Source organism: Neovison vison, chromosome 2, assembly GCF_020171115.1.
Source record: "Neovison vison isolate M4711 chromosome 2, ASM_NN_V1, whole genome shotgun sequence".
Lineage (NCBI taxonomy): Eukaryota > Metazoa > Chordata > Mammalia > Carnivora > Mustelidae > Neogale > Neogale vison.
Genome location: NC_058092.1, coordinates 150486756 through 150624773, shown reverse-complemented (window position 1 = coordinate 150624773; position 138018 = coordinate 150486756). Strand labels below are relative to the sequence as shown.

Sequence of the window (138018 nt, the reverse complement as noted above, 5' to 3'; positions counted from 1 at the left end):
TTTCTTGCCGGCTTCTGTCTTTCTTCCGGAGGCAAAGAGAGCCTCTTCTTGTCGATTAATGTGGAGATGTACCCTTGACCAGAATGTCTAGAGTTGGCTGCTTGGGGAAGATGACTTAGTGGCACATATGGAGAAGGTTCTGCAAGACCGTGCCCCACACAAGACTTCTGAACTCCAGGTTGCCCCTGGTAGCAGAGTCCTGAGTTATTGCAGCCTGACCTTATAAATAGACATTCTCTCGATGAACGACTTTCTGCCCACACTTGCTTTATTGGGCCATTCATCTAGAGCAAAGAATCTCGGGCATCTTTACAAATGGATGTCTGAGTGGACTTCCGCACACGTTTTTCTCTCTATCTCTCTCTCTTTCTCTCTCCTGTTTTTTCTTTTCTTTTCTTTTCTTTTCTTTTTTTTTTTTTTTTTGCGGGGGAGTGGGTGTTGCAGGGGATGAGAGCGACCCTTCAGCAGGCTCCACATGCCTTCCATAGCCTGACGCGGGGCTCAGTCCCATAACCCTGACATCATAACCTGAGCCAAAGCCAAAAGCTGGTCCCTTAACTGAAAGAACCTTGCAGGCATTCCTGGACAGGCTTTGTCTTTACGGAAGGGACCGTAAGAACCCCTTCCTGTTTAAAATCTACCGAATCGGGGAGTATTTCCACATCTGCAGTGGTTGTACACCCTCTCGGGCCCAGAGATATGTAGGTCTTCTTGGTGGTGGAGAAAAACCTTTGGCTCCCACGTTCTCATAGACAGTGAGGAAGCCCTCACTGCCTGATGCTGAACTGTGGAGGTTTTCGTGCCCTGTCTTCCAGAAGAGCATCTTTGTGAAAGATGAAATTAATTTGCCAGCCCCAGGGTGGCGCAGTTGGGTAAGCATCTGCCCTTGGCTGAGGTCAGGATCCCTGGATCCTGGGTGATCTAAGCCCTGTATTGGGCACCCTTCTCCCTCTTCTCCGCTCCCGGACCCCGGCTGTTCTTGCTCCCTCGCTAGCTCTGTCGCTCTCCAATAAGTGAAGTAAATAGATCTATTTCTAAGCATGCAATTAATTTGTAAATCCTTTGCACTTTGTGAGGACAATATTAGTAGAATGAGGGACCCATGAGAGGTAGATCACAGACCATGTGTTTTTTGAATCTTGTGGCCATTCATCCTTGCGATCTATGTACATCGATAGGTTCATGTTTTTGTGAACATACTTTGATCACCTTGTGTTCTGAGACTCTGAGTTCACCCTCGACTTGACGTTCTCATGGATCCCAGGCAGTGTTACTTCCCGTGATCCCACTTCCTACCAAGAGACAGTACCTGTGTCTGTTGTGAGAGCTCATGAGGGAGAAGTCCCCCGTTCTTACTTGGCACAGCGTGCACGGTTGTGAGACCCCGCCTGTTCCGTGAGACTGGCCTTTATGCAAGTACTGCTGGATCAGAGCAGATGTGCTTGATTTCTGGCTATTGGTTACTGGAATAGCGCATTCCGCATCCCTCAGAACGGGGCCCTGTTGTATGTGTTTGCAGTGTCCGAGTTTATATCTCAGAGTCACCCCGAGGTATTCCTTGGGAGGTAGTTGCCCAGTGATTCTCTGATGGGAGTGTCCAGGGAAGAATTTCCCCCCGTTGTATTGGGATCAGTGATTCCTCGGTGTGAGGGTGTCATTGCTGGCTAGGGAAGAAGGGATAGCTGAGCCCATTCCTTGGCTCATCAGACCGGGAGGATTTTCCTGTGTGCGAATCCTCCCAGGTCCTCCTTGTGTTGGCTTGTGAGGAATGGGATTCCCATATGGGATGTCCTCGGCATTCGGCCACAGCGATGAGGCAGGGGGTCCCAGGGGTGCCTGCACCTTCGCTCCCGTGTGAGGGATGAAGCACACTCTGAGATGGTAGCAGAAGCCTCAGGCCTGAGCCCCACCTGAAGCTTCTCCCACCAGGATACGGTGCTAGTGGCTCTCCCCGTGTGAGTTCTCTGGTGTTGGGAAAGGGCCCACTTCTGGCTGAAGGCTCTGCTTCAGTGACGGGAGACAAGGGGTTTGTACTGTGTGATTTCTGTGGCGGTGAGCAAGGTGGGCGCTCTGGGTACAGGCAGGGCCCCAGTGATGACAGACTCCGGTTTCTCGGCTCTGAGTTGTCTGGTGTCTCCAAATGTGAGAGCTGTATGGGGCGGCTCTTCCACGTTGACCGCATTTGTCGGGGTTGCGGCCTGTGTGGATCCTTGGAAGCTGGCTAAGGGTGTGGCCTAAACGCTTTCCCCTGAAGATGACATTCAACCAGTTTCTGTCTGTGGGAACGTGCCCATGGCCCCGAAGGGATGCATGTTGCTGCGAGCTCTGGTGCAGCCATCCCAGCACATGGCTTCTACCCCGTGTGAGGTCCTGGACATGAAGAAGAGCAGAGCTCTCTGAAGCAAGGGTCTCCTACCTTCGTTCCATCCGTGAGGTGCGTCTCCAGTGGTCTTACTGTGTACAGAGGTGAGCACTGCCCTTTAGTTGCTCCCCCCCCGTGTATCATGTCTCCGTTCCTCGGAAGGGTGAGTTCTCTCGTGTCTCCCGAGGTTAGAGCCCCCACTGAAGTCTCTCCCACACTGGGGAGATGGGTGTGCTGCGATCCAGGATGAACGAGCTCTGATGTCCCTGGCACCAGGGACACATGGCTGAAGGCTCTTCCACACTGTCAGCAAATACAAGGCTTGTCTTCCCAGGACACAGCACACCCGGAGTGAGGTGAGGCACGTGAGACCTCTCCGTGCTGTGCCCCAGCATTGCCCGGGTTCCTGTGCAGTGTGAACCCTCTGCTAATGGCCAGAACACGAGGGGCTGTGACGGGATCGCTCCCTCACGTTCCTCCCTTTCTGACTCAACAGACGCGCTCCAGCCCCTCCCTTCAGGAATGGTCGCCGTGTCTACCCCTGCAAGCCACTTGCAGTCGCGTGCCTTGCTCCTTTCCGGAATTCAGATAGATCTTTCTACAAGGTAGCCTCATACCCATGTCAACTGCTGATTAAATTTTCAGTGTTTCCGTTTCAAAGACTATATACCCGTGAGTCATGCTGAAGCCAGTGACTTTTCCAGACACATGGGCTGCGGCTTGACTCGAGGTCCATTTCAGCCGAGAAACGAAACTCTTCAGGTTTCAGCTGTATGCTCAGGGTCTTGGATGACAGGAGATTGTGGGGAATGCTTAGCGTAGCCCGTGTCCAGCTCTCGTGTGGAAGGCCAGGGTTCATGACCCTGAAGCTTCCCGTTGACTTGCAGAGCAGACCTTTGAGATGCCCCCGTGTGGGTCTCCCTTCATCCTTTATAATAGGGAACGTGTTGCCGTGAGCTCCTGGGTCTTGTACACACAAATGAGTCCCGGAACACTAGGTGAAAAAGTACTGAAGTGCTGTGTGGGGACTAACAGAACAGAAGGAGAAAAGGAAAGAGGGGGAGGGAGGAAGGAATACAAAGAACAAAAAGATCATGCAGGGAAGGAAGGGAGGGAGGGAGGGAGGGAGGAAGGGAGGGCAGCTTGAAAAAGGGAGAAGAGGAGCTGGTAGAGAGGCATTAGGGGAAAGAAGAATTTTGAAAGTCGTGAGACAAACATCTGAGAGTTAAGATTTGAGTTTGATGACAAAGGAAAGAAATGGAGTCCTCTACTCAGGAGCAGAAACCGGTGATAGGGTGTTGGTGATGAGAACCTATGGACCAGATAAACCTGTGAGACAAAGAAAGGGAGGATGGGATGCTGGGGAGTTTCAGAAGGGCAACGTCAACCACGTCGAGGACTGAAAGAGGGGCCATGTGAGGGTTTGAGTGCAAGAATCCCAGAAGGGTCCTGTCCTCGGGGGATACACAATGTGCAGTGGGTGAGGTGGATGGAGTCGCAAGAGTCGACAGAAATGGGCCCGTGTTGCGGGGTTGTTTCCACAGGAGCCCTACAAGAGACAGGACTGATGTAGGACAGAGGTTAGCATTCAAGGCCGATGGTCCAGAAAAAGTCTTGAGACGACTTTGCTGGCAGGAGTTGATTTTAATTAAAGCACAGGGATACAACCCTTGGGTAGAATGGGCTGCTTGCTGGGGTTGTGACGGGAGGCTGGCTTTCTGGGATGGCATTGGAGGAGGTCAGGCAAAAGGGAGGTTTTGCAAGAAAGTGGCAGGTGGACAGAGGACACCCAGGATACCGTTGGCTTTGCTCTTGTGAAGGGAAGGTGGTTTTTCCTGCTAGGAAGGCATGAATTGAAAGATGGTGGGGAGCTTCTCCCCTCACAGGTCCTTCTCAAGGGACTGCAGGTTTGAAAAGAAACTCTGTCCTACGGACATTTCCCTGGGCCTCAGCCTCCCTCAGTGTCGTGGAGGGGAGGGAGATGTCAGGGCTTCAGGAAACGGAGACCCGGGCCTCGGGCAGGTCGCTAGGCTTTCGTTAAGCGGGCCTCTTCCTACAGAATCACGAGGACTTTTACAAACCGAGGGAGACTCCGGTCTTGCTGGGTTTTGATGTCCATCTGGGGAGAATCAGTTTTTTCCTTTCCTCAGCCTGAGGGCAGTCAGAGCGACTGAGGGATGTCCCCCGTATCACAGGTTGGGGGGCGGTGTGGCGTGCCAGCTCCCTGCTTGGTGCTCAGCTAGCCTTGTCCTCCCTCCTCGTGTGCCCCTGACCAGTGTGGAGTCTTGCGTGGTTAAGGTCGTTGAAGGAGGACGGTCTCATCTTCTGTAGCTTCTTCCTGCTGAGTAGGGGCGTAGAGCTGTCCCTCCGCGTGGGTCGTTCCTGGTCAGGTGCGGGAGGCCCAGCTGGGGGAGGCCTCTGCTGTCAGAGTTGTAAAAGGAAGAGGCCACTGAGTGCAGGGGAGAGCCTCTCCTCCCTAAACCTCTTGCTGCTGCCAAACACACAGGCTGAGCGGGGCCCGTTTTGTGGGGCCGCTGCCAGTGTGGAGCCCAGCATTGGTCACGGTCCTGTGCGTCGAAGCGACAGGGGCTGTTCCGGTGCGACACCCTCGGGGAATCCAGCAGGGGTAGGGCGGCTGCCCCTCGAGTGGATCCCAGGGTGGTCAAGGGGCCCTGGCAGTGCCGCATCGTCCTGCATGTGTCATGCTCTGCAGGGTTGCCGTTGACTGCAGGGGAAGTGGGAGGAGGAGCAGCCCCTGCAGCAGACAGGGGAGACGACGGGAAGGCTGCTGTCCCGCCCAGTCCCAGGTGGGCCCAGTCCCAGGTGGGCCCAGTCTCCCCACACAACGGACTGTTGTGGGCCCAGGTGGTTGCCTCGTGCTTCAAGTGTCCGTCATTGGCAGGGTCCGGGCAGCCAACTCTGGGTTTGGCGGCCGACTCAGAGGGTCCTCTCGTCTCGTCCTCGGGGCTCCAGTGCCGTCCTCGGGTGGGCTGCCCTGAAGTCTTCTCTTTGGCCTTCGGAGGTCAGGCGTAAGAGAGCCGTCCCTGCAGGCGTGTTTCCTTGTGTGCTCATGCCGAATCCTCCTCCGGGCCCAAATCGGAGCCGCAAGTGGGGCCCCAGGGCCCTCCTGGCTCCCTTTGTCGGAGCACCCCAGGAGCCTCTGGTGCCTCGGGGTGGTGGGCATACTGTCCTGTGGCGCAGCTGTGGAGACAACGGGGGGAGTGGTGTGAGATAGCGAGTGGCGTGTGGCCTGGGCCAGGTCTTACCAGAGGCCTGTGGGGTTTTGCGGGACGTGTGTTCTGAGGTGTTGAGGTGGAGGTTTCCCTGCAGGACCCACACGTGACCTGAAGAAAGGGGAATTTCCCCTGGGCCCCCTGGGGCTGAATGAAGGCTACACTGCCAGGGTCCCTGAGGCCCCTTCCCTGAGCGTCCTCCTCCATGACGGCGGGGTCCTCCTCCTGCTGGGCTGTCCCTTCCCCAGCCTCTCTGAGAACCCTGGACATGCCCTTCTCTGTGGGGGGAGCCTTTGCCCACACGAGTGTTGCAGGTGGCGTGGCAGAGACCACATGCTCCCGACTCCCACGGGAAGTGAGTTCGCACAGTCCACGGGCTGTGGGCGGGTGTTGGGCGAGGTGGGAGCAGGCAGGGTGGCCTTTCCCTGGTGGGTCTCCCCTGCCGACTGAGGGATCGAGGAGAGTCTCTAGAGTATGAAACTCACAAAGCAAAATGGTGCCATGAGGGGACCCACTACCTCCCACGAGGCGTCTTGTCGGCTCGGGGGACTGGAGGTGTTGGTCAGATCATATGGGAGTGTCTGGTGGACGTGACTCAGCTGGAGACCGGGCCCAACTCCGTGCCCACAGGGATGCAGCGCTGGGAGGGGTGAGCTGTCCTGCTCCTGTGAGCCCGGGGGCCTGTCTCGTTTGCTCATTTCTCACGTGCCTGAAGTGGGAGAGGAGGCCACCCCACCACTGTCTCTTCGCGACTAGTGTCGTCCGGGAGCAAGCCGTCTGCTGACTTTTGCAGGGTGAGAGGGCAAGGCTTGGGTCGTGCAGAGGGAGGGACTCAATGGGGGGCGTGGAGCCCTTTGCCAGAAGGTCACCGTGCCTAGGCTGCCTAGGGTCCAGTCCCTCCAGGCGGCCAGGACGACAGTCCCCAACCATCACAGGGAGTTGCACAGATCAGGTGGAGGTTCCCCGTGGGATGTTCTCAGGGCTTCCTGGTGCCTGCAGGGACTGGGACCTTCCTCTCCTCTCCTCTTTGTGGTCAGAGGCTAGGGCATCACCCCGGGTTTTGTGCGGTTTGCCGAGGTACCCACAACAGGGACGGGGCAACGAGGGAGAACATGTGTCCATGTTCACCGGCCTTTTTTCCTGCCTGCCTCACCCCGTTCCCGAGTCCTCCTCTTCTTCTGCTTCCCTTGTCGTTTGCACCATGTCCACCGAAGGGAAGCTTCTCGAGAGCTGAGAGCAAGAGCAGAACTGGGTATAAGCAAAGACTCCCCGGCATCAGAGAACCAAGTGGGGACACCCACGCCCAGCCTCCCTTCCCGAGAGCCCTCCAGCCAGGTGAGCAGTGCCCTGCCGACTCCCAGCCCTCCTCTCTGCTCTGCTGTCCGGGGCTGCTTCCCAGAGTCAGCGGTGAGGGGTCAGGGTGATGGTAGTAAAGGGGTGAGGAGGGCTTCGCAGGGATTTCATGCAGCAGTTCCGATGCAAAGCCCGAGTGCCTGCCAGAGACGAGGGCCTTCAGGGATGCCATTGTCACAGCAGGGAAAGGGGAAGAGCTGGGAGGAGGCTCTTATGGACAGAGGAGAGAGGAAGCCCAAGAGATGGAGGTGAAAGTGAATTACAGGCGCAGGGTGGCTCCTTTCGTCGGAATTGTTGTCTTCCGTGGAATCCTTCTCCGGGTCAGAGAGCAGCGAGGATGCTGGGGTTGGCCGTGAGAGAGGACAAAGGGAGTCAGTGCAGCTGGCCACCCACGGCCTGCTGCTCTGGGGATGCTGGGCTCTGCCCTCAGTGGGGTGCGTCGCTAGCTCCGAGTCCTCCCTGGCCTTGGTCGCTTGATCTCCGCAGGGTACAGGGGAATCTCTGTTTGCCCACCTGCTCCTCCCACCTCCGATTCTCTCCCAGACCCGGAAGCCTGGCTGTGTGATCCTTTCCCCCCAGGAGGCTGTCACTGTCCCTAAGACTGCCTCTGCGGGACTTTGTCTTCCTCTGTCCTTGTTCCTGTCCTTCCCTGCTCTCCTCCTTCCTCCTCCTCCTCCTCCCCTAGAGATGCTCCATGTCCTTCCCCCTGCCAAGCTCCACCAGTCCTATTGTTGTCCAGGAGGGGGCAACCAAGGAAAGAGAGGAGATATCCTGGGTCCCCCGGAATCAATCCCCCGATCCGTCTCTGCCGGGAGCAGCTGTCCTGGGTCTGGGATTGCTGGGGAAGTGCAGGGAGAGATGGCCCACCACCTCCCCACAGCCCATGTCTGCCCAGGGACGGGGATAACCTTCCCAGGGACGTGTTTCAGGGAACTCAGTGCCCTCTGTTTCCCTAAGTGTTACAGAGGTTGAATGGAGACGGGAGCATGGGAGATTGTGCAGGCGCCCTCAGCTGTTCAGGGCAGCCCTGGAAAACGTCCAGCGGTGTGGTCACTGAAACACAGGATTCCTGCCAGTTCTCCTGCTGAGGCTTGCCGGGAATGGACGGGGCCGGGGTGTGTGTAGGGCCCTGGGCAGGCCTGAGGAACGTTTGCCGTTGGGGCATGCCTAGGGAGTGGGGAGCATGGCCAGGGCTGTAAGCCGGCGAGGTGGGTTTGTGAGAGGAACCGTGACTCCCTGGCCCTGCTCCCAAGAGGCTCTGTGCTATGCCTCGACGCCAGCTGGTGAGAGGTAGAGAGGACCCAGGGCAGCAAGTGTGTGAAGCAGGTCCCGCAGCCCCTTCACACAGGCCCGGGGGACCGTGGCCCACGAAAGGGGTTCACCAGGGCAGCTGCATGGGGGCGTCCCGCCCTTGGGAACATGTCCACAGGTTAGACTCGGCTGGGGTGTGAAGACTGGCAGAAGCTCCGATTTACGGGAGCATGTGGAGTGAACCCAGGGGAAGTACGCTTTCCCTTCTGCAGCTCTGGGAGTCCCCTTGAAGGTACAGCAGCTTGGAGAGAACCGGGACGGTTTGGTAGTGGAGGTTATGAGGGAGAGAATTTAGACCCGTCTTCCACCTCCTGGCTCAGACCAGAGCGTACTGTCGCGGTTGTCTTGCCCAGGAGAGTGCAGTTGGGGCTGCAAGTCCTGAGCATGACCAGGTCTGGGCCCGTGCCAAGAAAGATGCAGAATCTCTTGTGCACCATTCCCGAGAGGCCATGAGCAAAGAGGCCAAGCTTTGACATGTGGCAGCGGCCAAGGGAGGCACGAGCAGCTTTGATGGAAAAGATCCTTCAAGGAGCCGCGCAAGGAGTCCAGTGGTGATGATAAACCCAGCCTACCCTAAAGGCCCGTGGACACTTGGCCTGTTCTTTTCATCCCGAAACCGTGACATGAGCAAATCATGCCTGTGCCAGAGCATCCCTTTCCTTGGTGGTTTTTGACCCACCTTCTTCATTCTCTGGAGCGGCAGGGGCAACCCCATGTTCCCAGGAGCCATGTCCCAGTGTTCCCCTCCTCGGTGCCGTTCCCTACCTGAAGAGACTTCATCGTCACTGGTGGAGTAGTCCTCGATGCTCTCTACCAGTAGGTCTGTAAGAACTGAAAGAGGAGCAATGCCGTTAGGAGAGAAACCGCCTCACCCCTTCATCCCAAGTGCGTTGCGATGTCTCTGGGCCATGCGGCATCTGCCTGACCCTTCTGCTGTGCTGTCAGAGGTTCACGGGGCTGCTGGAGCCGGAGCCCTTGGAGGAGACGGGGATTGGAGTTTCCTGCCTTCTAATGACGCTGCAGCAGTCACCTCAGTGTCAGTTCTGCATGCCCATGACCGCTGTCCCCTCCCAGCGCGACCATCGGAATCTCCAGTCGTTATGGGACTCTTGACGTGTGGCTAGTGGGAGTGAGCAACTGGACGTTTTCATTCCCTTGATGATTTCCGTGTACTGCACTGAGAATATAAATGACTGTGTATGATGGATACTAGACAGACTCTTTCCTGGATCACTCAGCACTAGACACCAACCAGGAGCGAGAGACAAGGCCTGCTCTCCTGCGTATTTCTCGGGCATCAGTGGCTGGCCTGATACGGACGTTGATCAAGGGAAGACGTTCCCGGACTCTCACACACGCACCAGGCGCTGCTGGAGGTCTTTGGACCCGAGGAGATTAAGGTGAAGCCCCAGTTCCTAGATAAATGGGGAACGGATTCCGTGCAGCACGGATCTAAAGCATACAATGTGATGCTCTCGGGACAGAGAAGCTGCTAGAATAGATAAGGGAACCATAAAGGAACACAACGAGCCACGACGTTTCTGAATATGAAGAAGTCGGTGGTGGGTCTCTAGAAGCTGACCTTCCAATACCTTGGATGACTCCCCTGAGCCAACAGGAGGGTGCTGGCATACAAAGAGGCAGGGGCACCTGGGAGCGGAAGAGAAATGCCCAAGGAAGTGCGCTCATGTTGGCATCACGATGCTTCCCAAGAGGAGCCCAGAAAAAGCAACCTTTTCTGAAACAGCGAACAGAGTGAAAAGGCAAGCCACAGACTGGAGACGCCCTTGGCAATCCTTATTTCAGAAAAGGTGTGTTCACTGACAAAAAGGAAAAACAAGAAAGAAAACCAACCAAACAAAAGAAGACCGGGATTTCACCAAATGAAAGAATCGAGAAAAAGACTGGAATAGTCTGTGCTGCGAAGGGAAAGAATGACTCGGCCCTCAGACAGACATTGTTCGAAAAGATGCTCAATGTAAGGCATCGTGAGGGCAATGCGAATGCAACGGATGTTGAACTGTGGCGTTGTCCGTTAGGGACCCAAACCAGGAATTCAAGCCCAGGACCCATGTGGGAAGGAGGCAGAAAATTGGAGACTCTGGATGCAATTCGTGGAACGCAGACTGGTGCAACTACCCTGGAAAAGCCCGTTGAGTGTCCTCGGAGAGCAGCGAAAGGTACTCCCGTGGATCCCGTGCATGCGAGTGAGAAAGAGAGATGTTGGAACAACAGATTCTGTTCCAATCCATGTTTCTCATGAGAGAAAGTCTTGTCGGCTGCCAAAGAACCCTGAAACCCTGATTTGGCTCTGTTTCCATTTCCAGGCACTGAACTCCCTTGAGTTGTCTATTGGCCCAAACCTTCTGAATCTAACAAGGCCCTCTTGCATGGACAGATGGCGAGCGAAATGGGTGGTGATTGTCCTGTCACCCCTGTTGAGGTCTGAGGTTCTCTTTGGCCACCCTGCGATGCACAGAGCACCCTTTGTTCCTGCATGGAGGGGGCCCAGGTGCCCCCAGTGACGCTCAGTCCCTGAAGACCACCTCATTCCCCCTTGGATAGGACACCTTTTGGACCCACCTCCAAGAGCCCCAGCAAGGACCAGTGGTGGGTGTGGGATTTCCCTGGGAGAAGGCCAGTTGCATTCTTAGACACAGTATCTGCAGGGAAATGGTAGAAATGGTTTCTCCATGGAGAAACACGGAGTGAATTGGCCCCATCTGTTCCCTGGCCACTGGCCCTTTGTGCGGGTCATCCCCGAATGGGCTGTTGCACGCAGGTGCCCTGGAAGCCGCCTGCAGAAGGGAGGAAGTGTGTCCCAGCACTCAGTGCTTCCCATGAGGTTGGGAAGACGCATCGTGGGGCCTCTGATGCAGAGATGTGTGTGTGAGTGCAGTGTGAAGAGGGAGGTGATGTGACCATGCTTGCCCGAGACCTACCTTGGCGGGAGAGCCCCATGGACACTGACTCAGTAACAGTGGAAAAGACACACTTGTGTCTTCGGGGCACAGTCTAGCCCTTCCTAGTTAGCGACGGGATTTGTTTTCTGGGGGAACTGATGTGTATTTGCAAGGAAAGAACAGCTCTTTCAATTGTAGGTGTTGAAGAGTTTTCCCATGAATGGACGTTCATGACGTGGCAGGGATGGGAAACGTCCCTGAGAACGTGGACACCATTAATCGCCATTTTGAGAGGACCAGACACATTCGAGAGCAGAGCATTCACCCACCTGACACACATACACCAACCCTGAGAATCCCAGCACAGGGATTCCCATGGAAACAGACCTCGTGCCCAGCACCCGATCCTACGGCACCTAAGAGCAGCACGGTAGCTTCCGGGGGCAGGGTCACGAGGCCACGGGTCTCGGTCCGGAACATGACCCTTAGTCTCGTTGCAACAGGATCTGGATTCTGGGTGGCTCTCAAGATGGAACCTGCAAGCAAGCCCCACCTTGCTCTAAAGCAGTGAGTGACTCTAGAGGACAGCATACTTACCACTCTCCCTTTCCAGCAGGGCCACCTGCGATTTCAGAAAAGAAAACATGATGAACACCAAGTCCTGCCTCGTCCTGTGTGCCCAGCTCTTTTGGTCTCTTGGTGATAGGCAGGGTCATGGGCAGTGATACGGAATCCACCTAGAGGTCACATGCCCTGGGTCCATCAGGTGGCCCGGCGGTGTCAGTAGCACCCGTGAACAAACTCACGACCCTGTGGACTGGAACCGAACCTGCCGTTTCCTGCAGGGTCTTTGGAATGGGGTGTCCCTGGCTAAGAGTCACTCCCTCAAGAGTCTCCCCACCAAGGACATTGTACGTGCTGCGGTGTTCAGATCTGATTGCGAGTATCAGAGAAACAAGGGATGTTGTACCTCACCCGAAGAAAGGCTAACTTACCACCTTGGTGAACAATGGGGCCTCTCCCTCTCTGCTGTCCACGTCAAGGTCATCATCCACGCTAGCCAGGGAATCTAGGTGGATACACACAGAGAGTGTCGGGACCCCGATGGAACTCTTCGGGAATCGCTCGGGGAGCTTTGCTTGGCGTGCACATGTGGACAAGAGTGTGGAGGTGGGGAGCTCATCAGTATGGACTGAGCTGCTGTGGGCCCTTCCTGGATGGAGGATGAAAGGTCCAGGAGAGGAGCAGGGACGTGAATAGAAACTCTGCCTCCCATTGGAGCTCCACGGCCTGGAGTTACTGTGAAAGAGTCCATCTCCAAGGCACACCTACTGCCTGCCCCCAAACCTGCACCACCTAAGAGCAGCGCAGTAGTTTCCGGGGACAGGGCCATGAGGCCACGGGTCTTTCCCCAGAAAATCCCTTTCTGTTACTCTGACCCATCTTCTCAGTCCCGCCGGATCTGGAATCAGGGTGGTTCTCATCGTGGAGCCCGCGAGGAAGCCCAGACCTTGGCCCTTTTCCAGGTTGCTGTAAACAAGTGAGTGACTCTAGAGTACAGAATACTTACCGCCATCCCCTTCCAGCAGGGACACCTGTGATTTCAGAAAGGAAAACAGTATGAACATCATATCAGGCTTTGTCCTGTTTGCATGGCTCTTTTGTTCCCTGGGGGATGGGAGGAAGCCAGATGGGGCAGTGTGCTAGAGGCCCGTGAGCCCCAAAGTATGACGAGCAAAACGAGTCCTCCACAGGTGCGCCCAGTCTTCCTAGAGGTCCCCCATTCCGGGTCCCACTGGACAAAATAGGTGGCAAGGAGGAATAGCTGCTACCCGTACCCAAGCTCCCTGCCCTCCAGATGGTAGGTGATCCTGCTGTGGTTGTCCCCGCCCCCCGGCAATGCCATCGGGGTTAGGTAGCTTTTGGTAACAGATTCTCTCTCAAACTTCTCCCTCCCCTGTCAATTGTGCATGCTGAGACTTTTTTTTATGTAACCTTGATTTAAAAAGCCAGAAGACTTTTGTGTCTCCCCCAAAGAAAGGCCAACGTACCACTCTGGTGAAAAACGGGGCGTCTTCCTTTGTCATTTCTTTTGAATGTTCCCCCGCCTGTCCATCCAGCAAAGCTAGGGAGAGATCCAGAGAATGGTCAGTCCACCGGTGGGGCTCGGCAGGAAGAGCTCAGGGAGTTTCGCTTGGGGTGGGCGTGCCCGGGAGTGTCTGGCGACGTTGGGGTGTGTGGGTATGGACTGAGCAAGCTGCCGCTGCATCGAGAGAGGTCGGGGCAAGGAGCAGGAACGGAGGGAGAAATACTGACTCTGAACTCGAGCTACAGGGAATGGAATCAGGGTGAGCTCTTCAAGCCGAAAGAGGGTAAACACTAAGAGACACGGTCCGTTGTACTGTCGGGCAAGCTCCTCCAACCAGCGACTGTGTCGTGGTCATTGTCAAGACCGTTTCTTGGCCGCTCCCACCTATCTCTCACCTCTTCTAGGAGATTGTGTTTCTGCAGAAGAACCCTGTGTGGCAGGGTTGCATTCAATGCAAGCACAAGTACCCTAGAGGTTTCTATTTGTCCCTGAGTCATGCAGGGTCAGGAAAACCAAAGACCCAGGATTTCTACGTACTGACATCTGACCCTTCCAACAGAGTCCCCATCCACAAAGTGCTGATTCTTCCCAGTCTTCCTTTCCCGTGGCATGCGGGTGTGTCCTTGGAGTCCGCGGGACCCAGTTTCCCGGGACCCAGCTCCCCCAGTAAGGACCCGGCAAGTTCACGAGCGAGCCGAGGCCAGGCGAGAGAAGGGCACTCTCTAACCTGGCCGTGTAGCAGATTGTCAGGAAGTCGGATCGGGCCCCGAGCTAATGATGAAGCTTTCCTGGCCATTGCCATTTGCCAGTGAGCCTTCCCTCTGTGCGTTCAAGACGGGACCGTTTTTGTAAGGCTGGTGGTTCTGTTTGGGTTGACTAAAGTAGCTTCTGATTCCTTTGTGTTTTGACCCTGTCTGAGAAACGTCCCGAGCTAGGACAGATGTGGGCCCCTTCCTTTCTCCCCGTCCCTGTCTGAAGAAAGGGAATCCTGAGCAACCCTCCAGGTGGAGCTGAGGTCAGCGAGGAATGCGGTGTCCTAGTGCGGTGTGTGCAGCGGGGATGAAGGAGGTTTGGTTTTGAAACTCTGACCCGTGCCCTCAAGTCCATTCAGCGGGAGATGTCTTCTGGTGAAACGCACGCAGTCCACACACCCACATGCCCGGTCCCGTCGCATCGACCCACGCGAAAACGAGCCCCAACCCTCCGACGCACCAAGCACACCGCCCGAGTGACCTACTGGTTTGCAGGGACTGTAGCACAGGGTCCTGGTTTTCTGCAGGACACTCCGTTTGTTCAGTCCGCCCCAGCCTCCGTGCCCGGGAGGAACTCAGAAGGGGAGAAGCTCTCCAGACCAGAGGAGGAGAGAAAGCCCTACCTTGTTCAGCTAGATCTGTCTCCCTAAAGGGAATGACGGGGGAATACGCATACGGGACGTATCCGGTCGCCGCCTCCTGCAGTTGGAGAAAGGGAAACCCAGTGAGGATCCCAGCACCCTGTGCACACCGTGTGCAGACATCTCTGTGCCCTTGGTGTGTGTCGTAAGGAAGCTAGATGGGATGCGGTCATTGCGTCTATGATCCAGAGGAGGAGGAAATGACCTCCCGAAACGGCTCCTGCTTGTTATGTCAAAACTCCCCCGTCCATTTTCTTCAGCAACTCATTCCAAAGCCATTTCCCATAGACAGAATGAGCTGGTGGAAAATGCTCACGACCATCCATTGCCTAAAGCAACGGTGGTGACGTTTTCTCAGTGCCCGTCTCAATCTGCTGTCCGTTAATGGTATAAACTCACGGCAGGCTCTCAGCACCAAGGACATTGTCTCTCCCCTCTGGCATGTCCATGCTCAGATGTTCATGGAAAGAGAAATCAAACACTGGCTGTCCCTCAGAAGCACAAAATGACTTTATCGAGGTGACCGAGCGGCTCAGACATTGAAGCTTCTGCCTTCAGCTCAGGACCTGATCCTAGGGTCCTGGGATGGAGGCCCACATTGGGCACCCTGCTCGAAAGGGGAGCCTGCTTCTTCCTCTCCCTCTGCTACCCCCCTGCTTGCGCTCTCGTGCGCTCTCTGTCTGTCTGTCTGTCTGTCTCTCCCCTTCTCTGTCTTTCTGTCTTTGAAATAAATAAAAAGTTGAGGAACAATGAGTTTACCTGAGGAGGGAGAGACGGAATTTCCTCCTCGGCCCTCAAAGTAGGTAGTAGCTCTTCCACCAGGTCATCGTAGGGAGCTAGGAGGATACAGAGGCACTGTGAGGACATTGGTGAGGCTTCTCCGGATGTAGGCGGGGAGTTTGGATGGATGAGGACAGGAGTCGAGTGTGCGCGTGTAGGAGGTACGGGCCGCTCTGCTGCCGGGCCTTGTCCTCGGTGCAGAGAGGAAGGGACGGGAGAGGAGCAGGGAGGAAACGCAAACAGGGTTCTTGTCTTTCTAGCTAAAGCACCCTGATCAAAGCCAGGTAGCCAGACCTGTACATGGAAGTCTCACCTGGCTCTGTGTGAGGACCGAGTCCCCTAACCTCTCCTGACTGACGTGCCATTAAGGTGTCCTACGCTGCTGCTTTGGACATCAGCTCTGGGCCCAAGATCCCCACCTGCTGCGACTATATGCATCACGTCTCTGTAAGATTTTGCATGGCATACAAAGCAGCCTTGCTTGCCGGGCGGCATTCAACCCTCGGGAAAGGAGCCTAGTAGTTTGCTTCACTCATCCTTTGTCTTCAGAAAATCCCATGTGCAATACTGGAGAGCCCGGATATCGTAGCTTCCGTAAACAGCCAGCACCGTCGATGAGTGTGATAGATTCCTTCCACTGTTCTTGAGCTGTCCCGTGTGTGTGTGTGTGTGTGTGTGTGTGTGTGTTTCCCCTGAAGACAGTGGCTTCCCGAACACTCCCAGGTGTTCTGACCAGTGGGCAGTTGCTTACCCAGAGGAGTCTTGGAGTGTGTGCTGATAGGCTGTAGGCCTGCTTTGCAGGAGATTTGCTTCAGGGATGTTGGGTCCCCCACACACACCCACACACACAGGGCCTTCATCCCACGTGCACACAGATCACCCCTTCCCTGTGTACGAGTTCTTCTAGGCCCTCTTCGACGTGGTGACTGTGCCTCACCAGACAGTCTCGGTCAGTATCCCCCAAACCCCGTTCCTTGTTGGAACCCAGAATCAGGGGGCAGGCTTCTTTGTACTCTAGATTTCCTCCCAGAGCCACATGCTCTTAAATACGTACAGCTGTCCTTGCTCCCAGCGTCTACCTGCCTGCGATTGGGGAAAAGGAAACAGTGAGGATCCCAGCATCCTGTCCGCTGTTGGGCCAGCTCTAAGGTTTGGGGAGGACTTCAGGCAGCTAATTGGATGAGGTCCCGTGGTTGAGTCCACGTTCCCCCACCCGAGTTCAAGAGGACCGTTTGAATGATGCTGGAGCATCGTTCAATCTCCGAAGTCCATTCTGATCACCAGACAGAACGTTCTCTTTCAAGGAGAAACTTTCTCTGCTGAAGAAGGTGTTTGGTCCCATGGAGTTTGTAACTGAGGCTGTCCTGTGTCCTCACCCTTTTTGGGTCCACTGTGCGTAAAAGGCCAGACCCAGCATTCCTCCACGAGGGGAGACTGCTGCCCCCTTCCCCTGGGAGGTAAAGTGCCAGATGTTCATCCAACTCCACTGATGGAAGAAATCAAGGAAGCACCATTTCTGTCTCTGAGAAAGAGAGGTGAGTTTACGTCGGGGAGAGTTGGGGGACCTTCCTCTGTCCAGCACCTAGGAAGGTCCTTGGACTGGCCTGCCACAGGGTCTAGGAGAACAGAGAGGAGCTGGCAGGACATTGGCTGCGCTACTCAGGAATGACTCGGGGAGTTCAGTCTGCTGGATGTGGATGCGGGGCCAGAGGGAATGGACGTGAAGGGTGACCAAGCAAGGCCTGACTTGCCAGTGGGCCAACAGTGGTGGACACAGTGGTGGACACAGTATACAGTGGTGTACACAGAATCACAGAGGAGGGGAGCAGGATGGAAAAGGGAAATGGGGCCTTGATTTTCCAACAGAGGGGATGTCATCAGTGGGAACTCATCAGCGTCTGTCTGGGAAACACTCAAGACACCCTGGTTTTCAGGGCGCAGTCCCCTGAGCCCTCCTGCCCTCTGTGAAACGAAGCCAGCTTGCTGCTTCTTCAGCTGGTCATGGGGCCTGTTCCGTGCACCTCTGCTGTGTGACCCTATCAGTCCTCTGACGTGCCTTGGTGTAGTGGGTTTTTCTGTGATGGGATCTTAAGTACTGGGGATGGTTGTATTTGTTAGTACGTGTCCGTTCAGTGACACTGCTGACATCCGTGATGCTTTGTAGACCGCACTGCCATCTACGGGGAAAACGTTGCCATCCTATCTCATGGCACCTCTGTACCCATGACATGCCCGGCCCTCCCCCTTTCCTCCCTGCATCGTCCCTTGTACTTTCTGGGTCTACGAATGTCCCTACTCGAGTGTCCTCAAAGCCTGGGATCATGTCGTGTACCTCTTTCCTTGTGTGCTTGCTTTCAAAATGCGTGTTAGGTTTCCAGGGTCCATCTGTTTCGTAAAATACTGGAAACCTTTGTTTCTTCTTACGCTTGAATTGCACTCCATGATGTGTATGGATGCCATGGAATGTGTTCTTTCCTCCCATGATGGATTTGGGGGCAGTGCCTGTCTGGGGCTATTGGGAACCCAGCTGTGTGAGACTTTAGTCCGCAGATTTCTGTCTGTTTCTAGAATGAGAAGACGTCCCCCAGTGCATTGGCCGCATGTGTAGAACGGTAACCACGTGGAATGGACTGGGTACTTGAGTTCCCCAAATGTGGTGAGGTCGTTTTGTTCCTTTGAAGGTACGTAGCACACCCATGTAAGATGTGGCTAATGGGCGGAAGTGGAGGGGGGACATCCTGAAACCTCCTGTCCTATTCTGGTCCATTTTTCTGTTCAGCATTCCTGGCGGAAAACATAGTCTCTTCCTTCCTACACATCTAAGAACCATGTTTCCTGGGGAGACCCGTAGGGACCTGTGTGTTCCAGAAAGACCTAAGATCCATCCCTTCAGCTAGTAGACACTTTTTTCCTGTGCCCCTTAAATCCAGTTTGAATGAGGATCTCATCGTGACTTGTGGACTTAAAAGGGGACGGACGGACGCCATAGAGAGAAATGGCTACCAGTGAAATCAGAGGAAAATGTGTCTCAGCAGTTTTAAAAGCTTTGATTATGTCTGTGCTACTGAACAAAAGAATGCGTCTCCAATCAACGTAATGAGTCAATCCCCAAGGTACCTACTTTCCTCGGTGTCCTCGATGATGTAGACATCATCGTGCAAGTTGAATCGGACTCTCTTCTTGCGGCGGCGTCGTCGTCGTCGTCGTGGTGGTGGAGGGGTTGGAGTGGTTGGGGGCGGCTCCACATCTTCAGAAAGACACTCCCCACAGATTTCTGGGAGATGCACAGAAAAAGAGAGCAGTGTCGGCACCTTGTCGTCAGAAGCCCGTAGGGGGATTGGACATCCTTCCCTTCTAGTCCATCTGTCTCCTGCCCCTACTTGCCAGCTGCCCAGCAGGCATTCCTCCCGCCAGGTGGGACTTAGGAAGGGGTCGCCGTGTGCTGTGCTCTGAATTCCGCCCCCTCCCACACCCACAGGTTCTCTGGGCAACGGCTTGTATGGAGCAGAGACAGGACAGAAACACAACAGAGCGCCGTGAGCACGCGTGATGGCCTGGGTCACATCCATTGAGCAGCCACACCTACCCGAGAGTGTTCCCCAGAACACTCTGTGCCCCGTTTCCCTGCCCTCCGGCCTAGACGTGAGTGTGCCGCCACGGTGTCCCAAGTGATTGAGTCCAAGGAGTGCGTGGGACCTAGGGGAGGACGGGATGCATCCCATCCGCTCGGCAGGTGTTGAGGAAGGGACCGCCTAGGGACTCAGCTAGACGGCTGGCTGTGGGTGAAGCCACAGTGGAGGACAGTGGAGTTGCCATCCTGATGAAGGATGGATCTGGGACAGGAAAGTCATCGTTTCCCTGTGGCCGGAGATCCCCGAGCCCCTGACACCAACCCACGGCCCCTGATAAAAGGTCCTGAAGCCCTGAACTAAGAGCTGCCCTCACAATCTGAAATCCCTCTGTGCCAGTGTGTCTCTAGGGGAGAGCGAGGGCCACGAGACCAGCCTCAGTCCTCACTCACCTCTGTGTTTGGGGCCCCGACATCAACTAGGTGGCGGTTTCTGCCGAATAGGGCCCTACTGAAGGACCAGGAACGGGTAGCATGAGCCACGTTCCCTCACTTCTCTGCAAGGTCAGCCCAGTCGCCCAAGGCCGTCCTGAAGGCCAGTTGCAGTCCAGGCTCCTGGGGTTCTGCTTGGCTCCCAAACTGATTCAGACTCCCAACGGTCACATACGACGCCGCCGAGAACTCGCTTGCCTTGAGCTCGCGAGTCCCGAGGAGCAGTCGATGGTAGGAACGGACATGAAGGTGGCCATGTGGGGGGGTTGGTTTCAGGAAGGAGACGGATGATGCTGAGGGGCCCCTTGCTTTGCGGACTGCTCTGGGGAGCCTGGATGGACGTGAGGCTACCCTGGCTGGACTGAGTCCCTCCCTGCTCTCTCATTCTTCGCCAGTCTACCGTCTACTCTCAGGTCTCTTGATCCCCTCTGGAGACTGTCGGTTTAGCGGACAGTCTCCTGTCTCGCTCCCTAGGCCGGGCCTGGAGAACCCAGCCCAGCAGTACCTTTGAGAGCAGCAGACAGTCCACCGTGCAGCTGCCGTGTGTTCCGTCCACCCACCCGGTGGCACAGCCCATTCCCGTGCACTCCGAGGGATCAGGCAGACGGCCCGGGAAACCCTGCACATCAACCCATGAGAACACCGCGCTATTCTCCAGTGTCTCTCCTTCTAAAAACAGCTGCATTTCGACCGCTGACCTTTCCTCTCCGATTTTGTCATGTCCATCGGGAAGAGGAGACCAGCCATTCGTTCCCCTCAAGTGTGGTGCCTGGGTCGCCCCAAGGTTCTCCTGACCCAGGGACAGCAGTGTGGCGTGTGACCTGTGTGTTGTCCCTGTAGGACTGTGTCCGAAATGGGCATTTAGAAAGAGTACGGTTTTCTGAACGTCGAAGCGCTTTAAGGAAGGCAGCTTTCCCACGAAATCCCAGTGAAACCACCCAAACGAACAAACACGGGCATCAAACCGGGGGCGGGTGGTGGATCAGAGGGTGGAGAGGAAAAGCCAAAGAGAAGAAGCCGGTCTCTGTATGAGGGAGGCAGCCAGCTCCAGAGAAGAGAACTGAGAAAATCGATAGGCACATACCCGTACAACAGCAGCTGAGATTCCCCATCGTCGGGACTGTTAGTCCTGTTCACCCAACCGCCAGGGGCTTGGCTCACAGAGTGACAGTTGAAATGGAACGTTGGATGCGTGTCATCAGGTCACCGTGGCGATGGCTCATGACAGAACTCTGAGGGTGAAGGCATCCTGCACGCTGCCGGGTCATGGAGGGAAGTGGGTCGGGGAGGGGTCAATGGATGATGGGCATAAGACACTTGTTGTGGTCAGCTCTGAGTGGTTGGAGAGAAGTGATGAGTCCCCGAGTTGTACTGTAGAATGCAATACTGCGCGGTACGTTAACTACCTGCATTTTTGGACATTCCAAAAAGGAGACTCCTGAGGGCACCTAGGAGACTGAAATGTTCATTTTACTCTCTGTTACTCTGGAAAACTCCTGCATTTATATGAGATTGTTTCACAAAGTCTCTCCAGGAGTTCTTGGTGGCTCAGTGGGTTAAGTCAAAGATAGTTTAATGAAGTCAAAGATAGTTTCTTATTTAAAGACCTTTGGAAAGTTGTAAGAAACAAACATTAAACATTTATGTTTTATCTTGCCTTCAACACCCCCATCTCTTTTTTCCAGAGGTTTCTTGGATTTTCTGACCTCAGGGGATTAATAGTGTTCACAGGAAAACAGATTAACAACGTGGCTTGAGATTTTTAATTTTTAATTTTTCCCACCTCAGTTCTGAAAAAGCCGTAGTGTTTCCTCCTTTAGGTTACTGTTAAATGTGAAACTCATCTTCTCATGTGTTTAATTTTTCTGTGTCACAGAACCTAAATTGGCAATCGGTCAAGAAGAAACAAATGTTTACATTCACTCAGTGACAAGTATCCTGCGTAAGCTCACCATCTTTCGGAGCCACACATGGACACGTAAGTATCTTGTATGTGGAGCTGTGTAGGCAGGTAAATCCAGGAACTGCAAGGCAGGCCAAGTCTCTTCTAACTTCCTCCTTCCTTCGTCCTGAGCTCTCCCTCCCCCACTAAGAGCAGAAAATGAACACATCCCAGGTGAGCTTTATGTTTGTTTATTTCCACTTTGTTTTAAAATGAGTGTTCTAAAATATGAAAGGATTCATATTTTTAAAACAAAAAAATCGAGGAGCTCCTGGGTGGCTCAGTGGGTTAAAGCCCCTGCCTTTGGCTCAGGTGATGATCCCAGGGTCCTGAGATCAAGCCCCATGTTGGGCTCCTTGCACAGCAGGGAGCCTGCTTCTCCCTCTGCCCCTCACCCTGCTCGTGTGCTCATGCTCTCTCTGTCTCACTCTCTCATTCTCTCTCTCTCTCTCAAAAAATAAATAAAATATTAAAGATAAATAAAAGACTCACATGATTAGGTCAGGCCCACCCAAGTAAGTCTTCCTTTTAGACCAAAGTCAACTGATTAAAGGATCTCATTTATACTTGCAAAATCTGTTTTGCCATAGCATGTATCACAATCACAGGGACTTAAGTCTCTTCCATTTAAGAGGAGTTTATGTCACGTTGTTGGATCCATTGGAGGTCGTCATCTTAGATTCTGCCTACCATAATTAGTGTGAGTTTATCCATTCTGTTTTCCAAGGTAGTTTTGGTTATTCTTGGCCATTCAAGATTCTATGTAAGTCTGAGAATAAACGTATCAGTTTCCACAAAAATATCTGCTAAGATTTTAATTCTGATTGTCTTGAATTTATAGGCCAATTTGTGGAGAAATGAGATATTTTTGTAATATTCAATTGTCCAAGCCATGAATATAGTATATTCATTTACTTAGGTATTCTTTGTTTTTTTTTTCTTTTGTTTGTTTGTTTTTTTTTCTCAATAATACCTTATACATTTCTGGAAAATAGTCTTGTTTTTCCCATTAACCAATTTTTAGTGTATGACATGAACATTGATCAGCTGTTTGTTTTGATAACCTGGGAATGATATGTCTCTGTTTCTTCTTGCTATATTTTCCACAGTGGTCATTTTATAAATGGGTGGTATAAAACCTATGAACTGTATAAGACAGTCAATTCAGTTATGGGAAGAAAATACTTGGGTATCTCCCTAGATTTATTGTAATCCATAAAAAGAAGAATGAAGAAATCTAGTATACAGTGAAATGGATATACACACTAATGTGTTGTAATTACGTAATACGATAAATACAGCTACAGTGGCAATCGTTACAGTATATAAGCCTATCAGAGTTATACAATGTTAAATGCCATATATATTCATTTGAAAAAAAAGTGATTTAGGAAAAATAACAATAATGCAATTTAATATATAAATTGACATTGTAAGTTTACTGTTTATAAAAAAGGGTTTCCTTAAAAAAAGAAAGAAAGAGAGAAAAAGAAAGAAAGAAAGAAAGAAAGAAAGAAAGAAAGAAAAGGGTTTCCTAGATGTAACAGTAACCAAACATTTTGGGCACCCTGTCCTACAGGAGTTATGTTCAGAATTATTAAATAGCATTTTCCCTGAAGACGACTGTAGCTCTTTATGTGAACATAGTCCCAGCAGTCCTTTCCTGTGTGTTCACTTACTCCTTTAACTACATTTTAAAAAGATTTTTATTCCTTTGACAGAGAGAGAGAACACACACACACAGGGGGGAGAGGGAGAAGCAGACTCCCCACTGAGCAGGGAGCCTGACATGGGGCTCGATCCCAGGACGCTGAAATCATGACCGGAGCCAAAGGCAAACACTTAACCCACTGGTGCCCCTTAACTCCATATTTTAGAAGTGTGCATGGTTATGCTCTTGGCCCAGGTTCTTGAATGATACTATGTTATCAGTGAAACCCACCCGAATAGCAGGAATAGAACTTTTCTCCCCTCTGTAATCTCACTCTACTTTGCACCTGTTTTACTGTAGTAGGATTTCATGCTACATGGTAGTCGGATGCTTCATGCTTGTGTCTGTCAGAGTATATGCTCCTTGAGAACAGTGACATGGTTTTATTGGTTTTCAGATTCTCAAGGTAGGAGAGTTCCTTATGGCATGTAGGCACATGATGGGATGCCGGTAACGTATCACACTGGTGAGGAATGTCTGCCATGCTTTCTCCTCCAACCAAGTCCAAAGGTAGGCACGCCAGAACACATTTTCTAATTGTGAATAGTGAACTCCGTAACAGTTCTTTGACAGCTTTTCCACGTCTTCCCGTTGTGATTCCTTAAATTTGGACACAAATGTGCTGTTTCAGGGATCCTTATCATTTGCGGATGTGACTGTGGGCTTTACCCAGGAGGAGTGGCAGCACCTGGACCCTGCTCAGAGGACCCTGTACAGGGAGGTGATGCTGGAGAACTATAGCCACCTTGTCTCAGTGGGTAAGGATTGTTTCCCATGTAGACTCCTAGTATGCACTTTCATTCTTGGTTTGACACCTGTAGAAGCTTTGTTGAGTTTAATGATATTTAGGTTTGAGATATCAAGTATTAAGCAGAAGGATTGTTGAATCACTGTAAAGAATGAACTGTTGCAATTGGTCCCTGAAGCTTCGTCTTCTGTCTTCTTCAAGGGCCCTGAATCCCATGAGGCTCGCTGAATTCCCATGTCATTTCCCAATTACAGGGTGTTGCATCCCTAAACCAGACGTGATCCTGAAGTTGGAGCAAGGAGAGCAGCCATGGATGCTAGAGGAAGAGTCCCCACGTCAGAGCTACCCAGGTGAGTTAGTCTGTATGAAACAGATGGACACTAGGTGACCGGGTATGAATTTTTTTTTATTCTCAGGTACTTGCTTATATGTTCGTTTTCACATTTAACAAATACTGAGTACCTGCTGTGCCTCACTCAAGTTTTAGGTGCTGAAACACATGATCAAACTGAATTTGTTTCTGACCTCATGGAGCTTACATTCTGAGAGGGAAAGAAAAGAAATAAACACACATATACATACTATACACATAATATGTCATAATATACATAATACATACACACATACACATACTGTATACATAGTATGTCAACAAAAGTCAAGGAAGTTATAAATTGAAATAATGAAATGTAATACTTGAGAAAAGGAAGCCATTCAGGAAGGCATTTGGGTGATCTCAGCTTGAATGAAATGATTATAAAATGCACAGGTTTACATGGGAATAAGCATTTGGTTGTATGAGCAGAGGTGATACAGGGAAGACCCCAGGTTGGAGATACTGACTTGGAAATGATCAACTTATGATAGTATTTAAAGTTTTTAAAATTAGTACTTGAAGCTAAGGGATCAGAAGTAAGAATGAACAAATTTGAGAGGTCTGAAAGCTGTCCCCTGGGACACTAATGTTTAGAAGTCATGAAAATGAGAGGACTCCCCGAAGAAGAGAGAAGGAACAGTCTGGAGATAAGGTGGAAACAGAGAATATGGGGTCCTGTAGCTGAGTTAAGATGGTTTTCGAAGACAAAACGAACTTCTTGAAGAAGAATGTATAAAGTCAGCGTTTTCTGCCTTTGTCTGCAAATCCTCCAGAAGCACTAAGGGAAGTGAGCAAGACGAGCTTCGTTCTATGACACTAGTGGATATCTGAAATCCCAAATCAGTACAGGTGTACCTGCAGCAGAGCTGATGACGGATCAAGGAGCGTGTGCATGTTAGCAGGTGGGTAGAAAACAAAAGCATTTCTGATGCGCACGGGGTCTGGCAGTGCGCTTTTCATGAACAGACACATCCGCACCTGAAACTTCCGTGAACAACGGTGCCATGAACTAGATAGTTGAGCTCCCTTGGAGACCGTTTCGTTCTGCAAAGGAGAAGTACTGAAGTGTAGAAGCACAAACCCCACTTTTCAGTAGCCCTCTGTTTCCATGCTGGTGCAAGAGAGACTGTGCATGAGGGAAAACCACCTCATAGACAACTAGATGTGCAGAAAGAATCTTACATGCCATCTTAGCGGGTACTCCTCTGACAGAGAATTTGATGCAAAAACTTAGTTGACAACGGTTGATCGGGATTTGCAGACCTTCTACAAAAGTGAGGGAAGCATGGGGGACGGTGAGGCTGGTTAGGAGGAGGGGAAGGCTCAGGGGGGTGATTACGTCGTTGACTGTAGCTTTGTAATTAGCACATCTGATTGCTCAGACTAGCAGGATATGTTCCGAGTCCCAGTGTGAACCACTGTGTGCCAGAGCAGCTGGTGAGAAAGGTGGAAGGGAAAAGGATGTTATCTTTTGTCTTGTTCCTGTCTCTCAGCTGAAACTGTTCTGTAGAGTTTTAACTACCTTTCTTTCCTGGATTGCATCAGACAGTTGGTCTAGGCAGATGCTGGGGGAGTCGGAGCCTCCATGGGCCCAGTTGGGCCTCTGGGCTTGTTTCTGTGAAATGAGCCCAACACTTGGTTTTCCTCAGTTTGGAGGTGCAGTCAGTGATTGACTCTGTGATGACCAAGAGAGGAAGCTGTTGTGGAGGCGACTCCAACGAGGAAGGAAGGCACATCCTGGTTGATCTGTAAACTGAGACCAACACATGTGCAGAGCGCTTGTTCACAATGAGTTACCCCTCTAGCCTAAGGGATGACTCTGTTCCGTCTCCCAAGTAAACCTTTTGCAGTGTGGTCTTCCTTGAAGAGCTCACATCCTTTTAGCCCAAGTAATGGAAAAGGAACCAGCACAGACGCATGCAAAATGATTATAAGAAAAAAGGGGTGAAAAGTATTGGGAAGAAAGCTAGTTGGTGAAAGAATTGTCATCTGATCCAAGTAGTCATAAAGTAGGTAAATTATGTGACCAAAAATTAAATCCTGAGTTTCCAAAGGGTGAACTAATTGAATTAATTATCTCTGTGGTACAGGTATTTAAGAAGGATATTAATAAGGGAATAGCAAACACATGGCAGGGTGTCAAACTGAGAAAAGAGAACAGAAAATAAAATTACAGTAAAGAAAGCAAATTGGAAGAACCCCAAGGATGAATACATACTGGCCAAAATCTGTTCAGGGCCCGCCCGGGTGGCTCAGTCATTAAGTGTCTGCCTTCGGCTCAGGTCATGATACCAGGGTCCTGGGATCGAGCCCCTCATTGGGCTCCCTGCTTGGCGGGAGGCCTGCTTCTCCCTCTCCCACTCCCCCTGCTTGTGTTCCCTCTCTCGCTGTGCCTCTCTCTCTCAAATGAATAAATAAAATCTTTTTAAAAAGTTTGTTCAGAAAGAAAGGATAGATGTAAGCAAGAAGAAAATGAAATAAAATTAGAAGATTACATTAAAAAGAGAGTTCTCATACATACCATACATAGAATCCCTTCCCCAAAATAGAAAGGAAAAGAAATAGAACAAATGTTTAAAATATTTCAAGAATACTTTTTGTGGGGGGAGAGATTTGTGGTTGAATCTGTGTAAAAGAGCCAGTCCTTAGCCACATTAGGATATATTCTGATATAGGGACTAGATTTCAAAAACAGTTATTTTGACAACTGGGCAATATAAGAGAAAGTCCAAATAGCCTCAGACTTTTCCATAGTAAAATCTGTAGCTCAGAGTCAGCAAGAGCAGTTTCTACAAAATCCTCAAGGTGTCACATTGAGAGTATTACAGCCAGTTAAGAAGATACTCTTCAGGGGTGCCTGGGTGGTTCAGTGGGTTAAGCCGCTGCCTTCGGCTCGCGTCATGATCTCAGGGTCCTGGGATCGAGTCCCGCATCGGGCTCTCTGCTCAGCGGGGAGCCCGCTTCCCTCTCTCTCTCTCTGCCTGCCTCTCCATCTACTTGTGATTTCTCTCTGTCAAATTAATAAATAAAATCTTAAAAAAAGAAAAAAAGAAGATACTCTCCAACAAAGACAGCAAGTCTTTTCTGAAGGGACAAGAACTGTAGGATCTTTGTTCCTAGAAGCCTCTGTTAGAGAATGAGTATCAGGTAACCAGGGGGTGACATAAAGAAGCATGGTAAAAAAGCTGGTAGTAGACTCTGACTTTAACTGAAGAACTAATTTTATTTTGTTTTTTAGGTTTTTTTTCCTTAAAGTCTCACCTTTTTGAGAAAGAGAGAGCGTGAACACGGTAGGGAGAGAGAGAGAGAAACAAGCAGACTCTGTGTTGATCATGGAGCCCGACGAGGGACTCTACCCCCAACCCCGAGATCACGACCAGAGCTGAATCCAAGAGTCAGACAGTCAGTCAACCGTGCCACCCTGACACCCCCCACCACAAAGAACTGACTTTAAAACAAATGTGGGGTGGGGCGCTTGGGTGGCTCAGTGGGTTAAAGCCTCTGCCTTTGGCTCGGGTCATGATCCCAGGGTCCTGGGATCGAGCCCCGCATCGGGCTCTCTGCTCAGCAGGGAGCCTGCTTCCTCCATCTCTCTCTCTGCCTGCCAAATAAATAAACAAAATCTTTTTAAAAAATAAAACCAATGTGGGAGCTAGGTGACAGATTGTACGAGTTGCAAATCTAGGCAACAGGGAAAGGGTATGTATCTATATAGATAAGAGGAAGCTAAAAACAAACGGAGAGGAGAGAAGGTATACAAATACAGTGACTTCTTTCATAACGTGATGTGTGTTTTCCTAAAAAAGAACCACTGCTCCATATAAAATAGTGTACTGAAAATCACAGGGCTAACGGAAAAATGGGTTTGGGAATAAAATTCCTAAGAGTTTTGTCAGTGACACAGTGAGAAGCAGCATTGAACTCTGTAGCTATAATTTTGTGTTTACTTCTCCTTTCAGTTCTATTGGTTTTCACGTTATCAATTTTAAGAATTACTAAGTGTATACATACTCGGATCTTTATGTCCTCTTGAGCCCTTGACCCCTTTATGATGAGGTCTCTATTTCTGGTAGAACTTTTTTATTCTGAAGCCTACTTTAATATTACTACTGCTAGTCCACAAATCCTAGCTAAGCCACTTACTGGCTTAGATGAGTCACTTAATCTCTATGGGCCTTTGTTGCTTCATTGTAAATTTGGATAATAAGACCTTTGTCACAGTATTTGTGAGCATCAGATGAGGCAAGATATAAATACACAGGGCCTTGCTAAAATAGGCATCTGGGAAGTTTATACTTTTTTTTAAAGATTTTATTTATTTGACAGATAGAGATCACAAGTAGGCAGAGAGGCAGGCAGAGAGAGAGGAGGAAACAGGCTCCTTGCTGAGCAGAGAGCCCGATGCAGGTTGGATCCCAGGACTCTGGGATCATGACCTGAGCCGAAGACAGAGGCTTTAACCCACTGAGACACCCAGGCACCCCTGGGAAATTTATACTTTTAACCAACATTTAACTAATGCCCTTCCAAATGCTCAGGATATACATCAATGAACAAGAAAGTCAAGGACTCTCCCTTTGCTGGGCTTACATTCAGGAGGGAGGTATAGAGATAAGGACCACAGAGGAAGAAAGGATGCAAATAAATTAATCCTATACTTTCAGGTCATGCTAAATGCTTGAAGGGTTTTAAAGACCAGAAGATGAGATGATAGTGATAGAGGGTATTGGGGATAAGTAGACTGTTTCAGCCAAGTGGCCAGGGGTAGTCTCTTCAAGATTGTATCTGGAAAGGACCTAAATTATATGAAAAGTCTTGACAGCAAAGATCTGTGAGAAGAGCATTGCTGAGAGAGGCAGGAACGTCCTGGTCAGGAGTACCCTGGACTCATTCAGTCAATAGCAAGATGGCTAGTGTGTTTCTATCACGACAAGCACAGTGAGCAATGGCATGAAATAAAGTTGGAGACACCAGCATAAACTTGATCTTGAAGTTCTAGGCCATGCTGCAAAATTTGAATGTCCTTAAAAAAACATGGGGGTCCATTGCAGGTTTTAGTAGTGAGAGAGACTATAATATAACCAAAGGGGAAAAAAAAAAAGGTTTTGGCTCTTTGCCCATGGTTCCTGGCACATAGTTCCTAAAACCCTTGGAATCTCTGGCATGAAAAGAGTGTCTTTTGTATACTGAAGTAACTGGTGGCTGGGGGCCGCTAGATCACTTCAAGGTGTGTGTGGGGGTGTCCATCACCAGTGGCCAGTGACTTAATCACTCAAGCCTAGGTTATGAAACCTCTCTAGGAGCCTCCAAGCCGCAGTTCAGGAAGCTTCGAGAGGTGTGCACCGGAGAGGGTGTGGGAGTTCCACATACCACACACATCCCCAGCCCTTGCCTGTATATCTCTTCTCTTTGGATGCTCCAGAATTGAATCCTTTATAATAAATTGGGAATATAGGGGCCGCCCAGGTGGCTCAGTTGTTAAGCGTCTGCCTTTGGCCCAGGTCCCGGTCGAGCTCTGCATCCGGCTCTCTGCTGGGAGGGAAGCCTGCTTCTCTCTCTCCCAATCCCAATGCTTGTTTCCCTCTCTCACTGTGTCTTGCTCTCAGATAAATAAATAAAATCTTTAAAAATAAAAGAAAATAAATTAGCAATATAGAAGTAAATAGTTTTTTGGGTTTTTTTGAGGTGTTCTAGTGAATTACTAGTCTGAGGTGAGATGGCTAGTCATGGGAACCCACGGTTTATAGTCAGAAGCCCTGGAGGCAAAAAAAAGAAAAAAACGTGAATAGTCCCTTCCGCTTTCTTGTAATGTCTATATGGTATATCTTTTTCCATCTTCTTACTTTTAATCTATTTATATTTAGAGTGGGTTTCCTATAGATAATACATGGTTGGGTCTTTTTTAACTAATGTGAAAATCTCTCATTTTTTAATGGGAATATTTTAACCACTTAAGTGGATGCCCTGTCGGATACGATACCTTCAGACTGTCACAGACTGATTTCAAATGCCGTCATGCTATTTTATAAGAGGCTTGTAATAATATGCTTCTGTTCCTCCTCCCGTTCTGTGTGATATTTTACTTCAAACCCCACAAGGCGGCAAGCAGCTCTTTCTGCCCACAGGTCTTCCTTGTGCAAGATGTTTTCTGTCGGTACGGAAATCTGGATCGACACTTTTCTGCTCATACTTGATTCACTTCACTGTCTTCTAGGTTGCATAGTACCTTCTCTGATTTTTAAATCTCTGTTTTTCCGTATTTAATATTCTGTTTTCTCTTGTTGCCGTCAAGATTTTCTTTTCATCTTTGGTTTTTAGCTGTTCAACTCCGTTGTTTCCAGATTTACCTTTGCTTTTTTTTAGTGTGTGGGGGGGGTGGGTTTCCTGGTTATTTTTCCTGTTGTCTTGTCGGTTTCCTAAATAAGTGGTTTGATGTATTTCACTCTTACTTTTTTCCTGGGACTCCAGTTCCTTATGTGTGGCTGTATTGGATACTGTTCCCTAGTTCTTGGATCTGTCTCGTCAGAATTTCCTCAGTGTCTGTGCTCCATTTTCATCTTTTGGCTGCCCATCCAAGCCTGTGTCACAGAGGGTTTATTTCTTTACTTCTGTTTCTCTTCCACCAGTCAGCTGGGCTCATGCTGCTTCAATGAGAAATAAAGCCAGCCACTAGTTAACAGTGATAGATACAGATTTTATTCAGTAACTGTTGGAATGGGGGGTGAGAAGTTTCAGTAAAACCGAGCTCAACTCCACATACTGCTAAGACAGCTAGGGACTTACAGCCAACAGGCAGAGTGGGGGTGGGAATCACTGGATAGAAGATTACTAGGAGAAACACCAACAGTAGGGGGATTCTTGCTGAATGCAGATCGGGCACTAACACATCAGGGACAGGGTTTAAGGAACTTGATCAGATATCAAGGGTGAAGGGACTGTCACTAGACCGACTTAAAAGGGTTCTTGCCAAAACCGAGCTCATCCCGGATAGATCTGGAAGACCTAGTCAAGGCCTAGTTGAGAACAGGCCTCAGAGGACACTAACTGAGCTTTATTCTACAGGAGAGTTCGTCTCAGAGTATCATTAAATTTGCGTTGGTGATGAAATAAATTATAGCAGCTGTACCTTTAATTGTGTAATTTCATTGTAAAATTCTAATGGACAGACTACAGGAAAAGAAAATGAAACCCAAAAGAATGCTTGAGAGGAGTGGCAAGTGATAAGTCATGACAAAACACAGAGGTGAATCTGAACAAATGGGTGTGTAAAGCAATTATGATACAAATATGTAAGGCTAAAAACCATACACAAAGCACTAACTCTATATAAATGAGGTGAGAGGTGATCAAATTGAGTTTGATGCTTCTGTTCTTCAGAAAGGGAGAGGTGAGATATTGAATTAGTCTAGATTTTAAGTTAAATATTCATGGTATGATGTGATGGATAGCCCCTTAAAGCTGAGAAACAGATGTGTATAACTTCTAAAGTTGTAAGGGAGAAAAAATGGAAAAGATGAGAAAGTAATTCAAAATGGAGGAAGAAAAGTACAATAGAATTGGTAGTAAAATTGTGACAAGTAAAAAGTACCAAGTAAAATGTGAGAGATGACTTGATATATTTCAGGAATCACCATAAATAGCAACAGACTACATTTACCTGTTAAAGTACAAATTGTCAAATTGGATCTTTGAAATAAAATAATACCTTCCTATAGCTAAGATAAGAGGTTTTCATTTATTCTGCTAACTGCATATTTATATTTTTAGCATCTTTTGCCCACTTGACATTCAGTGTTATACCTGTGTGTCTACAGAAGATACAGGATATCCTGATCCCTTCAGTGTGAGAAGAAGTAATATCACAGTCAGCATTTACAAATCATAAATTTTCCCCACTTCATTTGTTACCTCCTGTGAATCTTCTCTTGTAACTGTGTCCTTGTGTCATTTTATTTTTCTGTCTTCCTTTCTTATTAATGTTAGATCACTATAGTTATATTTCTGTAAACTTTAGAAAAATTCTTTTTATATTCTCAATTTGTGCTGATACTACCCAGAACACTGGGGCACACTGTTTTCCTCTTTGTTCTGATTCCTAAATGCAGTTAGACTTTGCCCGCCGAAGCATCTAATTTATCATGTTAATATCTTGAGTGTATTTTGCCCAATGCATCATATAGCAAATTTATGTTTCTCTCATTTAATGACCCTTAATCTTTTTTACCCTTTGAAAAAAGAGATTTTATTTATTTATTTAGAGCAAGCACACATGAGTTGGGGGAGGACCAGCAGAAGAGGGAAAGAAAGTATCTCAAGCAGACTCTGCTGAGGGTTGCCTGGGTGACTCAGTCATTGGGCGTCTGCCTTCAGCTCAGGTCATGACCCAGTGTCTTGGGATTGAGCCCTGAGTTGGGCTCCCTGCTCATCAGGGAGCCACCTTCTCCCTCTCGCTCTTCCCCTGCTTGCCTCTCCCTCTTCCCCTGCTTGTGTTCCCTCTCTCTTTCTCTGTCAGATAAATACATAAAATCTTTAAAAAAAAAACCCAAAACAAACAAACCTCTGTGCTAAGCATGGAGCCCTACACAGGGCTTGATCTCACAACCCTGAGATCACAATCTGAGCTGAAATCCAGGAGTCAGACACGTAACCACCCGAACCACCCAGATGCCCCAGTTACCCTTAAATATGGCTACGTTTCTTCTGTATGGCACAGAACTGGTGCTAATCCTTCTTGTTAGGATTACCCACAGATGCGCTTTCCTGCCATATAAGTCTACATTTCATTCCTAACATACTTGGGGATTTTTGTGAGTTAATGCAGGAAAAGTACCTGGAACAGTGCTTGGCTCATGGTAATGGTTAGTTTTCCTGTTAACTTTTCTTGTTGTTAATATCATTATCATTGGTTTTAAGCACATTTTCAAATTTAAGCTCAGCTTTCCACAGCTTTTGAAATGTTCCTTCATTCCTTTAATTTATGTCATCTACTATAGAATCTGATTCCTGGTAGTGTATGGATGTTGAATGAAGAAGCTATTCTCTGGATTATAATTTCTTCAAAGAGAGCATATCTTACTTTGTTATATAACATATAGTGGCTATTCGATCATTACTTAATTCATTAACTGTGCCTCTCGATGAGTGAGAGAGCCTTTATATTCAGAAAATACTATAAGGAATTAATTTCTAAATGGACCTGTTGGATTATAAACCTGTAGGTTCTTGTTCAAAATTACAGATTTGTAGAAAACTTGAACTTTATTTTGAAAAAGCACACCATTTGCTAAGGACCATTACTTTCATAATCACTCAGGTGTATTCAGAGGAAATCAGATATAAATACATGCCACCAACTTGCATTCCCAGCAACAGTGTAAGAGGGTTCCCCTTTCTCCACATCCTCTTGAACACATGTTGTTTCCTGTTTTTTTTTAAGATTATTTTTTTTCAATTTATTTATTTTCAGAAAAACATTATTCATCATTTTTTCACCACACCCAGTGCTCCATGCAAGCCGTGCCCTCTATAATACCCATCACCTGGTACCCCAACCTCCCACCCCCCCGCCACGTCTTCTTTCTTTTTTATCCACTCATCTATTGACGGGCTCTTCCATATCTGGCCTACTGTAAATAGTGCTGCAATATAAACGTATCTTCTCAAATGTTTTCATTTTCTTTGAGTAAATACCCAGTAATGGAATTACTGGAACACATGACAGTTCTATTTTTAACTTTTTGAGGAACCTCCACATTGTTTCCCATAATGGCTGCACCAGTTTTCATCCCCACCATCAGTACACAAGGTTCCTTTTTCTCCACATGATCACCAACTCTCGTTCTTTCTTGTTCTTTTTCTGCAGGCAGACTCCCAGGCTGGCAGGAGAAGTGGGCGTGGTCACTGGGACAGCCCTCCGAAATGGGTCAGGTGACCGTTCAGACTCTGGGGAAGTGAAGGGTTCCTCACATCACAGCAGCACGCGGGCCATAACGTAGGCGGGTTTTACTGGACCCATCAGACAACCTGTGCAAGACGTGAGGACGAGCGAAATGCGCCGCCTGGAGTGAAGGTTGTGTTGTCTTCTGGGGCTTCTGTCCCCAGGGGATATTCAGGCCGGTGGGGTGGGGGCTAAGGGGCAGGTTATTTGGGGCCGATGTGCCTTGCTTCTGAGGTGACCCCTGTGTTTGAGCAGGAAGGCGGGGGGCTGCAGTTGGATCTGGCACCTGGGCCCACGTTGGTCCCCACGGTGGTTGGGTTGAGGGGAGCACAGGGCCCACCTGCTAGAGTCTGTGGCCCCTCAACTGCCTTTTGACAGCCTGCACCCCGGGCCCGGGGCACCTGGGGCAGATCCAGAGTCCCAGGGCCCAGGCAGATGCTCATAGGAAAGGACTGGAGCCAGGGAGGGAGGGAGGCAGGCAGGCCCAGGCAGCCATGGCAGCCAGCCAGGTCGCCGGGGTGCCCAAGCCTGGCTCTCTGCTCTCTGCTTTATTTTGGAGGGTTGGAGTTTATTCGGGAAAAATGCGCACAGTGTGAAGTGTGCCGTAGCCACGACCCTGAAGTGGAAGGGTGTTGGGGAAGGGGAAGGTAGTCGTTGTTGGTTTTTTTTTTCCTTGTTGAGTTCCAGGGTTCGCGAGAGGCACGTCTTAGCAAGGAAAGGCCAGAGGCCCATTTCAGCCTCATGGAACTCCTGGCAGCCTAATCTCTAAGCATGTATTAGGGGAAAGTCTTCCAGCAGCTATGCTAAGACTTTGACAGATGGTGGGGCCCTGTGGTTTTGGCCTCCTTGAACCGGCACTCCCTGCTGGGACGGAGGGGCCTGCTTCCGTCATGGGTGACTCCGTGTCTCCCCACGTGTGGGTCCTGAGACCTCGACTGAATGCTGTCCTTGTTTTTACAGGTGGCGCTTCGAGTCTCAGGGGACGTGGCCTGCTGGGCAGCATCCAAAGCGTCTGGCCTCCGTCTCTTCAGTGCAGATGGAAGTTCAGCACGTCCAGGAGTGTGACCGCTGCCATCTCCCTGGTGTACGTGCATCGCAGTGGTAAGTAGTCTTGGTTCTGAACCTCCCGCCTGGGTTGAGGTTCAGGCCTTGACCTGGGTGTCTTTCTTGCCTGCTTCTGTCTTTCTTCCGGAGGAAAAGATAGCCTCTTCTTGTCGATTAACTCGGAGATGTACTCTTAACCAGAATGTGTAGAGTTGGCTGTGGGGGAAAATTACTTCTTGGCACATATGGAGAAGGTTCGGCAAGTCCCTGCCCCACATAAAACTTCTGAACTCCAGGTTTCCCCTTTTAGAAGAGTCCCGAGTTATTGAAGCCTGACTCTATAAAACACACGACGGAGTTAATAAAAAATCAATTGTTTTATATAAAGCAAAACTTAATAAATAAACATTCTCTCTATGATCGACATTCTCCCCACACTTGCTTTATTGGGCCATTCATCTAGAGCAAGGAATCCTGGGCATCTTTACAAATGGATGTCTGAGTGGACTTCGGCACACGTTCTCTCTCTCTCTCTCTCTCTCTCTCTCCTGTTTCATTTCTGGGTGGAGTGGGAGTTATAGAGGATGAGAGACTCCCTTCAGCAGGCTCCCTATGCCTTCCATAGCCTGACTAAGGGCTCAATCCCATAACCCTGACATAACCTGAGCCATAGCCAAACATTGGTCCCTTAACTGAAAGAACCTCGCAGGCATTCCTGGACAGGCTTGGTCTTTATGGAAGGGAGTGTAAGAATCCCCTCCCGTTCTAAAATCTTCTGAATTCGGGAGCATTTCCATGTCTGCAGTGGTCGTACACCCTCTCAGGCCCAGAGATACGTAGCTTTTCTTGGTGGTGGAGAAAAGCTCTTGGCTCCCATGTTCTCATAGATAGGGAGGAAGCCCTCACTGCCTGATGCTGAACTGTTGAGGTTTTCCTGCCCTGGTCCCAACAGGTCTTCCAAAGAACACCTTTGTATAAGATGAAATTACTTTGCAAGCCCCCAGGTGGCACAGTTGAGTAAGCATCTGCCCTTGGCTGAGGTCAGGATCCCTGGATCCTGGGGGAATCAAGCCCTGTATTGGGCACCCTTCTCCATCTTCCTTGCTGCTCGACTCCGACTGTTTTTGCTTTCTTGCTAGCTCTGTCGCTCTCCAATAAGTGAAGTAAATAGAGATATTTCTAAGCGTGTAATTAATTTGTAAATCCTTTGCACTTTGTGAGGACAATATTAGTAGAAAGAAGGACCCATGAGAGGTAGATCACAAACCATGTGTTTGTTGAATCTTGTGGCCATTCATCCTTTCAATCTACCTACACGGATAGGTTTCTGTTTTCGTGAACATCCATCGATCGCCTTGTGTTCTGAGATTCTGAGGTCACCCTCGACTTGATGTTCTCATGGATCCCAGGCAGAGGTACTTCCTGTGACCCCACTTGCGAGCAAGAGACAGTACCTGTGTCAGTTGTGAGAGGTTGTAAAGGAAACGTCCCCCGTTCTTACTTGGCACAGTGTGCACGGTTGTGAGACCCCACCTGTTCGGTGAGACTGGCCTTTATGGAAGTACTCCTGGATCAGAGCAGATGTGCTTGATTTCTAGCTATAGGTTACTGGAATAGCACATTCCGCATCCCTCAGAAGGGGGCCCTGCTGTATGTGTTTGCAGTGTCTGAGTTTGTATCTCAGAGTCACCCGGAGGAATTCCTTGGGAGGTATTTGTCCAGTGATTCTATGGTGAGAAGAATTTCCCCTTGTTGCGTTGGGATCAGTGATTCCTTGGTGTGAGGCTGTCATTGCTGGCTAGGGAATAAGGGATAGCTGAGCCCATTCCTTTGCTCATCAGACTGAGAGGAATTACTTGTGTGCGAATCCACCCAGGTCCTTCCTGTGTTGGCTCCGTGAGGAATGGGATTCCCATATGGGATGTTCTCGGCATTCAGCCACAGCGATGATACAGGGGGTCCCAGGGGTGCCTGCACCTTTTCTCCCATGTGAGGGGTGAAGCACACTCTGAGATGGTAGCGGGAGCCTCAGGCCTGAGCCCCACCTGAAGCTTCTCCCAGCAGGATACAGCGCCAGTGCCTCTCCCCGTGTGAGTTCTCTGGTGTTGGGAAAGGTCCCACTTCTGGCTGAAGGCTCTGCCTCAGTGACGGGAGACAAGGGGTTTGTACTGTGTGATTTCTGTGGCGGTGAGCAAGGTGGGCGCTCTGGGTACAGGCGGGGCCCCAGTCATGACAGACACAGATTTCACTGCTCTGTGCTGTCTGGTGTCTCCAAATGTGAGAGCTGTATCGAACAGCTCTTCCACATTGACCGCATTTGTCGGGGTTGCCGCTGGTGTGGATCCTCGGATGCTGACTAAGGGTGTGGCTGGCCTAAATGCTTGCTCCTGAGGATGGCATTCAACCGGTTTCTGTCTTTGGGAAGGTGCCCATGGCCTCGAAGGGATGCATGTTGCTGCGAGCTCTTGTGCAGCAATCCCAGCACATGGCTTCTACCCCTTGTGAGGTCCTGGACGTGAAGAAGAACGGAGCTCTCTGAAGCAAGGGTCTCCTACCTTCGTTCCATCCCTGAGGTGCGTCTCCGGTGGTCTTACTGTGTAGAGAGCTGAGCACTGCCTTGGGGTTGTTCCCTCCATGTGTATCATGTCTCCTTTCCTTGGAAGGGTGAGTTCTCTCATGTCTCCCGAGGTTAGAGCCCCCACTAAAGTCTCTCCCACACTGGGGAGATGGGTGTGCTGTGATCCAGGATGGACGAGCTCTGATGTCCCTGGCACCAGGGACACATGGCTGAAGGTTTTTCCACACTGTCAGCAAATACAAGGCTTGTCTTCCCAGGACACAGCACACCCGGAGTGAGGTGAGGCACGTGAGACCTCTCCGTGCTGTGCCCCAGCATTGCCCGGGTTCCTGTGCAGTGTGAACCCTCTGCTAATGGCCAGAACAGGAGGGGCTGTGGCAGGATGGCTCCCTCACGTTCCTCCCTTCCTGACTCAACGCACACGTTCCAGCCCCTTCCTTCAGGAATGGTTGCTGTGTCTACCCCTGCAAGCCACTTGTAGTTGGGTGCCTATTCCTGTTTGGAATTCAGATAGATCTTTCTACATGGTAGCCTCACCCCCACATCAACTGCTGATTAAATTTTTGATGTTTCCGTTTCAAAGACTATATACCCGTGAATCGTGCTGAAGCCAGTGACTTTTCCAGACACTCGGGCGGCGCCTTGACTCAAGGCTCATTTCAGCCGAGAAATGAAACTCTTCAGGTTTCTGGTAGGACAGCCCGTATGCTCAGGGCCTTGGATGACAGGAGATTGTGGGGAATGCTTAGCATAGCCCGTGTCCAGCTCTAGTGTGGAAGGCCAGGTTTCATGACCCTGAAGCTTCCCGTTGACTTGCAGAGAAGCAGACCTTTGAGATTCCCCCTTGTGGGTCTCCCTTCATCCTTTATAATAGGGAACATATTGCCGTGAGCTCCTGGGTCTTGTACGCACAGAATGAGTCCCGGAACACTAGGTGAAAAAGTACTGAAGCGCTGTGTGGGGACTAACAGAACAGAACGAGAAATGGAAAGAGGGGGAGGGAGGAAGGAATACAAAGAACAAAAAGATCATGCAGGGACGGAAGGAAGGAAGGGATGGCGGGCGGTCTTGAAAAAGGGAGAAGAGGAGCTGGTAGAGAGGCATTAGGGGAAAGAAGAATTTTGAAAGTTGTGAGACAAACATCTGAGAGTTAAGGTTTGAGCTTGATGACAAAGGAAAGAAATGGAGTCCTCTACTCAGGAGCAGGAACCGGTTATAGGGTGTTGGTGATGAGAACCTATGGACCAGATAAACCTGCGAGACAAAGAAAGTGAGGTTGGGATGCTGGAGAGTTTCAGAAGGGCAACGCCAACCACGTCGAGGACTGAAAGAGGGGCCATGTGAGGGTTTGAGTGCAAGAATCCCAGAAGAGTCCAGTCCTCGGGGGACACAGAATGTGCAGTGGGTGAGGTGGATGGAGTCGGAAGAGGGGACAGAAATGGGCCCGTGTTGCGGGGTTGTTTCCACAGGAGCCCTACAAGAGACAGGACTGATGTAGGACAGAGGTTAGCATTCAAGGCTGAGGTCATGAAAGAAGTCTGAGACGGCTTTGCTGGCAGGAGGTGATTTTTATTAAAGCACAGAGGTATGATCCTTGGGTCGAAAGGGCTGCTTGCTGGGGTCCTGCCGTGAGGCTGACTCTTTGGGATGGCATTGGGGGAGGTCAGGCAAAAGGGAGGTTTTGCAAGAACGTGGCAGGAGGATAGAGGACACCCAGCATACGGGAGGCTTGGCTCTTGTGAAGGGAAGGTGGTTTTTCCTGCTAGGAAGGCATGAATTGAAAGATGGTGGGGAGCTTCCCGGAGGAATGTTACCTTCCTCCTCTCACAGGTCCTTCTCAACGGACTGCAGAAATGGAGATCCGGGCCTCTGGCAGGTCCCTAGCCTCTCGTGAAGCGAGCCTCTTCCTGCAGAATCACGAGGACTTTTACAAACCGAGGGAGACTCCGGTCTTGCCGGGTTTTGATCTCCATCTGGGGAGAATCTGTTTTTTTCCTTTCCTCAGCTGAGGGCAGTCAGAGCGCCTAAGGGATGTCCCCCGTATCACAGGTTGGGGGGCGGTGTGGCATGCCAGCTCCTGCTTGGTGCTCAGCTAGCCTCCTCCTCCTTCCTCGTTTGCCCCTGAGCAGTGCAGAGCGTTGCACAGTTAAGGGTGTTGAAGGAGGACAGTCTCCTCTTCTGTAACTTCTTCCTACTGAATAGGGGCGCAGAGCTGTCCCTCTGCGTAGGTCGTTGCTGGTCAGGTGGGGGAGGCCCCGCTGGGGGAGGCCTCAGCTGTCAGAGTCGTAAAAGGAAGAGGTCACTGAGTGCAGGGGAGAACTTGTGACTGGATCTTCCTGAGCGGAAAGGACCATCTGTCCTCTGGAAGTTATTGCAGTGAAGGGTTCCTGGCACCACCTGCAGAGACAGGACGAGGGGGTGGGAAACAACACAACAAGATTAGAAGAAGAAAGAGAAGGAAAATCCCCATGAAGATTCCTCTGATAGTGGGTGAGAACCCTCCCCCAGGCCAAGAGTTGAGCCAGTCTTTAAGGAGAGGAATCCTTGGAAGTGGGGATTTGAGCAGTGGTGTCTGGTAGGAACCCAGAGTTCTCTTTGAGATCATGGGGAATGTATGCACAGCATTGTGTCTTTCGATGGGCACAGGCTCCACCTTGTGTAGCAGTTACCACCTCTGAAGCCTTTGTGTTCTGTAGAACTGCCTTGTGCATTGGGATCATTCCCATATTTCACTGAGAAATCCTGTTTGGGGTGACACGGTGGGCCTTGACTGTGTACTCATAAGGACTTCCCCATGCCCCACGACATCCTCCATTCCCAAAGAGGGGCAACGATGGATGCTAGGTGTCCACGTCAGTGGAACAGAGCACCCGTGCACCGTTGCTTAAAATGGGGAAGGTTGTCTGGGTCGGTGATGGTTTTCATGATGCGCCCATGCATTTGGCCCAGGCCAAATGTCCGGGGGCCTCTGGAGCTTGGGGAAGCCATGGGCCCGGTTAGAGCTTCATGGCCATTGCATCCCAGCTTGGGGCCCTTATCGAATCCTGAGTCTTCTTGAACCGCTGTCAGGCTTTCAAGGGCTCCTCGGGTTAGGAGGGCCATTCTTGGAACATGCAAGCATTTCAGGCCCATATCGGGTTGGCGGGTTCTGGCTTGGGAAGAAGAGCCATTTCTGTCCATCGCTTCATGGGCGACGAGGACGAGGAAGGCCTGTCGGAGTCTGGATAAATGCTTGTATGATTTGTTGCCAATGAGAACCAACAGGTGGGCACTAGGATCTCTGCTCTGGGGGCAGACATGTTTGCTGACAGGCTTTGGCCTCAGCAGTCCGAGTTCGAGTGATGACGGCACTCCTGGTTCTTCTTTCCGCCTTTCCCTGAAACTGTTGCTGTTGCTAAAGCACCTGTCCTCCGCATTTTTGTAGGGGCCTCTGCAGTGTGGTGGACTTCAGAGCCTTTCCAGAGTTAGGAGCCATGGGCGTAGAGCGGTCGGGTCCAGGCCTAAGGATCGCTGGGTTTCCATTTGGGCTGGTTTCGGGTGTTAGTTTAGGATTATCTGGAAGCGTAAGGTGGTACTTGGTAATATCATGGGCCTGCTGTCATGGTTTGGTGGCCTTTGTTCTCTGGGACGCTCAGGAGCCGATGCCAAGTCCTTAGAATCAGGGGCCATCCCCGTATGAATTGGGAGGTTCCTTTTCCCAGGAGGGCAGTTGGATGCTTAGCTAAAGCCATTGATTGCCAGTGTACCTGAATAGGGGTGGCTTCTTGGATCAGTAGGACTGGGAGGGAAGAAACCATTGCAAGAAGCCCTTCTGTTTGGAGGTCGCGCCGGAAGATTGTTAGTAGGAATCGCCGGTGAGTGGGAGAAAACTTGTCCGGGAGATACGGGCACCCCAAGGGCACCCTGCACTCCAGGTAGAGAGTGGGGTCCTTCATTGTTCCCATAAGTCCCCAGAGAACCCTGTGGAGTGGTGTGTGTTCTCTGACTTTGAGAGATCGAGTTCCTCATCCCAGCCCCATCCAGCTGGTCAAGGTGCTCGTTGAGTTCCACAGTCATGGGGGAGTCTATCGCATGGTTCAGTTGCTGAGTGAACCCTGAGCCCATGGGGTCCCGGTGTTATGCCCGCAGAATAAGGAGCCAGGGGACTGCCCACCCACGAGCTAATGTGGCCATGTTTCTGAGGGTGACCCCAAGTTGTCTAGCTTAGGTAAGCGACGCATTTGGAAAGGCCACCAGAGTTAGACGTGAACGTGCACAAAGATGGGTTCTTGAAACTGACTTTTCCTCTTCAAAAGAGCACTCCTTTCCAGAGATAGCCAACTCAGGGCTCATGTTCCACAGAAAGCAAGGTGCGCTTTAACCCACATGGCCCCCTTATCGACTTAAGGACAGCAAGCCTTGTGATCGATCCGGAGTGATCGGTTAGAATCTGCATCGCTGGGACTTCTCCGAGGAAATCTCTAACCGTTGTCTCTCGAGGCCAGAAGCCAAGGGAAGGGCCGGCCGTCGGACTGGCCTGCGATACCTGTGGATTTGGGCAGGTTCCTTTTCCTGAGGTGCCTGATAGATCCTGGGGTTCCTACTCCTGCCAGGAAGTGACACTCTTTCTGCTCCTGGTGAGGCGGTGGGTAGTCTGGAGGCCAAGGGGTCAGGCCAGCATTCCCAAGGGGCTTGCTAGCCGCCGGCTTCCCGAAAGTCAGCCTCAGTCCCTTAAAGCCCTTTGGTCTCGTCTGGGTCTCAGCCTCGCTGTCTCCGTAGGACAGTCCCATCCAAGCCTTGGTCAGATCAGCCATCAGTGATGGCCCCGTTCCAAGGCGAAGAGATTCTCATGGAACATCAGGGGATGCTGAGGGTTGCCATGGGAGAGGAAGTGGTTCCCGAGACCTTTTGACTGGAGGGCTAGGGCAGAGTCAAACGCGCCATGCTTTCACGTGCCTCCGAAGGAATGTTGGGTCCCATTTCGGTACGTCCTAGATGTCTAACATTGCCATCCTTGAGGCCCACGTTTTCCCCGAGGTGCAGCATGGTGCTTGGGGCCCCCGTTCCTCTGGCGTGGTGTCTGGGTGCTCCCGAGTTGGAGCTCAGATGAAGGACAGCCTCTCGTCGCTACACCTCTTGCTGCTGCCAAACACACAGGCTGAGCGCGGCCCGTTATGTGGGGCCGCTGCCAGTGTTGAGCCCAGTATTGGTCACGGTCCTGTGGTGGAAGCGACGGGCGGTTCTGGGGCGGCACCCTCGGGGAATCCAGCAGGGCTAGGGTTGCTGCCTCTCGAGTGGTTCCCAGGGTGGTCAAGGGGCCCTGGCAGTGCCGCTTTGTCCTGAATGTGTCATGCTCTTCAGGGTTGCAGGGGACAGCGGGAGGAGGAGCAGCCCCTGCAGCAGGCAGGGGAGTCGACGGGAAGGCTGCTGTCCCGCCCAGTCCCAGGTGGGCCCAGTCTCACCAGACAATGGACTGTATGGGCCCAGATGGTTGCCTCGTCCTCCAAGTGCCCATCATTGGCAGGGCCCGGGCAGCCACCTCTGGGTGTGGTGGCCGACCCAGAGGGTCCTTTCATCCGATCCTCGGGGCTCCAGTGCCGTCTTCTGGTGGGCTGCCCAGAAGCCTTCTCTTTGGCCTACGGAGGTCAGGCGTAAGAGAGCAGTTCCTGCAGGCGTGTTTCCCTGTGTGTTCACACCAACTCCTCCTCCGGGCCCAAATCGGAGCTGCAAGGGGGGCCCCAGGGCCGTCCTGGCTCCCTTTGTCGGAGCACCCCAGGAGCTTCTGGTGCCCCGGGGTCATGGGCACACTGTCCTGTGGCGCAGCTGTGGAGACAACAGGTGGAGCGGTGTGAGATAGCGAGTGGCGTGTGGCCTGGGCCAGGTCTTACTAGAGGCCTGTGGGGTTTTGCGGGACGTGTCTTCTGAGGTGTTGAGGTGGAGGTTTCCCTGCAGGACCCATGCGTGACCTGAAGAAAGGGGAATTTCCCGTGGGCCCCCTGGGGCAGAATGAAGGCTACACTGTCAGGGTCCCTCAGGCCCCTTCCCTGACCGACCTCCTCCATGACGGCGGGGCCCTCCTCCTGCTGGGCTGTCCCTTCCCCAGCCTCTCTGAGAGCCCTGGACATGCCCTTCTCTGTGGGGGGAGCCTTTGCCCACGCGAGTGTTGCAGGTGGTGTGGCAGAGACGACGTGCTCCCAACCCCCACGGGAAGTGAGTTTGCACATTCCACGGGCTGTGGGCAGGTGTTGGGCGAGGTGGGAGCAGGCAGGGTGGCCTTTCCCTGGTGGGTCTCTCCTGCCGACTGAGGGATCGAGGAAAGTCTCAGGAGGATGAAACTCACAAAGGGAAGTGGTGCCACGAGGGGACCCACTACCTCCCACAGGTGTCTTGGAGGCTTGGGGGATGGGAGGTGTCGGTCAGATCATACAGGAGTGGCCGGCGGACAGCTGGAGACCAGGCCCGACTCCGTGCCCACAGGGATGCAGCGCTGGGAGGGGTGAGCTGTCCTGCTCCTGTGAGCCCGGGGGCCTGTCTTTATTTGCTCATTTCTCACGTGCCTGAAGTGGGAGATGAGGCCACCCCACCACTGTCTCTTCCCGACTAGCGTTGTCCAGGAGCAAGCCATCTGCTGACTTTTCCAGGGTGGGAGGGCAAGCCTTGGGTCGTGCAGAGGGAGGGGCTCCACAGGGGGCGTGGAGCCCTTTGCCAGAAGAGCACCGTGCCTGGGCTGCCTAGGGTCCAGTCCCTCCAGGCAGCCAGTGCCCTCCTTCCAAGATCAGAAGCTCCTGGACGACAGCACCCGACCCCCACAGGGAGTTGCCCGGATCAGGTGGAGGTTCCCCATGGGATGTTCTCAGGGCTTCCTAGTGCCTACAGGGACTGGGACCTTCGTCTCCTCTCCTCTTTGTGGTCAGAGGCTAGGGCAGGACCCCGGGTTCTGTGCGGTTTCCCGAGGTGCCCAGAACAAGGACGGGGCAACGAGGGAGAGTGTGTGTCCATGTTCACCGGCCCCTTTTCCTGCCTGACTCACCCCTTTCCCGAGTCCTCCTCTTCTTCTGCTTCCCTTGTGGTTTGTGTAAAGTCCACCGAAGGGAAGCTTCTTGAGAGCTGGGAGCAAGAGCAGAAGTTGGCATGAGCACAGACTCCCCGGTAGGAGAAAACCAAGTGGGGCACCCAGGCCCAGCTTCCCTTCCCGAGGCCCCTCCAGCCGGGTGAGCCATGCCCTGCGGACTCCCAGCCCTCCTCCCTGCTCTGCGGTCTGGGGCCGCTTCCCAGAGTCTGCATGGAGGGGTCAGGGTGATAGGAGGAAAGCGGTGAGGAGGGCTGCCGGGGAATTTCAAGCAGCAGTTCCGATGCAAAGCCCGTGTTCCTGCTGGAGATGAGGGCCTCCTGGGTGGGCATCGTCAAAGCAGGGAAAGGGGAAGAGCTGGGAGTAGGCACTTATGGACAGAGGAGAGGGGAAGCCCAAGAGATGGATGTGGAAGTGCATTACAGGCACAGGGTGGCTGCTTCCGTCAGAATCGTCATCTTCCGCGAAATCCTCGTCTGGGTCAGAGAGCAGCGGGGATGCTGAGGTGGCCGTGCGAGACGACCCACGGCCTGCCGCTCTGGGGATGCTGGGCTCTGCCCTCAGTGGGGTGCGTCGCTAGCTCCGAGTCCTCCCTGGCCTTGGTTGCTTGATCTCTGCAGGGTTCGTGGGCGGGTGTCTCTGGTTGCCCACCTGCTCTTCCCACCTCCCGACTCTCTCCAAGATCCGGAAGCCCGGCTGTGTGATCCTTTTCCCGCTGGAGGCTGTCACTGTCCCTAAGACGGCCTCTGTGGGACTTTGTCTTCCTCCGTCCTTGTTTCTGTCCTTCCCTGCTCTTTTTCTTCCTCCTCCTCCTCTACCCCCCCCGCCCCCACAGATGCTCCATCTCCTTCACCCTGCCAAGCTCCACCCGTCCTATTGTTGTCCAGGAGGGGGCAACCAAGGAATGAGAGGAGACATCCTGGGTCCCCCGGAATTAATCCCCCTGTGCTGGGAGCAGCTGTCATGGGTCTGGGATTTTTGGGGAGGTGCAGGGAGAGATGGCCCACCACGTGCCCACAGTCCCTGTCTGCCCAGGGACTGAGATGACCTTCTCAGAGACGTGTTTCAGGGAACGCAACGCCCTGTGTTTCCCTAAGTGCTACAGAGGTTGAATGGAGACAGGAGCACGGGAAAGTATGCAGGTGCCCTCAGCTGTTCTGGCAGCCCTGGAAAATGTCCAGCAGTGTGGTCACTGAAACACAGGATTCCTGCCAGTGCTCCTGCTGAGGCATGCCTGGAATGGACGGGGGTAGCGGTGTGTGTAGGGCCCTGGGCAGGCCTGAGGGACGTTTGCCAGTTGGGCATGCCTAGGGAGTGGAGAGCATGGCCAGGGCTGTAAGCCGGCGAGGTGGGTTTGTGAGAGGAACCGTGACTCCCTGGCCCTATTCCCAAGAGACTCTGTGCTATGCCTCGACGCCAGCTGGTGAGAGGTAGTGTGGACCCAGGGAGGCAAGTGTGTGAAGCAGGTTCAGCAGCCCCTTCACACAGGCCCAGGGGACCGTGGCCCACGACAGGGGGTCTCCATGGTAGCTGCAAGGGGCATCCCGCCCTTGGGAACATGTCCACAGGTCAGACTCGGCTAGGGTGTGAAGGCTGGCAGAAGCTCCGATTTACGGGAGCCTGTGTAGTGAACCCAGGGGAAGTACGCTTTCCCTTCTGCAGCTCTGGGAGTCCCCTTGAAGGTACAGCAGCTTGGAGAGAACCGGATGGTTTGGTAGTCGGGGTTATAAGGGAGAGAATTTAGACCTGTCTTCCACCTCCTGGCTCAGACCAGAGCATAATGTCGCGGTTCTCTTGCCTAGGAGAGTGCGGTTGGGGCTGCAAGTCTTGAGCATGACCAGGTCTGGGCCCCGTGCCAAGAAAGATGCAGAATCTCTTGTGCACCATTCCCGGGAGGCCATGAGCAAAGAGGCCAAGCTATGACATGTGGCCGCGGCCAAGGGAGGCACGAGCAATCTTTGATGGAAAAGATCCTTCAAGGAGCCGCGCAAGGAGTCCAGTGATGATGACAAACCCAGCCTACCCTAAAGGCCCGTGGACACCTCGTCTGTTCTTTTCATCCCGAAACCGTGACACGAGGCAATGATGCCTGTGCCAGAGCATCCCTTTCCTTTGTTGTTTTTGACCCACCTTCCTCATTCTCCGGAGTGGCAGGGGCAACCCCATGTTCCCGGGAGCCCTGTCCCTGTGTTCCCCTCCTCGGTGCCGTTCCCTACCTGAAGAGACTTTGTCCTCACTGGTGGGAGTAGTCCTCGATGCTCTCTACCAGTAGGTCCGGAAGAACTGAAAGAGGAGCAATGCCGTTAGGAGAGAAACCGCCTCACCCCTTCATCCCAGGTGCGTTGAGATGTCTCTGGGCCATGCAGCATCTGCCTGACTTTTCTGCCGTGCTGTCAGAGGTTCACAGGGGTGGCGGAGCCGGAGCCCTTGGAGGAGACGGGGATTGGAGTTTCATGCCTTCTAATGAGACCAGGAGGCTACAGCAGCCACCTCCGTGTCATTTCTGCATGCCCATGACCGCTGTCCCCTCCCAGCGCAACCATCGGAATCTCCAGTCGTTATGGGACTCTTGACGTGTGGCTAGTGGGAGTGAGCACCTGGACGTTTTCGTTCCCTTGATGATTTCCATATACTGTGCTGAGATAATAAATGACTGTGTATGATGGATACTAGACAGACTCTTTCCTTGATCGCTCAGCGCTAGAAACCAACCAGGAGCGAGAGACAAGTCCTGCTCTCCCGCGTATTGCTCGGGCATCAGTGGCTGGCCTAACAGGGACGTCGATCAAGGGAAGACCTTCCCGGACTGAAACACACCCACCAGGCACTGCTGGAGGTCTTTGGACGCGAGGAGATTAAGGTGAAGCCCCAGTTCCTAGTATAAATGGGGAACAGATTCCGTGCAGCACTGACCAAAAGAATACAATGTGATGTTCTCGGGACAGAGGAGCTGCTACAGTAGATAAGTGAACCAGAAAGGAGCACAGTGAGCCACGACCTTTCTGAATATGAAGAAGTCTGTGGTGGGTCCCTAGAAGCTGACCTTCCAATACCTTGGATGACTCCCCTGAGCCAACAGGAGGGTGCTGGCATACAAAGAGGCAGGGGCACCTGGGAGCGGAAGAGAAATGCCCAAGGAAATGCGCTCATGTTGGCATCACGATGCTTCCCAAGAGGAGCCCAGAAAAAGCAACCTCTTCTGAAACAGCGAACAGAGTGAAAAGGCAGCCCACAGACTGGAGACGCCCTTGGCAATCCTTATTTCAGAAAAGGTGTGTTCACGGGCAAAAAGGAAAAACTGAAAGAAAACCAACCAAACAAAAGAAGACCGGGATTTCACCCAATGAAAGAATCGAGAAAAAGACTGGAATAGTCTGTGCTGCAAAGGGAACAAATGACTCGGCCAGTCAAACAGACATTGTCCGAAAAGATGCTCAACGTAAGGCATCGTGAGGGCAATGCGAATCCAGAGGACGCTGAGCTGTGGCATATTCAGTTAGGGTAGCAAGGACCCAAACCAGGAATTCAAACCCAGGACCCATGTTGGAAGGAGGCAGAAAATTGGAGACTTTGTATGAAATTCGTGGAACGCAGACTGGTACAGTTACCCTGGAACAGCCCGTTGAGCGCCCTCGGAGAGCAGTGAAAGGTACTCCCATGGATCCCGCTTGTGCGAGTGAGGAAAAGAGATGTCGGAAAGTCAAATTCTGTTCCCATAGGTGTTTCTCATGAGAGAAAGTCTTGTTGGCTGCCAAAGAACCCTGAATCCCTGATTTGGCTCTGTTTCCATTTCCAGGCACTGAACTCCCTTGAGTTGTCTATTGGCCCAACCCTTCGGCATCTAACAAGGCCCTCTTGCATGGAGAGATGGCCAGCGAAATGGGCGGTGATTGTCCTGTCACACCTGTTGAGGTTTGCGGTTCTCTTTGGCCACCTTGCAATGCACAGAGCACCCTTCCTTCCTGCATGGACGGGGTCCAGGTGCCCCCAGTGATGGTCAGTCCCCGAAGACGACCTCATTCCCCCTTGGACAGGACACCTTTTGGGCCTACCGCCGAGAGCCCCAGCGAGGACCAGTGGTGGGTGTGGGATTTCCCCTGGGACAAGGCCAGTTGCATTCTTAGACACAGTATCTGCAGGGAAATGGTAGATCTCCATGGAGAAACACGGGGTGAATTGGCCCCATCTGTTCCCTGGCCACTGCCCCGTTGTGCGGGTCACCCCCGAACGGGCTGTTGCCGGCGGATGCCCCGGGAGCCGCCTGCAGAAGGGAGGAAGTGTGTCCCAGCACTCAGTGCTTCCGATGAGGTTGGGAAGACGCATCGTGGGGCCTCTGATGCAGAGATGTGTGTGTGTGTGTGTGAGTGCAGTGTCAAGTGGGAGGTGCTGTGACCATTCTTGCCCGAGACCTGCCTTGGCGGGTGATCCCCATGGACACTGACTCAGTAACAGGGACACACTTGTGTCTTTGGGGCACCGTCTAGCCCTTCCTAGTTAGCGACGGGATTTGCTTTCTGGGGGAACTGATGTGTATTGGCAGGGAAAGAACACCTCTTTCAATTGTAGGTGTTGAAGAGTTTTCCCATGAATGGACGTTCGTGACGTGACAGCGATGGGAAACGTCCCTGAGAACGTGGACACCATCAGTCGCCATTTTGAAGGGACCAGACACGTTCGAGAACACAGGATTCACCCACCTGACACACATACACCAACCCTGAGAATCCCAGGGCATGGATTGCCATGGAAACAGACCTCGTGCCCAGCACCCGATCCTACAGCACCTAAGAGCAGCACGGTAGCTTCCGGGGGCAGGGTCACGAGGCCACGGGTCTCGGTCCGGAACATGACCCTTAGTGTCATTGCAACAGGATCTGGATTCTGGGTGGCTCTCAAGATGGAGCCTGCAAGGAAGCCCCACCTTGCCCATTGTCCAGGTTGCTCCAAAGCAATGAGTGACTCTAGAGGACAGCATACTTACCACGCTCCCTTTCCAGCAGGGCCACCTGCGATTTCAGAAAAGAAAACATGATGAACATCAAGTCCTGCCTCGTCCCGTGTGCCCAGCTCTTTTGGTCTCTTGGTGATGGGCAGGGTCATGGACAGTGATATGGAATCCACCTAGAGGTCGCATGCCCTGGGTCCATAAGTTGGCACGGCGGTGTCAGTAGCACCCGTGAAAAAGCTCACGACCCTGTGGACTGTAACCGAACATGCCATTTCCTGCAGGGTGTTTGGAATGGGGTCCTCCTGGCTAAGGGTTGCTCCCTCAAGAATCTGCCCACCACGGACATTGTACGTGCTGAGGTGTTGGGATCTGATTGTGAGGATCAGAGAAACAAGGGATGCCGGACCTCACCTGAAGAAAGGCTAACTTACCACCATGGTGAACAACCGGGCCTCTCCCACTCTGCTGTCCACGTCAAGGCCATCGTACAGACTAGCCAGGGGATCTAGGTGGATACACACAGAGAGTGTTGGGACCGCGACAGAAATCTTTGGGAATCGCTCGGGGAGCTTTACTTGGGGTGCACGTGCGGACCAGTATGTGGAGGTGGGGAGCTCATCGGTATGGACTGAGCTGCAGTGGGCCCTTCCTGGATGGAGGATGAAAGGTCCTGGAGAGGAGTAGGGACGTGAATAGAAACTTTGCCTCCCTTTGGAGCTCCAGGGCCTGGAATAGCTGTGAAATAGTCCATCTCCAAGGCACACCTACTGCCTGCACCCAAACCTGCACCACCTAAGAGCAGCGCAGTAGTTTCCGGGGACAGGGCCATGAGGCCACGGGTTTTTCCCCAGAAAATCCCTTGCTGTTACTCCGACCCTTCTTCCAGTCCCACCGTACCTGGAATCAGGGTGGTTCTCATCGTGGAGCCTGCAAGGAAGCCCCCAGCTTTGCCCTTTTCCAGGTTGTTGGAAACAAGTGAGTGTCTCTAGAGTACAGAACACTTACCGCCGTCCCCTTCCAGCAGGGACACCTGTGATTTCAGAAAACAGCATGAATGTCAAATCAGGCTTTGTCCTGTTTGCATGGCTCTTTTGTTCCCTGGGGGATGGGAGGAAGCCAGATGGGGAAGTGTGCTAGAGGCCCGTGAGCCCCAAAGAATGACGAGAGCAAAATGATTCCTCCAGAGATGCGCCCAGTCTTCCTAGAGGTCCCCCGTTCCGGGTCCCCCCCGGACACAATAGGTGGCGAGGGGAATAGCTGCTACCCGTACCCAAGCTCCCTGCCCTCCAGACGGTAGGTGATCCTGCTGTGGTTGTCCCCGCCCCCCTGCAATGCCTTCGGAGTTAGGTAGCATTGGGTAACAGATTGTCCCTCAAACTTCTCCCTACCCTGTCAACCGGGCATGCTGATATATATATATATATATATATATATATATATATATATATATTTATTTATTTATTTTAGTGACCTTGTTTAAAAAAGCCAGAAGACTTTTGTGTGCCCCCCAAAGAAAGGCCAACGTAACACTCTGGTGAAAAATGGGACGTCTTCCTCTGTCGTTCCTGTCGAACACTCCTCCGCCTGTCCATCCAGCCAAGCTAAGGAGAGATCCACAGAATGGTCAGTCCACCGGTGGGGCTCGGCAGGAAGAGCTCAGGAAGTTTCGCTTGGGGTGGGCGTGCCCGGGAGTGTCTGGCGGCGTTGGGGTGCGTGGGTATGGACTGAGCAAGCTGCCGCTGCATCGAGAGAGGTCGGGGCAAGGAGCAGGAACGGAGGGAGAAATACTGACTCTGAACTCGAGCTACAGGGAATGGAATCAGGGTGAGCTCTTCAAGCCGAAAGAGGGTAAACACTAAGAGACACGGTCCGTTGTACTGTCGGGCAAGCTCCTCCCAACCAGCGACTGTGTCGTGGTCATTGTCAAGACCGTTTCTTGGCCGCTCCCACCTATCTCTCACCTCTTCTAGGAGATTGTATTTCTGCAGAAGAACGCTGTGTGGCAGGGTTGCATTCAATGCAAGCACAAGTACCCTAGAGGTTTCTATTTGTCCCTGAGTCATGCAGGGTCAGGAAAACCAAAGACCCAGGATTTCTACGTACTGACATCTGACCCTTCCAACAGAGTCCCCATCCACAAAGTGCTGATTCTTCCCAGTCTTCCTTTCCCGTGGCATGTGGGTGTGTCCTTGGAGTCCGCGGGACCCAGTTTCCCGGGACCCAGCTCCCCCAGTCAGGACCCGGCAAGTTCACGAGTGAGCCGAGGCCAGGCGAGAGAAGGGCACTCTCTAACCGGGCCATGTAGCAGATTGCCAGGAAGTCGGATCGGGCCCCAAGCTAATGACGAAGCTTACCTGGCCATTGGCATTTGCCAGTGAGCCTTCCCTCTGTGCATTCAAGATGGGAGCGTTTTTGTAAGGCTGGTGTTGATGTTTGGGTTGACTAAAGTAGCTTCTGATTCCTTTGTGTTTTGACCCTGTCTGAGAAACGTCCCGAGGTAGGACAGATGTGGGCCCCTTCCTTTCTCCCCATCCCTGTCTGAGGAAAGTGAATCCTGAGCAACCCTCCAGGTGGAGCTGTGGTCAGCAAGGAATGTGGTGTCCTAGAGGGGTTGTGTGCGGCGGGAATGAAGGAGGTTTGGCTTTGAATCTCTGACCCGTGCCCTCAAGTCCACTCAGTGGGAGATGTCTTCTGATGAAACGCACGCACTCCACACACCCACATGCCCGGTCCCGTCGCATCGACCCACGGGAAAACAAGCCCCAACCCTCCGACGCACGAAGCACAGCGCCCGAATGACCTACTGGTTTGCAGGGACTGTAGCACAGGGTCCCGGTTTTCTGCTGGACACTCCCGTCTGTTCAGTCCGCCGCAGCCTCCGTGCCCGGGAGGAACTCAGAATTGGGGAAGCTCTCCAGACCAAAGGAGGAGAGAAAGCCCTACCTTGTTCTTCAGCTAGATCTCTCCCCCTAAAGGGAGTGATGGGGGAATACCCATATGGGACATATCCGGTCGCCGCCTCCTGCAGTTGGAGAAAGGGAAACCCAGTGAGGATCCCAGCACCCTGTGCACACCCTGTGCACACATCTCTGTGCCCTTGGTGTGTGTCGTAAGCAAGCTAGATGGGATGCAGTCATTGCCTCTATGATCCAGAGGAGGAGGAAATGAGCTCCCGAAAAGGCTCCGGCTTGTTATGTCAAAACTCCCCCGTCCATTTCCTTCAGCAACTCCTTCCAAAGCCATTTCCCATAGACAGAATGAGCTGGTGGAAAATGGGCCCGACCATCCATTGCCTAAGCAACGGTGGTGATGTTTTTCAGTGCCCGTCCCAATCCGCTGTCCGTTAATGTTATAAACTCACGGCAGGCTCTCAGCACCAAGGACATTGTCTCTCCCCTCTGGCATGTCCATGCTCAGATGTTCGTGGATAGAGAACTCAAACACTGGTTGTCCCTCAGAAGCACAAAATGACTTTACCGAGGTGACCGAGTGGCTCAGACATTGAAGCATCTGCCTTCAGCTCAGGACCTGATCCTCGGGTCCTGGGATGGAGGCCCACATTGGACACCCCGCTCGAAAGGGGAGCCTGCTTCTTCTTCTCCCTCTGCTACTGCCCCTGCTTGCGCTCTCTGTCTCTCTCTCCTTCTCTGTCTTTCAAATAAATAAAAATTTGAGGAACAATGAGTTTACCTGAGGGAGAGTCAGAGTTTCCTCCTCGGCCCTCAGAACTGGTAGCTCTTCTGTCAGGTCCTCGCAGGGAGCTAGGAGGATACAGAGATACTGTGAGGATACTGGTGAGGCTGCTGGGGAAGTAGGCAGGCAGTTTGGATGGATGAGGACAGGAGACGAGTGTGTGCGTGTGGGCACGTAGGAGGTCCGGGCCGCGCTGCTGCTGGGCCTTGTCCTTGGTGCAGAGAGGAAGGGACGGGAGAGGAGCAGGGAGGAAACGTGAAGAGGGTTCTAGTCTTTCGAGCTAAAGCGAGCCCGTTCAAAAGCAAATAGGCAGTCCAGTACATGGGAAGCCTAACCTGGCTTCTGTGTGAGGACTGAGTTCCCTAACCTCTCCTGACCGACGTGCCACTAAGGTGTCCCACGCAGCTGCTTTGGACATCAGCTCTGGGCCCAGGTTCCCTAACTGCTGCGACTATGCATCACGTCTTTGTAAGATTTTGCACGGCATAAAAATCAGCCTTGCTTGCCGGGCTGCATTCAACCCTCTGGAAAGGAGCCTAGTAGTTTGCTTCACTCATCCTTTCTTTGCCTTCAGAAAATCCCATGTGCAACCCGGGAAAGCCCGGACATCGTGGGTTTCGTGAACAGCCGGCACCGTCGATGAGTGTGATAGATTCCTTCCACTGTTCTTGAGCTGTCCCGTGTGTGTGTGTGTGTGTGTGTGTGTGTGTGTTTGTGTGTTTCCCCTGAAGACAGTGGCTTTCCGAACACTGCCAGGTGTTCTGACCAGTGGGCAGTTGCTTACACAGAGGAGTCTTGGAGTGTGTGCTGAGAGGCTGTAGGCCTGCTTTGCAGGAGATTTGCTTCAGGGATGTTGGGTCCAAAGCTTCCACCCAAGCTTGACCTTGATTTCCTATTGGCCAGTGGTGTTTGAGTGTGTGCTTAGAGAATATGAACCTTCCTGAGGCGTAGGGAAATCTTATCAAGTACAGTCAGTTCCCTCCGTGATGCTTTTCTGCCATTGGTCGGTCGTGTGTACACACTGAGACCGGCTATGACCGATGCTGCTCTGTTCTGTCCTCCACGGGTCCACACGCTTTCCAGCCATGTGGGCTTGAGCACGTGGATGTGGCTTTTCTCTGTGCACTTGACTCCAGGGACCAGGCTGTAATCTTTAACGTGGGCTTCTAAGCTTGCCTTGGCCTCTGTGTCCATGGAAACCAGTGTGTCATGTTGGGTCCTGTGGGGGACCATCATAGAATCTAGGTATTGGCTGTGTGCACAGATGCTGGTGGCCCTTTGCTTGCTAGCACCCATGGTACATCATGACCCCCTGGCTGAGGGACTAACACAGGTGCGTAGGCCAGAGCAAGTTTCCGATTGGAGCCTGAGCTCCAATCTTGGCTTTCCAAGTAGGAGGTCAAGGGTTTGGACCCTTCATCTCTGCACCATGCCCGTCTCAGGAAATCAAAGTGCAACGTTCTCCAGGTACAGCTGTGGTGAGTTGGGTAAGGAGTATGTAAAGTGTGCCAGGCTGATGAGAGTGTTTTGGAAGGGTGACACTGTGATTGTGATGGAAGTGTGAGAAAGATCTCCTGGGAAAGGCACACAATCGTGTTCAAAAGCATAACGCATGGGGACACACACACACACACACACACACACACACCACGCAACCCCCCACGCACACAAGGCCTTCATCCCACGTGCACCCAGATCACCCCTTCCCAGTGCACAGGTTCTTCCAGGCCCTGTTGGACTTGTTGACCGTGCCTCACTGGACAGTCTCGGACAGTATCCCCCAACCCCCATTCCTTGTAGGAACTTAGAATCGGGGTTCAGGCTTCTTTGTACTCTAGATTTCCTCCCAGAGCCCGATGCTCTTAAATACGTACAGCTGTCCTTGCTCCCAGCGTCTACCTGCGATTGGGGAAAAGGAAACACAGTGAGGATCCCAGCATCCTGTCCGCCGTTGGGCCAGCTCTACGGTTTGGCAGCTAATTGGATGAGGTCCTCTCGTTGAGTACACATCCCCCCACCGAGTTCAATAGGAATGTTTGAATGATGCTGGAGCATCGTTCAATCTCCGAAGTCCATTCTGATCTCCAGACAGAACGTTCTCTTTCAAGGAGAGACTTTTTCTGCTGAAGAAGGTGTATGATCCCATGGAGTTTATAGCTGAGGCTGTCCCGTGTCCTCACCCTTTTTGGGTCCACTGTGTGTAAAAGGCCAGACCCAGCATTCCTCCACAAGGGGAGACTGCTGTCCCCTTCCCCTGGGAGGTAAAGTGCCAGATGGTCATCCAACTCCACTGATGGAAGAAATCAAGGAAGCACCATTTCTGTGTCTGCGAAAGAGAGGCGAGCTTACCTCGGGGAGAGTTGGGGTACCTTCCTCTGTCCAGCACCTAGGAAGGTCCTTGGACTGGCCTGCCACAGGGTCTAGGAGAACAGAGAGGAGCTGTCAGGACATTGGCTGCGCTACTCAGGAATGGCTCGGGGAGTTAAGTCTGCTGGATGTGGATGCGGGGCCAGAGGGAATGGACGTGAAGCGTGACCAAGGAAGGCCTGACTTGCCAGTGGGCCAACAGTGGTGGACACAGTGGTGGACACAGTACGCAGTGGTGTACACAGAAACACAGAGGAGGGGAGGAGGATGGAAATGGGAAATGGGGCCTTGGCTTTCCAATGGAGGGGATGTCATCAGTGGCAACTCATCAGCATCTGTCTGGGAAACGCTCAAGGCACCCTGGGTTTCAGGGCGCTGTCCCCTGAGCCCTCCTGCCCCCTGTGAAGCCAAGCCAGCTTGCCGCTTCTTCAGCTGGTCATGGGGCCTGTTCAGCTGTCTTCCGTGCACCTCTGCTGTGTGACCCTATCGGTCCTCTATCGTGCCTTGGAGGAGTGGGTTTTTCGGTGAAGGAATCTACGTACTGGGGACGGTTGTACTTGTTAGTATGTGTCCATTCGGTGACACTGCTGACATCCGTGAGGCTTTGTAGACCGCCCTGCCAACTACGGGGGAAAATGTTGCCATCGTATGTCATGGCACCTCTGTACCCGTGACGACGTGACCGGCCCTCCCCCTTTCCTCCCTGCACCATCCCTTCCACTTTCTGGGTCTACGAATGTCCCTATGGGAGTGTCCTCAAAGCCCGGGATCGTGTAATGTGCCTCTATCCTTGTGTGCTTGCTTTCAAAATGCACGTTAGGTTTCCAGGGTCCATCTGTTTCATAAAATCTTGGAAACGTTTGTTTCTTCTTACCCCTGAATTGCACTCCATGATGTTTATGGATGCCATGGAATGTGTTCTTTCCTCCCATAATGTATTTGGGGGCCGTGCCTGTCTGGGGCTATTGGGAACCCCGCTGTGTGAGACATTAGTGCACAGATTTCTGTCTGTTTCAAGAATGAGAAGACATCCCCGAATGCATTGGCCCCATTTTTAGAACAGTAACCACATGGAATGTACTGGGTACTTGAGTTCCCCAAATGTGGCGAGGTCGTTTTGTTCCTTTGAAGATACATAGCACACCCGTGCAAGATGTGGCTAATGGGCGGAAGTGGAGGGGCGACATCGTGAAACCTCCTGTCGTATTCTGGTCCATTTTTCTGTTCAGCGTTCCTGGCGGACAATATAGTCCCTTCCTTCCTACACATCTACGAACCATGTTTCCTGGGGAGAGCCGTAGGGACCTGTGTGCTCCTGAAAGACCTAAGATCCATCCCTTCAGCTAGTAGACACTTTTTTCCTGTGCCCCTCGGATCCAGTTTGAATGAGGATCTCATCGTGACTAGTGGACTTAAAAGGGGATGGACGGACGCCATAGAGAGAAATGGCTACCAGTGAAATCAGAGGACAATGTGTCTCAGCAGTTTTTAAAAGCTTCGTTATGTCTGTGCTACTGGACGAAAGAATGCGTCTCCAATCAACTTAATGAGTCAACCCACATGGTACCTACCTTCCTCGGTGTCCTTGATGGTGTAGACCTCATCGTGGAGGGAGAACCGGACTCTCTTCTTGCGGCGGCGTCGTCGTCGTCGTGGTGGTGGAGGGGTTGGAGTGGTTGGGGGCGGCTCCACATCTTCAGAAAGACACTCCCCACAGATTTCTGGGAGACGCACAGAAATAGAGAGCAGTGTCGGCACGTTGTCGTCAGGAGCCCGTAGGGCGATTGGGCATCCTTTCCTTCTAGTCCATCCGTCTCCGGCCCCTACTCCTGCCCCTACTCGCCAGCTGCCCAGCTGGCATTCCTCCCGCCAGGTGGGACTTAGGAAGGGGTCGCCGTGTGCTGTGCTCTGAATTCCGCACCCTCCCACACCCACAGGTTTTCTGGTCAACGGCTTGCATGGAACAGAGACAGGACAGAAACACAACAGCGCCGTGAGCACGCGTGATGGCCTGGGTCCCATCCATTGAGCAGCCACACCTACCCGAAGAGTGTTCCCCAGAACCCTCTGTGCCCCATTTCCCTGTCCTCCGTCCTAGACATGAGTGTGCCGCCACGGTGTCCCAAGTGATTGAGTCCAAGGAGCGCCTGGGACCTAGGGGAGGACGGGATGCTTCCCAGCCGCTCGGCAGGTGTTGAGGAAGGGACCGCCTAGGGACTCAGCTAGTCGGCTGGCTGTGGGTGAAGCCACAGTGGAGGACAGTGGAGGGCCCTGAAATGTAGGGGTGGTGAAGGGACCGTCCAGAGTTGCCACCCTGATGAAGGATGGATCTGGGACAGGAAAGTCATCGTTTCCCTGTGGCCGGAGATCCCCGAGCCCCTGACACCAACCCACGGCCCCTGATAAAAGGTCCTGAAGCCCTGAACCAAGAGCTGCCCTCACAATCTGAAATCCCTCTGTGCCAGTGTGTCTCTAGGGGAGAGCGAGGGCCACGAGACCAGCCTCAGTCCTCACTCACCTCTGTGTTTGGGGCCCCGACATCAACTAGGTGGCGGTTTCTGCCGAATGGGGCCCTACTAAAGGACCAGGAACGGGTAGCATGAGCCACGTTCCCTCACCTCTCTGCAAGGTCAGCCCAGTCGCCCAAGGCCGTCCTGAAGGCCAGTTGCAGCCCAGGCTCCTGGGGTTCTGCTTGGCTCCCAAGCTGATTCAGACTCCCTACGGTCACATAGGACCCCGCCGAGAACTCGCTTGCCTTGAGCTCGCGAGTCCCGAGGAGCAGTCGATGGTAGGAATGGACATGAAGGTGGCCATGTGGGGGGGTTGGTTTCAGGAAGGAGACGGATGATGCTGAGGGGCCCCTTGCTTTGCGGACTGCTCTGGGGAGCCTGGATGGACGTGAGGCTACCCTGGCTGGACTGAGTCCCTCCCTGCTCTCTCATTCTTCACCAGTCTATTGTCTACTCTCAGGTCTCTTGATCCCCTCTGGAGACTGTAGGTTTAGCGGACAGTCTCCTGTCTCCCTCCCTAGGCCTGGCCTGGAGAACCCAGCCCAGCAGTACCTTTGAGAGCAGCAGACAGTCCACCGTGCAGCTGCTGTGTGTTCCGTCCACCCACCCGGTGGCACATCCCGTTCCCATGCACTCCCAGGCATCAGGCAGACGGCCCGGGAAACCCTGCACATCAACCCATGAGACCACCGCGCTATCCTCCAGTGTCTCTCCTTCTAAAAACAGCTGCATTTCGACCGCTGACCTTTCCTCTCCGATTTTGTCATGTCCATCGGGAAGAGGAGACCAGCAATTCGTTCCCCTCAAGTGTGGTGCCTGGGTCGCCCCAAGGTTCTCCTGACCCAGGGACCGCAGTGTGTCGTGTGACCTGTGTGTTGTCCCTGTAGGACTGTGTCCGAAATGGGCATCCAGAAAGAGTCCGGTTTTCTGAACATCGAAGCGCTTTAAGGAAGGCAGCTTCCCCACGAAATCCCAATGAAACAACCCAAACGAACAAACACGGGCATCAAACCGGGGGAGGGGGGATCAGAGGGAGGAGAGGAAAAGCCAAAGAGAAGAAGAGAAGAAGCCGGTCTCTGTATAAGGGAGGCAGCCAGCTCCAGAGAAGAGAACTGAGAAAATCGATAGGCACATACCCGTACAACAGCAGCTGAGATTCCCCATCATCGGGACTGTTAGTCCTGTTCACCCAACCGCCAGGGGCTTGGCTCACAGAGTGACAGTTGAAATGGAACGTTGGATGCGTGTCATCAGGTCACCGTGGCGATGGCTCATGACAGAACTCTGAGGGTGAAGGCATCCCTGCACGCTGCGGGGTCATGGAGGGAAGTGGGTCGGGGAGGGGTCAATGGATGATGGGCATAAGACACTTGTTGTGGTCAGCTCTGAGTGGTGGAGAGAAGGGATGAGTCCCCGAGTTGTACTGTAGAATGCAATACTGCGCGGTACGTTAACTACCTGCATTTTTGGACATTCCAAAAAGGAGACTCCTGAGGGCACCTAGGAGACTGAAATGTTCATTTTACTCTCTGTTACTCTGGAAAACTCCTGCATTTATATGAGATTGTTTCACAAAGTCTCTCCAGGAGTTCTTGGTGGCTCAGTGGGTTAAGTCAAAGATAGTTTAATGAAGTCAAAGATAGTTTCTTATTTAAAGACCTTTGGAAAGTTGTAAGAAACAAACATTAAACATTTATGTTTTATCTTGCCTTCAACACCCCCATCTCTTTTTTCCAGAGGTTTCTTGGATTTTCTGACCTCAGGGGATTAATAGTGTTCACAGGAAAACAGATTAACAACGTGGCTTGAGATTTTTAATTTTTAATTTTTCCCACCTCAGTTCTGAAAAAGCCGTAGCGTTTCCTCCTTTAGGTTACTGTTAAATGTGAAACTCATCTTCTCATGTTTTTAATTTTTCTGTGTCACAGAACCTAAATTGGCAATCGGTCAAGAAGAAACAAATGTTTGCATTCACTCAGTGACGAGTATCCTGTGTAAGCTCACCATCTGTCGGAGCCACACATGGACACGTAAGTATCTTGTATGTGGAGCTGTGTAGGCAGGTAAATCCAGGAACTGCAAGGCAGGCCAAGTCTCTTCTAACTTCCTCCTTCCTTCGTCCTGAGCTCTCCCTCCCCCACTAAGAGCAGAAAATGAACACATCCCAGGTGAGCTTTATGTTTGTTTATTTCCACTTTGTTTTAAAATGAGTATTCTAAAATATGAAAGGATTCATATTTTTAAAACAAAAAAATCGAGGAGCTCCTGGGTGGCTCAGTGGGTTAAAGCCCCTGCCTTTGGCTCAGGTGATGATCCCAGGGTCCTGGGATCGAGCCCCACATGGGGCTCTCTGCTCAGCAGGGAGCCTGCTTCCCTCTCTCTCTGTGCCTGCTTCTCTGCCTACTTGTGATCTCTGTCAAATGAATAAATAAAATCTTAAAAATAAAACCTCAAAGATAGAAATAGACAAGAATTACTTGGAGGGAAGCATATCAAGTCTCTCCAGCAAATTCAAAGAACAGTTGGTAGAATGAGAAGCAGGACTCTTAATTTCAGAGAGTTGTGCAAGTTGTAAAACTTTCTTTGATTTTTCTAAGAACAGCACTGAAATTGCCTATAATCGTATCTGATAGACCCAGCACTGTGCTAGAAGTGTATGGATGCTTTTCACGGGACCGAACGATGAGGACTGAGTGGACAGCTCTCTCATGGTCCTGCTTGATCCAGGAATAGGACTTTGAAGATCTGGTGGACTGGAGGGACCACGCATCCTCCAGATGACTCTCCCTAAGTGTTTGTGTCCACTTGTTCACATCTCTAGCTTGAATAGCCGACTGTTCCGGCTTTGGTTTCTGCATTTCTCATTCATATTTCAACTTCACGAATGCATTCTTGCTTCTTCGACATTCAGCTCTGGAAAAGGCTACCAAATTGTAGTCAAATCCAGTTTTTGGCTTTGTCTTACTTGACCGTCCTGCAGCATAATCCTCAGTCTCTGTTGTCTCTGACACCTGCCTGCTAGCTTTCCTTTCTTAAGTCTGATACATCTCCTTACTGTTCCTCACAAAGTTGTCTTTCCCTTTTGCCCCAGACGTTGCCTCTCCTTGGGTTTGTTGCTCAACCATCCTTGGGTCACTGCTTTTCTTCAGTCTGTGTTTTTTTCCTGACCGGTCTTCTTTCTCTGTCTGTCTGTCTGTCTGTCTGTCTTTTTAGCAAAATACTTTTGAATTAGTAATAACATGGTTAAAAGGTTAAGTGATGTTCCCTGTAGGAAGGGTGACATTTTTCATCTCAACGGAGACACTTCCACTGAGAATGAAAGAGGTTCTGTAAAGTTAGGAGGGGACAACTGGCTATATCGGGACAGTCCCAGACAAACTGGAGTTATGGTCTTCCTGCTGTAGATGTCTGACTTGTTTGTCCTACCAGGGCTTCTTTTTTCAGGTAAAGATACTCTTGTATGCCCCCTACTTTTATTTAGAAGGGAATCCATCATCTTTAGGGCTTTCCGAACTTAGATGCAGCTGTACACCGCTGGCATCCTGTTAAAATGCAGATGTTGATTTCGTGGGTCTGGTGGGGGCCCTGGGTTTTGCATTTCTCGAAAGCTCCCAGGTGAAGCGGACTCTGCTGCTCAGGGAGCCCCCACTTTGAGTAAGGAGTCTATACATGATTTTGTTCTTTCTTTGCTTTTTTCTCACTTCTTAAAGGCCTGTCCCAGACATCTGTATCTTAACAGAACGTGGATTGTTTCTTTGTTATAGCTGCACAGTAATTCAAGCATGGACGTATGGACGTTCCATAGTTAGCTAACTGGCTATTATTCGTTACGAACTATTTCAAACCTTTTGCTATTACAAGCCATGTTCTAGTGCATGGCCTTGTACATATCGGTTTTTTCTCTCCGATAAATTCCTAGAAGTGGGCTGCCAGGTCAACGGGTGCATAGAATTGATAACTCGATCATTCGGGATTGTGGTACCATTTTGTGTCACTCCCATCGACACCGCATCCGTGCTTGTTTGTCCACAGCTTCTGCCATAGAACATGTGGTTCAACTTCTGGAATTTTGGCCGTGGAAAGAGAAACATGGTATTTTATGAAGTTAATAATCTGCAAGCTTCTTAACTGTGAGTGAGGTTAAGTATTTTTTCATGGATCTGAAAGGTGTATTTACGTTTCTGTGAACCCTCTGTTCATATCTTTTGCCTATTTTGCTCTTAGGTTTGTGGCTTTCTTGGTCTTTCTTCTACTTCGGTGTCTAGATCTTTATAGATTAGGGATACTAGTGCTTGTCCATTTTATGGGTCGTAAACTGTTATTTTATGGGATGCGATTTGTCTTTTGATAGTTGACCGTGGTGTTTTCTCCCCCATGCAGGTATTCTGTTTCAGAATGCCACCTTTCACTTTGTCGTTTCTGTAGGCTCCCCTTGGCTGTGACAGTTTCTCAGACTTCCCTTGTTTTTGATAACCTTGGCAGTTTTGAGGAGTACAGTTAGGTGTTTTGTAGAATGTCCCTCAATTGGGAATTGTCTGCTGTTGTTTTCATGATTAGACTGAGGTTATGGGTTTCTTGGAGGAAGACCACAGAGATAAAATGTCCTTTGATCTTATCATATCAAGGGTTAGTGCTCTGGACATGACTTATCACTTTGTTTTCTCTGTCCTCATACTGTACTCCTTGGAAGGAAGTGGGCAATTACACTATACCACTTACACTATACCTCCTTCCTGTTGGCGTAACTACGCATTTATGGACATAAATTATCAGGAATTCTGCATAGGAGATTTTTCTGTCCTCTCCTGTTTACTAATCCATTTCTATCAGCACGAATTCATGGCTAGTTATTTTATATTTTGATTCTAGTACAACGATATCTTGTTCCTTTTGTTGTTCAAGTTGCTCCAGGTTGGTTACTAAAAGCATCTTCTAGCGGCACCTGGGTGGCTGAGTTGGTTGAGTGTCTGACTCTTGATTTCGGCTCAGGTCATGATCTCAGGGTCCTGGGATGCAGCCCCACGATGGGCTCTTTGCTGAGTGTGGAGCCTGCTTGAAATTCTCTCTCTCGGGGTGCCTGGGTGGCTCAGTGGGTTAAAACCTCTGCCTTCGGCTCAGGTCGTGATCCCGGGGTCATGGGATCGAGCCCCACATCGGCCTCTCTGCTCAGCAGGGAGCCTGCTTCCCCCTCTCTCTCTGCCTGCCTCTATGCCTACTTGTGATCTCTGTCTGTCAAATAACTAACTAAGTAAATAAATATTCTCTCTCTCTCCCTGTGCTCCTCCCTGCTGCTTATGATTTCTCTCCTTTTCCTACTTTTTCAAAAACAAGTCAATAAATTTTTTAAAAAGCACCTTCTGTCGGTTCCTGTGTCTATTGACATACCCTGTTATTGTTTGAATATTTCTACCTTACTCTGTGGCAGTAGATTTTCCAGGTTCATCTTATGTCTTTCCTGCCCTAGAATTAGCCATTTTTTCCCCCTAAGTAGTTCTGGTTCTTTTCATTGGAGCATAGTATGAGAAACCAAGATTGGGGGCCTAGGTGTGTCTGTTGTGACTGTTAAGTCATTGCTCAAAGACCCTCTCAGCTAACTGAACAGGGAATATGTGTATACTCACTCATGTATATACAGGTGTCTATAAATATTTTAGTATGTAACCATCTGTGTCTATAGTAAGCTAAGTATACACACTGTTGTCTCCTGTTGTAAGCATTACCAGATGGAACATTCTCACCTTCTCTCCTTGCTTGTCTGTAATCTCCTGCACTAACAGTGAGAATCCAGCTAACATCTGAATTTCATTGATTTGATAGTTCAATTCCAGAATACACATACTCTGGTTTCAGAATTGCATACATGATTTCGGAGTGGTTAACCCATGGATGCTTGATTCTCTCAGTTTGGGACCATTTGAATTAAGGTGCTAGAAATATACACATGTAGGTTTTAAAACATAAGTTTTCAAAAACATAGGGTGTGAAATTGCTGTGTTGGTTATATACGTATGTATGTATGTTTAGCTTCGCAAGAAATTCCCAAACTATTTTTACAAAGTTGCTGTATCCGTTTTTGTTCCTACCAACTATGAATCAGAATCTCGTTGTTCTGATTCTGGACCTGAAATTGGTACTGTCATTATTTTTGAGGTAACCATTCCAATACCTGTGTCATGTCGTCTGCATACTCCCACTGAGGTGATGTGGAACATCTATCTGTTTGTGTATTTATTTGCTATCCTGATATCTCTGGTGAAGAGTTGGTTCAAATCTTTTGCCTATTTTTCCTTTGGTCATTTGTTTTCTTATTATTGAAGCTTTAAGAGCTGTTTTGTGATGTTGGACACAAAGCCTTTATTAGATATCTGTGTTCCAGTTATTTTCTCCCTGTCTGTGCCTTATCCTTTCATTTTTCTTAAAAATGTCTTTCACAGAGCAGAAGACTTTATTTTTAATAATGTCCAACGCATGCTTTTCCCCATAGAATATGCTTTTGCAGTGTTGTATCTAAAAACTCATCACCAAGTCCAGTGTCCTAGAGATTTTTCTCCTGTATTCTTTATTCTTGAATTTTTACATTTAGATCTCTGATTTCGTTTTTTGTTAATACTTGTGTAAGGTCTGTGTCTAGTTTCATTTCTTTTGCATGAGTGTTCGGTTGTTCGAGCACCATTTGTTGAAAGACTATCTTTTCTCCTTCTATTCTCTTTGTGCCTTTGCTCAAAAAGGTTTGACTTTACTTTGGTAGATCTATTCCTGGTCCTTCTAATGTGTTCTGTTGTTCTGTGTGTCTCTCTCAGCACTAACACCCTGTCGTGGTTGCTAGTAGCTTCATAGTAAGTCTGAAGACCAGGTGAGGTGAATTCTCATTTTTCTTCCACATTGTGTTGGCTGTTCTATTTTTCTCAAAGCTTTTTAAAAGATGTTATTTGTTTGTCAGAGAGAGAGAGCACAAACAGGGGATGTCACAGGCAGAGAGGGCAGAGGGAGAAGCAGGCTCCCCTCTGAGCAAGGAGCCTGACTCGGGACCTCATCCCAGGACTCTGGGGTCATGACCTGAGCTGAAGGCAAATGCTCAACCACCTGAGCCACCCAGCTGTCCAGTGTGTTGGCTCTTCTGGATCTTTGGACTTTCTGTGTAAACTTCAGAATCTTCTTGTCAGTATCTGCAAGAGAACTGGGAGGTTTTATTTGGATTTCATTGCATTTATCGATTAAGTTGGAAAGAATTGACGTCTTTGCCATATTGAGTCTTGCTACTGATGACTACGAAGTCTCTCTCCATTTATTTAGATCTTTGGTTTCTTCCATCAGATTTGTCTTACTGTGCATATATATATTGTGTGAGATTTTATACCCGAGTACCCTTTTTAGGGGTGTACTGTAAATGGTATTTTTTTCATTTGAAAATTTGGAATTCAACTCTTTATTCAGATATAGGAAAATAGTTGACCTTTTTATATTGACCTTGTAGCCTATGATGTTTTGGTATTTCCTCATTACTTCCAGTAGATTTTTTTTCTTTTTATAAGATATTTGAGGTTTTCTACATAGACAATAATATTGACTTCAGATAGAGTTTTGTTTTTCCTTTTCAATGAAACACCCTCATTGTCTCATGCCCTCTTTCCATCCACCTTCCCTCTAGTAATCACCAGTTTGTTCTCTATATTTGTGCGTCTCTTGTTTTTGCCTCTTTTATGCTTTGTTTCGTTTCTTAAATTTCACATATGATTGACTCATAGGATATTTGTCTTTTTTTGACTATTTCATATAGTATTATACCCTCTAGATTTATCCATGTTGTTGCACATGTTAAGATTTCATTCTTTTCTCTGGCTAAGTACTATTTTATTAGATATCTATATCTATCGATCTATCTATCTCTATCTCTATCTCTACACCACGTTTTTTTATCCACTCATCTATTGACGGGCTCTTCCATATCTTGCCTACTGTAAATAGTGCTGCAATATAAACGTATCTTTTCAAATGTTTTCATTTTCTTTGAGCAAATACCCAGTAATGGAATTACTGGAACATATGACAGTTCTATTTTTACTTTTTGAGGAACCCCCACATTGTTTCCCATAATGGCTGCACCAGTTTTCATCCCCACCATCAGTACACAAGGTTCCTTTTTCTCCACATGATCAGCAACTCTTGTTCTTTCTTGTTCTTTTTCTGCAGGCAGAGTCCCAGGCTGGCAGGAGAAGTGGTCGTGGTCACTGGGACAGCCCTCCAAAATGGGTGAGGTGACCTTTCAGACTCGGGAGGTGAAGGGTTCCTCACATCACAGCAGCACGCGGGCCATAACGTAGGCGGGTTTTACTGGACCCATCAGACAACCTGTGCAAGACGTGAGGACGAGTGAAATGCGCCGCCTGGAATGGAGGTTGTGTTGGCTTCTGGGGCTTCTGTCCCCAGGAGATATTCAGGCCAGTGGGGTGGGGCTAAGGGGCAGGTTATTTGGGGCAGATGTGCCTTGCTTCCGAGGAGACCCTGTGTTTGAGCAGGAAGGCGGGGGCTGCAGTTGGATCTGGCACCTGGGCCCACGTTGGTCCCCACGGTGGTTGGGTTGAGGGGAGCACAGGGCTGGCCGGCTGGAGTCTGCAGCCCCTCAACTGCCTTTTGACAGCCTGTACCCAGGACCCGGGGCACCTGGGCACAGCCAGAGTCCCAGGGCCCAGGCAGATGCTTATAGGAAAGGACTGGAGCCAGGGAAGGAGGGAGGCAGGCAGGCCCAGGCAGCCACGGCAGGCCCAGCCAGCCAGGTCACCGGGGTGCTCAAGCCTGACTCTCTGGTCTGTGCTTTATTGGAAGGTTGGCGTTTTTCAGGGCAAAATGTGCACAGTGTGAACTCTGCCATAGCCAGGACCCTGAAGTGGAAGAGTGTTGTGGAAGGGGAAGGTAGTCGTTGTTGGTTTTTTTGGTTTTGTTTTTGTTTTTGTTTTCTTGTTGAGTACCAGGGCCCATGAGAGGCATGTCGTAGCAAGGAAAGACCAGAGGCCCTTTTCAGCCTCATGGAACTCCTAGCAGCCAATTCGCCAAGCATGCTTTAGGGGAAGGCCTTCCAGCAGCAATGCTCAGACTTTGACAGATGGCGGGGCCCTGTGGTTTTGGCCTCCTTGAACCGGCACTCCCTGCTGGGACGGAGGGGCCTGCTTCCGTCATGGGTGACTCCGTGTCTCCCCACGTGTGGGTCCTGAGACCTCGACTGAATGCTGTCCTTGTTTTTACAGGTGGCGCTTCGAGGCTCCGGGGGACGTGGCCTGCTGGGCAGCATCCAAAGCGTCTGGCCTCCGTCTCTTCAGTGCAGATGGAAGTTCAGCACGTCCAGGAGTGTGACCGCTGCCATCTCCCTGGTGTACGTGCATCGCAGTGGTAAGTAGTCTTGGTTCTGAACCTCCCACCTGGGTTGAGGTTCAGGCCTTGACTTGGGTGTCTTTCTTGCCGGCTTCTGTCTTTCTTCCGGAGGCAAAGAGAGCCTCTTCTTGTCGATTAATGTGGAGATGTACCCTTGACCAGAATGTCTAGAGTTGGCTGCTTGGGGAAGATGACTTAGTGGCACATATGGAGAAGGTTCTGCAAGACCGTGCCCCACACAAGACTTCTGAACTCCAGGTTGCCCCTGGTAGCAGAGTCCTGAGTTATTGCAGCCTGACCTTATAAATAGACATTCTCTCGATGAACGACTTTCTGCCCACACTTGCTTTATTGGGCCATTCATCTAGAGCAAGGAATCTCGGGCATCTTTACAAATGGATGTCTGAGTGGACTTCCGCACACGTTTTTCTCTCTATCTCTCTCTCTTTCTCTCTCCTGTTTTTTCTTTTCTTTTCTTTTCTTTTCTTTTTTTTTTTTTTTTTTTGCGGGGGAGTGGGTGTTGCAGGGGATGAGAGCGACCCTTCAGCAGGCTCCACATGCCTTCCATAGCCTGACGCGGGGCTCAGTCCCATAGCCCTGACATCATAACCTGAGCCAAAGCCAAAAGCTGGTCCCTTAACTGAAAGAACCTTGCAGGCATTCCTGGACAGGCTTTGTCTTTACGGAAGGGACCGTAAGAACCCCTTCCTGTTTAAAATCTACCGAATCGGGGAGTATTTCCACATCTGCAGTGGTTGTACACCCTCTCGGGCCCAGAGATATGTAGGTCTTCTTGGTGGTGGAGAAAAACCTTTGGCTCCCACGTTCTCATAGACAGTGAGGAAGCCCTCACTGCCTGATGCTGAACTGTGGAGGTTTTCGTGCCCTGTCTTCCAGAAGAGCATCTTTGTGAAAGATGAAATTAATTTGCCAGCCCCAGGGTGGCGCAGTTGGGTAAGCATCTGCCCTTGGCTGAGGTCAGGATCCCTGGATCCTGGGTGATCTAAGCCCTGTATTGGGCACCCTTCTCCCTCTTCTCCGCTCCCGGACCCCGGCTGTTCTTGCTCCCTCGCTAGCTCTGTCGCTCTCCAATAAGTGAAGTAAATAGATCTATTTCTAAGCATGCAATTAATTTGTAAATCCTTTGCACTTTGTGAGGACAATATTAGTAGAATGAGGGACCCATGAGAGGTAGATCACAGACCATGTGTTTTTTGAATCTTGTGGCCATTCATCCTTGCGATCTATGTACATCGATAGGTTCATGTTTTTGTGAACATACTTTGATCACCTTGTGTTCTGAGACTCTGAGTTCACCCTCGACTTGACGTTCTCATGGATCCCAGGCAGTGTTACTTCCCGTGATCCCACTTCCTACCAAGAGACAGTACCTGTGTCTGTTGTGAGAGCTCATGAGGGAGAAGTCCCCCGTTCTTACTTGGCACAGCGTGCACGGTTGTGAGACCCCGCCTGTTCCGTGAGACTGGCCTTTATGCAAGTACTGCTGGATCGGAGCAGATGTGCTTGATTTCTGGCTATTGGTTACTGGAATAGCGCATTCCGCATCCCTCAGAACGGGGCCCTGTTGTATGTGTTTGCAGTGTCCGAGTTTATATCTCAGAGTCACCCCGAGGTATTCCTTGGGAGGTAGTTGCCCAGTGATTCTCTGATGGGAGTGTCCAGGGAAGAATTTCCCCCCGTTGTATTGGGATCAGTGATTCCTCGGTGTGAGGGTGTCATTGCTGGCTAGGGAAGAAGGGATAGCTGAGCCCATTCCTTGGCTCATCAGACCGGGAGGATTTTCCTGTGTGCGAATCCTCCCAGGTCCTCCTTGTGTTGGCTTGTGAGGAATGGGATTCCCATATGGGATGTCCTCGGCATTCGGCCACAGCGATGAGGCAGGGGGTCCCAGGGGTGCCTGCACCTTCGCTCCCGTGTGAGGGATGAAGCACACTCTGAGATGGTAGCAGAAGCCTCAGGCCTGAGCCCCACCTGAAGCTTCTCCCACCAGGATACGGTGCTAGTGGCTCTCCCCGTGTGAGTTCTCTGGTGTTGGGAAAGGGCCCACTTCTGGCTGAAGGCTCTGCTTCAGTGACGGGAGACAAGGGGTTTGTACTGTGTGATTTCTGTGGCGGTGAGCAAGGTGGGCGCTCTGGGTACAGGCAGGGCCCCAGTGATGACAGACTCCGGTTTCTCGGCTCTGAGTTGTCTGGTGTCTCCAAATGTGAGAGCTGTATGGGGCGGCTCTTCCACGTTGACCGCATTTGTCGGGGTTGCGGCCTGTGTGGATCCTTGGAAGCTGGCTAAGGGTGTGGCCTAAACGCTTTCCCCTGAAGATGACATTCAACCAGTTTCTGTCTGTGGGAACGTTTCCCATGGCCCCGAAGGGATGCATGTTGCTGCGAGCTCTGGTGCAGCCATCCCAGCACATGGCTTCTACCCCGTGTGAGGTCCTGGACATGAAGAAGAGCAGAGCTCTCTGAAGCAAGGGTCTCCTACCTTCGTTCCATCCGTGAGGTGCGTCTCCAGTGGTCTTACTGTGTACAGAGGTGAGCACTGCCCTTTAGTTGCTCCCCCCCCGTGTATCATGTCTCCGTTCCTCGGAAGGGTGAGTTCTCTCGTGTCTCCCGAGGTTAGAGCCCCCACTAAAGTCTCTCCCACACTGGGGAGATGGGTGTGCTGCGATCCAGGATGAACGAGCTCTGATGTCCCTGGCACCAGGGACACATGGCTGAAGGCTCTTCCACACTGTCAGCAAATACAAGGCTTGTCTTCCCAGGACACAGCACACCCGGAGTGAGGTGAGGCACGTGAGACCTCTCCGTGCTGTGCCCCAGCATTGCCCGGGTTCCTGTGCAGTGTGAACCCTCTGCTAATGGCCAGAACACGAGGGGCTGTGACGGGATCGCTCCCTCACGTTCCTCCCTTTCTGACTCAACAGACGCGCTCCAGCCCCTCCCTTCAGGAATGGTCGCCGTGTCTACCCCTGCAAGCCACTTGCAGTCGCGTGCCTTGCTCCTTTCCGGAATTCAGATAGATCTTTCTACAAGGTAGCCTCATACCCATGTCAACTGCTGATTAAATTTTCAGTGTTTCCGTTTCAAAGACTATATACCCGTGAGTCATGCTGAAGCCAGTGACTTTTCCAGACACATGGGCTGCGGCTTGACTCGAGGTCCATTTCAGCCGAGAAACGAAACTCTTCAGGTTTCAGCTGTATGCTCAGGGTCTTGGATGACAGGAGATTGTGGGGAATGCTTAGCGTAGCCCGTGTCCAGCTCTCGTGTGGAAGGCCAGGGTTCATGACCCTGAAGCTTCCCGTTGACTTGCAGAGCAGACCTTTGAGATGCCCCCGTGTGGGTCTCCCTTCATCCTTTATAATAGGGAACGTGTTGCCGTGAGCTCCTGGGTCTTGTACACACAAATGAGTCCCGGAACACTAGGTGAAAAAGTACTGAAGTGCTGTGTGGGGACTAACAGAACAGAAGGAGAAAAGGAAAGAGGGGGAGGGAGGAAGGAATACAAAGAACAAAAAGATCCTGCAGGGAAGGAAGGGAGGGAGGGAGGGAGGGAGGAAGGGAGGGCAGCTTGAAAAAGGGAGAAGAGGAGCTGGTAGAGAGGCATTAGGGGAAAGAAGAATTTTGAAAGTCGTGAGACAAACATCTGAGAGTTAAGATTTGAGTTTGATGACAAAGGAAAGAAATGGAGTCCTCTACTCAGGAGCAGAAACCGGTGATAGGGTGTTGGTGATGAGAACCTATGGACCAGATAAACCTGTGAGACAAAGAAAGGGAGGATGGGATGCTGGGGAGTTTCAGAAGGGCAACGTCAACCACGTCGAGGACTGAAAGAGGGGCCATGTGAGGGTTTGAGTGCAAGAATCCCAGAAGGGTCCTGTCCTCGGGGGATACACAATGTGCAGTGGGTGAGGTGGATGGAGTCGCAAGAGTCGACAGAAATGGGCCCGTGTTGCGGGGTTGTTTCCACAGGAGCCCTACAAGAGACAGGACTGATGTAGGACAGAGGTTAGCATTCAAGGCCGATGGTCCAGAAAAAGTCTTGAGACGACTTTGCTGGCAGGAGTTGATTTTAATTAAAGCACAGGGATACAACCCTTGGGTAGAATGGGCTGCTTGCTGGGGTTGTGACGGGAGGCTGGCTTTCTGGGATGGCATTGGAGGAGGTCAGGCAAAAGGGAGGTTTTGCAAGAAAGTGGCAGGTGGACAGAGGACACCCAGGATACCGTTGGCTTTGCTCTTGTGAAGGGAAGGTGGTTTTTCCTGCTAGGAAGGCATGAATTGAAAGATGGTGGGGAGCTTCTCCCCTCACAGGTCCTTCTCAAGGGACTGCAGGTTTGAAAAGAAACTCTGTCCTACGGACATTTCCCTGGGCCTCAGCCTCCCTCAGTGTCGTGGAGGGGAGGGAGATGTCAGGGCTTCAGGAAACGGAGACCCGGGCCTCGGGCAGGTCGCTAGGCTTTCGTTAAGCGGGCCTCTTCCTACAGAATCACGAGGACTTTTACAAACCGAGGGAGACTCCGGTCTTGCTGGGTTTTGATGTCCATCTGGGGAGAATCAGTTTTTTCCTTTCCTCAGCCTGAGGGCAGTCAGAGCGACTGAGGGATGTCCCCCGTATCACAGGTTGGGGGGCGGTGTGGCGTGCCAGCTCCCTGCTTGGTGCTCAGCTAGCCTTGTCCTCCCTCCTCGTGTGCCCCTGACCAGTGCGGAGTCTTGCGTGGTTAAGGTCGTTGAAGGAGGACGGTCTCATCTTCTGTAGCTTCTTCCTGCTGAGTAGGGGCGTAGAGCTGTCCCTCCGCGTGGGTCGTTCCTGGTCAGGTGCGGGAGGCCCAGCTGGGGGAGGCCTCTGCTGTCAGAGTTGTAAAAGGAAGAGGCCGCTGAGTGCAGGGGAGAGCCTCTCCTCCCTAAACCTCTTGCTGCTGCCAAACACACAGGCTGAGCGGGGCCCGTTTTGTGGGGCCGCTGCCAGTGTGGAGCCCAGCATTGGTCACGGTCCTGTGCGTCGAAGCGACAGGGGCTGTTCCGGTGCGACACCCTCGGGGAATCCAGCAGGGGTAGGGCGGCTGCCCCTCGAGTGGATCCCAGGGTGGTCAAGGGGCCCTGGCAGTGCCGCATCGTCCTGCTTGTGTCATGCTCTGCAGGGTTGCCGTTGACTGCAGGGGAAGTGGGAGGAGGAGCAGCCCCTGCAGCAGACAGGGGAGACGACGGGAAGGCTGCTGTCCCGCCCAGTCCCAGGTGGGCCCAGTCCCAGGTGGGCCCAGTCTCCCCACACAACGGACTGTTGTGGGCCCAGGTGGTTGCCTCGTGCTTCAAGTGTCCGTCATTGGCAGGGCCCGGGCAGCCAACTCTGGGTTTGGCGGCCGACTCAGAGGGTCCTCTCGTCTCGTCCTCGGGGCTCCAGTGCCGTCCTCGGGTGGGCTGCCCTGAAGTCTTCTCTTTGGCCTTCGGAGGTCAGGCGTAAGAGAGCCGTCCCTGCAGGCGTGTTTCCTTGTGTGCTCATGCCGAATCCTCCTCCGGGCCCAAATCGGAGCCGCAAGTGGGGCCCCAGGGCCCTCCTGGCTCCCTTTGTCGGAGCACCCCAGGAGCCTCTGGTGCCTCGGGGTGGTGGGCACACTGTCCTGTGGCGCAGCTGTGGAGACAACGGGGGGAGTGGTGTGAGATAGCGAGTGGCGTGTGGCCTGGGCCAGGTCTTATCAGAGGCCTGTGGGGTTTTGTGGGACGTGTGTTCTGAGGTGTTGAGGTGGAGGTTTCCCTGCAGGACCCACACGTGACCTGAAGAAAGGGGAATTTCCCCTGGGCCCCCTGGGGCTGAATGAAGGCTACACTGCCAGGGTCCCTCAGGCCCCTTCCCTGAGCGTCCTCCTGCATGACGGCGGGGTCCTCCTCCTGCTGGGCTGTCCCTTCCCCAGCCTCTCTGAGAACCCTGGACATGCCCTTCTCTGTGGGGGGAGCCTTTGCCCACACGAGTGTTGCAGGTGGCGTGGCAGAGACCACATGCTCCCGACTCCCACGGGAAGTGAGTTCGCACAGTCCACGGGCTGTGGGCGGGTGTTGGGCGAGGTGGGAGCAGGCAAGGTGGCCTTTCCCTGGTGGGTCTCCCCTGCCGACTGAGGGATCGAGGAGAGTCTCTAGAGTATGAAACTCACAAAGCAAAATGGTGCCATGAGGGGACCCACTACCTCCCACGAGGCGTCTTGTCGGCTCGGGGGACTGGAGGTGTTGGTCAGATCATATGGGAGTGTCTGGTGGACGTGACTCAGCTGGAGACCGGGCCCAACTCCGTGCCCACAGGGATGCAGCGCTGGGAGGGGTGAGCTGTCCTGCTCCTGTGAGCCCGGGGGCCTGTCTCGTTCGCTCATTTCTCACGTGCCTGAAGTGGGAGAGGAAGCCACCCCACCACTGTCTCTTCGCGACTAGTGTCGTCCGGGAGCAAGCCGTCTGCTGACTTTTGCAGGGTGAGAGGGCAAGGCTTGGGTCGTGCAGAGGGAGGGACTCAATGGGGGGCGTGGAGCCCTTTGCCAGAAGGTCACCGTGCCTAGGCTGCCTAGGGTCCAGTCCCTCCAGGCGGCCAGGACGACAGTCCCCAACCATCACAGGGAGTTGCACAGATCAGGTGGAGGTTCCCCGTGGGATGTTCTCAGGGCTTCCTGGTGCCTGCAGGGACTGGGACCTTCCTCTCCTCTCCTCTTTGTGGTCAGAGGCTAGGGCATCACCCCGGGTTTTGTGCGGTTTGCCGAGGTACCCACAACAGGGACGGGGCAACGAGGGAGAACATGTGTCCATGTTCACCGGCCTTTTTTCCTGCCTGCCTCACCCCGTTCCCGAGTCCTCCACTTCTTCTGCTTCCCTTGTCGTTTGCACCATGTCCACCGAAGGGAAGCTTCTCGAGAGCTGAGAGCAAGAGCAGAACTGGGTATAAGCAAAGACTCCCCGGCATCAGAGAACCAAGTGGGGACACCCACGCCCAGCCTCCCTTCCCGAGAGCCCTCCAGCCAGGTGAGCCGTGCCCTGCCGACTCCCAGCCCTCCTCTCTGCTCTGCTGTCCGGGGCTGCTTCCCAGAGTCAGCGGTGAGGGGTCAGGGTGATGGTAGTAAAGGGGTGAGGAGGGCTTCGCAGGGATTTCATGCAGCAGTTCCGATGCAAAGCCCGAGTGCCTGCCAGAGACGAGGGCCTTCAGGGTTGCCATTGTCACAGCAGGGAAAGGGGAAGAGCTGGGAGGAGGCGCTTATGGACAGAGGAGAGAGGAAGCCCAAGAGATGGAGGTGAAAGTGAATTACAGGCGCAGGGTGGCTCCTTTCGTCGGAATTGTTGTCTTCCGTGGAATCCTTCTCCGGGTCAGAGAGCAGCGAGGATGCTGGGGTTGGCCGTGAGAGAGGACAAAGGGAGTCAGTGCAGCTGGCCACCCACGGCCTGCTGCTCTGGGGATGCTGGGCTCTGCCCTCAGTGGGGTGCGTCGCTAGCTCCGAGTCCTCCCTGGCCTTGGTCGCTTGATCTCCGCAGGGTACAGGGGAATCTCTGTTTGCCCACCTGCTCCTCCCACCTCCGATTCTCTCCCAGACCCGGAAGCCTGGCTGTGTGATCCTTTCGCCCCAGGAGGCTGTCACTGTCCCTAAGACTGCCTCTGCGGGACTTTGTCTTCCTCTGTCCTTGTTCCTGTCCTTCTCTGCTCTCCTTCTTCCTCCTCCTCCTCCTCCCCTAGAGATGCTCCATGTCCTTCCCCCTGCCAAGCTCCACCAGTCCTATTGTTGTCCAGGAGGGGGCAACCAAGGAAAGAGAGGAGATATCCTGGGTCCCCCGGAATCAATCCCCCGATCCGTCTCTGCTGGGAGCAGCTGTCCTGGGTCTGGGATTGCTGGGGAAGTGCAGGGAGAGATGGCCCACCACCTCCCCACAGCCCATGTCTGCCCAGGGACGGGGATAACCTTCCCAGGGACGTGTTTCAGGGAACTCAGTGCCCTCTGTTTCCCTAAGTGTTACAGAGGTTGAATGGAGACGGGAGCATGGGAGATTGTGCAGGCGCCCTCAGCTGTTCAGGGCAGCCCTGGAAAACGTCCAGCGGTGTGGTCACTGAAACACAGGATTCCTGCCAGTTCTCCTGCTGAGGCTTGCCGGGAATGGACGGGGCCGGGGTGTGTGTAGGGCCCTGGGCAGGCCTGAGGAACGTTTGCCGTTGGGGCATGCCTAGGGAGTGGGGAGCATGGCCAGGGCTGTAAGCCGGCGAGGTGGGTTTGTGAGAGGAACCGTGACTCCCTGGCCCTGCTCCCAAGAGGCTCTGTGCTATGCCTCGACGCCAGCTGGTGAGAGGTAGAGAGGACCCGGGGCAGCAAGTGTGTGAAGCAGGTCCCGCAGCCCCTTCACACAGGCCCGGGGGACCGTGGCCCACGAAAGGGGTTCACCAGGGCAGCTGCATGGGGGCGTCCCGCCCTTGGGAACATGTCCACAGGTTAGACTCGGCTGGGGTGTGAAGACTGGCAGAAGCTCCGATTTACGGGAGCATGTGGAGTGAACCCAGGGGAAGTACGCTTTCCCTTCTGCAGCTCTGGGAGTCCCCTTGAAGGTACAGCAGCTTGGAGAGAACCGGGACGGTTTGGTAGTGGAGGTTATGAGGGAGAGAATTTAGACCCGTCTTCCACCTCCTGGCTCAGACCAGAGCGTACTGTCGCGGTTGTCTTGCCCAGGAGAGTGCAGTTGGGGCTGCAAGTCCTGAGCATGACCAGGTCTGGGCCCGTGCCAAGAAAGATGCAGAATCTCTTGTGCACCATTCCCGAGAGGCCATGAGCAAAGAGGCCAAGCTTTGACATGTGGCAGCGGCCAAGGGAGGCACGAGCAGCTTTGATGGAAAAGATCCTTCAAGGAGCCGCGCAAGGAGTCCAGTGGTGATGATAAACCCAGCCTACCCTAAAGGCCCGTGGACACTTGGCCTGTTCTTTTCATCCCGAAACCGTGACATGAGCAAATCATGCCTGTGCCAGAGCATCCCTTTCCTTGGTGGTTTTTGACCCACCTTCTTCATTCTCTGGAGCGGCAGGGGCAACCCCATGTTCCCAGGAGCCATGTCCCAGTGTTCCCCTCCTCGGTGCCGTTCCCTACCTGAAGAGACTTCATCGTCACTGGTGGAGTAGTCCTCGATGCTCTCTACCAGTAGGTCTGTAAGAACTGAAAGAGGAGCAATGCCGTTAGGAGAGAAACCGCCTCACCCCTTCATCCCAAGTGCGTTGCGATGTCTCTGGGCCATGCGGCATCTGCCTGACCCTTCTGCTGTGCTGTCAGAGGTTCACGGGGCTGCTGGAGCCGGAGCCCTTGGAGGAGACGGGGATTGGAGTTTCCTGCCTTCTAATGACGCTGCAGCAGTCACCTCAGTGTCAGTTCTGCATGCCCATGACCGCTGTCCCCTCCCAGCGCGACCATCGGAATCTCCAGTCGTTATGGGACTCTTGACGTGTGGCTAGTGGGAGTGAGCAACTGGACGTTTTCATTCCCTTGATGATTTCCGTGTACTGCACTGAGAATATAAATGACTGTGTATGATGGATACTAGACAGACTCTTTCCTGGATCACTCAGCACTAGACACCAACCAGGAGCGAGAGACAAGGCCTGCTCTCCTGCGTATTTCTCGGGCATCAGTGGCTGGCCTGATACGGACGTTGATCAAGGGAAGACGTTCCCGGACTCTCACACACGCACCAGGCGCTGCTGGAGGTCTTTGGACCCGAGGAGATTAAGGTGAAGCCCCAGTTCCTAGATAAATGGGGAACGGATTCCGTGCAGCACGGATCTAAAGCATACAATGTGATGCTCTCGGGACAGAGAAGCTGCTAGAATAGATAAGGGAACCATAAAGGAACACAACGAGCCACGACGTTTCTGAATATGAAGAAGTCGGTGGTGGGTCTCTAGAAGCTGACCTTCCAATACCTTGGATGACTCCCCTGAGCCAACAGGAGGGTGCTGGCATACAAAGAGGCAGGGGCACCTGGGAGCGGAAGAGAAATGCCCAAGGAAGTGCGCTCATGTTGGCATCACGGTGCTTCCCAAGAGGAGCCCAGAAAAAGCAACCTTTTCTGAAACAGCGAACAGAGTGAAAAGGCAAGCCACAGACTGGAGACGCCCTTGGCAATCCTTATTTCAGAAAAGGTGTGTTCACTGACAAAAAGGAAAAACAAGAAAGAAAACCAACCAAACAAAAGAAGACCGGGATTTCACCAAATGAAAGAATCGAGAAAAAGACTGGAATAGTCTGTGCTGCGAAGGGAAAGAATGACTCGGCCCTCAAACAGACATTGTTCGAAAAGATGCTCAATGTAAGGCATCGTGAGGGCAATGCGAATGCAACGGATGTTGAACTGTGGCGTTGTCCGTTAGGGACCCAAACCAGGAATTCAAGCCCAGGACCCATGTGGGAAGGAGGCAGAAAATTGGAGACTCTGGATGCAATTCGTGGAACGCAGACTGGTGCAACTACCCTGGAAAAGCCCGTTGAGTGTCCTCGGAGAGCAGCGAAAGGTACTCCCGTGGATCCCGTGCATGCGAGTGAGAAAGAGAGATGTTGGAACAACAGATTCTGTTCCAATCCATGTTTCTCATGAGAGAAAGTCTTGTCGGCTGCCAAAGAACCCTGAAACCCTGATTTGGCTCTGTTTCCATTTCCAGGCACTGAACTCCCTTGAGTTGTCTATTGGCCCAAACCTTCTGAATCTAACAAGGCCCTCTTGCATGGACAGATGGCGAGCGAAATGGGTGGTGATTGTCCTGTCACCCCTGTTGAGGTCTGAGGTTCTCTTTGGCCACCCTGCGATGCACAGAGCACCCTTTGTTCCTGCATGGAGGGGGCCCAGGTGCCCCCAGTGACGCTCAGTCCCTGAAGACCACCTCATTCCCCCTTGGATAGGACACCTTTTGGACCCACCTCCAAGAGCCCCAGCAAGGACCAGTGGTGGGTGTGGGATTTCCCTGGGAGAAGGCCAGTTGCATTCTTAGACACAGTATCTGCAGGGAAATGGTAGAAATGGTTTCTCCATGGAGAAACACGGAGTGAATTGGCCCCATCTGTTCCCTGGCCACTGGCCCTTTGTGCGGGTCATCCCCGAATGGGCTGTTGCACGCAGGTGCCCTGGAAGCCGCCTGCAGAAGGGAGGAAGTGTGTCCCAGCACTCAGTGCTTCCCATGAGGTTGGGAAGACGCATCGTGGGGCCTCTGATGCAGAGATGTGTGTGTGAGTGCAGTGTGAAGAGGGAGGTGATGTGACCATGCTTGCCCGAGACCTACCTTGGCGGGAGAGCCCCATGGACACTGACTCAGTAACAGTGGAAAAGACACACTTGTGTCTTCGGGGCACAGTCTAGCCCTTCCTAGTTAGCGACGGGATTTGTTTTCTGGGGGAACTGATGTGTATTTGCAAGGAAAGAACAGCTCTTTCAATTGTAGGTGTTGAAGAGTTTTCCCATGAATGGACGTTCATGACGTGGCAGGGATGGGAAACGTCCCTGAGAACGTGGACACCATTAATCGCCATTTTGAGAGGACCAGACACATTCGAGAGCAGAGCATTCACCCACCTGACACACATACACCAACCCTGAGAATCCCAGCACAGGGATTCCCATGGAAACAGACCTCGTGCCCAGCACCCGATCCTACGGCACCTAAGAGCAGCACGGTAGCTTCCGGGGGCAGGGTCACGAGGCCACGGGTCTCGGTCCGGAACATGACCCTTAGTCTCGTTGCAACAGGATCTGGATTCTGGGTGGCTCTCAAGATGGAACCTGCAAGCAAGCCCCACCTTGCTCTAAAGCAGTGAGTGACTCTAGAGGACAGCATACTTACCACTCTCCCTTTCCAGCAGGGCCACCTGCGATTTCAGAAAAGAAAACATGATGAACACCAAGTCCTGCCTCGTCCTGTGTGCCCAGCTCTTTTGGTCTCTTGGTGATAGGCAGGGTCATGGGCAGTGATACGGAATCCACCTAGAGGTCACATGCCCTGGGTCCATCAGGTGGCCCGGCGGTGTCAGTAGCACCCGTGAACAAACTCACGACCCTGTGGACTGGAACCGAACCTGCCGTTTCCTGCAGGGTCTTTGGAATGGGGTGTCCCTGGCTAAGAGTCACTCCCTCAAGAGTCTCCCCACCAAGGACATTGTACGTGCTGCGGTGTTCAGATCTGATTGCGAGTATCAGAGAAACAAGGGATGTTGTACCTCACCCGAAGAAAGGCTAACTTACCACCTTGGTGAACAATGGGGCCTCTCCCTCTCTGCTGTCCACGTCAAGGTCATCATCCACGCTAGCCAGGGAATCTAGGTGGATACACACAGAGAGTGTCGGGACCCCGATGGAACTCTTCGGGAATCGCTCGGGGAGCTTTGCTTGGCGTGCACATGTGGACAAGAGTGTGGAGGTGGGGAGCTCATCAGTATGGACTGAGCTGCTGTGGGCCCTTCCTGGATGGAGGATGAAAGGTCCAGGAGAGGAGCAGGGACGTGAATAGAAACTCTGCCTCCCATTGGAGCTCCACGGCCTGGAGTTACTGTGAAAGAGTCCATCTCCAAGGCACACCTACTGCCTGCCCCCAAACCTGCACCACCTAAGAGCAGCGCAGTAGTTTCCGGGGACAGGGCCATGAGGCCACGGGTCTTTCCCCAGAAAATCCCTTTCTGTTACTCTGACCCATCTTCTCAGTCCCGCCGGATCTGGAATCAGGGTGGTTCTCATCGTGGAGCCCGCGAGGAAGCCCAGACCTTGGCCCTTTTCCAGGTTGCTGTAAACAAGTGAGTGACTCTAGAGTACAGAATACTTACCGCCATCCCCTTCCAGCAGGGACACCTGTGATTTCAGAAAGGAAAACAGTATGAACATCATATCAGGCTTTGTCCTGTTTGCATGGCTCTTTTGTTCCCTGGGGGATGGGAGGAAGCCAGATGGGGCAGTGTGCTAGAGGCCCGTGAGCCCCAAAGTATGACGAGCAAAACGAGTCCTCCACAGGTGCGCCCAGTCTTCCTAGAGGTCCCCCATTCCGGGTCCCACTGGACAAAATAGGTGGCAAGGAGGAATAGCTGCTACCCGTACCCAAGCTCCCTGCCCTCCAGATGGTAGGTGATCCTGCTGTGGTTGTCCCCGCCCCCCGGCAATGCCATCGGGGTTAGGTAGCTTTTGGTAACAGATTCTCTCTCAAACTTCTCCCTCCCCTGTCAATTGTGCATGCTGAGACTTTTTTTTATGTAACCTTGATTTAAAAAGCCAGAAGACTTTTGTGTCTCCCCCAAAGAAAGGCCAACGTACCACTCTGGTGAAAAACGGGGCGTCTTCCTTTGTCATTTCTTTTGAATGTTCCCCCGCCTGTCCATCCAGCAAAGCTAGGGAGAGATCCAGAGAATGGTCAGTCCACCGGTGGGGCTCGGCAGGAAGAGCTCAGGGAGTTTCGCTTGGGGTGGGCGTGCCCGGGAGTGTCTGGCGACGTTGGGGTGTGTGGGTATGGACTGAGCAAGCTGCCGCTGCATCGAGAGAGGTCGGGGCAAGGAGCAGGAACGGAGGGAGAAATACTGACTCTGAACTCGAGCTACAGGGAATGGAATCAGGGTGAGCTCTTCAAGCCGAAAGAGGGTAAACACTAAGAGACACGGTCCGTTGTACTGTCGGGCAAGCTCCTCCAACCAGCGACTGTGTCGTGGTCATTGTCAAGACCGTTTCTTGGCCGCTCCCACCTATCTCTCACCTCTTCTAGGAGATTGTGTTTCTGCAGAAGAACCCTGTGTGGCAGGGTTGCATTCAATGCAAGCACAAGTACCCTAGAGGTTTCTATTTGTCCCTGAGTCATGCAGGGTCAGGAAAACCAAAGACCCAGGATTTCTACGTACTGACATCTGACCCTTCCAACAGAGTCCCCATCCACAAAGTGCTGATTCTTCCCAGTCTTCCTTTCCCGTGGCATGCGGGTGTGTCCTTGGAGTCCGCGGGACCCAGTTTCCCGGGACCCAGCTCCCCCAGTAAGGACCCGGCAAGTTCACGAGCGAGCCGAGGCCAGGCGAGAGAAGGGCACTCTCTAACCTGGCCGTGTAGCAGATTGTCAGGAAGTCGGATCGGGCCCCGAGCTAATGATGAAGCTTTCCTGGCCATTGCCATTTGCCAGTGAGCCTTCCCTCTGTGCGTTCAAGACGGGACCGTTTTTGTAAGGCTGGTGGTTCTGTTTGGGTTGACTAAAGTAGCTTCTGATTCCTTTGTGTTTTGACCCTGTCTGAGAAACGTCCCGAGCTAGGACAGATGTGGGCCCCTTCCTTTCTCCCCGTCCCTGTCTGAAGAAAGGGAATCCTGAGCAACCCTCCAGGTGGAGCTGAGGTCAGCGAGGAATGCGGTGTCCTAGTGCGGTGTGTGCAGCGGGGATGAAGGAGGTTTGGTTTTGAAACTCTGACCCGTGCCCTCAAGTCCATTCAGCGGGAGATGTCTTCTGGTGAAACGCACGCAGTCCACACACCCACATGCCCGGTCCCGTCGCATCGACCCACGCGAAAACGAGCCCCAACCCTCCGACGCACCAAGCACACCGCCCGAGTGACCTACTGGTTTGCAGGGACTGTAGCACAGGGTCCTGGTTTTCTGCAGGACACTCCGTTTGTTCAGTCCGCCCCAGCCTCCGTGCCCGGGAGGAACTCAGAAGGGGAGAAGCTCTCCAGACCAGAGGAGGAGAGAAAGCCCTACCTTGTTCAGCTAGATCTGTCTCCCTAAAGGGAATGACGGGGGAATACGCATACGGGACGTATCCGGTCGCCGCCTCCTGCAGTTGGAGAAAGGGAAACCCAGTGAGGATCCCAGCACCCTGTGCACACCGTGTGCAGACATCTCTGTGCCCTTGGTGTGTGTCGTAAGGAAGCTAGATGGGATGCGGTCATTGCGTCTATGATCCAGAGGAGGAGGAAATGACCTCCCGAAACGGCTCCTGCTTGTTATGTCAAAACTCCCCCGTCCATTTTCTTCAGCAACTCATTCCAAAGCCATTTCCCATAGACAGAATGAGCTGGTGGAAAATGCTCACGACCATCCATTGCCTAAAGCAACGGTGGTGACGTTTTCTCAGTGCCCGTCTCAATCTGCTGTCCGTTAATGGTATAAACTCACGGCAGGCTCTCAGCACCAAGGACATTGTCTCTCCCCTCTGGCATGTCCATGCTCAGATGTTCATGGAAAGAGAAATCAAACACTGGCTGTCCCTCAGAAGCACAAAATGACTTTATCGAGGTGACCGAGCGGCTCAGACATTGAAGCTTCTGCCTTCAGCTCAGGACCTGATCCTAGGGTCCTGGGATGGAGGCCCACATTGGGCACCCTGCTCGAAAGGGGAGCCTGCTTCTTCCTCTCCCTCTGCTACCCCCCTGCTTGCGCTCTCGTGCGCTCTCTGTCTGTCTGTCTGTCTGTCTCTCCCCTTCTCTGTCTTTCTGTCTTTGAAATAAATAAAAAGTTGAGGAACAATGAGTTTACCTGAGGAGGGAGAGACGGAATTTCCTCCTCGGCCCTCAAAGTAGGTAGTAGCTCTTCCACCAGGTCATCGTAGGGAGCTAGGAGGATACAGAGGCACTGTGAGGACATTGGTGAGGCTTCTCCGGATGTAGGCGGGGAGTTTGGATGGATGAGGACAGGAGTCGAGTGTGCGCGTGTAGGAGGTACGGGCCGCTCTGCTGCCGGGCCTTGTCCTCGGTGCAGAGAGGAAGGGACGGGAGAGGAGCAGGGAGGAAACGCAAACAGGGTTCTTGTCTTTCTAGCTAAAGCACCCTGATCAAAGCCAGGTAGCCAGACCTGTACATGGAAGTCTCACCTGGCTCTGTGTGAGGACCGAGTCCCCTAACCTCTCCTGACTGACGTGCCATTAAGGTGTCCTACGCTGCTGCTTTGGACATCAGCTCTGGGCCCAAGATCCCCACCTGCTGCGACTATATGCATCACGTCTCTGTAAGATTTTGCATGGCATACAAAGCAGCCTTGCTTGCCGGGCGGCATTCAACCCTCGGGAAAGGAGCCTAGTAGTTTGCTTCACTCATCCTTTGTCTTCAGAAAATCCCATGTGCAATACTGGAGAGCCCGGATATCGTAGCTTCCGTAAACAGCCAGCACCGTCGATGAGTGTGATAGATTCCTTCCACTGTTCTTGAGCTGTCCCGTGTGTGTGTGTGTGTGTGTGTGTGTGTGTGTTTCCCCTGAAGACAGTGGCTTCCCGAACACTCCCAGGTGTTCTGACCAGTGGGCAGTTGCTTACCCAGAGGAGTCTTGGAGTGTGTGCTGATAGGCTGTAGGCCTGCTTTGCAGGAGATTTGCTTCAGGGATGTTGGGTCCCCCACACACACCCACACACACAGGGCCTTCATCCCACGTGCACACAGATCACCCCTTCCCTGTGTACGAGTTCTTCTAGGCCCTCTTCGACGTGGTGACTGTGCCTCACCAGACAGTCTCGGTCAGTATCCCCCAAACCCCGTTCCTTGTTGGAACCCAGAATCAGGGGGCAGGCTTCTTTGTACTCTAGATTTCCTCCCAGAGCCACATGCTCTTAAATACGTACAGCTGTCCTTGCTCCCAGCGTCTACCTGCCTGCGATTGGGGAAAAGGAAACAGTGAGGATCCCAGCATCCTGTCCGCTGTTGGGCCAGCTCTAAGGTTTGGGGAGGACTTCAGGCAGCTAATTGGATGAGGTCCCGTGGTTGAGTCCACGTTCCCCCACCCGAGTTCAAGAGGACCGTTTGAATGATGCTGGAGCATCGTTCAATCTCCGAAGTCCATTCTGATCACCAGACAGAACGTTCTCTTTCAAGGAGAAACTTTCTCTGCTGAAGAAGGTGTTTGGTCCCATGGAGTTTGTAACTGAGGCTGTCCTGTGTCCTCACCCTTTTTGGGTCCACTGTGCGTAAAAGGCCAGACCCAGCATTCCTCCACGAGGGGAGACTGCTGCCCCCTTCCCCTGGGAGGTAAAGTGCCAGATGTTCATCCAACTCCACTGATGGAAGAAATCAAGGAAGCACCATTTCTGTCTCTGAGAAAGAGAGGTGAGTTTACGTCGGGGAGAGTTGGGGGACCTTCCTCTGTCCAGCACCTAGGAAGGTCCTTGGACTGGCCTGCCACAGGGTCTAGGAGAACAGAGAGGAGCTGGCAGGACATTGGCTGCGCTACTCAGGAATGACTCGGGGAGTTCAGTCTGCTGGATGTGGATGCGGGGCCAGAGGGAATGGACGTGAAGGGTGACCAAGCAAGGCCTGACTTGCCAGTGGGCCAACAGTGGTGGACACAGTGGTGGACACAGTATACAGTGGTGTACACAGAATCACAGAGGAGGGGAGCAGGATGGAAAAGGGAAATGGGGCCTTGATTTTCCAACAGAGGGGATGTCATCAGTGGGAACTCATCAGCGTCTGTCTGGGAAACACTCAAGACACCCTGGTTTTCAGGGCGCAGTCCCCTGAGCCCTCCTGCCCTCTGTGAAACGAAGCCAGCTTGCTGCTTCTTCAGCTGGTCATGGGGCCTGTTCCGTGCACCTCTGCTGTGTGACCCTATCAGTCCTCTGACGTGCCTTGGTGTAGTGGGTTTTTCTGTGATGGGATCTTAAGTACTGGGGATGGTTGTATTTGTTAGTACGTGTCCGTTCAGTGACACTGCTGACATCCGTGATGCTTTGTAGACCGCACTGCCATCTACGGGGAAAACGTTGCCATCCTATCTCATGGCACCTCTGTACCCATGACATGCCCGGCCCTCCCCCTTTCCTCCCTGCATCGTCCCTTGTACTTTCTGGGTCTACGAATGTCCCTACTCGAGTGTCCTCAAAGCCTGGGATCATGTCGTGTACCTCTTTCCTTGTGTGCTTGCTTTCAAAATGCGTGTTAGGTTTCCAGGGTCCATCTGTTTCGTAAAATACTGGAAACCTTTGTTTCTTCTTACGCTTGAATTGCACTCCATGATGTGTATGGATGCCATGGAATGTGTTCTTTCCTCCCATGATGGATTTGGGGGCAGTGCCTGTCTGGGGCTATTGGGAACCCAGCTGTGTGAGACTTTAGTCCGCAGATTTCTGTCTGTTTCTAGAATGAGAAGACGTCCCCCAGTGCATTGGCCGCATGTGTAGAACGGTAACCACGTGGAATGGACTGGGTACTTGAGTTCCCCAAATGTGGTGAGGTCGTTTTGTTCCTTTGAAGGTACGTAGCACACCCATGTAAGATGTGGCTAATGGGCGGAAGTGGAGGGGGGACATCCTGAAACCTCCTGTCCTATTCTGGTCCATTTTTCTGTTCAGCATTCCTGGCGGAAAACATAGTCTCTTCCTTCCTACACATCTAAGAACCATGTTTCCTGGGGAGACCCGTAGGGACCTGTGTGTTCCAGAAAGACCTAAGATCCATCCCTTCAGCTAGTAGACACTTTTTTCCTGTGCCCCTTAAATCCAGTTTGAATGAGGATCTCATCGTGACTTGTGGACTTAAAAGGGGACGGACGGACGCCATAGAGAGAAATGGCTACCAGTGAAATCAGAGGAAAATGTGTCTCAGCAGTTTTAAAAGCTTTGATTATGTCTGTGCTACTGAACAAAAGAATGCGTCTCCAATCAACGTAATGAGTCAATCCCCAAGGTACCTACTTTCCTCGGTGTCCTCGATGATGTAGACATCATCGTGCAAGTTGAATCGGACTCTCTTCTTGCGGCGGCGTCGTCGTCGTCGTCGTGGTGGTGGAGGGGTTGGAGTGGTTGGGGGCGGCTCCACATCTTCAGAAAGACACTCCCCACAGATTTCTGGGAGATGCACAGAAAAAGAGAGCAGTGTCGGCACCTTGTCGTCAGAAGCCCGTAGGGGGATTGGACATCCTTCCCTTCTAGTCCATCTGTCTCCTGCCCCTACTTGCCAGCTGCCCAGCAGGCATTCCTCCCGCCAGGTGGGACTTAGGAAGGGGTCACCGTGTGCTGTGCTCTGAATTCCGCCCCCTCCCACACCCACAGGTTCTCTGGGCAACGGCTTGTATGGAGCAGAGACAGGACAGAAACACAACAGAGCGCCGTGAGCACGCGTGATGGCCTGGGTCACATCCATTGAGCAGCCACACCTACCCGAGAGTGTTCCCCAGAACACTCTGTGCCCCGTTTCCCTGCCCTCCGGCCTAGACGTGAGTGTGCCGCCACGGTGTCCCAAGTGATTGAGTCCAAGGAGTGCGTGGGACCTAGGGGAGGACGGGATGCATCCCATCCGCTCGGCAGGTGTTGAGGAAGGGACCGCCTAGGGACTCAGCTAGACGGCTGGCTGTGGGTGAAGCCACAGTGGAGGACAGTGGAGTTGCCATCCTGATGAAGGATGGATCTGGGACAGGAAAGTCATCGTTTCCCTGTGGCCGGAGATCCCCGAGCCCCTGACACCAACCCACGGCCCCTGATAAAAGGTCCTGAAGCCCTGAACTAAGAGCTGCCCTCACAATCTGAAATCCCTCTGTGCCAGTGTGTCTCTAGGGGAGAGCGAGGGCCACGAGACCAGCCTCAGTCCTCACTCACCTCTGTGTTTGGGGCCCCGACATCAACTAGGTGGCGGTTTCTGCCGAATAGGGCCCTACTGAAGGACCAGGAACGGGTAGCATGAGCCACGTTCCCTCACTTCTCTGCAAGGTCAGCCCAGTCGCCCAAGGCCGTCCTGAAGGCCAGTTGCAGTCCAGGCTCCTGGGGTTCTGCTTGGCTCCCAAACTGATTCAGACTCCCAACGGTCACATACGACGCCGCCGAGAACTCGCTTGCCTTGAGCTCGCGAGTCCCGAGGAGCAGTCGATGGTAGGAACGGACATGAAGGTGGCCATGTGGGGGGGTTGGTTTCAGGAAGGAGACGGATGATGCTGAGGGGCCCCTTGCTTTGCGGACTGCTCTGGGGAGCCTGGATGGACGTGAGGCTACCCTGGCTGGACTGAGTCCCTCCCTGCTCTCTCATTCTTCGCCAGTCTACCGTCTACTCTCAGGTCTCTTGATCCCCTCTGGAGACTGTCGGTTTAGCGGACAGTCTCCTGTCTCGCTCCCTAGGCCGGGCCTGGAGAACCCAGCCCAGCAGTACCTTTGAGAGCAGCAGACAGTCCACCGTGCAGCTGCCGTGTGTTCCGTCCACCCACCCGGTGGCACAGCCCATTCCCGTGCACTCCGAGGGATCAGGCAGACGGCCCGGGAAACCCTGCACATCAACCCATGAGAACACCGCGCTATTCTCCAGTGTCTCTCCTTCTAAAAACAGCTGCATTTCGACCGCTGACCTTTCCTCTCCGATTTTGTCATGTCGATCGGGAAGAGGAGACCAGCAATTCGTTCCCCTCAAGTGTGGTGCCTGGGTCGCCCCAAGGTTCTCCTGACCCAGGGACAGCAGTGTGGCGTGTGACCTGTGTGTTGTCCCTGTAGGACTGTGTCCGAAATGGGCATTTAGAAAGAGTACGGTTTTCTGAACGTCGAAGCGCTTTAAGGAAGGCAGCTTTCCCACGAAATCCCAGTGAAACCACCCAAACGAACAAACACGGGCATCAAACCGGGGGCGGGTGGTGGATCAGAGGGTGGAGAGGAAAAGCCAAAGAGAAGAAGCCGGTCTCTGTATGAGGGAGGCAGCCAGCTCCAGAGAAGAGAACTGAGAAAATCGATAGGCACATACCCGTACAACAGCAGCTGAGATTCCCCATCGTCGGGACTGTTAGTCCTGTTCATCCAACCGCCAGGGGCTTGGATCACAGAGTGACAGTTGAAATGGAACGTTGGATGCGTGTCATCAGGTCACCGTGGCGATGGCTCATGACAGAACTCTGAGGGTGAAGGCATCCTGCACGCTGCCGGGTCATGGAGGGAAGTGGGTCGGGGAGGGGTCAATGGATGATGGGCATAAGACACTTGTTGTGGTCAGCTCTGAGTGGTTGGAGAGAAGTGATGAGTCCCCGAGTTGTACTGTAGAATGCAATACTGCGCGGTACGTTAACTACCTGCATTTTTGGACATTCCAAAAAGGAGACTCCTGAGGGCACCTAGGAGACTGAAATGTTCATTTTACTCTCTGTTACTCTGGAAAACTCCTGCATTTATATGAGATTGTTTCACAAAGTCTCTCCAGGAGTTCTTGGTGGCTCAGTGGGTTAAGTCAAAGATAGTTTAATGAAGTCAAAGATAGTTTCTTATTTAAAGACCTTTGGAAAGTTGTAAGAAACAAACATTAAACATTTATGTTTTATCTTGCCTTCAACACCCCCATCTCTTTTTTCCAGAGGTTTCTTGGATTTTCTGACCTCAGGGGATTAATAGTGTTCACAGGAAAACAGATTAACAACGTGGCTTGAGATTTTTAATTTTTAATTTTTCCCACCTCAGTTCTGAAAAAGCCGTAGTGTTTCCTCCTTTAGGTTACTGTTAAATGTGAAACTCATCTTCTCATGTGTTTAATTTTTCTGTGTCACAGAACCTAAATTGGCAATCGGTCAAGAAGAAACAAATGTTTACATTCACTCAGTGACAAGTATCCTGTGTAAGCTCACCATCTTTCGGAGCCACACATGGACACGTAAGTATCTTGTATGTGGAGCTGTGTAGGCAGGTAAATCCAGGAACTGCAAGGCAGGCCAAGTCTCTTCTAACTTCCTCCTTCCTTCGTCCTGAGCTCTCTCTCCTCCACTAAGAGCAGAAAATGAACACATCCCAGGTGAGCTTTATGTTTGTTTATTTCCACTTTGTTTTAAAATGAGTGTTCTAAAATATGAAAGGATTCATATTTTTAAAACAAAAAAATCGAGGAGCTCCTGGGTGGCTCAGTGGGTTAAAGCCCCTGCCTTTGGCTCAGGTGATGATCCCAGGGTCCTGAGATCAAGCCCCATGTTGGGCTCCTTGCACAGCAGGGAGCCTGCTTCTCCCTCTGCCCCTCACCCTGCTCGTGTGCTCATGCTCTCTCTGTCTCACTCTCTCATTCTCTCTCTCTCTCAAAAAATAAATAAAATATTAAAGATAAATAAAAGACTCACATGATTAGGTCAGGCCCACCCAAGTAAGTCTTCCTTTTAGACCAAAGTCAACTGATTAAAGGATCTCATTTATACTTGCAAAATCTGTTTTGCCATAGAATGTATCACAATGACAGGGACTTAAGTCTCTTCCATTTAAGAGGAGTTTATGTCACGTTGTTGGATCCATTGGAGGTCGTCATCTTAGATTCTGCCTACCATAATTAGTGTGAGTTTATCCATTCTGTTTTCCAAGGTAGTTTTGGTTATTCTTGGCCATTCAAGATTCTATGTAAGTCTGAGAATAAACGTATCAGTTTCCACAAAAATATCTGCTAAGATTTTAATTCTGATTGTCTTGAATTTATAGGCCAATTTGTGGAGAAATGATAAATTTTTGTAATATTCAATTGTCTAAGCCATGAATATAGTATATTCATTTACTTAGGTATTCTTTGTTTTTTTTTCTTTTGTTTGTTTGTTTTTTTTTTCTCAATAATACCTTATACATTTCTGGAAAATAGTCTTGTTTTTCCTATTAACCAATTTTTAGTGTATGACATGAACATTGATCAGCTGTTTGTTTTGATAACCTGGGAATGATATGTCTCTGTTTCTTCTTGCTATATTTTCCACAGTGGTCATTTTATAAATGGGTGGTATAAAACCTATGAACTGTATAAGACAGTCAATTCAGTTATGGGAAGAAAATACTTGGGTATCTCCCTAGATTTATTGTAATCCATAAAAAGAAGAATGAAGAAATCTAGTATACAGTGAAATGGATATACACACTAATGTGTTGTAATTACGTAATACGATAAATACAGCTACAGTGGCAATCGTTACAGTATATAAGCCTATCAGAGTTATACAATGTTAAATGCCATATATATTCATTTGAAAAAAAAGTGATTTAGGAAAAATAACAATAATGCAATTTAATATATAAATTGACATTGTAAGTTTACTGTTTATAAAAAAGGGTTTCCTTAAAAAAAGAAAGAAAGAGAGAAAAAGAAAGAAAGAAAGAAAGAAAGAAAGAAAGAAAGAAAGAAAGAAAAGGGTTTCCTAGATGTAACAGTAACCAAACATTTTGGGCACCCTGTCCTACAGGAGTTATGTTCAGAATTATTAAATAGCATTTTCCCTGAAGACGACTGTAGCTCTTTATGTGAACATAGTCCCAGCAGTCCTTTCCTGTGTGTTCACTTACTCCTTTAACTACATTTTAAAAAGATTTTTATTCCTTTGACAGAGAGAGAGAACACACACACACAGGGGGGAGAGGGAGAAGCAGACTCCCCACTGAGCAGGGAGCCTGACATGGGGCTCGATCCCAGGACGCTGAAATCATGACCGGAGCCAAAGGCAAACACTTAACCCACTGGTGCCCCTTAACTCCATATTTTAGAAGTGTGCATGGTTATGCTCTTGGCCCAGGTTCTTGAATGATACTATGTTATCAGTGAAACCCACCCGAATAGCAGGAATAGAACTTTTCTCCCCTCTGTAATCTCACTCTACTTTGCACCTGTTTTACTGTAGTAGGATTTCATGCTACATGGTAGTCGGATGCTTCATGCTTGTGTCTGTCAGAGTATATGCTCCTTGAGAACAGTGACATGGTTTTATTGGTTTTCAGATTCTCAAGGTAGGAGAGTTCCTTATGGCATGTAGGCACATGATGGGATGCCGGTAACGTATCACACTGGTGAGGAATGTCTGCCATGCTTTCTCCTCCAACCAAGTCCAAAGGTAGGCACGCCAGAACACATTTTCTAATTGTGAATAGTGAACTCCGTAACAGTTCTTTGACAGCTTTTCCACGTCTTCCCGTTGTGATTCCTTAAATTTGGACACAAATGTGCTGTTTCAGGGATCCTTATCATTTGCGGATGTGACTGTGGGCTTTACCCAGGAGGAGTGGCAGCACCTGGACCCTGCTCAGAGGACCCTGTACAGGGAGGTGATGCTGGAGAACTATAGCCACCTTGTCTCAGTGGGTAAGGATTGTTTCCCATGTAGACTCCTAGTATGCACTTTCATTCTTGGTTTGACACCTGTAGAAGCTTTGTTGAGTTTAATGATATTTAGGTTTGAGATATCAAGTATTAAGCAGAAGGATTGTTGAATCACTGTAAAGAATGAACTGTTGCAATTGGTCCCTGAAGCTTCGTCTTCTGTCTTCTTCAAGGGCCCTGAATCCCATGAGGCTCGCTGAATTCCCATGTCATTTCCCAATTACAGGGTGTTGCATCCCTAAACCAGACGTGATCCTGAAGTTGGAGCAAGGAGAGCAGCCATGGATGCTAGAGGAAGAGTCCCCACGTCAGAGCTACCCAGGTGAGTTAGTCTGTATGAAACAGATGGACACTAGGTGACAGGGTATGAATTTTTTTTTATTCTCAGGTACTTGCTTATATGTTCGTTTTCACATTTAACAAATACTGAGTACCTGCTGTGCCTCACTCAAGTTTCAGGTACTGAAACACATGATCAAACTGAATTTGTTTCTGACCTCATGGAGCTTACATTCTGAGAGGGAAAGAAAAGAAATAAACACACATATACATACTATACACATAATATGTCATAATATACATAATACATACACACATACACATACTGTATACATAGTATGTCAACAAAAGTCAAGGAAGTTATAAATTGAAATAATGAAATGTAATACTTGAGAAAAGGAAGCCATTCAGGAAGGCATTTGGGTGATCTCAGCTTGAATGAAATGATTATAAAATGCACAGGTTTACATGGGAATAAGCATTTGGTTGTATGAGCAGAGGTGATACAGGGAAGACCCCAGGTTGGAGATACTGACTTGGAAATGATCAACTTATGATAGTATTTAAAGTTTTTAAAATTAGTACTTGAAGCTAAGGGATCAGAAGTAAGAATGAACAAATTTGAGAGGTCTGAAAGCTGTCCCCTGGGACACTAATGTTTAGAAGTCATGAAAATGAGAGGACTCCCCGAAGAAGAGAGAAGGAACAGTCTGGAGATAAGGTGGAAACAGAGAATATGGGGTCCTGTAGCTGAGTTAAGATGGTTTTCGAAGACAAAACGAACTTCTTGAAGAAGAATGTATAAAGTCAGCGTTTTCTGCCTTTGTCTGCAAATCCTCCAGAAGCACTAAGGGAAGTGAGCAAGACGAGCTTCGTTCTATGACACTAGTGGATATCTGAAATCCCAAATCAGTACAGGTGTACCTGCAGCAGAGCTGATGACGGATCAAGGAGCGTGTGCATGTTAGCAGGTGGGTAGAAAACAAAAGCATTTCTGATGCGCACGGGGTCTGGCAGTGCGCTTTTCATGAACAGACACATCCGCACCTGAAACTTCCGTGAACAACGGTGCCATGAACTAGATAGTTGAGCTCCCTTGGAGACCGTTTCGTTCTGCAAAGGAGAAGTACTGAAGTGTAGAAGCACAAACCCCACTTTTCAGTAGCCCTCTGTTTCCATGCTGGTGCAAGAGAGACTGTGCATGAGGGAAAACCACCTCATAGACAACTAGATGTACAGAAAGAATCTTACATGCCATCTTAGCGGGTACTCCTCTGACAGAGAATTTGATGCAAAAACTTAGTTGACAACGGTTGATCGGGATTTGCAGACCTTCTACAAAAGTGAGGGAAGCATGGGGGACGGTGAGGCTGGTTAGGAGGAGGGGAAGGCTCAGGGGGGTGATTACGTCGTTGACTGTAGCTTTGTAATTAGCACATCTGATTGCTCAGACTAGCAGGATATGTTCCGAGTCCCAGTGTGAACCACTGTGTGCCAGAGCAGCTGGTGAGAAAGGTGGAAGGGAAAAGGATGTTATCTTTTGTCTTGTTCCTGTCTCTCAGCTGAAACTGTTCTGTAGAGTTTTAACTACCTTTCTTTCCTGGATTGCATCAGACAGTTGGTCTAGGCAGATGCTGGGGGAGTCGGAGCCTCCATGGGCCCAGTTGGGCCTCTGGGCTTGTTTCTGTGAAATGAGCCCAACACTTGGTTTTCCTCAGTTTGGAGGTGCAGTCAGTGATTGACTCTGTGATGACCAAGAGAGGAAGCTGTTGTGGAGGCGACTCCAACGAGGAAGGAAGGCACATCCTGGTTGATCTGTAAACTGAGACCAACACATGTGCAGAGCGCTTGTTCACAATGAGTTACCCCTCTAGCCTAAGGGATGACTCTGTTCCGTCTCCCAAGTAAACCTTTTGCAGTGTGGTCTTCCTTGAAGAGCTCACATCCTTTTAGCCCAAGTAATGGAAAAGGAACCAGCACAGACGCATGCAAAATGATTATAAGAAAAAAGGGGTGAAAAGTATTGGGAAGAAAGCTAGTTGGTGAAAGAATTGTCATCTGATCCAAGTAGTCATAAAGTAGGTAAATTATGTGACCAAAAATTAAATCCTGAGTTTCCAAAGGGTGAACTAATTGAATTAATTATCTCTGTGGTACAGGTATTTAAGAAGGATATTAATAAGGGAATAGCAAACACATGGCAGGGTGTCAAACTGAGAAAAGAGAACAGAAAATAAAATTACAGTAAAGAAAGCAAATTGGAAGAACCCCAAGGATGAATACATACTGGCCAAAATCTGTTCAGGGCCCGCCCGGGTGGCTCAGTCATTAAGTGTCTGCCTTCGGCTCAGGTCATGATACCAGGGTCCTGGGATCGAGCCCCTCATTGGGCTCCCTGCTTGGCGGGAGGCCTGCTTCTCCCTCTCCCACTCCCCCTGCTTGTGTTCCCTCTCTCGCTGTGCCTCTCTCTCTCAAATGAATAAATAAAATCTTTTTAAAAAGTTTGTTCAGAAAGAAAGGATAGATGTAAGCAAGAAGAAAATGAAATAAAATTAGAAGATTACATTAAAAAGAGAGTTCTCATACATACCATACATAGAATCCCTTCCCCAAAATAGAAAGGAAAAGAAATAGAACAAATGTTTAAAATATTTCAAGAATACTTTTTGTGGGGGGAGAGATTTGTGGTTGAATCTGTGTAAAAGAGCCAGTCCTTAGCCACATTAGGATATATTCTGATATAGGGACTAGATTTCAAAAACAGTTATTTTGACAACTGGGCAATATAAGAGAAAGTCCAAATAGCCTCAGACTTTTCCATAGTAAAATCTGTAGCTCAGAGTCAGCAAGAGCAGTTTCTACAAAATCCTCAAGGTGTCACATTGAGAGTATTACAGCCAGTTAAGAAGATACTCTTCAGGGGTGCCTGGGTGGTTCAGTGGGTTAAGCCGCTGCCTTCGGCTCGCGTCATGATCTCAGGGTCCTGGGATCGAGTCCCGCATCGGGCTCTCTGCTCAGCGGGGAGCCCGCTTCCCTCTCTCTCTCTCTGCCTGCCTCTCCATCTACTTGTGATTTCTCTCTGTCAAATTAATAAATAAAATCTTAAAAAAAGAAAAAAAGAAGATACTCTCCAACAAAGACAGCAAGTCTTTTCTGAAGGGACAAGAACTGTAGGATCTTTGTTCCTAGAAGCCTCTGTTAGAGAATGAGTATCAGGTAACCAGGGGGTGACATAAAGAAGCATGGTAAAAAAGCTGGTAGTAGACTCTGACTTTAACTGAAGAACTAATTTTATTTTGTTTTTTAGGTTTTTTTTCCTTAAAGTCTCACCTTTTTGAGAAAGAGAGAGCGTGAACACGGTAGGGAGAGAGAGAGAGAAACAAGCAGACTCTGTGTTGATCATGGAGCCCGACGAGGGACTCTACCCCCAACCCCGAGATCACGACCAGAGCTGAATCCAAGAGTCAGACAGTCAGTCAACCGTGCCACCCTGACACCCCCCACCACAAAGAACTGACTTTAAAACAAATGTGGGGTGGGGCGCTTGGGTGGCTCAGTGGGTTAAAGCCTCTGCCTTTGGCTCGGGTCATGATCCCAGGGTCCTGGGATCGAGCCCCGCATCGGGCTCTCTGCTCAGCAGGGAGCCTGCTTCCTCCATCTCTCTCTCTGCCTGCCAAATAAATAAACAAAATCTTTTTAAAAAATAAAACCAATGTGGGAGCTAGGTGACAGATTGTACGAGTTGCAAATCTAGGCAACAGGGAAAGGGTATGTATCTATATAGATAAGAGGAAGCTAAAAACAAACGGAGAGGAGAGAAGGTATACAAATACAGTGACTTCTTTCATAACGTGATGTGTGTTTTCCTAAAAAAGAACCACTGCTCCATATAAAATAGTGTACTGAAAATCACAGGGCTAACGGAAAAATGGGTTTGGGAATAAAATTCCTAAGAGCTTTGTCAGTGACACAGTGAGAAGCAGCATTGAACTCTGTAGCTATAATTTTGTGTTTACTTCTCCTTTCAGTTCTATTGGTTTTCACGTTATCAATTTTAAGAATTACTAAGTGTATACATACTCGGATCTTTATGTCCTCTTGAGCCCTTGACCCCTTTATGATGAGGTCTCTATTTCTGGTAGAACTTTTTTATTCTGAAGCCTACTTTAATATTACTACTGCTAGTCCACAAATCCTAGCTAAGCCACTTACTGGCTTAGATGAGTCACTTAATCTCTATGGGCCTTTGTTGCTTCATTGTAAATTTGGATAATAAGACCTTTGTCACAGTATTTGTGAGCATCAGATGAGGCAAGATATAAATACACAGGGCCTTGCTAAAATAGGCATCTGGGAAGTTTATACTTTTTTTTAAAGATTTTATTTATTTGACAGATAGAGATCACAAGTAGGCAGAGAGGCAGGCAGAGAGAGAGGAGGAAACAGGCTCCTTGCTGAGCAGAGAGCCCGATGCAGGTTGGATCGCAGGACTCTGGGATCATGACCTGAGCCGAAGACAGAGGCTTTAACCCACTGAGACACCCAGGCACCCCTGGGAAATTTATACTTTTAACCAACATTTAACTAATGCCCTTCCAAATGCTCAGGATATACATCAATGAACAAGAAAGTCAAGGACTCTCCCTTTGCTGGGCTTACATTCAGGAGGGAGGTATAGAGATAAGGACCACAGAGGAAGAAAGGATGCAAATAAATTAATCCTATACTTTCAGGTCATGCTAAATGCTTGAAGGGTTTTAAAGACCAGAAGATGAGATGATAGTGATAGAGGGTATTGGGGATAAGTAGACTGTTTCAGCCAAGTGGCCAGGGGTAGTCTCTTCAAGATTGTATCTGGAAAGGACCTAAATTATATGAAAAGTCTTGACAGCAAAGATCTGTGAGAAGAGCATTGCTGAGAGAGGCAGGAACGTCCTGGTCAGGAGTACCCTGGACTCATTCAGTCAATAGCAAGATGGCTAGTGTGTTTCTATCACGACAAGCACAGTGAGCAATGGCATGAAATAAAGTTGGAGACACCAGCATAAACTTGATCTTGAAGTTCTAGGCCATGCTGCAAAATTTGAATGTCCTTAAAAAAACATGGGGGTCCATTGCAGGTTTTAGTAGTGAGAGAGACTATAATATAACCAAAGGGGGAAAAAAAAAAGGTTTTGGCTCTTTGCCCATGGTTCCTGGCACATAGTTCCTAAAACCCTTGGAATCTCTGGCATGAAAAGAGTGTCTTTTGTATACTGAAGTAACTGGTGGCTGGGGGCCGCTAGATCACTTCAGGTGTGTGTGTGGGGGTGTCCATCACCAGTGGCCAGTGACTTAATCACTCAAGCCTAGGTTATGAAACCTCTCTAGGAGCCTCTAAGCCGCAGTTCAGGAAGCTTCGAGAGGTGTGCACCGGAGAGGGTGTGGGAGTTCCACATACCACACACATCCCCAGCCCTTGCCTGTATATCTCTTCTCTTTGGATGCTCCAGAATTGAATCCTTTATAATAAATTGGGAATATAGGGGCCGCCCAGGTGGCTCAGTTGTTAAGCGTCTGCCTTTGGCCCAGGTCCCGGTCGAGCTCTGCATCCGGCTCTCTGCTGGGAGGGAAGCCTGCTTCTCTCTCTCCCAATCCCAATGCTTGTTTCCCTCTCTCACTGTTTCTTGCTCTCAGATAAATAAATAAAATCTTTAAAAATAAAAGAAAATAAATTAGCAATATAGAAGTGAATAGTTTTTTGGGTTTTTTTGAGGTGTTCTAGTGAATTACTAGTCTGAGGTGAGATGGCTAGTCATGGGAACCCACGGTTTATAGTCAGAAGCCCTGGAGGCAAAAAAAAGAAAAAAACGTGAATAGTCCCTTCCGCTTTCTTGTAATGTCTATATGGTATATCTTTTTCCATCTTCTTACTTTTAATCTATTTATATTTAGAGTGGGTTTCCTATAGATAATACATGGTTGGGTCTTTTTTAACTAATGTGAAAATCTCTCATTTTTTAATGGGAATATTTTAACCACTTAAGTGGATGCCCTGTCGGATACGATACCTTCAGACTGTCACAGACTGATTTCAAATGCCGTCATGCTATTTTATAAGAGGCTTGTAATAATATGCTTCTGTTTCTCCTCCCGTTCTGTGTGATATTTTACTTCAAACCCCACAAGGCGGCAAGCAGCTCTTTCTGCCCACAGGTCTTCCTTGTGCAAGATGTTTTCTGTCGGTACGGAAATCTGGATCGACACTTTTCTGCTCATACTTGATTCACTTCACTGTCTTCTAGGTTGCATAGTACCTTCTCTGATTTTTAAATCTCTGTTTTTCCGTATTTAATATTCTGTTTTCTCTTGTTGCCGTCAAGATTTTCTTTTCATCTTTGGTTTTTAGCTGTTCAACTCCGTTGTTTCCAGATTTACCTTTGCTTTTTTTTAGTGTGTGGGGGGTTGGGTTTCCTGGTTATTTTTCCTGTTGTCTTGTCGGTTTCCTAAATAAGTGGTTTGATGTATTTCACTCTTACTTTTTTCCTGGGACTCCAGTTCCTTATGTGTGGCTGTATTGGATACTGTTCCCTAGTTCTTGGATCTGTCTCGTCAGAATTTCCTCAGTGTCTGTGCTCCATTTTCATCTTTTGGCTGCCCATCCAAGCCTGTGTCACAGAGGGTTTATTTCTTTACTTCTGTTTCTCTTCCACCAGTCAGCTGGGCTCATGCTGCTTCAATGAGAAATAAAGCCAGCCACTAATTAACAGTGATAGATACAGATTTTATTCAGTAACTGTTGGAATGGGGGGTGAGAAGTTTCAGTAAAACCGAGCTCAACTCCACATACTGCTAAGACAGCTAGGGACTTACAGCCAACAGGCAGAGTGGGGGTGGGAATCACTGGATAGAAGATTACTAGGAGAAACACCAACAGTAGGGGGATTCTTGCTGAATGCAGATCGGGCACTAACACATCAGGGACAGGGTTTAAGGAACTTGATCAGATATCAAGGGTGAAGGGACTGTCACTAGACCGACTTAAAAGGGTTCTTGCCGAAACCGAGCTCATCCCGGATAGATCTGGAAGACCTAGTCAAGGCCTAGTTGAGAACAGGCCTCAGAGGACACTAACTGAGCTTTATTCTACAGGAGAGTTCGTCTCAGAGTATCATTAAATTTGCGTTGGTGATGAAATAAATTATAGCAGCTGTACCTTTAATTGTGTAATTTCATTGTAAAATTCTAATGGACAGACTACAGGAAAAGAAAATGAAACCCAAAAGAATGCTTGAGAGGAGTGGCAAGTGATAAGTCATGACAAAACACAGAGGTGAATCTGAACAAATGGGTGTGTAAAGCAATTATGATACAAATATGTAAGGCTAAAAACCATACACAAAGCACTAACTCTATATAAATGAGGTGAGAGGTGATCAAATTGAGTTTGATGCTTCTGTTCTTCAGAAAGGGAGAGGTGAGATATTGAATTAGTCTAGATTTTAAGTTAAATATTCATGGTATGATGTGATGGATAGCCCCTTAAAGCTGAGAAACAGATGTGTATAACTTCTAAAGTTGTAAGGGAGAAAAAATGGAAAAGATGAGAAAGTAATTCAAAATGGAGGAAGAAAAGTACAATAGAATTGGTAGTAAAATTGTGACAAGTAAAAAGTACCAAGTAAAATGTGAGAGATGACTTGATATATTTCAGGAATCACCATAAATAGCAACAGACTACATTTACCTGTTAAAGTACAAATTGTCAAATTGGATCTTTGAAATAAAATAATACCTTCCTATAGCTAAGATAAGAGGTTTTCATTTATTCTGCTAACTGCATATTTATATTTTTAGCATCTTTTGCCCACTTGACATTCAGTGTTATACCTGTGTGTCTACAGAAGATACAGGATATCCTGATCCCTTCAGTGTGAGAAGAAGTAATATCACAGTCAGCATTTACAAATCATAAATTTTCCCCACTTCATTTGTTACCTCCTGTGAATCTTCTCTTGTAACTGTATCCTTGTGTCATTTTATTTTTCTGTCTTCCTTTCTTATTAATGTTAGATCACTATAGTTATATTTCTGTAAACTTTAGAAAAATTCTTTTTATATTCTCAATTTGTGCTGATACTACCCAGAACACTGGGGCACACTGTTTTCCTCTTTGTTCTGATTCCTAAATGCAGTTAGACTTTGCCCGCCGAAGCATCTAATTTATCATGTTAATATCTTGAGTGTATTTTGCCCAATGCATCATATAGCAAATTTATGTTTCTCTCATTTAATGACCCTTAATCTTTTTTACCCTTTGAAAAAAGAGATTTTATTTATTTATTTAGAGCAAGCACACATGAGTTGGGGGAGGACCAGCAGAAGAGGGAAAGAAAGTATCTCAAGCAGACTCTGCTGAGGGTTGCCTGGGTGACTCAGTCATTGGGCGTCTGCCTTCAGCTCAGGTCATGACCCAGTGTCTTGGGATTGAGCCCTGAGTTGGGCTCCCTGCTCATCAGGGAGCCACCTTCTCCCTCTCGCTCTTCCCCTGCTTGCCTCTCCCCCCTCTTCCCCTGCTTGTGTTCCCTCTCTCTTTCTCTGTCAGATAAATACATAAAATCTTTAAAAAAAAACCCAAAACAAACAAACCTCTGTGCTAAGCATGGAGCCCTACACAGGGCTTGATCTCACAACCCTGAGATCACAATCTGAGCTGAAATCCAGGAGTCAGACACGTAACCACCCGAACCACCCAGATGCCCCAGTTACCCTTAAATATGGCTACGTTTCTTCTGTATGGCACAGAACTGGTGCTAATCCTTCTTGTTAGGATTACCCACAGATGCGCTTTCCTGCCATATAAGTCTACATTTCATTCCTAACATACTTGGGGATTTTTGTGAGTTAATGCAGGAAAAGTACCTGGAACAGTGCTTGGCTCATGGTAATGGTTAGTTTTCCTGTTAACTTTTCTTGTTGTTAATATCATTATCATTGGTTTTAAGCACATTTTCAAATTTAAGCTCAGCTTTCCACAGCTTTTGAAATGTTCCTTCATTCCTTTAATTTATGTCATCTACTATAGAATCTGATTCCTGGTAGTGTATGGATGTTGAATGAAGAAGCTATTCTCTGGATTATAATTTCTTCAAAGAGAGCATATCTTACTTTGTTATATAACATATAGTGGCTATTCGATCATTACTTAATTCATTAACTGTGCCTCTCGATGAGTGAGAGAGCCTTTATATTCAGAAAATACTATAAGGAATTAATTTCTAAATGGACCTGTTGGATTATAAACCTGTAGGTTCTTGTTCAAAATTACAGATTTGTAGAAAACTTGAACTTTATTTTGAAAAAGCACACCATTTGCTAAGGACCATTACTTTCATAATCACTCAGGTGTATTCAGAGGAAATCAGATATAAATACATGCCACCAACTTGCATTCCCAGCAACAGTGTAAGAGGGTTCCCCTTTCTCCACATCCTCTTGAACACATGTTGTTTCCTGTTTTTTTTTAAGATTATTTTTTTTCAATTTATTTATTTTCAGAAAAACATTATTCATCATTTTTTCACCACACCCAGTGCTCCATGCAAGCCGTGCCCTCTATAATACCCATCACCTGGTACCCCAACCTCCCACCCCACCGCCACGTCTTCTTTCTTTTTTATCCACTCATCTATTGACGGGCTCTTCCATATCTGGCCTACTGTAAATAGTGCTGCAATATAAACGTATCTTCTCAAATGTTTTCATTTTCTTTGAGTAAATACCCAGTAATGGAATTACTGGAACACATGACAGTTCTATTTTTAACTTTTTTTTTTTTTTTTTTTTTTTTTTTTTTTTTCCCAATTTATTTATTTTCAGAAAAACAGTATTCATTATTTTTTCACCACACCCAGTGCTCCATGCAAGCTGTGCCCTCTATAATACCCACCACCTGGTACCCCAACCTCCCACCCCCCCCGCCACTTCAAACCCCTCAGACTGTTTTTCAGAGTCCATAGTCTCTCATGGTTCACCTCCCCTTCCAATTTACCCAAATTCCCTACTACTCTCTAACGCCCCTTGTCCTCCATGCTATTGGTTATGCTCCACAAATGAGTGAAACCATATGATAATTGACTCTCTCTGCTTGACTGATTTCACTCAGCATAATCTCTTCCAGTCCCGTCCATGTTGCTACAAAAGTTGGATATTCGTCCTTTCTGATGGAGGCATAATACTCCATAGTGTATATGGACCACATCTTCCTTATCCACTCATCCGTTGAAGGGCATCTTGGTTCTTTCCATAGTTTGGCGACTGTGGCCATTGCTGCTATAAACATTGGGGTACAGATGGCCCTTCTTTTCACGACATCTGTATCTTTGGGGTAAATACCCACGAGTGCAATTGCAGGGTCGTAGGGAAGCTCTATTTTTAATTTCTTGAGGAATCGCCACACTGTTCTCCAAAGAGGCTGCACCAACTTGCATTCCCACCAACAGTGTAAGAGGGTTCCCCTTTCTCCACATCCTCTCCAACACATGTTGTTTCCTGTTTTGTTAATTTTGGCCATTCTAACTGGTGTAAGGTGATATCTCAATGTGGTTTTAATTTGAATCTCCCTGAGGGCTAATGATGATGAGCATTTTTTCATGTGTCTGATAGCCATTTGTATTTCTTGATTAGAGAAGTGTCTGTTCATATCTTCTGCCCATTTTTTGATGTGTTTGTCTGTTTCGTGTGGGTTGAGTTTGAGGAGTTCATTATAGATCCTGGATATCAACCTTTTGTCTGTACTGTCATTTGCAAATATCTTTTTAACTTTTTGAGGAACCTCCACATTGTTTCCCATAATGGCTGCACCAGTTTTCATCCCCACCATCAGTACACAAGGTTCCTTTTTCTCCACATGATCACCAACTCTCGTTCTTTCTTGTTCTTTTTCTGCAGGCAGACTCCCAGGCTGGCAGGAGAAGTGGGCGTGGTCACTGGGACAGCCCTCCGAAATGGGTCAGGTGACCGTTCAGACTCTGGGGAAGTGAAGGGTTCCTCACATCACAGCAGCACGCGGGCCATAACGTAGGCGGGTTTTACTGGACCCATCAGACAACCTGTGCAAGACGTGAGGACGAGCGAAATGCGCCGCCTGGAGTGAAGGTTGTGTTGTCTTCTGGGGCTTCTGTCCCCAGGGGATATTCAGGCCGGTGGGGTGGGGGCTAAGGGGCAGGTTATTTGGGGCCGATGTGCCTTGCTTCTGAGGTGACCCCTGTGTTTGAGCAGGAAGGCGGGGGGCTGCAGTTGGATCTGGCACCTGGGCCCACGTTGGTCCCCACGGTGGTTGGGTTGAGGGGAGCACAGGGCCCACCTGCTAGAGTCTGTGGCCCCTCAACTGCCTTTTGACAGCCTGCACCCCGGGCCCGGGGCACCTGGGGCAGATCCAGAGTCCCAGGGCCCAGGCAGATGCTCATAGGAAAGGACTGGAGCCAGGGAGGGAGGGAGGCAGGCAGGCCCAGGCAGCCATGGCAGCCAGCCAGGTCGCCGGGGTGCCCAAGCCTGGCTCTCTGCTCTCTGCTTTATTTTGGAGGGTTGGAGTTTATTCGGGAAAAATGCGCACAGTGTGAAGTGTGCCGTAGCCACGACCCTGAAGTGGAAGGGTGTTGGGGAAGGGGAAGGTAGTCGTTGTTGGTTTTTTTTTTCCTTGTTGAGTTCCAGGGTTCGCGAGAGGCACGTCTTAGCAAGGAAAGGCCAGAGGCCCATTTCAGCCTCATGGAACTCCTGGCAGCCTAATCTCTAAGCATGTATTAGGGGAAAGTCTTCCAGCAGCTATGCTAAGACTTTGACAGATGGTGGGGCCCTGTGGTTTTGGCCTCCTTGAACCGGCACTCCCTGCTGGGACGGAGGGGCCTGCTTCCGTCATGGGTGACTCCGTGTCTCCCCACGTGTGGGTCCTGAGACCTCGACTGAATGCTGTCCTTGTTTTTACAGGTGGCGCTTCGAGTCTCAGGGGACGTGGCCTGCTGGGCAGCATCCAAAGCGTCTGGCCTCCGTCTCTTCAGTGCAGATGGAAGTTCAGCACGTCCAGGAGTGTGACCGCTGCCATCTCCCTGGTGTACGTGCATCGCAGTGGTAAGTAGTCTTGGTTCTGAACCTCCCGCCTGGGTTGAGGTTCAGGCCTTGACCTGGGTGTCTTTCTTGCCTGCTTCTGTCTTTCTTCCGGAGGAAAAGATAGCCTCTTCTTGTCGATTAACTCGGAGATGTACTCTTAACCAGAATGTGTAGAGTTGGCTGTGGGGGAAAATTACTTCTTGGCACATATGGAGAAGGTTCGGCAAGTCCCTGCCCCACATAAAACTTCTGAACTCCAGGTTTCCCCTTTTAGAAGAGTCCCGAGTTATTGAAGCCTGACTCTATAAAACACACGACGGAGTTAATAAAAAATCAATTGTTTTATATAAAGCAAAACTTAATAAATAAACATTCTCTCTATGATCGACATTCTCCCCACACTTGCTTTATTGGGCCATTCATCTAGAGCAAGGAATCCTGGGCATCTTTACAAATGGATGTCTGAGTGGACTTCGGCACACGTTCTCTCTCTCTCTCTCTCTCTCTCTCTCCTGTTTCATTTCTGGGTGGAGTGGGAGTTATAGAGGATGAGAGACTCCCTTCAGCAGGCTCCCTATGCCTTCCATAGCCTGACTAAGGGCTCAATCCCATAACCCTGACATAACCTGAGCCATAGCCAAACATTGGTCCCTTAACTGAAAGAACCTCGCAGGCATTCCTGGACAGGCTTGGTCTTTATGGAAGGGAGTGTAAGAATCCCCTCCCGTTCTAAAATCTTCTGAATTCGGGAGCATTTCCATGTCTGCAGTGGTCGTACACCCTCTCAGGCCCAGAGATACGTAGCTTTTCTTGGTGGTGGAGAAAAGCTCTTGGCTCCCATGTTCTCATAGATAGGGAGGAAGCCCTCACTGCCTGATGCTGAACTGTTGAGGTTTTCCTGCCCTGGTCCCAACAGGTCTTCCAAAGAACACCTTTGTATAAGATGAAATTACTTTGCAAGCCCCCGGGTGGCACAGTTGAGTAAGCATCTGCCCTTGGCTGAGGTCAGGATCCCTGGATCCTGGGGGAATCAAGCCCTGTATTGGGCACCCTTCTCCATCTTCCTTGCTGCTCGACTCCGACTGTTTTTGCTTTCTTGCTAGCTCTGTCGCTCTCCAATAAGTGAAGTAAATAGAGATATTTCTAAGCGTGTAATTAATTTGTAAATCCTTTGCACTTTGTGAGGACAATATTAGTAGAAAGAAGGACCCATGAGAGGTAGATCACAAACCATGTGTTTGTTGAATCTTGTGGCCATTCATCCTTTCAATCTACCTACACGGATAGGTTTCTGTTTTCGTGAACATCCATCGATCGCCTTGTGTTCTGAGATTCTGAGGTCACCCTCGACTTGATGTTCTCATGGATCCCAGGCAGAGGTACTTCCTGTGACCCCACTTGCGAGCAAGAGACAGTACCTGTGTCAGTTGTGAGAGGTTGTAAAGGAAACGTCCCCCGTTCTTACTTGGCACAGTGTGCACGGTTGTGAGACCCCACCTGTTTGGTGAGACTGGCCTTTATGGAAGTACTCCTGGATCAGAGCAGATGTGCTTGATTTCTAGCTATAGGTTACTGGAATAGCACATTCCGCATCCCTCAGAAGGGGGCCCTGCTGTATGTGTTTGCAGTGTCTGAGTTTGTATCTCAGAGTCACCCGGAGGAATTCCTTGGGAGGTATTTGTCCAGTGATTCTATGGTGAGAAGAATTTCCCCTTGTTGCGTTGGGATCAGTGATTCCTTGGTGTGAGGCTGTCATTGCTGGCTAGGGAATAAGGGATAGCTGAGCCCATTCCTTTGCTCATCAGACTGAGAGGAATTACTTGTGTGCGAATCCACCCAGGTCCTTCCTGTGTTGGCTCCGTGAGGAATGGGATTCCCATATGGGATGTTCTCGGCATTCAGCCACAGCGATGATACAGGGGGTCCCAGGGGTGCCTGCACCTTTTCTCCCGTGTGAGGGGTGAAGCACACTCTGAGATGGTAGCGGGAGCCTCAGGCCTGAGCCCCACCTGAAGCTTCTCCCAGCAGGATACAGCGCCAGTGCCTCTCCCCGTGTGAGTTCTCTGGTGTTGGGAAAGGTCCCACTTCTGGCTGAAGGCTCTGCCTCAGTGACGGGAGACAAGGGGTTTGTACTGTGTGATTTCTGTGGCGGTGAGCAAGGTGGGCGCTCTGGGTACAGGCGGGGCCCCAGTCATGACAGACACAGATTTCACTGCTCTGTGCTGTCTGGTGTCTCCAAATGTGAGAGCTGTATCGAACAGCTCTTCCACATTGACCGCATTTGTCGGGGTTGCCGCTGGTGTGGATCCTCGGATGCTGACTAAGGGTGTGGCTGGCCTAAATGCTTGCTCCTGAGGATGGCATTCAACCGGTTTCTGTCTTTGGGAAGGTGCCCATGGCCTCGAAGGGATGCATGTTGCTGCGAGCTCTTGTGCAGCAATCCCAGCACATGGCTTCTACCCCTTGTGAGGTCCTGGACGTGAAGAAGAACGGAGCTCTCTGAAGCAAGGGTCTCCTACCTTCGTTCCATCCCTGAGGTGCGTCTCCGGTGGTCTTACTGTGTAGAGAGCTGAGCACTGCCTTGGGGTTGTTCCCTCCATGTGTATCATGTCTCCTTTCCTTGGAAGGGTGAGTTCTCTCATGTCTCCCGAGGTTAGAGCCCCCACTAAAGTCTCTCCCACACTGGGGAGATGGGTGTGCTGTGATCCAGGATGGACGAGCTCTGATGTCCCTGGCACCAGGGACACATGGCTGAAGGTTTTTCCACACTGTCAGCAAATACAAGGCTTGTCTTCCCAGGACACAGCACACCCGGAGTGAGGTGAGGCACGTGAGACCTCTCCGTGCTGTGCCCCAGCATTGCCCGGGTTCCTGTGCAGTGTGAACCCTCTGCTAATGGCCAGAACAGGAGGGGCTGTGGCAGGATGGCTCCCTCACGTTCCTCCCTTCCTGACTCAACGCACACGTTCCAGCCCCTTCCTTCAGGAATGGTTGCTGTGTCTACCCCTGCAAGCCACTTGTAGTTGGGTGCCTATTCCTGTTTGGAATTCAGATAGATCTTTCTACATGGTAGCCTCACCCCCACATCAACTGCTGATTAAATTTTTGATGTTTCCGTTTCAAAGACTATATACCCGTGAATCGTGCTGAAGCCAGTGACTTTTCCAGACACTCGGGCGGCGCCTTGACTCAAGGCTCATTTCAGCCGAGAAATGAAACTCTTCAGGTTTCTGGTAGGACAGCCCGTATGCTCAGGGCCTTGGATGACAGGAGATTGTGGGGAATGCTTAGCATAGCCCGTGTCCAGCTCTAGTGTGGAAGGCCAGGTTTCATGACCCTGAAGCTTCCCGTTGACTTGCAGAGAAGCAGACCTTTGAGATTCCCCCTTGTGGGTCTCCCTTCATCCTTTATAATAGGGAACATATTGCCGTGAGCTCCTGGGTCTTGTACGCACAGAATGAGTCCCGGAACACTAGGTGAAAAAGTACTGAAGCGCTGTGTGGGGACTAACAGAACAGAACGAGAAATGGAAAGAGGGGGAGGGAGGAAGGAATACAAAGAACAAAAAGATCATGCAGGGACGGAAGGAAGGAAGGGATGGCGGGCGGTCTTGAAAAAGGGAGAAGAGGAGCTGGTAGAGAGGCATTAGGGGAAAGAAGAATTTTGAAAGTTGTGAGACAAACATCTGAGAGTTAAGGTTTGAGCTTGATGACAAAGGAAAGAAATGGAGTCCTCTACTCAGGAGCAGGAACCGGTTATAGGGTGTTGGTGATGAGAACCTATGGACCAGATAAACCTGCGAGACAAAGAAAGTGAGGTTGGGATGCTGGAGAGTTTCAGAAGGGCAACGCCAACCACGTCGAGGACTGAAAGAGGGGCCATGTGAGGGTTTGAGTGCAAGAATCCCAGAAGAGTCCAGTCCTCGGGGGACACAGAATGTGCAGTGGGTGAGGTGGATGGAGTCGGAAGAGGGGACAGAAATGGGCCCGTGTTGCGGGGTTGTTTCCACAGGAGCCCTACAAGAGACAGGACTGATGTAGGACAGAGGTTAGCATTCAAGGCTGAGGTCATGAAAGAAGTCTGAGACGGCTTTGCTGGCAGGAGGTGATTTTTATTAAAGCACAGAGGTATGATCCTTGGGTCGAAAGGGCTGCTTGCTGGGGTCCTGCCGTGAGGCTGACTCTTTGGGATGGCATTGGGGGAGGTCAGGCAAAAGGGAGGTTTTGCAAGAACGTGGCAGGAGGATAGAGGACACCCAGCATACGGGAGGCTTGGCTCTTGTGAAGGGAAGGTGGTTTTTCCTGCTAGGAAGGCATGAATTGAAAGGTGGTGGGGAGCTTCCCGGAGGAATGTTACCTTCCTCCTCTCACAGGTCCTTCTCAACGGACTGCAGAAATGGAGATCCGGGCCTCTGGCAGGTCCCTAGCCTCTCGTGAAGCGAGCCTCTTCCTGCAGAATCACGAGGACTTTTACAAACCGAGGGAGACTCCGGTCTTGCCGGGTTTTGATCTCCATCTGGGGAGAATCTGTTTTTTTCCTTTCCTCAGCTGAGGGCAGTCAGAGCGCCTAAGGGATGTCCCCCGTATCACAGGTTGGGGGGCGGTGTGGCATGCCAGCTCCTGCTTGGTGCTCAGCTAGCCTCCTCCTCCTTCCTCGTTTGCCCCTGAGCAGTGCAGAGCGTTGCACAGTTAAGGGTGTTGAAGGAGGACAGTCTCCTCTTCTGTAACTTCTTCCTACTGAATAGGGGCGCAGAGCTGTCCCTCTGCGTAGGTCGTTGCTGGTCAGGTGGGGGAGGCCCCGCTGGGGGAGGCCTCAGCTGTCAGAGTCGTAAAAGGAAGAGGTCACTGAGTGCAGGGGAGAACTTGTGACTGGATCTTCCTGAGCGGAAAGGACCATCTGTCCTCTGGAAGTTATTGCAGTGAAGGGTTCCTGGCACCACCTGCAGAGACAGGACGAGGGGGTGGGAAACAACACAACAAGATTAGAAGAAGAAAGAGAAGGAAAATCCCCATGAAGAGTCCTCTGATAGTGGGTGAGAACCCTCCCCCAGGCCAAGAGTTGAGCCAGTCTTTAAGGAGAGGAATCCTTGGAAGTGGGGATTTGAGCAGTGGTGTCTGGTAGGAACCCAGAGTTCTCTTTGAGATCATGGGGAATGTATGCACAGCATTGTGTCTTTCGATGGGCACAGGCTCCACCTTGTGTAGCAGTTACCACCTCTGAAGCCTTTGTGTTCTGTAGAACTGCCTTGTGCATTGGGATCATTCCCATATTTCACTGAGAAATCCTGTTTGGGGTGACACGGTGGGCCTTGACTGTGTACTCATAAGGACTTCCCCATGCCCCACGACATCCTCCATTCCCAAAGAGGGGCAACGATGGATGCTAGGTGTCCACGTCAGTGGAACAGAGCACCCGTGCACCGTTGCTTAAAATGGGGAAGGTTGTCTGGGTCGGTGATGGTTTTCATGATGCGCCCATGCATTTGGCCCAGGCCAAATGTCCGGGGGCCTCTGGAGCTTGGGGAAGCCATGGGCCCGGTTAGAGCTTCATGGCCATTGCATCCCAGCTTGGGGCCCTTATCGAATCCTGAGTCTTCTTGAACCGCTGTCAGGCTTTCAAGGGCTCCTCGGGTTAGGAGGGCCATTCTTGGAACATGCAAGCATTTCAGGCCCATATCGGGTTGGCGGGTTCTGGCTTGGGAAGAAGAGCCATTTCTGTCCATCGCTTCATGGGCGACGAGGACGAGGAAGGCCTGTCGGAGTCTGGATAAATGCTTGTATGATTTGTTGCCAATGAGAACCAACAGGTGGGCACTAGGATCTCTGCTCTGGGGGCAGACATGTTTGCTGACAGGCTTTGGCCTCAGCAGTCCGAGTTCGAGTGATGACGGCACTCCTGGTTCTTCTTTCCGCCTTTCCCTGAAACTGTTGCTGTTGCTAAAGCACCTGTCCTCCGCATTTTTGTAGGGGCCTCTGCAGTGTGGTGGACTTCAGAGCCTTTCCAGAGTTAGGAGCCATGGGCGTAGAGCGGTCGGGTCCAGGCCTAAGGATCGCTGGGTTTCCATTTGGGCTGGTTTCGGGTGTTAGTTTAGGATTATCTGGAAGCGTAAGGTGGTACTTGGTAATATCATGGGCCTGCTGTCATGGTTTGGTGGCCTTTGTTCTCTGGGACGCTCAGGAGCCGATGCCAAGTCCTTAGAATCAGGGGCCATCCCCGTATGAATTGGGAGGTTCCTTTTCCCAGGAGGGCAGTTGGATGCTTAGCTAAAGCCATTGATTGCCAGTGTACCTGAATAGGGGTGGCTTCTTGGATCAGTAGGACTGGGAGGGAAGAAACCATTGCAAGAAGCCCTTCTGTTTGGAGGTCGCGCCGGAAGATTGTTAGTAGGAATCGCCGGTGAGTGGGAGAAAACTTGTCCGGGAGATACGGGCACCCCAAGGGCACCCTGCACTCCAGGTAGAGAGTGGGGTCCTTCATTGTTCCCATAAGTCCCCAGAGAACCCTGTGGAGTGGTGTGTGTTCTCTGACTTTGAGAGATCGAGTTCCTCATCCCAGCCCCATCCAGCTGGTCAAGGTGCTCGTTGAGTTCCACAGTCATGGGGGAGTCTATCGCATGGTTCAGTTGCTGAGTGAACCCTGAGCCCATGGGGTCCCGGTGTTATGCCCGCAGAATAAGGAGCCAGGGGACTGCCCACCCACGAGCTAATGTGGCCATGTTTCTGAGGGTGACCCCAAGTTGTCTAGCTTAGGTAAGCGACGCATTTGGAAAGGCCACCAGAGTTAGACGTGAACGTGCACAAAGATGGGTTCTTGAAACTGACTTTTCCTCTTCAAAAGAGCACTCCTTTCCAGAGATAGCCAACTCAGGGCTCATGTTCCACAGAAAGCAAGGTGCGCTTTAACCCACATGGCCCCCTTATCGACTTAAGGACAGCAAGCCTTGTGATCGATCCGGAGTGATCGGTTAGAATCTGCATCGCTGGGACTTCTCCGAGGAAATCTCTAACCGTTGTCTCTCGAGGCCAGAAGCCAAGGGAAGGGCCGGCCGTCGGACTGGCCTGCGATACCTGTGGATTTGGGCAGGTTCCTTTTCCTGAGGTGCCTGATAGATCCTGGGGTTCCTACTCCTGCCAGGAAGTGACACTCTTTCTGCTCCTGGTGAGGCGGTGGGTAGTCTGGAGGCCAAGGGGTCAGGCCAGCATTCCCAAGGGGCTTGCTAGCCGCCGGCTTCCCGAAAGTCAGCCTCAGTCCCTTAAAGCCCTTTGGTCTCGTCTGGGTCTCAGCCTCGCTGTCTCCGTAGGACAGTCCCATCCAAGCCTTGGTCAGATCAGCCATCAGTGATGGCCCCGTTCCAAGGCGAAGAGATTCTCATGGAACATCAGGGGATGCTGAGGGTTGCCATGGGAGAGGAAGTGGTTCCCGAGACCTTTTGACTGGAGGGCTAGGGCAGAGTCAAACGCGCCATGCTTTCACGTGCCTCCGAAGGAATGTTGGGTCCCATTTCGGTACGTCCTAGATGTCTAACATTGCCATCCTTGAGGCCCACGTTTTCCCCGAGGTGCAGCATGGTGCTTGGGGCCCCCGTTCCTCTGGCGTGGTGTCTGGGTGCTCCCGAGTTGGAGCTCAGATGAAGGACAGCCTCTCGTCGCTACACCTCTTGCTGCTGCCAAACACACAGGCTGAGCGCGGCCCGTTATGTGGGGCCGCTGCCAGTGTTGAGCCCAGTATTGGTCACGGTCCTGTGGTGGAAGCGACGGGCGGTTCTGGGGCGGCACCCTCGGGGAATCCAGCAGGGCTAGGGTTGCTGCCTCTCGAGTGGTTCCCAGGGTGGTCAAGGGGCCCTGGCAGTGCCGCTTTGTCCTGAATGTGTCATGCTCTTCAGGGTTGCAGGGGACAGCGGGAGGAGGAGCAGCCCCTGCAGCAGGCAGGGGAGTCGACGGGAAGGCTGCTGTCCCGCCCAGTCCCAGGTGGGCCCAGTCTCACCAGACAATGGACTGTATGGGCCCAGATGGTTGCCTCGTCCTCCAAGTGCCCATCATTGGCAGGGCCCGGGCAGCCACCTCTGGGTGTGGTGGCCGACCCAGAGGGTCCTTTCATCCGATCCTCGGGGCTCCAGTGCCGTCTTCTGGTGGGCTGCCCAGAAGCCTTCTCTTTGGCCTACGGAGGTCAGGCGTAAGAGAGCAGTTCCTGCAGGCGTGTTTCCCTGTGTGTTCACACCAACTCCTCCTCCGGGCCCAAATCGGAGCTGCAAGGGGGGCCCCAGGGCCATCCTGGCTCCCTTTGTCGGAGCACCCCAGGAGCTTCTGGTGCCCCGGGGTCATGGGCACACTGTCCTGTGGCACAGCTGTGGAGACAACAGGTGGAGCGGTGTGAGATAGCGAGTGGCGTGTGGCCTGGGCCAGGTCTTACTAGAGGCCTGTGGGGTTTTGCGGGACGTGTCTTCTGAGGTGTTGAGGTGGAGGTTTCCCTGCAGGACCCATGCGTGACCTGAAGAAAGGGGAATTTCCCGTGGGCCCCCTGGGGCAGAATGAAGGCTACACTGTCAGGGTCCCTCAGGCCCCTTCCCTGACCGACCTCCTCCATGACGGCGGGGCCCTCCTCCTGCTGGGCTGTCCCTTCCCCAGCCTCTCTGAGAGCCCTGGACATGCCCTTCTCTGTGGGGGGAGCCTTTGCCCACGCGAGTGTTGCAGGTGGTGTGGCAGAGACGACGTGCTCCCAACCCCCACGGGAAGTGAGTTTGCACATTCCACGGGCTGTGGGCAGGTGTTGGGCGAGGTGGGAGCAGGCAGGGTGGCCTTTCCCTGGTGGGTCTCTCCTGCCGACTGAGGGATCGAGGAAAGTCTCAGGAGGATGAAACTCACAAAGGGAAGTGGTGCCACGAGGGGACCCACTACCTCCCACAGGCGTCTTGGAGGCTTGGGGGATGGGAGGTGTCGGTCAGATCATACGGGAGTGGCCGGCGGACAGCTGGAGACCAGGCCCGACTCCGTGCCCACAGGGATGCAGCGCTGGGAGGGGTGAGCTGTCCTGCTCCTGTGAGCCCGGGGGCCTGTCTTTATTTGCTCATTTCTCACGTGCCTGAAGTGGGAGATGAGGCCACCCCACCACTGTCTCTTCCCGACTAGCGTTGTCCAGGAGCAAGCCATCTGCTGACTTTTCCAGGGTGGGAGGGCAAGCCTTGGGTCGTGCAGAGGGAGGGGCTCCACAGGGGGCGTGGAGCCCTTTGCCAGAAGAGCACCGTGCCTGGGCTGCCTAGGGTCCAGTCCCTCCAGGCAGCCAGTGCCCTCCTTCCAAGATCAGAAGCTCCTGGACGACAGCACCCGACCCCCACAGGGAGTTGCCCGGATCAGGTGGAGGTTCCCCATGGGATGTTCTCAGGGCTTCCTAGTGCCTACAGGGACTGGGACCTTCGTCTCCTCTCCTCTTTGTGGTCAGAGGCTAGGGCAGGACCCCGGGTTCTGTGCGGTTTCCCGAGGTGCCCAGAACAAGGACGGGGCAACGAGGGAGAGTGTGTGTCCATGTTCACCGGCCCCTTTTCCTGCCTGACTCACCCCTTTCCCGAGTCCTCCTCTTCTTCTGCTTCCCTTGTGGTTTGTGTAAAGTCCACCGAAGGGAAGCTTCTTGAGAGCTGGGAGCAAGAGCAGAAGTTGGCATGAGCACAGACTCCCCGGTAGGAGAAAACCAAGTGGGGCACATGGCCCAGCTTCCCTTCCCGAGGCCCCTCCAGCCGGGTGAGCCATGCCCTGCGGACTCCCAGCCCTCCTCCCTGCTCTGCGGTCTGGGGCCGCTTCCCAGAGTCTGCATGGAGGGGTCAGGGTGATAGGAGGAAAGCGGTGAGGAGGGCTGCCGGGGAATTTCAAGCAGCAGTTCCGATGCAAAGCCCGTGTTCCTGCTGGAGACGAGGGCCTCCTGGGTGGGCATCGTCAAAGCAGGGAAAGGGGAAGAGCTGGGAGTAGGCACTTATGGACAGAGGAGAGGGGAAGCCCAAGAGATGGATGTGGAAGTGCATTACAGGCACAGGGTGGCTGCTTCCGTCAGAATCGTCATCTTCCGCGAAATCCTCGTCTGGGTCAGAGAGCAGCGGGGATGCTGAGGTGGCCGTGCGAGACGACCCACGGCCTGCCGCTCTGGGGATGCTGGGCTCTGCCCTCAGTGGGGTGCGTCGCTAGCTCCGAGTCCTCCCTGGCCTTGGTTGCTTGATCTCTGCAGGGTTCGTGGGCGGGTGTCTCTGGTTGCCCACCTGCTCTTCCCACCTCCCGACTCTCTCCAAGATCCGGAAGCCCGGCTGTGTGATCCTTTTCCCGCTGGAGGCTGTCACTGTCCCTAAGACGGCCTCTGTGGGACTTTGTCTTCCTCCGTCCTTGTTTCTGTCCTTCCCTGCTCTTTTTCTTCCTCCTCCTCCTCTACCCCCCCGCCCCCACAGATGCTCCATCTCCTTCACCCTGCCAAGCTCCACCCGTCCTATTGTTGTCCAGGAGGGGGCAACCAAGGAATGAGAGGAGACATCCTGGGTCCCCCGGAATTAATCCCCCTGTGCTGGGAGCAGCTGTCATGGGTCTGGGATTTTTGGGGAGGTGCAGGGAGAGATGGCCCACCACGTGCCCACAGTCCCTGTCTGCCCAGGGACTGAGATGACCTTCTCAGAGACGTGTTTCAGGGAACGCAACGCCCTGTGTTTCCCTAAGTGCTACAGAGGTTGAATGGAGACAGGAGCACGGGAAAGTATGCAGGTGCCCTCAGCTGTTCTGGCAGCCCTGGAAAATGTCCAGCAGTGTGGTCACTGAAACACAGGATTCCTGCCAGTGCTCCTGCTGAGGCATGCCTGGAATGGACGGGGTAGCGGTGTGTGTAGGGCCCTGGGCAGGCCTGAGGGACGTTTGCCAGTTGGGCATGCCTAGGGAGTGGAGAGCATGGCCAGGGCTGTAAGCCGGCGAGGTGGGTTTGTGAGAGGAACCGTGACTCCCTGGCCCTATTCCCAAGAGACTCTGTGCTATGCCTCGACGCCAGCTGGTGAGAGGTAGTGTGGACCCAGGGAGGCAAGTGTGTGAAGCAGGTTCAGCAGCCCCTTCACACAGGCCCAGGGGACCGTGGCCCACGACAGGGGGTCTCCATGGTAGCTGCAAGGGGCATCCCGCCCTTGGGAACATGTCCACAGGTCAGACTCGGCTAGGGTGTGAAGGCTGGCAGAAGCTCCGATTTACGGGAGCCTGTGTAGTGAACCCAGGGGAAGTACGCTTTCCCTTCTGCAGCTCTGGGAGTCCCCTTGAAGGTACAGCAGCTTGGAGAGAACCGGATGGTTTGGTAGTCGGGGTTATAAGGGAGAGAATTTAGACCTGTCTTCCACCTCCTGGCTCAGACCAGAGCATAATGTCGCGGTTCTCTTGCCTAGGAGAGTGCGGTTGGGGCTGCAAGTCTTGAGCATGACCAGGTCTGGGCCCAGTGCCAAGAAAGATGCAGAATCTCTTGTGCACCATTCCCGGGAGGCCATGAGCAAAGAGGCCAAGCTATGACATGTGGCCGCGGCCAAGGGAGGCACGAGCAATCTTTGATGGAAAAGATCCTTCAAGGAGCCGCGCAAGGAGTCCAGTGATGATGACAAACCCAGCCTACCCTAAAGGCCCGTGGACACCTCGTCTGTTCTTTTCATCCCGAAACCGTGACACGAGGCAATGATGCCTGTGCCAGAGCATCCCTTTCCTTTGTTGTTTTTGACCCACCTTCCTCATTCTCCGGAGTGGCAGGGGCAACCCCATGTTCCCGGGAGCCCTGTCCCTGTGTTCCCCTCCTCGGTGCCGTTCCCTACCTGAAGAGACTTTGTCCTCACTGGTGGGAGTAGTCCTCGATGCTCTCTACCAGTAGGTCCGGAAGAACTGAAAGAGGAGCAATGCCGTTAGGAGAGAAACCGCCTCACCCCTTCATCCCAGGTGCGTTGAGATGTCTCTGGGCCATGCAGCATCTGCCTGACTTTTCTGCCGTGCTGTCAGAGGTTCACAGGGGTGGCGGAGCCGGAGCCCTTGGAGGAGACGGGGATTGGAGTTTCATGCCTTCTAATGAGACCAGGAGGCTACAGCAGCCACCTCCGTGTCATTTCTGCATGCCCATGACCGCTGTCCCCTCCCAGCGCAACCATCGGAATCTCCAGTCGTTATGGGACTCTTGACGTGTGGCTAGTGGGAGTGAGCACCTGGACGTTTTCGTTCCCTTGATGATTTCCATATACTGTGCTGAGATAATAAATGACTGTGTACGATGGATACTAGACAGACTCTTTCCTTGATCGCTCAGCGCTAGAAACCAACCAGGAGCGAGAGACAAGTCCTGCTCTCCCGCGTATTGCTCGGGCATCAGTGGCTGGCCTAACAGGGACGTCGATCAAGGGAAGACCTTCCCGGACTGAAACACACCCACCAGGCACTGCTGGAGGTCTTTGGACGCGAGGAGATTAAGGTGAAGCCCCAGTTCCTAGTATAAATGGGGAACAGATTCCGTGCAGCACTGACCAAAAGAATACAATGTGATGTTCTCGGGACAGAGGAGCTGCTACAGTAGATAAGTGAACCAGAAAGGAGCACAGTGAGCCACGACCTTTCTGAATATGAAGAAGTCTGTGGTGGGTCCCTAGAAGCTGACCTTCCAATACCTTGGATGACTCCCCTGAGCCAACAGGAGGGTGCTGGCATACAAAGAGGCAGGGGCACCTGGGAGCGGAAGAGAAATGCCCAAGGAAATGCGCTCATGTTGGCATCACGATGCTTCCCAAGAGGAGCCCAGAAAAAGCAACCTCTTCTGAAACAGCGAACAGAGTGAAAAGGCAGCCCACAGACTGGAGACGCCCTTGGCAATCCTTATTTCAGAAAAGGTGTGTTCACGGGCAAAAAGGAAAAACTGAAAGAAAACCAACCAAACAAAAGAAGACCGGGATTTCACCCAATGAAAGAATCGAGAAAAAGACTGGAATAGTCTGTGCTGCAAAGGGAACGAATGACTCGGCCAGTCAAACAGACATTGTCCGAAAAGATGCTCAACGTAAGGCATCGTGAGGGCAATGCGAATCCAGAGGACGCTGAGCTGTGGCATATTCAGTTAGGGTAGCAAGGACCCAAACCAGGAATTCAAACCCAGGACCCATGTTGGAAGGAGGCAGAAAATTGGAGACTTTGTATGAAATTCGTGGAACGCAGACTGGTACAGTTACCCTGGAACAGCCCGTTGAGCGCCCTCGGAGAGCAGTGAAAGGTACTCCCGTGGATCCCGCTTGTGCGAGTGAGGAAAAGAGATGTCGGAAAGTCAAATTCTGTTCCCATAGGTGTTTCTCATGAGAGAAAGTCTTGTTGGCTGCCAAAGAACCCTGAATCCCTGATTTGGCTCTGTTTCCATTTCCAGGCACTGAACTCCCTTGAGTTGTCTATTGGCCCAACCCTTCGGCATCTAACAAGGCCCTCTTGCACGGAGAGATGGCCAGCGAAATGGGCGGTGATTGTCCTGTCACACCTGTTGAGGTTTGCGGTTCTCTTTGGCCACCTTGCAATGCACGGAGCACCCTTCCTTCCTGCATGGACGGGGTCCAGGTGCCCCCAGTGATGGTCAGTCCCCGAAGACGACCTCATTCCCCCTTGGACAGGACACCTTTTGGGCCTACCGCCGAGAGCCCCAGCGAGGACCAGTGGTGGGTGTGGGATTTCCCCTGGGACAAGGCCAGTTGCATTCTTAGACACAGTATCTGCAGGGAAATGGTAGATCTCCATGGAGAAACACGGGGTGAATTGGCCCCATCTGTTCCCTGGCCACTGCCCCGTTGTGCGGGTCACCCCCGAACGGGCTGTTGCCGGCGGATGCCCCGGGAGCCGCCTGCAGAAGGGAGGAAGTGTGTCCCAGCACTCAGTGCTTCCGATGAGGTTGGGAAGACGCATCGTGGGGCCTCTGATGCAGAGATGTGTGTGTGTGTGTGTGAGTGCAGTGTCAAGTGGGAGGTGCTGTGACCATTCTTGCCCGAGACCTGCCTTGGCGGGTGATCCCCATGGACACTGACTCAGTAACAGGGACACACTTGTGTCTTTGGGGCACCGTCTAGCCCTTCCTAGTTAGCGACGGGATTTGCTTTCTGGGGGAACTGATGTGTATTGGCAGGGAAAGAACACCTCTTTCAATTGTAGGTGTTGAAGAGTTTTCCCATGAATGGACGTTCGTGACGTGACAGCGATGGGAAACGTCCCTGAGAACGTGGACACCATCAGTCGCCATTTTGAAGGGACCAGACACGTTCGAGAACACAGGATTCACCCACCTGACACACATACACCAACCCTGAGAATCCCAGGGCATGGATTGCCATGGAAACAGACCTCGTGCCCAGCACCCGATCCTACAGCACCTAAGAGCAGCACGGTAGCTTCCGGGGGCAGGGTCACGAGGCCACGGGTCTCGGTCCGGAACATGACCCTTAGTGTCATTGCAACAGGATCTGGATTCTGGGTGGCTCTCAAGATGGAGCCTGCAAGGAAGCCCCACCTTGCCCATTGTCCAGGTTGCTCCAAAGCAATGAGTGACTCTAGAGGACAGCATACTTACCACGCTCCCTTTCCAGCAGGGCCACCTGCGATTTCAGAAAAGAAAACATGATGAACATCAAGTCCTGCCTCGTCCCGTGTGCCCAGCTCTTTTGGTCTCTTGGTGATGGACAGTGATATGGAATCCACCTAGAGGTCGCATGCCCTGGGTCCATAAGTTGGCACGGCGGTGTCAGTAGCACCCGTGAAAAAGCTCACGACCCTGTGGACTGTAACCGAACCTGCCATTTCCTGCAGGGTGTTTGGAATGGGGTCCTCCTGGCTAAGGGTTGCTCCCTCAAGAATCTGCCCACCACGGACATTGTACGTGCTGAGGTGTTGGGATCTGATTGTGAGGATCAGAGAAACAAGGGATGCCGGACCTCACCTGAAGAAAGGCTAACTTACCACCATGGTGAACAACGGGGCCTCTCCCACTCTGCTGTCCACGTCAAGGCCATCGTACAGACTAGCCAGGGGATCTAGGTGGATACACACAGAGAGTGTTGGGACCGCGACAGAAATCTTTGGGAATCGCTCGGGGAGCTTTGCTTGGGGTGCACGTGCGGACCAGTATGTGGAGGTGGGGAGCTCATCGGTATGGACTGAGCTGCAGTGGGCCCTTCCTGGATGGAGGATGAAAGGTCCTGGAGAGGAGTAGGGACGTGAATAGAAACTTTGCCTCCCTTTGGAGCTCCAGGGCCTGGAATAGCTGTGAAATAGTCCATCTCCAAGGCACACCTACTGCCTGCACCCAAACCTGCACCACCTAAGAGCAGCGCAGTAGTTTCCGGGGACAGGGCCATGAGGCCATGGGTTTTTCCCCAGAAAATCCCTTGCTGTTACTCCGACCCTTCTTCCAGTCCCACCGTACCTGGAATCAGGGTGGTTCTCATCGTGGAGCCTGCAAGGAAGCCCCCAGCTTTGCCCTTTTCCAGGTTGTTGGAAACAAGTGAGTGTCTCTAGAGTACAGAACACTTACCGCCGTCCCCTTCCAGCAGGGACACCTGTGATTTCAGAAAACAGCATGAATGTCAAATCAGGCTTTGTCCTGTTTGCATGGCTCTTTTGTTCCCTGGGGGATGGGAGGAAGCCAGATGGGGAAGTGTGCTAGAGGCCCGTGAGCCCCAAAGAATGACGAGAGCAAAATGATTCCTCCAGAGATGCGCCCAGTCTTCCTAGAGGTCCCCCGTTCCGGGTCCCCCCCGGACACAATAGGTGGCGAGGGGAATAGCTGCTACCCGTACCCAAGCTCCCTGCCCTCCAGACGGTAGGTGATCCTGCTGTGGTTGTCCCCGCCCCCCTGCAATGCCTTCGGAGTTAGGTAGCATTGGGTAACAGATTGTCCCTCAAACTTCTCCCTACCCTGTCAACCGGGCATGCTGATATATATATATATATATATATATATATATATATACATATATTTATTTATTTATTTATTTTAGTGACCTTGTTTAAAAAAGCCAGAAGACTTTTGTGTGCCCCCCAAAGAAAGGCCAACGTAACACTCTGGTGAAAAATGGGACGTCTTCCTCTGTCGTTCCTGTCGAACACTCCTCCGCCTGTCCATCCAGCCAAGCTAAGGAGAGATCCACAGAATGGTCAGTCCACCGGTGGGGCTCGGCAGGAAGAGCTCAGGGAGTTTCGCTTGGGGTGGGCGTGCCCGGGAGTGTCTGGCGGCGTTGGGGTGCGTGGGTATGGACTGAGCAAGCTGCCGCTGCATCGAGAGAGGTCGGGGCAAGGAGCAGGAACGGAGGGAGAAATACTGACTCTGAACTCGAGCTACAGGGAATGGAATCAGGGTGAGCTCTTCAAGCCGAAAGAGGGTAAACACTAAGAGACACGGTCCGTTGTACTGTCGGGCAAGCTCCTCCCAACCAGCGACTGTGTCGTGGTCATTGTCAAGACCGTTTCTTGGCCGCTCCCACCTATCTCTCACCTCTTCTAGGAGATTGTGTTTCTGCAGAAGAACCCTGTGTGGCAGGGTTGCATTCAATGCAAGCACAAGTACCCTAGAGGTTTCTATTTGTCCCTGAGTCATGCAGGGTCAGGAAAACCAAAGACCCAGGATTTCTACGTACTGACATCTGACCCTTCCAACAGAGTCCCCATCCACAAAGTGCTGATTCTTCCCAGTCTTCCTTTCCCGTGGCATGTGGGTGTGTCCTTGGAGTCCGCGGGACCCAGTTTCCCGGGACCCAGCTCCCCCAGTCAGGACCCGGCAAGTTCACGAGTGAGCCGAGGCCAGGCGAGAGAAGGGCACTCTCTAACCGGGCCATGTAGCAGATTGCCAGGAAGTCGGATCGGGCCCCAAGCTAATGACGAAGCTTACCTGGCCATTGGCATTTGCCAGTGAGCCTTCCCTCTGTGCATTCAAGATGGGAGCGTTTTTGTAAGGCTGGTGTTGATGTTTGGGTTGACTAAAGTAGCTTCTGATTCCTTTGTGTTTTGACCCTGTCTGAGAAACGTCCCGAGGTAGGACAGATGTGGGCCCCTTCCTTTCTCCCCATCCCTGTCTGAGGAAAGTGAATCCTGAGCAACCCTCCAGGTGGAGCTGTGGTCAGCAAGGAATGTGGTGTCCTAGAGGGGTTGTGTGCGGCGGGAATGAAGGAGGTTTGGCTTTGAATCTCTGACCCGTGCCCTCAAGTCCACTCAGTGGGAGATGTCTTCTGATGAAACGCACGCACTCCACACACCCACATGCCCGGTCCCGTCGCATCGACCCACGGGAAAACAAGCCCCAACCCTCCGACGCACGAAGCACAGCGCCCGAATGACCTACTGGTTTGCAGGGACTGTAGCACAGGGTCCCGGTTTTCTGCTGGACACTCCCGTCTGTTCAGTCCGCCGCAGCCTCCGTGCCCGGGAGGAACTCAGAATTGGGGAAGCTCTCCAGACCAAAGGAGGAGAGAAAGCCCTACCTTGTTCTTCAGCTAGATCTCTCCCCCTAAAGGGAGTGATGGGGGAATACCCATATGGGACATATCCGGTCGCCGCCTCCTGCAGTTGGAGAAAGGGAAACCCAGTGAGGATCCCAGCACCCTGTGCACACCCTGTGCACACATCTCTGTGCCCTTGGTGTGTGTCGTAAGCAAGCTAGATGGGATGCAGTCATTGCCTCTATGATCCAGAGGAGGAGGAAATGAGCTCCCGAAAAGGCTCCGGCTTGTTATGTCAAAACTCCCCCGTCCATTTCCTTCAGCAACTCCTTCCAAAGCCATTTCCCATAGACAGAATGAGCTGGTGGAAAATGGGCCCGACCATCCATTGCCTAAGCAACGGTGGTGATGTTTTTCAGTGCCCGTCCCAATCCGCTGTCCGTTAATGTTATAAACTCACGGCAGGCTCTCAGCACCAAGGACATTGTCTCTCCCCTCTGGCATGTCCATGCTCAGATGTTCGTGGATAGAGAACTCAAACACTGGTTGTCCCTCAGAAGCACAAAATGACTTTACCGAGGTGACCGAGTGGCTCAGACATTGAAGCATCTGCCTTCAGCTCAGGACCTGATCCTCGGGTCCTGGGATGGAGGCCCACATTGGACACCCCGCTCGAAAGGGGAGCCTGCTTCTTCTTCTCCCTCTGCTACTGCCCCTGCTTGCGCTCTCTGTCTCTCTGTCTCTCTCTCCTTCTCTGTCTTTCAAATAAATAAAAATTTGAGGAACAATGAGTTTACCTGAGGGAGAGTCAGAGTTTCCTCCTCGGCCCTCAGAACTGGTAGCTCTTCTGTCAGGTCCTCGCAGGGAGCTAGGAGGATACAGAGATACTGTGAGTATACTGATGAGGCTGCTGGGGAAGTAGGCAGGCAGTTTGGATGGATGAGGACAGGAGACGAGTGTGTGCGTGTGGGCACGTAGGAGGTCCGGGCCGCGCTGCTGCTGGGCCTTGTCCTTGGTGCAGAGAGGAAGGGACGGGAGAGGAGCAGGGAGGAAACGTGAAGAGGGTTCTAGTCTTTCGAGCTAAAGCGAGCCTGTTCAAAAGCAAATAGGCAGTCCAGTACATGGGAAGCCTAACCTGGCTTCTGTGTGAGGACTGAGTTCCCTAACCTCTCCTGACCGACGTGCCACTAAGGTGTCCCACGCAGCTGCTTTGGACATCAGCTCTGGGCCCAGGTTCCCTAACTGCTGTGACTATGCGTCACGTCTTTGTAAGATTTTGCACGGCATAAAAATCAGCCTTGCTTGCCGGGCTGCATTCAACCCTCTGGAAAGGAGCCTAGTAGTTTGCTTCACTCATCCTTTCTTTGCCTTCAGAAAATCCCATGTGCAACCCGGGAAAGCCCGGACATCGTGGGTTTCGTGAACAGCCGGCACCGTCGATGAGTGTGATAGATTCCTTCCACTGTTCTTGAGCTGTCCCGTGTGTGTGTGTGTGTGTGTGTTTGTGTGTTTCCCCTGAAGACAGTGGCTTTCCGAACACTGCCAGGTGTTCTGACCAGTGGGCAGTTGCTTACACAGAGGAGTCTTGGAGTGTGTGCTGAGAGGCTGTAGGCCTGCTTTGCAGGAGATTTGCTTCAGGGATGTTGGGTCCAAAGCTTCCACCCAAGCTTGACCTTGATTTCCTATTGGCCAGTGGTGTTTGAGTGTGTGCTTAGAGAATATGAACCTTCCTGAGGCGTAGGGAAATCTTATCAAGTACAGTCAGTTCCCTCCGTGATGCTTTTCTGCCATTGGTCGGTCGTGTGTACACACTGAGACCGGCTATGACCGATGCTGCCCTGTTCTGTCCTCCACGGGTCCACACGCTTTCCAGCCATGTGGGCTTGAGCACGTGGATGTGGCTTTTCTCTGTGCACTTGACTCCAGGGACCAGGCTGTAATCTTTAACGTGGGCTTCTAAGCTTGCCTTGGCCTCTGTGTCCATGGAAACCAGTGTGTCATGTTGGGTCCTGTGGGGGACCATCATAGAATCTAGGTATTGGCTGTGTGCACAGATGCTGGTGGCCCTTTGCTTGCTAGCACCCATGGTACATCATGACCCCCTGGCTGAGGGACTAACACAGGTGCGTAGGCCAGAGCAAGTTTCCGATTGGAGCCTGAGCTCCAATCTTGGCTTTCCAAGTAGGAGGTCAAGGGTTTGGACCCTTCATCTCTGCACCATGCCCGTCTCAGGAAATCAAAGTGCAACGTTCTCCAGGTACAGCTGTGGTGAGTTGGGTAAGGAGTATGTAAAGTGTGCCAGGCTGATGAGAGTGTTTTGGAAGGGTGATTGTGATGGAAGTGTGAGAAAGATCTCCTGGGAAAGGCACACAATCGTGTTCAAAAGCATAACGCATGGGGACACACACACACACACACACACACCCACGCAAACCCCCACGCACACAAGGCCTTCATCCCACGTGCACCCAGATCACCCCTTCCCAGTGCACAGGTTCTTCCAGGCCCTGTTGGACTTGTTGACCGTGCCTCACTGGACAGTCTCGGACAGTATCCCCCAACCCCCATTCCTTGTAGGAACTTAGAATCGGGGTTCAGGCTTCTTTGTACTCTAGATTTCCTCCCAGAGCCCGATGCTCTTAAATACGTACAGCTGTCCTTGCTCCCAGCGTCTACCTGCGATTGGGGAAAAGGAAACACAGTGAGGATCCCAGCATCCTGTCCGCCGTTGGGCCAGCTCTACGGTTTGGCAGCTAATTGGATGAGGTCCTCTCGTTGAGTACACATCCCCCCACCGAGTTCAATAGGAATGTTTGAATGATGCTGGAGCATCGTTCAATCTCCGAAGTCCATTCTGATCTCCAGACAGAACGTTCTCTTTCAAGGAGAAACTTTTTCTGCTGAAGAAGGTGTTTGATCCCATGGAGTTTATAGCTGAGGCTGTCCCGTGTCCTCACCCTTTTTGGGTCCACTGTGTGTAAAAGGCCAGACCCAGCATTCCTCCACAAGGGGAGACTGCTGTCCCCTTCCCCTGGGAGGTAAAGTGCCAGATGGTCATCCAACTCCACTGATGGAAGAAATCAAGGAAGCACCATTTCTGTGTCTGCGAAAGAGAGGCGAGCTTACCTCGGGGAGAGTTGGGGGACCTTCCTCTGTCCAGCACCTAGGAAGGTCCTTGGACTGGCCTGCCACAGGGTCTAGGAGAACAGAGAGGAGCTGTCAGGACATTGGCTGCGCTACTCAGGAATGGCTCGGGGAGTTAAGTCTGCTGGATGTGATTGCGGGGCCAGAGGGAATGGACGTGAAGCGTGACCAAGGAAGGCCTGAATTGCCAGTGGGCCAACAGTGGTGGACACAGTGGTGGACACAGTACGCAGTGGTGTACACAGAAACACAGAGGAGGGGAGGAGGATGGAAATGGGAAATGGGGCCTTGGCTTTCCAATGGAGGGGATGTCATCAGTGGCAACTCATCAGCATCTGTCTGGGAAACGCTCAAGGCACCCTGGGTTTCAGGGCGCTGTCCCCTGAGCCCTCCTGCCCCCTGTGAAGCCAAGCCAGCTTGCCGCTTCTTCAGCTGGTCATGGGGCCTGTTCAGCTGTCTTCCGTGCACCTCTGCTGTGTGACCCTATCGGTCCTCTATCGTGCCTTGGAGGAGTGGGTTTTTCGGTGAAGGAATCTACGTACTGGGGACGGTTGTACTTGTTAGTATGTGTCCATTCGGTGACACTGCTGACATCCGTGAGGCTTTGTAGACCGCCCTGCCAACTACGGGGAAAATGTTGCCATCGTATGTCATGGCACCTCTGTACCCGTGACGACGTGACCGGCCCTCCCCCTTTCCTCCCTGCACCATCCCTTCCACTTTCTGGGTCTACGAATGTCCCTATGGGAGTGTCCTCAAAGCCCGGGATCGTGTAATGTGCCTCTATCCTTGTGTGCTTGCTTTCAAAATGCACATTAGGTTTCCAGGGTCCATCTGTTTCATAAAATCTTGGAAACGTTTGTTTCTTCTTACCCCTGAATTGCACTCCATGATGTTTATGGATGCCATGGAATGTGTTCTTTCCTCCCATAATGTATTTGGGGGCCGTGCCTGTCTGGGGCTATTGGGAACCCCGCTGTGTGAGACATTAGTGCACAGATTTCTGTCTGTTTCAAGAATGAGAAGACATCCCCGAATGCATTGGCCCCATTTTTAGAACAGTAACCACATGGAATGTACTGGGTACTTGAGTTCCCCAAATGTGGCGAGGTCGTTTTGTTCCTTTGAAGATACATAGCACACCCGTGCAAGATGTGGCTAATGGGCGGAAGTGGAGGGGCGACATCGTGAAACCTCCTGTCGTATTCTGGTCCATTTTTCTGTTCAGCGTTCCTGGCGGACAATATAGTCCCTTCCTTCCTACACATCTACGAACCATGTTTCCTGGGGAGAGCCGTAGGGACCTGTGTGCTCCTGAAAGACCTAAGATCCATCCCTTCAGCTAGTAGACACTTTTTTCCTGTGCCCCTCGGATCCAGTTTGAATGAGGATCTCATCGTGACTAGTGGACTTAAAAGGGGATGGACGGACGCCATAGAGAGAAATGGCTACCAGTGAAATCAGAGGACAATGTGTCTCAGCAGTTTTTAAAAGCTTCGGTTATGTCTGTGCTACTGGACGAAAGAATGCGTCTCCAATCAACTTAATGAGTCAACCCACATGGTACCTACCTTCCTCGGTGTCCTTGATGGTGTAGACCTCATCGTGGAGGGAGAACCGGACTCTCTTCTTGCGGCGGCGTCGTCGTCGTCGTGGTGGTGGAGGGGTTGGAGTGGTTGGGGGCGGCTCCACATCTTCAGAAAGACACTCCCCACAGATTTCTGGGAGACGCACAGAAATAGAGAGCAGTGTCGGCACGTTGTCGTCAGGAGCCCGTAGGGCGATTGGGCATCCTTTCCTTCTAGTCCATCCGTCTCCGGCCCCTACTCCTGCCCCTACTCGCCAGCTGCCCAGCTGGCATTCCTCCCGCCAGGTGGGACTTAGGAAGGGGTCGCCGTGTGCTGTGCTCTGAATTCCGCACCCTCCCACACCCACAGGTTTTCTGGGCAACGGCTTGCATGGAACAGAGACAAGACAGAAACACAACAGCGCCGTGAGCACGCGTGATGGCCTGGGTCCCATCCATTGAGCAGCCACACCTACCCGAGAGTGTTCCCCAGAACCCTCTGTGCCCCATTTCCCTGTCCTCCGTCCTAGACATGAGTGTGCCGCCACGGTGTCCCAAGTGATTGAGTCCAAGGAGCGCCTGGGACCTAGGGGAGGACGGGATGCTTCCCAGCCGCTCGGCAGGTGTTGAGGAAGGGACCGCCTAGGGACTCAGCTAGTCGGCTGGCTGTGGGTGAAGCCACAGTGGAGGACAGTGGAGGGCCCTGAAATGTAGGGTGGTGAAGGGACCGTCCAGAGTTGCCACCCTGATGAAGGATGGATCTGGGACAGGAAAGTCATCGTTTCCCTGTGGCCGGAGATCCCCGAGCCCCTGACACCAACCCACGGCCCCTGATAAAAGGTCCTGAAGCCCTGAACCAAGAGCTGCCCTCACAATCTGAAATCCCTCTGTGCCAGTGTGTCTCTAGGGGAGAGCGAGGGCCACGAGACCAGCCTCAGTCCTCACTCACCTCTGTGTTTGGGGCCCCGACATCAACTAGGTGGCGGTTTCTGCCGAATGGGGCCCTACTAAAGGACCAGGAACGGGTAGCATGAGCCACGTTCCCTCACCTCTCTGCAAGGTCAGCCCAGTCGCCCAAGGCCGTCCTGAAGGCCAGTTGCAGCCCAGGCTCCTGGGGTTCTGCTTGGCTCCCAAGCTGATTCAGACTCCCTACGGTCACATAGGACCCCGCCGAGAACTCGCTTGCCTTGAGCTCGCGAGTCCCGAGGAGCAGTCGATGGTAGGAATGGACATGAAGGTGGCCATGTGGGGGGGTTGGTTTCAGGAAGGAGACGGATGATGCTGAGGGGCCCCTTGCTTTGCGGACTGCTCTGGGGAGCCTGGATGGACGTGAGGCTACCCTGGCTGGACTGAGTCCCTCCCTGCTCTCTCATTCTTCACCAGTCTATTGTCTACTCTCAGGTCTCTTGATCCCCTCTGGAGACTGTAGGTTTAGCGGACAGTCTCCTGTCTCCCTCCCTAGGCCTGGCCTGGAGAACCCAGCCCAGCAGTACCTTTGAGAGCAGCAGACAGTCCACCGTGCAGCTGCTGTGTGTTCCGTCCACCCACCCGGTGGCACATCCCGTTCCCATGCACTCCCAGGCATCAGGCAGACGGCCCGGGAAACCCTGCACATCAACCCATGAGACCACCGCGCTATCCTCCAGTGTCTCTCCTTCTAAAAACAGCTGCATTTCGACCGCTGACCTTTCCTCTCCGATTTTGTCATGTCCATCGGGAAGAGGAGACCAGCAATTCGTTCCCCTCAAGTGTGGTGCCTGGGTCGCCCCAAGGTTCTCCTGACCCAGGGACCGCAGTGTGTCGTGTGACCTGTGTGTTGTCCCTGTAGGACTGTGTCCGAAATGGGCATCCAGAAAGAGTCCGGTTTTCTGAACATCGAAGCGCTTTAAGGAAGGCAGCTTCCCCACGAAATCCCAATGAAACAACCCAAACGAACAAACACGGGCATCAAACCGGGGGAGGGGGGATCAGAGGGAGGAGAGGAAAAGCCAAAGAGAAGAAGAGAAGAAGCCGGTCTCTGTATAAGGGAGGCAGCCAGCTCCAGAGAAGAGAACTGAGAAAATCGATAGGCACATACCCGTACAACAGCAGCTGAGATTCCCCATCATCGGGACTGTTAGTCCTGTTCACCCAACCGCCAGGGGCTTGGCTCACAGAGTGACAGTTGAAATGGAACGTTGGATGCGTGTCATCAGGTCACCGTGGCGATGGCTCATGACAGAACTCTGAGGGTGAAGGCATCCCTGCACGCTGCGGGGTCATGGAGGGAAGTGGGTCGGGGAGGGGTCAATGGATGATGGGCATAAGACACTTGTTGTGGTCAGCTCTGAGTGGTGGAGAGAAGGGATGAGTCCCCGAGTTGTACTGTAGAATGCAATACTGCGCGGTACGTTAACTACCTGCATTTTTGGACATTCCAAAAAGGAGACTCCTGAGGGCACCTAGGAGACTGAAATGTTCATTTTACTCTCTGTTACTCTGGAAAACTCCTGCATTTATATGAGATTGTTTCACAAAGTCTCTCCAGGAGTTCTTGGTGGCTCAGTGGGATAAGTCAAAGATAGTTTAATGAAGTCAAAGATAGTTTCTTATTTAAAGACCTTTGGAAAGTTGTAAGAAACAAACATTAAACATTTATGTTTTATCTTGCCTTCAACACCCCCATCTCTTTTTTCCAGAGGTTTCTTGGATTTTCTGACCTCAGGGGATTAATAGTGTTCACAGGAAAACAGATTAACAACGTGGCTTGAGATTTTTAATTTTTAATTTTTCCCACCTCAGTTCTGAAAAAGCCGTAGCGTTTCCTCCTTTAGGTTACTGTTAAATGTGAAACTCATCTTCTCATGTTTTTAATTTTTCTGTGTCACAGAACCTAAATTGGCAATCGGTCAAGAAGAAACAAATGTTTGCATTCACTCAGTGACGAGTATCCTGTGTAAGCTCACCATCTGTCGGAGCCACACATGGACACGTAAGTATCTTGTATGTGGAGCTGTGTAGGCAGGTAAATCCAGGAACTGCAAGGCAGGCCAAGTCTCTTCTAACTTCCTCCTTCCTTCGTCCTCAGCTCTCCCTCCCCCACTAAGAGCAGAAAATGAACACATCCCAGGTGAGCTTTATGTTTGTTTATTTCCACTTTGTTTTAAAATGAGTATTCTAAAATATGAAAGGATTCATATTTTTAAAACAAAAAAATCGAGGAGCTCCTGGGTGGCTCAGTGGGTTAAAGCCCCTGCCTTTGGCTCAGGTGATGATCCCAGGGTCCTGGGATCGAGCCCCACATGGGGCTCTCTGCTCAGCAGGGAGCCTGCTTCCCTCTCTCTCTGTGCCTGCTTCTCTGCCTACTTGTGATCTCTGTCAAATGAATAAATAAAATCTTAAAAATAAAACCTCAAAGATAGAAATAGACAAGAATTACTTGGAGGGAAGCATATCAAGTCTCTCCAGCAAATTCAAAGAACAGTTGGTAGAATGAGAAGCAGGACTCTTAATTTCAGAGAGTTGTGCAAGTTGTAAAACTTTCTTTGATTTTTCTAAGAACAGCACTGAAATTGCCTATAATCGTATCTGATAGACCCAGCACTGTGCTAGAAGTGTATGGATGCTTTTCACGGGACCGAACGATGAGGACTGAGTGGACAGCTCTCTCATGGTCCTGCTTGATCCAGGAATAGGACTTTGAAGATCTGGTGGACTGGAGGGACCACGCATCCTCCAGATGACTCTCCCTAAGTGTTTGTGTCCGCTTGTTCACATCTCTAGCTTGAATAGCCGACTGTTCCGGCTTTGGTTTCTGCATTTCTCATTCATATTTCAACTTCACGAATGCATTCTTGCTTCTTCGACATTCAGCTCTGGAAAAGGCTACCAAATTGTAGTCAAATCCAGTTTTTGGCTTTGTCTTACTTGACCGTCCTGCAGCATAATCCTCAGTCTCTGTTGTCTCTGACACCTGCCTGCTAGCTTTCCTTTCTTAAGTCTGATACATCTCCTTACTGTTCCTCACAAAGTTGTCTTTCCCTTTTGCCCCAGACGTTGCCTCTCCTTGGGTTTGTTGCTCAACCATCCTTGGGTCACTGCTTTTCTTCAGTCTGTGTTTTTTTCCTGACCGGTCTTCTTTCTCTGTCTGTCTGTCTGTCTGTCTGTCTTTTTAGCAAAATACTTTTGAATTAGTAATAACATGGTTAAAAGGTTAAGTGATGTTCCCTGTAGGAAGGGTGACATTTTTCATCTCAACGGAGACACTTCCACTGAGAATGAAAGAGGTTCTGTAAAGTTAGGAGGGGACAACTGGCTATATCGGGACAGTCCCAGACAAACTGGAGTTATGGTCTTCCTGCTGTAGATGTCTGACTTGTTTGTCCTACCAGGGCTTCTTTTTTCAGGTAAAGATACTCTTGTATGCCCCCTACTTTTATTTAGAAGGGAATCCATCATCTTTAGGGCTTTCCGAACTTAGATGCAGCTGTACACCGCTGGCATCCTGTTAAAATGCAGATGTTGATTTCGTGGGTCTGGTGGGGGCCCTGGGTTTTGCATTTCTCGAAAGCTCCCAGGTGAAGCGGACTCTGCTGCTCAGGGAGCCCCACTTTGAGTAAGGAGTCTATACATGATTTTGTTCTTTCTTTGCTTTTTTCTCACTTCTTAAAGGCCTGTCCCAGACATCTGTATCTTAACAGAACGTGGATTGTTTCTTTGTTATAGCTGCACAGTAATTCAAGCATGGACGTATGGACGTTCCATAGTTAGCTAACTGGCTATTATTCGTTACGAACTATTTCAAACCTTTTGCTATTACAAGCCATGTTCTAGTGCATGGCCTTGTACATATCGGTTTTTTCTCTCCGATAAATTCCTAGAAGTGGGCTGGCAGGTCAACGGGTGCATAGAATTGATAACTCGATCATTCGGGATTGTGGTACCATTTTGTGTCACTCCCATCGACACCGCATCCGTGCTTGTTTGTCCACAGCTTCTGCCATAGAACATGTGGTTCAACTTCTGGAATTTTGGCCGTGGAAAGAGAAACATGGTATTTTATGAAGTTAATAATCTGCAAGCTTCTTAACTGTGAGTGAGGTTAAGTATTTTTTCATGGATCTGAAAGGTGTATTTACGTTTCTGTGAACCCTCTGTTCATATCTTTTGCCTATTTTGCTCTTAGGTTTGTGGCTTTCTTGGTCTTTCTTCTACTTCGGTGTCTAGATCTTTATAGATTAGGGATACTAGTGCTTGTCCATTTTATGGGTCGTAAACTGTTATTTTATGGGATGCGATTTGTCTTTTGATAGTTGACCGTGGTGTTTTCTCCCCCATGCAGGTATTCTGTTTCAGAATGCCACCTTTCACTTTGTCGTTTCTGTAGGCTCCCCTTGGCTGTGACAGTTTCTCAGACTTCCCTTGTTTTTGATAACCTTGGCAGTTTTGAGGAGTACAGTTAGGTGTTTTGTAGAATGTCCCTCAATTGGGAATTGTCTGCTGTTGTTTTCATGATTAGACTGAGGTTATGGGTTTCTTGGAGGAAGACCACAGAGATAAAATGTCCTTTGATCTTATCATATCAAGGGTTAGTGCTCTGGACATGACTTATCACTTTGTTTTCTCTGTCCTCATACTGTACTCCTTGGAAGGAAGTGGGCAATTACACTATACCACTTACACTATACCTCCTTCCTGTTGGCGTAACTACGCATTTATGGACATAAATTATCAGGAATTCTGCATAGGAGATTTTTCTGTCCTCTCCTGTTTACTAATCCATTTCTATCAGCACGAATTCATGGCTAGTTATTTTATATTTTGATTCTAGTACAACGATATCTTGTTCCTTTTGTTGTTCAAGTTGCTCCAGGTTGGTTACTAAAAGCATCTTCTAGCGGCACCTGGGTGGCTGAGTTGGTTGAGTGTCTGACTCTTGATTTCGGCTCAGGTCATGATCTCAGGGCCCTGGGATGCAGCCCCACGATGGGCTCTTTGCTGAGTGTGGAGCCTGCTTGAAATTCTCTCTCTCGGGGTGCCTGGGTGGCTCAGTGGGTTAAAACCTCTGCCTTCGGCTCAGGTCGTGATCCCGGGGTCATGGGATCGAGCCCCACATCGGCCTCTCTGCTCAGCAGGGAGCCTGCTTCCCCCTCTCTCTCTGCCTGCCTCTATGCCTACTTGTGATCTCTGTCTGTCAAATAACTAACTAAGTAAATAAATATTCTCTCTCTCTCCCTGTGCTCCTCCCTGCTGCTTATGATTTCTCTCCTTTTCCTACTTTTTCAAAAACAAGTCAATAAATTTTTTAAAAAGCACCTTCTGTCGGTTCCTGTGTCTATTGACATACCCTGTTATTGTTTGAATATTTCTACCTTACTCTGTGGCAGTAGATTTTCCAGGTTCATCTTATGTCTTTCCTGCCCTAGAATTAGCCATTTTTTCCCCCTAAGTAGTTCTGGTTCTTTTCATTGGAGCATAGTATGAGAAACCAAGATTGGGGGCCTAGGTGTGTCTGTTGTGACTGTTAAGTCACTGCTCAAAGACCCTCTCAGCTAACTGAACAGGGAATATGTGTATACTCACTCATGTATATACACGTGTCTATAAATATTTTAGTATGTAACCATCTGTGTCTATAGTAAGCTAAGTATACACACTGTTGTCTCCTGTTGTAAGCATTACCAGATGGAACATTCTCACCTTCTCTCCTTGCTTGTCTGTAATCTCCTGCACTAACAGTGAGAATCCAGCTAACATCTGAATTTCATTGATTTGATAGTTCAATTCCAGAATACACATACTCTGGTTTCAGAATTGCATACATGATTTCGGAGTGGTTAACCCATGGATGCTTGATTCTCTCAGTTTGGGACCATTTGAATTAAGGTGCTAGAAATATACACATGTAGGTTTTAAAACATAAGTTTTCAAAAACATAGGGTGTGAAATTGCTGTGTTGGTTATATACGTATGTATGTATGTTTAGCTTCGCAAGAAATTCCCAAACTATTTTTACAAAGTTGCTGTATCCGTTTTTGTTCCTACCAACTATGAATCAGAATCTCGTTGTTCTGATTCTGGACCTGAAATTGGTACTGTCATTATTTTTGAGGTAACCATTCCAATACCTGTGTCATGTCGTCTGCATACTCCCACTGAGGTGATGTGGAACATCTATCTGTTTGTGTATTTATTTGCTATCCTGATATCTCTGGTGAAGAGTTGGTTCAAATCTTTTGCCTATTTTTCCTTTGGTCATTTGTTTTCTTATTATTGAAGCTTTAAGAGCTGTTTTGTGATGTTGGACACAAAGCCTTTATTAGATATCTGTGTTCCAGTTATTTTCTCCCTGTCTGTGCCTTATCCTTTCATTTTTCTTAAAAATGTCTTTCACAGAGCAGAAGACTTTATTTTTAATAATGTCCAACGCATGCTTTTCCCCATAGAATATGCTTTTGCAGTGTTGTATCTAAAAACTCATCACCAAGTCCAGTGTCCTAGAGATTTTTCTCCTGTATTCTTTATTCTTGAATTTTTACATTTAGATCTCTGATTTCGTTTTTTGTTAATACTTGTGTAAGGTCTGTGTCTAGTTTCATTTCTTTTGCATGAGTGTTCGGTTGTTCGAGCACCATTTGTTGAAAGACTATCTTTTCTCCTTCTATTCTCTTTGTGCCTTTGCTCAAAAAGGTTTGACTTTACTTTGGTAGATCTATTCCTGGTCCTTCTAATGTGTTCTGTTGTTCTGTGTGTCTCTCTCAGCACTAACACCCTGTCGTGGTTGCTAGTAGCTTCATAGTAAGTCTGAAGACCAGGTGAGGTGAATTCTCATTTTTCTTCCACATTGTGTTGGCTGTTCTATTTTTCTCAAAGCTTTTTAAAAGATGTTATTTGTTTGTCAGAGAGAGAGAGCACAAACAGGGGATGTCACAGGCAGAGAGGGCAGAGGGAGAAGCAGGCTCCCCTCTGAGCAAGGAGCCTGACTCGGGACCTCATCCCAGGACTCTGGGGTCATGACCTGAGCTGAAGGCAAATGCTCAACCACCTGAGCCACCCAGCTGTCCAGTGTGTTGGCTCTTCTGGATCTTTGGACTTTCTGTGTAAACTTCAGAATCTTCTTGTCAGTATCTGCAAGAGAACTGGGAGGTTTTATTTGGATTTCATTGCATTTATCGATTAAGTTGGAAAGAATTGACGTCTTTGCCATATTGAGTCTTGCTACTGATGACTACGAAGTCTCTCTCCATTTATTTAGATCTTTGGTTTCTTCCATCAGATTTGTCTTACTGTGCATATATATATTGTGTGAGATTTTATACCCGAGTACCCTTTTTAGGGGTGTACTGTAAATGGTATTTTTTTCATTTGAAAATTTGGAATTCAACTCTTTATTCAGATATAGGAAAATAGTTGACCTTTTTATATTGACCTTGTAGCCTATGATGTTTTGGTATTTCCTCATTACTTCCAGTAGATTTTTTTTCTTTTTATAAGATATTTGAGGTTTTCTACATAGACAATAATATTGACTTCAGATAGAGTTTTGTTTTTCCTTTTCAATGAAACACCCTCATTGTCTCATGCCCTCTTTCCATCCACCTTCCCTCTAGTAATCACCAGTTTGTTCTCTATATTTGTGCGTCTCTTGTTTTTGCCTCTTTTATGCTTTGTTTCGTTTCTTAAATTTCACATATGATTGACTCATAGGATATTTGTCTTTTTTTGACTATTTCATATAGTATTATACCCTCTAGATTTATCCATGTTGTTGCACATGTTAAGATTTCATTCTTTTCTCTGGCTAAGTACTATTTTATTAGATATCTATATCTATCGATCTATCTATCTCTATCTCTATCTCTACACCACGTTTTTTTATCCACTCATCTATTGACGGGCTCTTCCATATCTTGCCTACTGTAAATAGTGCTGCAATATAAACGTATCTTTTCAAATGTTTTCATTTTCTTTGAGCAAATACCCAGTAATGGAATTACTGGAACATATGACAGTTCTATTTTTACTTTTTGAGGAACCCCCACATTGTTTCCCATAATGGCTGCACCAGTTTTCATCCCCACCATCAGTACACAAGGTTCCTTTTTCTCCACATGATCAGCAACTCTTGTTCTTTCTTGTTCTTTTTCTGCAGGCAGAGTCCCAGGCTGGCAGGAGAAGTGGTCGTGGTCACTGGGACAGCCCTCCAAAATGGGTGAGGTGACCTTTCAGACTCGGGAGGTGAAGGGTTCCTCACATCACAGCAGCACGCGGGCCATAACGTAGGCGGGTTTTACTGGACCCATCAGACAACCTGTGCAAGACGTGAGGACGAGTGAAATGCGCCGCCTGGAATGGAGGTTGTGTTGGCTTCTGGGGCTTCTGTCCCCAGGAGATATTCAGGCCAGTGGGGTGGGGCTAAGGGGCAGGTTATTTGGGGCAGATGTGCCTTGCTTCCGAGGAGACCCTGTGTTTGAGCAGGAAGGCGGGGGCTGCAGTTGGATCTGGCACCTGGGCCCACGTTGGTCCCCACGGTGGTTGGGTTGAGGGGAGCACAGGGCTGGCCGGCTGGAGTCTGCAGCCCCTCAACTGCCTTTTGACAGCCTGTACCCAGGACCCGGGGCACCTGGGCACAGCCAGAGTCCCAGGGCCCAGGCAGATGCTTATAGGAAAGGACTGGAGCCAGGGAAGGAGGGAGGCAGGCAGGCCCAGGCAGCCACGGCAGGCCCAGCCAGCCAGGTCACCGGGGTGCTCAAGCCTGACTCTCTGGTCTGTGCTTTATTGGAAGGTTGGCGTTTTTCAGGGCAAAATGTGCACAGTGTGAACTCTGCCATAGCCAGGACCCTGAAGTGGAAGAGTGTTGTGGAAGGGGAAGGTAGTCGTTGTTGGTTTTTTTGGTTTTGTTTTTGTTTTTGTTTTCTTGTTGAGTACCAGGGCCCATGAGAGGCATGTCGTAGCAAGGAAAGACCAGAGGCCCTTTTCAGCCTCATGGAACTCCTAGCAGCCAATTCGCCAAGCATGCTTTAGGGGAAGGCCTTCCAGCAGCAATGCTCAGACTTTGACAGATGGCGGGGCCCTGTGGTTTTGGCCTCCTTGAACCGGCACTCCCTGCTGGGACGGAGGGGCCTGCTTCCGTCATGGGTGACTCCGTGTCTCCCCACGTGTGGGTCCTGAGACCTCGACTGAATGCTGTCCTTGTTTTTACAGGTGGCGCTTCGAGGCTCCGGGGGACGTGGCCTGCTGGGCAGCATCCAAAGCGTCTGGCCTCCGTCTCTTCAGTGCAGATGGAAGTTCAGCACGTCCAGGAGTGTGACCGCTGCCATCTCCCTGGTGTACGTGCATCGCAGTGGTAAGTAGTCTTGGTTCTGAACCTCCCACCTGGGTTGAGGTTCAGGCCTTGACTTGGGTGTCTTTCTTGCCGGCTTCTGTCTTTCTTCCGGAGGCAAAGAGAGCCTCTTCTTGTCGATTAATGTGGAGATGTACCCTTGACCAGAATGTCTAGAGTTGGCTGCTTGGGGAAGATGACTTAGTGGCACATATGGAGAAGGTTCTGCAAGACCGTGCCCCACACAAGACTTCTGAACTCCAGGTTGCCCCTGGTAGCAGAGTCCTGAGTTATTGCAGCCTGACCTTATAAATAGACATTCTCTCGATGAACGACTTTCTGCCCACACTTGCTTTATTGGGCCATTCATCTAGAGCAAGGAATCTCAGGCATCTTTACAAATGGATGTCTGAGTGGACTTCCGCACACGTTTTTCTCTCTATCTCTCTCTCTTTCTCTCTCCTGTTTTTTCTTTTCTTTTCTTTTCTTTTCTTTTTTTTTTTTTTTTTTTGCGGGGGAGTGGGTGTTGCAGGGGATGAGAGCGACCCTTCAGCAGGCTCCACATGCCTTCCATAGCCTGACGCGGGGCTCAGTCCCATAGCCCTGACATCATAACCTGAGCCAAAGCCAAAAGCTGGTCCCTTAACTGAAAGAACCTTGCAGGCATTCCTGGACAGGCTTTGTCTTTACGGAAGGGACCGTAAGAACCCCTTCCTGTTTAAAATCTACCGAATCGGGGAGTATTTCCACATCTGCAGTGGTTGTACACCCTCTCGGGCCCAGAGATATGTAGGTCTTCTTGGTGGTGGAGAAAAACCTTTGGCTCCCACGTTCTCATAGACAGTGAGGAAGCCCTCACTGCCTGATGCTGAACTGTGGAGGTTTTCGTGCCCTGTCTTCCAGAAGAGCATCTTTGTGAAAGATGAAATTAATTTGCCAGCCCCAGGGTGGCGCAGTTGGGTAAGCATCTGCCCTTGGCTGAGGTCAGGATCCCTGGATCCTGGGTGATCTAAGCCCTGTATTGGGCACCCTTCTCCCTCTTCTCCGCTCCCGGACCCCGGCTGTTCTTGCTCCCTCGCTAGCTCTGTCGCTCTCCAATAAGTGAAGTAAATAGATCTATTTCTAAGCATGCAATTAATTTGTAAATCCTTTGCACTTTGTGAGGACAATATTAGTAGAATGAGGGACCCATGAGAGGTAGATCACAGACCATGTGTTTTTTGAATCTTGTGGCCATTCATCCTTGCGATCTATGTACATCGATAGGTTCATGTTTTTGTGAACATACTTTGATCACCTTGTGTTCTGAGACTCTGAGTTCACCCTCGACTTGACGTTCTCATGGATCCCAGGCAGTGTTACTTCCCGTGATCCCACTTCCTACCAAGAGACAGTACCTGTGTCTGTTGTGAGAGCTCATGAGGGAGAAGTCCCCCGTTCTTACTTGGCACAGCGTGCACGG

The 138018-nt window shown here is 51.0% G+C and overlaps 3 protein-coding genes and 3 long non-coding RNA genes across 6 annotated transcripts; 4 read left to right on the top strand and 2 right to left on the bottom strand.

Moving 5' to 3' along the window:
- Positions 1 to 5430: 5430 nt before the first annotated feature.
- On the bottom strand, positions 5431 to 12555 carry LOC122899223. Its single transcript, XM_044236810.1, has 7 exons — positions 12510 to 12555; positions 12158 to 12375; positions 11760 to 11784; positions 9025 to 9090; positions 7212 to 7288; positions 6749 to 6825; positions 5431 to 5563 (listed from the first exon to the last, which is right to left on the bottom strand). The coding sequence occupies exons 1-7, from the start codon at positions 12553 to 12555 to the stop codon at positions 5431 to 5433; spliced, it is 642 nt and encodes a 213-aa protein (XP_044092745.1).
- A 10984-nt stretch (positions 12556 to 23539) lies between these two features.
- On the top strand, positions 23540 to 24229 carry LOC122900560. Its single transcript, XR_006383263.1, has 3 exons — positions 23540 to 23647; positions 23769 to 23895; positions 24140 to 24229. It is a non-coding gene; the product is annotated as an uncharacterized LOC122900560 (long non-coding RNA).
- Positions 24230 to 34142: 9913 nt separating this feature from the next.
- Positions 34143 to 66773, top strand: LOC122900559. Its single transcript, XR_006383262.1, has 4 exons — positions 34143 to 34330; positions 35159 to 35299; positions 60315 to 60416; positions 66577 to 66773. It is a non-coding gene; the product is annotated as an uncharacterized LOC122900559 (long non-coding RNA).
- A 6129-nt stretch (positions 66774 to 72902) lies between these two features.
- Positions 72903 to 80390, bottom strand: LOC122899222. Its single transcript, XM_044236809.1, has 7 exons — positions 80345 to 80390; positions 79993 to 80210; positions 79595 to 79619; positions 76860 to 76925; positions 75047 to 75123; positions 74584 to 74660; positions 72903 to 73398 (listed from the first exon to the last, which is right to left on the bottom strand). The coding sequence occupies exons 1-7, from the start codon at positions 80388 to 80390 to the stop codon at positions 73266 to 73268; spliced, it is 642 nt and encodes a 213-aa protein (XP_044092744.1). The 3' UTR covers positions 72903 to 73265.
- An 8818-nt stretch (positions 80391 to 89208) lies between these two features.
- Positions 89209 to 92978, top strand: LOC122900558 (zinc finger protein 37A-like). Its single transcript, XM_044239310.1, has 5 exons — positions 89209 to 89297; positions 91376 to 91488; positions 91610 to 91736; positions 91981 to 92076; positions 92876 to 92978. The coding sequence occupies exons 2-5, from the start codon at positions 91423 to 91425 to the stop codon at positions 92914 to 92916; spliced, it is 330 nt and encodes a 109-aa protein (XP_044095245.1). The 5' UTR covers positions 89209 to 89297; positions 91376 to 91422; the 3' UTR covers positions 92917 to 92978.
- Positions 92979 to 102981: 10003 nt separating this feature from the next.
- LOC122900557 lies at positions 102982 to 135583 on the top strand. The gene is made up of 4 exons (XR_006383261.1): positions 102982 to 103169; positions 103998 to 104138; positions 129126 to 129227; positions 135387 to 135583. It is a non-coding gene; the product is annotated as an uncharacterized LOC122900557 (long non-coding RNA).
- The last annotated feature ends 2435 nt before the right edge of the window (positions 135584 to 138018 follow it).

Bases quoted from the DNA above. Each gene is read 5' to 3' on its own strand.
- LOC122899223 (XM_044236810.1), bottom strand. From the start codon at position 12,555: ATGGCCCTGTCCCCGGAAACTACTGCGCTGCTCTTAGGTGGTGCAG. The intron at 7,289-9,024 runs GTAGGGAACGGC...GGCCAACCCCAG, and splicing joins TGACGATGAAGTCTCTTCAG to CATCCTCGCTGCTCTCTGAC. The intron at 5,564-6,748 runs GTGAGGCAGGCA...TTGTCTCCACAG, and splicing joins GAGGAGGACTCGGGAACGGG to CTGCGCCACAGGACAGTATG.
- LOC122899222 (XM_044236809.1), bottom strand. From the start codon at position 80,390: ATGGCCCTGTCCCCGGAAACTACTGCGCTGCTCTTAGGTGGTGCAG. The intron at 79,620-79,992 runs GTAAGTTAGCCT...CTGAAATCGCAG, and splicing joins CCCCATTGTTCACCAAGGTG to GTGGCCCTGCTGGAAAGGGA. The intron at 75,124-76,859 runs GTAGGGAACGGC...GGCCAACCCCAG, and splicing joins TGACGATGAAGTCTCTTCAG to CATCCTCGCTGCTCTCTGAC.
- LOC122900558 (XM_044239310.1), top strand. From the start codon at position 91,423: ATGCCGGTAACGTATCACACTGGTGAGGAATGTCTGCCATGCTTTCTC. The intron at 91,489-91,609 runs GTAGGCACGCCA...GTGCTGTTTCAG, and splicing joins TCCTCCAACCAAGTCCAAAG to GGATCCTTATCATTTGCGGA. The intron at 91,737-91,980 runs GTAAGGATTGTT...TCCCAATTACAG, and splicing joins TAGCCACCTTGTCTCAGTGG to GGTGTTGCATCCCTAAACCA.